Below are 144179 nucleotides of genomic sequence, written 5' to 3'. Positions count from 1 at the left end.
GCTGTAATACCTGGTTGTTCCCACCAGGTGAAGACTTCTACTGTTTCGGAGGAGGTATTCACCTGGACTATACACAGTTCATGTTGGCAAGCAGAGAGCATTGTGGAAGTTTAACTATCAACAGGCACCATGACAAAGACTTCTATGATGTTTAATGACGTCAGACCAGAGCTCGTGTATCTGATAGTGCTGCTGATTAATAATTTAGAAAACCATAAAATATTTGTAACCTATTGTTCTGCCACAAACTGCGCTCTCCCTTTACAACACCTGAATTGAGACATGAAACAAGAATCGAGTTAAGGTTTTACTGAAGAGTTTAAAAATGTCTGGATCAGCCCTAAACTTTGAGATCATATCAGATTCTATTTAACACTCAAACCAGCAACATTTCAATAAGGCCTAGTACCAGCCCGGGGCTCATTTTTACCTTTGTCTTACGAGCAATGGGCCACCATGACAAAGACTTCTGTGATGCTCAATGACCTTTGACCAGAGCTCATGTTTTTAAGACAACCAGGAACTAAGGCAAACCTTATTGTATCACTGTAGGACACTTTTTGAAATATAGTGTTAGAGTGTACCGAAGCTCCACAAGCTCCAAAAGGTGGAAAGAAACCTGCATTCTCTCAATGCAAGTCAAAAAATGTGTTGTAGTAGTAGTTGTAGTACCTGGTTGTTCCACCAGATTGAGCTTTTTACTGTTTCATACCGTAGCAGTTGTGGGGGTTTAGCTGGGAGCAGGCACCATGACAAAGACTTGACAAGCGATCATATGTTTTGAACAATGTTTCCTCTCACAACTTCAGTCATCTTGTAGTTATACATATGTGACTGGATGTAAACTAAGGAAATGGCTTAGATTGGTGCTGATATGATCTGTTAAAAAAAATGCTATGATTGTTGTTGATCGAGATCCTTTAGGTCAACTCAGGATGTTCATAGTTATAAATGATCACGGACATGGAGACAGGCTGCATCAGGATCGAACAGAAGGTCACTGTTTGGTTTTATTATTTCTATTATTTTTATTAAACATACTGCTGGGTTAATACTGATTTACAAGTTGATTTTATGTGCTAAACTGAAGAATTATACTGATCTGAATTAAAATGATTCAAGCATCTATCCCAGGCCCTGAAGGCTAGAATAACTGAAGATTGAACCAGATCAGACAGAAGGAAATGGAGCTGCTTACACTCATGACCACCAAATAACTACTTATAGGAAATTATCATTCAGTTAGTATCAAGCTAACATGAAGTCTTCTACAGGGGAATAACTGGTGCTTTCACTTTAGGTTTTGTATTTGATATAAAAGGCTGATCACTGTCCAGGCTTGTTCAGACTTGTTTTTAGTATCTATTGCAGTTTGTTTGCTCAGCCTGAGTTATGAGTCATCATTTGTTAAAGGGATTCCCCCTAAATCACGCAGCCTCCACACACTGTGGTCACAAACCTTTGCCTGTGGTCATATCACACTTGGTTAAGGAGTAAATATTTATCTGTCACATGAGCTGTAAAAGCAGAACTCAGAAAACAAACAGAAATACTGCATAAATGCCTACATTTACAATTCATCTATAACAGTGAGCTTCTGTATTTCTTGTTTGGAACCACAAGTTAGTTTAAGGCCTTAGGGTTCTATGTTCCCCTCACAGTGACAGATTTTGTATATTGGACAACTTTAAAATCGTACTTATCTGTGAGTGAATGGAGTAAAATAGGAACATTAATAAACAACCAGCAGCTCTGTTCATGTGCTTGTTTTTCTACCTACAAAGAAAAATTTGATTTAAAAAAACATTTATTTTGGAAAGTTACTCAAGAACCATTTAAATAAGGTTCTTTACCGAATCTCCACAAAGAACTATCTTGAAAATGGTTCCTTAAAGAGCTATTTTTTGCTGAAGTTCTTTGGATTTGTGGTGCCTAAAGGAACCATTTCTTATTTTATTTTTTTTATGTTTTCAGTGTTTTTAATGATTTCCTTTGGAGGTTCTTTAAAGTAGTCTCTTGCTAAAAGGCTCTTTGTAGAAATGAAAAGGGTTCTTTTCTGGCGTCTCTGAGAAGAACCAGTTTTAGTCAACACTTTTATTTTGCTGATTTCTGGTTCACATGCTTTTGCCACTTCCAGATACAAAACAATAAATAATTTCCCTCAATTAATGAATGAACAAATAGAATACTTTTGTATTGTTTTGGTTAATTGAGTTCTTTTCTAGGACTTGTATGAAAATCTGATGATGTTTTAGAGTTTGGTTTATGCAGAAACACAGACATTTTTAAAGTTCATAAACCTAAACCTATTATACTGAATACAGTGATACATAGAGTATCACTGTATTCAGTACCAGCTGGTAAATGATGAACTCCTTTGTTGTCTTTATCTGCCTGTTATCTATAATGTAATCTGTGCCAGTTGTTATTGACCCTTTTATTTCTAACATAAAATCTATGGGACTTCAGGTTTTTTTTCTTTCAGTTCTAGAAAGACGCTTTGTGTTGTACAAAAAGTTATTTACAATTAAGTCTGACTGATTGGTTGCAATGAAACTCTACATTCAAAATTTCCTCAACAGCCCTGTTTCCACCTTTTGGTTATTTCCAGATGTATAAGATGATGTTTGAACTCTTGGCAAGAAAACAAAGAGCTGAAGGGGGGTAAATATGACACAAACAATGTGTTGCACAACTGTTGCAGCATATTACAGCAGAGGAGTGTAAGAAACATGGACTCATTGTTGGCAGGAAAAAATGGCCTTTACAGACTTTAAAATACAAAATACAAAAAAGAGAACCAGCCAATGCATCATTAAAACCTGGAAGGATAGTGGTGAACCATCATCTTCGAGGAACAAATGTGGTCTGATGAGTCCAGATTTACCCTGTTCCAAAGTGATGGGGGCATCAGGGTAAGAAGAGAGGCAGATGAAGTGATGCACTCATCATGGCTAGTGTCTACCAGCCTGTGGGGGTTACAGTTATGATCTGGGGTTGGTCAGGTTCAGCAACGTTATGTTCCCAAAGAATGAGGTCAGCTGACTACCTGAATAAACTGAATGACCAGGTCTTTCTATCAGTGGAGGTTTTCTTCCCTGATGTTCATGGGCATGTTCCAAGATGATGATGCCAGGATTCGTGGGGCTCACATTGTGAATGAGTGGTTCAGGGAGCATGAGACATTATTTTCACACATGGATTAACCTCCACAGAGTCCAAACCTCAGCCCCACTGAGAATCTTTGGGATGTACTGGAGAAGACTTTCCTCAGTGGTCCGACTCTCCCATCATCAGTATAAGATCTTGGCAGAAAACTAATGCAACTCTGGACAGAAATAAATGCCTTGACACTGCAGAAACTTAACAATGACACAGTAAATGTGTGCCGTTCTCAAAGCTAAAGGTGGTCCAATGAAATATTAGCGTGCGCAACTTTTTTTTGACGGGGAATGTAGTAATCTATGCTATTAAGTACAGAAATATAGATGGAAAAATTCATAACAAAATATTTTATAATTGACCAATGAGAGCAAGAAACGGTTAAATATCACACACTAAGCAGTGAAAACAATTGGAAAAACTGGACCAAGACACGGAAACAACAGGAAATTTTTAGATTCTACATTTATGTTTGTTTTCAGTCATTATTTAAGGAGTAATTCATTCTAAAATAGCCATTATAAACTGTAACCTAATCTTGGTAAGAATAAATAATCTTCCTGAAATTGTCTGAAAAAATGTAAAAACAAACAAAAAAACAACATCATATCATTACAGATCTGATCTGATGTCTTATCTGATCACTGAGAAACTGCTGGAAACTTCTTCATAAACACTTTTCTTTGTACACAGTGACTTTGGAAAATGACAACCTCATGACTGCTGAATCAGCTACTTATCAGCTGTTTTCAGAACAAATAACATTTTATCATATGACCATAAAGAAATACCACAAAAAATACAGATAAAAAAAAACAAATACTGAGAAGTCACAGAGAAGATATTACACTTACATATCTTTGGTTTATTGCATTTATCAACTGAACCTTCATGACAACAGTTTTATAACAGCATTGAGTCTTTTATGAAGTTTTATTCTTAATTAAATATCTCTGTTGATGGTATAAAATGCGTCATTTGAAGGCATCACTCTGGACTCTGGGATCTTGTGTTTCTCACTGACCTTTTATCAACTGAAATGTAAAAAATTATCACCAACTTAAATGAACATAAATTCAGTCATTAGTGACCCACCCAACACTAAATCAGATAGTTATATGCAGTGTGATGACATCAGTAATGACGAAACTGATTTTTTGCTGTATGAACACTGAGACATTTAAAAACAATGAGGCATTGCAACATTCACTTTTACTATTATCAAGGTCTGCTGGGGCTGTTAGCTCAGCAAAAGTTTCCCAAACTTTCCCAGAATGTACGACCTGATGGTACTTTCAATATAAACCAGTGAAACCAAACACAAACACCTGAGTAAAAGCACTGGGTTTTTTAAAGAAATTATTTTTATTTAAAAGGGGGGTTTACCGTGATTTGTATAACTGAAAGTAAGACTTTTTTCGTTTTTGTTTGTGCAGCTGTAGTAAAAAATATTTTTATTAAAAAGTATCACTGTATATTTTATTGATGTAAAATTAGGACGAAAATTGCAAGAAATGTAATCAATAAAGCGGAAAGTAGGTCTTTTCTCTGGTTAAATGTGATAAAATGTGATGAATGTGATATTGAATTTACCTTTGAAGATAAAGTTCTTGTATTGTATTGTAAACAAAAGCGCTTCTCAGCGCCGTGACGTAGTACACCTGGAACGTTCCATTACGTACCACGTGATTTACGTAAGACGTACGTGTTATGGTTTTAAACTGCCGCGCCTATAGACAGTGTTTTCAAGTCCGCTTATTATAAGCGATTTTGACCTTGTTTTTCTGTAAAGTCGCTTGCAAATCTCATCAGTGGCGGGTTGCGGGTTTTTGAGCTTGTTTTCTAAAGTGTAGTCGCTCATTTGGGCTTGCTTTACTGCCGGTACGAACCCCTCCTGATTCTCTCCCAGTTCTCCACAATAAAGCGAAATACGTTAGTTTGTTCTTTTCCAGGACCCGTCCACTCTCGCGTTTCTTGGTTACCGTCCCCATCCACACTCACAAACATGCGGAGCAACGCTTGTGGATGTTTGTAGGACCTGACGCGAGGTACAGCGGATACATAGACCTATACATGTCATGTATCGGTCTATGCAACGGGTAGACCTCAGACTTCCGTGTCTGCGTCTGTGTGTCCGGTCCTATGGTCCTGCCACGGGTTGCCTGGTTACAGACGGTGCTGCACCCACGCGTTTAAAAATGTCCACACCCAAAACTCCACCACGTCCAAAGAAGCAAAAACATTTGCAAAAGTACCCCTGGCTTGACAGCGTTAGTGGCAATGGGTACAAGGCAAACTGTGTTTTCTGTTGCTCATGGTGGACTGGCTGATGTAAAGCAGCATCAGGAGACAAACCTGTAAGAAACATGAGAACAGAGAGGACCCAACCGGCAGTATCACAGTTTATCATCCCCCCAATCATTTCCTGAAGTCCACATGGTAAGGGACATCATGATGTGATCAGCTAGATTTCCTACAGTATATGGTTGTGAATTTACCAGAGGATGCTTACGATCATGCTGATGTGGTCCTAGACTCTGCACTGTTTTAGTTACTCAATGAATGCCTAAGTTGTTTATTATTTTTAATGCTTTTAAGTTTTTAATAGACATTCATTAAATAGCCTACATGTAATCAATAAATGGACTTTGCCTAACTAAAGAAAAACTCACTCAGAACTCTGATATGTTAAAAGTACTAAATAAATAAATACATGCATACACATAAATGGGTTAATACATTAATTGTGTTAAGATAAGATTTGGATTTTTAAAAATCTTTGTAGAGAATGTATTTGTGCAGTATTCAAATGCTTTTTTCAAAACAAGATACACCACAGGGACCCTGAGGAGCCGTGGTGGGCGTCCTTTATTGTGATTTCTGAAAGGTGGCAAAAAAAAAAACCTCTGCACTTTTCTCGTCCATGAGGCTTATGGACATTGGTTCCACCACTACAAAACAAAACGAGACAAGACAAACAAATGAGCCACTTGCACAGCCTGTCTCACACATCCATCAGTGCTGTGGATCATCTTGACGAATTAATTGGATCTACTTCGACTGACAAAGAAGTCAGAATACGCTGGACCAAATGTCTTTTATTTTTATCAGAGCTTTAGAATCTAAGTTTCTTTTAATCAGAGTTTAAAAATTTAAGTTATTAAAATGTTATATTGACAATTTACTGTCAATTTAGTGCATACAAAAATAAATATATATTTATTCTCTTATCAAGAGGCGTCTCATTTACACGGTGTGGCAGTTCAGCTGTTGGGCTTGTTTGGGCTTGTTTCCATGGAGCTGGTCGCTTGTTTATATCACGAGATCTGGCAGCACTGCTCGATATACAGATGGTTGCGCTGTACTCAGACTTCATTCTGAGCTGATCTCCTGAAGGAGTGTAACTGGTTGTCTGTTATGTACACGAACAAAAGAAACTTTCAGGAGCGGAATCACGCTTTTTCACTCTGGACTTTCACTCTCTGCTCAGCTTTCGTCCTCAGCGCACCAACTGATGGTAAACACATTTTTTACTATCACTGTATAACGCTGCTTTTAGCTAACGATGCTAATCAAGTTGCTGGGTTTGTAAGTTAGCCGTTAGCCTAAATTTGATTTACATTTTAGATAATTAACTGTGCCGAATTCTCTATTAGCATTTGTTCTTTGCTTCATGTCGTTGAATTTAATGACAACAGTGAAGGAATTACTTATACACAGAAAAAAGCTTAAAACGCGGTATTTCTCAGGCAAGTTCTGCATTCTGAAGGTTCGCCTTTATTCTGAGTTGTGCAGCGGTCTAAGGAAGTTTATTTTAAATGTACATCAAAGATAATCGTGTCATGGGGTAATCTAAGTTGCATGCGATCTAAAAATGTGAGTTTCATGTGTGAGCGTTGATATTTAACCCGAGTTGTTGTGACTCAAACTGCCCAATCAGCCAGACTTCATTCAAACTTTCACTAATTTAAACAAGAAGCTCTGGTTGTGGCTGCTTAGCAACAAAAAGCACAACAGACAAGTAGGTTATCTTATAGATTCGGATTAAAGTGTGTCGTTTTTGTTTTACGCTAGTTTAGCAGATATGTCTCTAATCTTTTGAATTTGGATTCAAAATGGTTTCAAGATGATAAGGCTTTTGATTTTTCACATTTTTACATACATGACCTTTCTCGTCATATTTTGTGAGACTTGTGATTATTCTAGACATGTCTTCATGTGACTGATGACTATATAATGTGTCATCTTGATTCAGCCTCCACCGCAGACGATGATTCAATCCATTACTGGTGACTCACAGACAAATTGTCCACTGTCAATGAAAACATCTCAGTAATCTGAGTGCAGGAAATGTGTCAGACTTCGTAAACCCAACAAAGTTATTCAGAAACTACTTTAACATTGTCTGGAATTACTGATACTGTATCCACCAATCAAATCTGTCTACAGATAGCTGTTTTTTGACTTGTGCCAAATGGTTGTTTCTTTTTAAAATGCTAGCATTTGTTCAATTTCCTTTTCAGCTTGCAGGATCTTCCAGTTGCTGACAGGACGGTTAAATAACCCATTAGCTACACTAAAATTTACTCAGCTGCCATATTGCCATATTCTCAATATCTTTGTTTTACATGATCATAAAAGATGACAAAAACATTATTTGCTGCTCAGAGTTCTGAAAAATACTCTCAGATGCATTTGTAAAGCTTCTTTATTGTGCTGCTGATGTGAGATGTATTTTTGATGTTTGAAATTTGGAACTTTGAAAAAATACTTGGATTTATTTAGAAGTTGTCCCTATTGACAATAAGAGTTCTTACACAAATAATGTTGATGCGTTCGTTCATCGCTTTTATTTCTTTCTTTTTTTTTTTTTTTTTTGCTATATGTTGTGATCTCGCTTGTGGTCTGAATGTTCAGAAACTTTTCCTGGATGGTTTCTATTTTTTTCCTCAAAATGTTCCACCAAACTCCTACTTGCTGGCTCCACAGAAACCACATTTAAAACTCTGGTTTACTGCAAAATCCAGACAGATTTCTCAGCAGACTTTTCTCCATTTTGAGAAGTTTTAATCCTCCTTCTGTTTCCAGGTCAGCGCCAGGTGGTTGGTCCAGCTCAGCCAATCATAGCTGCTCTTGGTGATGATGTCATCCTACCATGCCACCTGAAGCCCATTGCTGACGTGCAGGATAAGACAGTAGTTTGGTCCAAACCGGACCTTAAACCCGACCCCTTGAATCCTCAGAGAGGGGTCGACTATGTGCACCTGTACAGGAACAGGATGGAACTCCCTGACATGCAGATCCCGTCATATAATGGCAGGACGGCGCTGTTCGTAAATGAACTGAAGCACGGGAACATATCGCTCAAAATCACAAATGTGACGCTTGAAGACCACGGCAGGTACAGATGCTTCATCCCCAAGTTGAACGGCCGAGTGAGCGAAGCGATACTTCAGCTCATTGTTGGTGAGTAGATTTGTTTAGTTGGTCTTCATGCAAAAATGATGAATTCTGAATGTATTTTACGTTACATTTGTCCTGCTGCTGTTGCTGTTTTAAATATTGTGTTTAAATCTTGTGTTTTTCTAGTTCCAAACACTGTTAAAACCTCAACGACAGAGCTGCCGCTGAATCCTGGAAACTTCCAGACTCCAGATCCGCTGGACAAGACTCAGCCTAACGGTGAGAGAATGCTGCAAATCCGACTTTTTCCAGAATCATTTGGAGTTTGATGTGTTCCTTTGATGAATTTGTTGAATTTTTATTGACTTTGTTTCATTGTTTTCCACAACAGGCGATTATTCCACTCTGTATGTTGTGATCCCGCTTGTGGTCATCTTAGTCGTCACCTTAGTAGCCGTCTGTGCATATTTCTTAGAGAGAAGGTCTCAAAAACACAATGTAAGTAAGAAATAAGCAAAACACATCATTCAGATATTTTTGGGAGACACCTGACTAATTATTAAACTTATTTGAACTGTTCTTCCAGCTTCCAGACACAGATGCCCCCCAGAAACAACCACTTAGAGTCTAGGTGCCTTGCTCAGGAGTTGTTGGTGTGAATGGAGACAAGTTTATCGGGGATTTAACTCTTAACAATCTTACTGGTTAAACTGAGGATTTTCACCAGCAGCCACAAGGAGACACAGCGACATCTTCATGAAAACGAAACCCCTACGAAAGAAGGTGAGTCTGTTTTAAACTTTGACGCAGCAGATGCAAATAATCAGTTTATTCCAGGGGAAAAAAATTGTTTCTTTTTGTATCTGAAGAGCCTCTTTTACTTATTTGTGCTTCTCAATGTGAGCTGTTCTTCTACGTGATGCTCTGAGAAAGTGAAACTTGTCAGCTTATCAACAGCAGAGTCAAATGGACTAATTTAAATTTGTTTGAATTTGCCCTCTGTCGTTCTAGTTAGACTCTATGTTTCCCTAACTTTTGCAAGTCAAATATTCGTGCCTGTGTGTCGACGTTTGTGGAGTTTGACCCGATGAAACCTCAGTAGGTTTGAAAAACATTTCTCGTACTAAAAAATTGCCAAAAAACAAGCCATTTTAAGCTCATGAGATTCTGTAAAAACCAAAAAAGTATTGCTCCTCTTGGTGTAACCATGAAACCGACAGTGACTCAGCTGTGAGCAACAGTCATGTGGTGAAAATTCTGGGACTTTCCAGATGAACTGCAGACAGTGTTTATGCAGAGCAGAGATAAGACAATGGAAATGAGTTTCAAATAAGTAATAAAATATCTGTAGGTTTGTGAAATCTTTTTGCTGGTGTCAGTAACACCTGTGGACACTCAGAAAAACATTGCACATGTTGATTCCAGGGTGTTTGCAATTTTTTTTAAGCAAATCGAAGAAATTCAACTTTCGGTTTTTATTTTTTTTAGGATTTGTGTCATCATAACTGTGTCAATTTGCGCACACAACATTTCTGAGTTCACTCTCCTTCATGGTTGTTCTGTTTCCATAGAGAAGCAGGACTTTATAGTCTGAGTCTGAATTTGGCCCTGGAACATTTATTTATCTAGCTAGAAAACTGCAGGCTGTAGTCGATGTAGAAACTCACAACTAAACAGGAGAGCAGTGATGCTGATGTGGTTTAATGTTTAGAATGAAAAAACTGCACCGGTACAATGAAATGATGAAAAAATGTTCAATTTCCTTTGACACGAACTGTAGTTGAGCAAAGATTCATTGTGTGTCTCCTTTGACCAGCTGAAGCTCCTGGATGTGGCTGCTGGAGGAATCTGGTCCAGTTGGGGAACTTTCAGTTCGACTCTTGTTTCACTGATGGAGTTTATTTCTCAACATCCTGCAATGACATCTTCTTACAGACTTTTAACCAGTAGAAGGAACTGGAGCTGTCTTTAAGACTTTTTTTCTGCGGATGGAAACCCACAGAACTTACTTTGAGTCCTGCTTTGGTCAACTGAAATCATCAGCCCTGCTGGTTTTGCTTTTTGCACTTTTCTGGATGTTCGATGATCCTGCACAGATGTGAACATTTCATTCACATCTTCAGGACAACTATATCCAAAAATTCCCGAAATAGGAACCTGTAAGCTTGGAAACAGCAACAAAACATGATCTGCTTCAAGATCTACATCAACAATGTGGGACTTTTTCCATTTATTGGCTGCTGAGTAGCTGTTTGTGAGCATGTTTGACAAGCTCAGGCTGTTTAATGTTATTTTAAATTTTTTTTCAGATAAACTCAACTTTATTTATATATAACCTATTACAATTCAATTTGTCTCAAGACACTTTACAGAGCCCATATGCCTGAACCCCCAGAGCAGCCCTAAGGCGACCTCCCTTTTAGCGGGAAGAAACCTTGAGCAGAAATCTGCTCTTTATATGGGGGGACACATCTGCCGCTGGCCGGCCAGGTTGGTCAAAATGGAATGTTTTAAGCCTGGTCTTAAAAATAGAGAGGGTGTCTTCCTCTCGAACCCAAAGTGGCAGCTGGTTCCTCAGGAGAGGCGCCTGATAACTGAACTCTCTGCCTCCCATTCTACTTTTAGAAATTCTGGGAACTGTTTTTTTTTTTTTTTTTTTTTAACTTCATAAAGAAACTGTGCAAGAATATGGGACCCGACACACTGTGATCAGAAGCAGTCAAATGTTTACCAGATGAGGTTTTATGCAGCCTTTAACTGAATGTAAATGATGTGTTTGCAGAAGAGGTTTTTTGATCACGTTACCTGTTTTAGATCAGCAGTTTTTTTTACACATTCAAGACATTTCTCAGGTTTTTATGCTTTTGATTTGAAAGTAGCTTGATGTTATGTTCAATGCAAAGTTCCAGTTTCTGTAATTCTGACTGGATGATGAATGAGGATGCTGTAATTTAAATCTCCTAAGTGGTCCTCGGCAGTACAACCAAGGAGAAAATCTTTCCTTCATGACAGCGTCTTTATTATTTCTGTTACTGATGATGAGAAACTTTAAGTCACTCCACCCTTGATTTATTTCTAGTCTTACGCAGCAGCTGAACATGAAGTGACCAGAACACACCCTGTGGCGTTTCAGATAAAGAATGTAAGTCTGGCACATTCATTTCCAGAGCTAAACTGCTTTTAAACCACAAAATGTGAAAAAAAAAATGTCAGATCTCCTGAGCATCAACAGCTTTTTAGTGAGGCACCTACAGTTTATTATATTTATTACACTGCATTTATTTATTGATGTCAAGTACCTTATAACTCCATATTAATTCATATATTGATATTGGCACTGTTTTTTATTTTAAAAAGTGTTCCAATAAAAAATTTCCGATTTGTTTGTGAACTACTTCTACCTCTTTACAGTCTGATCTATAGTTGCAGTGAATAAAAGTTTCAATTGCACTAAACTAACGTGTGCTTCGTTCTGTCTCTTGGATGTTCACATTTCCACAAAGTTCGCTGTAATTCTCAGCTGTTTCTCTAAATGAAGTGAACTCAGTACAGCAGCTGTGACCGTTTCCCTGCAGCTGTTCTATCTATCAGCTCAAGTGATGATCTGATTTCAGCACCTCGACTGTTCAGATCAGTTTGTCAAACATTATCAAGAGTTCTTTATCGCTTAGCTGATTTTTTACCACGAATAAATCTGTTTATGTGATGTTTTCTGTTCTCAGGTGATGTTATTTAATGTAAGAACCTTGTAAGCCTCATTTGTTCTCCATTGAAAACACTTTATCTGAGTTGTTCTGCAGGAAACTGAACCTGCAACGTTATCTTTTTTTTTTTTAGAAAACTACTTTCACAAACTGCAGATTTTAGCTTTTTTTTTAATGTAGCATTTTAACTGAATAATACCAGAAATATGAACGCACCATCCCCAAAAGGTAAAAAAGAATTAAAAAATAAAAATGTGCATGTTTAGAATTAAATCTATCTTTCTGAGTTAGTGGTTAATGGATAGATTTAATGTGTTTTTTTGTTTGTTTTTTAATGTGACCAGTTGTTGCAGTGTGTTTTGTTTTATTTTTTATTTATTTATTTATTTATTTATTTATTTATTTATTTATTTATTTATTTATTTATTTTTATTTTTATATATATATATATATATATATATATATATATATATATATATATATATAAATATATAAACGTTTATTTTATTTATTTATTTATTTATTAATTTATTAATTTATTTATTTATTTATTTTAAAGTGTTACTACTATTTTTATTTCTGTTTATTTTTATATTATTTATTTTTTCTTATTTTACTACATACTGGAGTCAGAGTTGTGATACTTTATTTAAACCAGTAGGTGGCGACAAACCCTCACAGTCTGCTCCTGTGATGGTGCCTTCAGGTGAGCTGGGAATTAAAACATTTCTTATCGCTGGGCTTTCAAAAATGGTACAGTTAAGAGTGCAGTTCATTATTTTGCTGCCTTCATTCACAGAAAAATCTAAAACTTTGCTGTCACTCTTACAAAAGGACACACAGTTTAATTTTTTAGTTTTCTACACATAAAACCACATGACCGACATGTGGAGCTGATTTTTTAAAAATACAAATCAGAAGCATTGTTGTGAAATAAATTCTGTTAATTATAAATTGATGCACTCTTGCTGTATTATTTGCACTTACAGGAGAGTAAATGAGGTACAGTTGGATGTTGGATCTTTTCCAGCATTGCTTTGTGTCATTAAATATCAATAAATAAAATCCGAAGAGTCGTATTTTCAATTGTCAATAATAACCTTCACTTGCTTTTACAGGAAATGATTTTTCAGAATCAAAACTCGCCTGTTCAGGACTGCATACTCCCTCACACCCTAACCTCACTGTGTCACACCTCTTTGTTGTTCTTTGTTTTTTTCTTGTTATTGATATTTTTATTGTATAGTTTTTAATTATTGTCATTGATTTTTATTTTTCTGTAAAGTGTCCTTGAGTTCCTTGAAAGGTGCTTTAAATAAAATATGTTAATATTATTATTAAAAAATAAAGTTAGATTTGTCAGATGCTCCAATCTACTCCAGAAAAAAAGTGCTACAAGGCTAATATGCTAGAAACAACTATTTTCATACCATTATATAAAAGGAAACAGCAAAAGTCCAGACTGTGAATAATGTTCACAGCAAAAAATCTTTACTTTTACAAATAGTAATTTATTATCTTATGTTTGACCATGAAGTTACATTATATATTGCTGTAATTAAATCAGCAAAAATGTATTATTTTATAGACATTTTCTCTTACCTGAAAAAATATTATAAATTGATGAAGAACTATTAAATTTTAAAATGTTTTTAACATTAATTTGATAACTGTTTTAAAATGTACTTTGCTTTGTGAAATTACAGATAATATCTAGTAAAATCACTATTAATGGCAGACCACAGTTGTAAATAATGTCCAAATCAAAAGTCTGTATTTTAACAAATATTGTTTGTTTTATTTTTCTTTTTTTAATGTGTAAATTCAACAAAAAATTGCATTATCTTCGATAGAAGAAGATAGAATATCTCAGATACTTGCTGTTACCTGAAAGAAAAATTATGTATATTAAAGGCTGACAGATGATATTTTTTTTGCTGTAATTTTACAGATGTATCCTGCTGTGGTAAATTAGACATAATTGGTAGCAAAATCACTGAAAACATATTAATTTACATCTTTAAAAATGAAAAAGACCTTTTATTTACTTTTTTTATTCCAGTATTCCACAGTTTTTTTCTTCTTTTTTTTTCTGGTTATCTTGCTGGCAGATATTCAGCACTGTTTTTTTTTTTTTTTTTTTCAGATTTATGTTTTTACAGTGTACTTTAAACACATTTGTAGCTTCTCAGACTTTAGACCTGAAGCTGAATCGTCCTAGCAGGCTCTGAACGCACCGCGCTGTCCGTGGTGCTGAAGCTGCGCAGCTTCCGATCCGCTGCTCACCTTCACCTGTCAGGTGGCGCCGCGGTCACGTGACGCTGATGTGATTATTGTTATTCTGTGGAAGCAGCGCGAGCGGCCCCGCGGACCCCCGCACGGACTCACGTCTCGTGCTCGACGCGGGGAGGCTCGTGGGCGGCGGAGGGCGGTGCGCTGACGTCACAGCAGAACGTGAGACTCCCTCCCTGCCGAAGATCGTCTGTACCGAAAGGATGATCACTGTTACCACAGCAACGCCACTGTGAAGTACTCTATTTATTACTGTATTAAAATCAGCTAAAATATCATTATTTTATATTATATATAGAAAAACGATGCATGTTAAGGATCTATTTCTTAAAATGAATCATTTTTATTGTATTTAAATCAGTCAACAAAGGGTCAGTTACACATATTTGGCAATATTTGAAAAAAAAAAGTATCTTAACTGAAAAATAGTAAACAAGTTTTGAATTATTGTTATATGGGACTTTGCTGTTTTTGAAAAAAAAATACAGATAAAATCTAGTAAAATCACAGAAACATTATTTATTTACACCAGTCAAAAAGTTTGGACACACCTTCTCATTTAATAGTTTTTCTTTATTTTCATGACTATTTACATTGTAGATTCTCACTGAAGGCATAAAAATTATGAATGAACACATCTGGAATTATGTAGTCAACAAAAAATTGTGAAATAAGTCAAAACATGTTTAATATTTTAGATTCTTCAAAATCGCCAGCCTTTGCTTTGATTACTGCTTTACACACTCTTGTTATTCTCTGGATGAGCTTCATGAGGGAGTCACCTGAAATGGTTTTCCAACAGTTTTGAAGGAGTTCCCAGAGCTTCTGAGTGCTTGTTGGTCCTTTTGCCTTCACTCTGTGGTCCATCTCATCCTAAACCTTCTGGACTGAGTTTAGGTCAGGTGACTGTGGAGGCCAGGTCATCTGACGCAGCACTCTATCACTCTCATTCTTGGTCAAATAGCCCTTACACAGCCTGGAGGTGTGTTTGGGGTCATTGTCCTGTTGAACAATAAATGGTGGTCCAACTAAATGCAAACTGGATGGGATGGCATGTTGCTGCAGGATGCTGTGGTAGCCATGCTGGTTCAGTGAGCCTTCAATTCTGAATAAATCCCCAACAGTGTCACCAGCAAAGCAGCCCCACACCATCACACCTCCTCCTCCATGCTTCACGGAGGGAACCATGCATGTAGAGACCATCCATTCACCTTTTCTGTGTTGCACAAAGACACAGCGGGTGGAACCAAAGATCTCAAATTTGGACTCATCAGACCAAAGCACAGATTTCCACTGGTCTAATGTCCATTCCTTGTGTTTCTTGGCCCAAACAAATCTCTTCTTCTTGTTACTTTTCCTTAGAAGTGGTTTCTTAGCAGCTATTTGACCATAAAGGCCTGATTGGTCACTCTCCTCTGAACAGTTGATGCAGAGATGCATCTGCTACTAGAACTCTGTGTGGCATTTATCTGGACTCTAATCTGAGGTGCTGTTGACTTGTGATTTCTGATGCTGGTGACTCTGATCCTATGAACTGATCCTCAGGAACAGAGGTGACTCTTGGTCTTCCTTTCCTCATGTGAGCCAGTTTCATCGTAGCACTTGATGGTTTTTGTGACTGCACTTGGGGATACATTCAAAGTTTTTGCAATTTTCCAGACAGACTGACCTTCAGTTCTTAAAGTAATGATGGACTGTCGTTTCTCTTTACTCAGCTGATTGGTTCTTGCCATAATATGGATTCTAACAGTTGTCAAATGGGGCTGTCAACTGTGTACCAACCTGACTTCTGCACAACACAACTGATGGTCCCAACCCCATTAAGAAGGCAAGAAATTCCACAAGTTAACCTTGACAAGACACACCAGTGAAGTGAAAACCATTTCAGGTGACTCAGAAGCTCATTGAGAGAAGACCAAGAGTATGTAAAGCAGTAATCAAAGCAAAGGGTGGCTACTTTGAAGAATCTAAAATATAAAACATGTTTTGACTTATTTCACACATTTTTGCTTCCAACATAATTCCAGATGTGTTCAGTCATAGTTTTGATGCCTTTAGAGAGAATTTACAATGTAAATAGTCATGAAAATAAAGAAAAACCATTGAATGAGAGGATGTGTCCAAACGACTGGTACTGTATCTTAACTGTGAAAACAACACAAAATCAGTGTTTTTATAAATGATCATTTGTTTTTGTTTTTTGTTTGTTTGTTTGTATTTACAACATTTGACAGTAAAATTACACTAAAAATATTTTTTAATGATTTTGCAGATATTTGCTGAAATTTGATGGGAAAATTATGTATATTAAGGATTCATTTTTAACTGTAATGATGCAGAATTTTCCTATTTTGATTATTTACACATATTAAATAGTGAGATCACAGAAACCATGTATTCATTTAAATGGCAGCTGTAAAACAAATTTTAAAAATGAAGTCTTTAAATTTTAAATGTTTTAAGTTAGTTTAAATGTTAAAGTCTCTTTTTAGGTTGAATCTCCTGAAATCATTTGATTCCTCTCATGTTAACATTCCTGCAACTTTATTTTAGTAAAAGTCTAAAAGTCTCTTAAATGTTTGCTCTACTAAAATGTAAAATGTAATCTCTTCATTACTGAAAAGAAATGAAAGATGCAAATACTATGCCTAATTTTTGCTCTTTATCTGTAATTAGAAAACTAATTTAAAGGGGAAATAATGTAACTTGAAGTTCAACAAAGCAAAAAGATAAATGAGATCCACTAAAAACTCCACTTTACTTCACTTACAGTTCAAATATAAAGTTTTTGACTGTGTGATTTCAGCTCCGTGCGTGTTTAAATGCAGGAGTTCTGCTTGTAATCGAGTATTTTTGTTGCTTCTCTAGATGTTCTCTGCATTTGTTTCCCTCTGAAGTGATGCATCTCTTCATTAGACGATCCCCGCCCCCTTCCTCCTCCTCCTCTTCCTCATCTCTCAGACTGAAAATAGATCCAGCTGGGTTTGGTCTGACGATCATCGACTCCTGTTTCCACCAAAATAAACGGACGCTACCGGAGGATTTACCGTTTATCTTTTTGTCTTTCAGCTAGATCCGGGTTTTCTTCATCCTGCTTGAATCAGAAACGTTATTTTTATTTATTCTAATCAGCCTCATTTATATTTTCCAACCTCTCCGAAGTGATGTCTGTCGCGGGGTTGAAAAAGCAGTTCCATAAAGCCACTCAGGTAAGACGTTTATTCCGTTTGATACCCGCATACACACCTTATAGTCTTCACCTTTTCATTTTTACATCAACCTGTTACATCAATTAGGCTAAAATTTGCACTTTCTGACATCCGTTATCTGATATTATTTTTGAAAAAGCGTTTAATTTCTGAATAAATTTCAGCTTTTTGGTGCTTTTAAAGCTCTGAATTCATATTTAAAGGGGTTTGAACGCTTATTTGTTGATCCAAGTAAGAAAAAACGCGTTTTTCATTCCGTGTTTTAAATAAAGTAGAGCCAGTTATTAGAGATTCTCTTTTCCTCCAACATAAACGAGATTTATAGTTAAATATTTGGCGTTTTCTCGCGATGTTTGGGGAGCGTGTGTGTTTAAAGCAGGAAAAACCCCCGTGAACACACGCACGTCTGGATGTAATATTACGTAACGCTGGTGTGTGTGTCCGCAGCGCTGATTGGCTGCTGCCACGCAACAGGGAATTCCCTCCTTCATCCTTTCACCCATCCCTCCATCATCCTTCCATCCTTTCATTCATCATCTCTCCATCATGTCTCCTTCCTTCCTTTGATTCAAACTTCCTTCATCATCCCGTCTTCCTTCATTCATCCTTCCTGCATCATCCCACCTTCATTTTTCTATCATTCCTTCACCCCTTCATCCCTCTTCCATCATTTCTTCATCATCCTTCCATCCTTGCATTCATCCTTCCTGCATCATCCCACCTTCATCCGTCTATCATCCTTCCATCACCCCTTCACGATTCCTCCTTTATCCCGTCCTCATCCTTCCATCCTTTCATTCATTCATTCTTTCATCATTATCCCACCTTCACCTCTCTATCAGCCCTTCATCCCTTTTTCATCCTTTATCTTTTAATCATCCCTCCTTCATTTCTTCATCCTCACTCCTTCATCCTCGTTACGTCATCCCTTCATCAACTCTCCTCCTTCATCATTCATTCATTTTATCCTTCCATAATCCTCCCATTCTTTTATTCATCCTCCCTCTTTCATCCCTTCATCACTTCTCCATCATCCTTTAATCATCTATCATTCATCCCTTCATCAGCCTTTCATCCTCTCCATCATCCCTCCTCCATCATCCTTTCATTTTCCCTTCATCTTCCCTCCTTCATCCCTTCATCAATGCTTCATTCCTTCATCTTCCCTCTTTCATCTTTTCATCTTCATATCCATCATCCTTTAATCATCCTCCTTCATCATTTCATCCTTCCCCATCATCTCTTCATCATCCTTTCTTCCTTCCTCTGTCATCCCTCTTTCATTTATTCATCCTCACTCTTTCATCCTCGTTCCTTCATCCCTTCATCACTTCTCATCATCCTTTTATCATCCGTCATTCCTCCTTCATCATCTTTCATCTTCCCTCCATCGTTCATTCTTCATCCCTTCATCATTCCATTTGTATCCCTCATCACTCCTCCATCTTCCCTCCTTCATCCCTTCATCAGTGCTTCATTTCTTCATCCTTTCATCATCTCTTCATCATCTCACATTCATTCCTTCATCATCCTTTCATCCTTCCCCGTCATCCCTCCGTCATCCTCGTTCCATCATCCCTTCATCATCTCTCTTTCATCCTTTCATCTGTCCTCCTTTGTCATCCCTCCACTCTCCTCCATCATCCTTTCATTTTCCCTTCATCTTCCCTCCTTCGTTCCTTCTTCATCCTTTCATCATCCTTCATCATTCCATTTTATCCCTTCATCAGCCTTTCATCTTCTCTCCATCATACTTCCTTCATCCCTTCATCACTTCTCCGTCATCCTTTAATCATCCATCATTCATCCCTTCATCAGCCTTTCATCCTTCATCATTCCTCCTCCATCATTCTTCCTTCATCCCTTCATTCCTCTTCCATCATCCTTTCATTTTCCCTTCATCTTTCCTCCTTCGTTGCTTCTTCATTCCTTCATCATTCCATTTTATCCCTCATCATTCCTCCATCTTCCCTCCTTCGTCCATTCATCAGTGCTTAATTCCTTCATCCTTTCATCATCCCTTCATCATCTCTAATTCACACTCTTACCTCTCCTCCATCATTCCTGCTGTTTGACCTGGAAATTAAATCTAAATTTTAAAACATATTTCATTAAAATCACTTCGTTTCATGTCTTATTTTAAAAATTCACCAAAAATACAACATTTGAGCTCAATAGATCCTGTTGAAAACTAATACTTTGGTGCTCCTCCTCAAATCTGTGAAGATATTAGTGACTCACCTGTGGCCAACAGTCACAAAGTGAAAAATGCTGCTGCAGTGGCTGCTTTTTGGCTGGTTTTGGTACATTTCAGGCTTTTTCAAAGGAATATTCATGTTTTAAATTCAAGTCCTGTCCCTGTATATCTATCGTAGATATTAAACTCTAAACCCCAAGGCCGACTAGTGCATTTGAGAGATATATTGTCTTTAAAAAAATGCAAAAATTACACAATTTATCAGAGTGAGAAACTGTGTAAACTTTCCGACTGTCCTTGAACTGCTCATCTGTGTTGTTTGACCAGAAAACTAAATGAAATATAAGCTTTAAAACATAATGTCACATTAAAATCCCTTTTATTTCATGTGTCATTTAAAAATTACCCAAAAATGAAATGTTTGAGCTAAATAGATCCTTTCAAAAACAAAAAAAATCTGCACTTCTCGACAAATCAGTGAGAATATGAGTGACTCCGTTGTGATCAACAGTCACTTAATGAAAAATACTGCTGCAGTGGCTTTTTTTTGTGGGGTTTTTTGGCTGGTTTTGATATATTTTAGATGTTCTTGTGCACTATTTACTTAAAAACATATCCAAATAATATTTTAACCTTAAGGCCTACCAGCATGTATGTAAATTATGTTGTCTTTACAAAAAAATTTAAAATTACACAATTTATCAGAATGAGAAACCGGAAAACCGGAAAAAATTGTCACATTTTCAACTTTACTGTCCTTGAACTGCTCATATGTTTTGAGCTTAACCAAATTTTAGCTTAAACTTATAATATTTCATTAAAATCCCTTTATTCCATGTGTCTCTTGCCAAAAGTAAAACATTTGTGCTGAATAGATCTTGTAAAAAACGACTATTTCTGTAGGACTTTGCAAAACTGTGAAGCTTCAGTTGCCTCTTTGGCCTCCAGCAGCTGTTAAAATCAAACCTCCATCGTGCTCAGAGCATCCAAATCAATGAAAATGTTATTTATTTCACACTGTCACCCAGTAATCGGACCCTGAGTGCGTCACTAATGCCATTAAAAGGTGTAAAAGTATCCAACGCTGACAGAAACAGCAGGAGGAGGAACCAGAATGTCAAAAAAACAAACGTGAAAGAATCCATTTCTTCTGTCTGGTCTGTCATCGAAACAAATTCCTGCATGTTTTTTTATTAGTGTTCGTCCGATGAAGCGCTGCTGATAAACAGAGATTATTGATCCCTGAGGGGGAAACTGGGTCACTGCAGCAGAACACAGCAGCAAATAAAACTAAAAGTACAGCAGCAGAGACGGAGAACATTCTGAAGGATCCAGAGGACGACAGAGAAACAAGAAAAACGACCAACAAGTGACCCAGATCAGCTTTTTTCTGGGGCGCCGCTCGGATCAAACTGGTTGTAGACGATTGTTTCTAATTTGCCATAGGTTTAATTTGTGAAGGATAAGACAAAGATGTGTCGCAAAGTTAAAAATACGGCAGGAGTGGCTGCTTTTTGACTTGTTTTATGCATATTCATGCAAAAAAATGATGCAAAGTAAACCTTAAATTCAAGTTCAGTCCTTTTACATACATCTTAGCTATTAACTTTCTGAACCTAAAGCTGCCAGCAGGTTGCAAAGGCATGTTGGTGGGAAAAAATCTCCAAAATTACACCATTTATCAGAGCCAGACATGTCCTTCAATAGGGGAAAGTTAACCAATTGTGAGCTTAAAATTGTGATATTTCATTAAAATCACGAATATTGATTTAAAAATCACCAAAAATAAACTATTTGTTCAAACCAGATCTAGTTAAAATCTCTTCAAAAACATGTATTACCTCTTTGGGTGAACTGCAGGCAGTGTTTCTGTAAGTGTCTATACCAGAAATCAGTATTTTTACAAATGGTAATTTGTTCTTTTACAATATTAGACTGTAAAATGATATTATTTTACTGTATTTAAATCAGCAAAAATATTACTATTTAACAGATATTTGTTGCTATTTGGCAGAAGATTATATATATATTAATGACTAAATTTTCTATTTATTTTTTATTTTAAAATTCATATATTTATTTTTTTGTGTATATATATATATATATATATATATATATATATATATATATATATATATATATATTTTTTTTTTTTTTTTTTTTTTTTTTATTTGTTGTTATTTGTTAACTGAAAATGGAAATAATGTCCACATCAAGGGGCTGAAATATCAAAAACTTTTATTTCTATCCTTTTTTTAAAAAAAACAAATTCAATGAAAAGACTAAAAGCAACAACGTAGTGATAGTTTGCCTGGATGTAAATCTTTTAAAATGCCTCATAAGGCTCATAATTTGCTGTGTTCTGCAGCTCTTTAATCCATCGTTGTTGCTTCAGGGAACATTTTGTGCAGCAGGTTGGCGGCTGAGTCACAATAAACTACAGCGTTTGTGTTCATAGTAATTTAGGGACGTTGTGACGGATTATTTAGGATGTCGATCAGCTTCCAGTTCAGCCTCCTTTGTTCTAAAAACAGCAGATTTGCATCATGCAGAGCAGGAGGTGTCGATAAAAACGCGTTCGAGGTGAGACATCGACAGCAAGGCCAGAAATAGACCCGTGAATCAACAGCAGACGTTAGTGGAGAGAGACGTCAGCGAGCCGTAGCTCTGGAAACCAGCAGACATCCCATGAAACCTGAAGCAGCTGATCAGCCTGCTGTGATCTGCTGCATCCACATGTTTAATTCAGACGTTCGCAGAGCAGAGGAAGAGCAACAGGCTGAATTACATGTGATTAAATGCTGCAGCACGACGGAAAGCAGGTGTAAAAATCAAAGTCTGAACGCTGCACATTTACTGATGCAGCGTTTTATTGTGAAATTAGGACTCAGTTGTTTAACGAGAAAGTTTCCGTCTCATTGTGGTCTGGTTCAAATCCTCAGATTCATCTTTGCTCATCTTACATTTGCACTAAGTCAGGGTTTTGTCTGCCCCATCAGGAAGGTTTTAGGAAAATCAACAGCACAAATTCAAGGAACTGAGAATAAAAAAATAAAAATAAAATAAAATTAAAAAATGTGATAAATTTAACCAATTTAGTCAACGGTAGTGTCATTTAGTCAGTATCACAGATACGTTTTTTGTTGATAAACTGGCAAATAACCAGAAAATGCATCAATTTCTGTCACCCACAAATGATATATGTCAATATATTTTAAAATTTAGAGATCTGAGACAAAATTATAAAACATAAAAAGTAAATGTTTGTTTACTAGTTTGTAGTTGTTAATTTTTTAAAGTATATTTTATTTATTTTTTTCGTAAATTACAAATAACATTTATTAAAATCACAGAGAAAATATTAATTTATATGTTAAACACAAAAAAGGCCAAAACTATAAATTATGTCCACATCAAAAATCTGTATTTTTACAAATATTTATTTGTTCTTGTCCATTTGACAATAAAATTATACTATTTGTACGGTGTGAAAATCAGCAAGAACAGTGAATCATTTTTAAGCATCATTTCGCATATTATTCCTTGTTTTTGTTAAATTACAGATAATAAAATAGTATTAATATACATGTTTACTGTAAAAAACATTCACATCAAAAGTCTCTTTTACAAATAATATTTTGTTCTTTCAATTGCAAACTTTTAATTTATTTAAATCCATGATAAAATCTGCTAATTTTATATTTATTTAGTTTTATTTAATTTGTTGTTAATTTTATTCTTTTATGGTTGTTGTTTTTGTTTGTCAATTTTTGAACGTCGCAGCATTTCACTACGTTTCAGAACTCCAGAGCCCCATTTTCACTTGTTTTTCCCTTATCAGGTTGGTTTTTTTTTAGTTTTTATTTATTTTTTTCCACTGTATACCCTTTTAATGCAATGTGTTCTGCATTTAAATCAACTTGTAAAAAGCAAATAAGCTAAGACTTGACCATTTGGTTACTGAACTCTTGCAGATATTTAATCAAAAAAACAGCCTTTTCCATCAAAAGAAAAAATAAATCTTCTGTTGTTTCTGATAAAGTGACACATTTAGTGATTTTTATCGGTTTATTTGACGATGATTTAGATCAATATCTTAATTTAGCATTGATCATATTGGATTGTTGATCAGTGAGTTGATATATTGTTTCCTTAATCTGGTTTCATAAGAATAAAAGCAGCTGCAGTTCAGTTTGTTGCTTCCAGCTGTTTGTAGTTTATTGATCAGCTGCATCAACAGAATCAATATCAGCGTCTATCAGCAGCCAGTTTATTAATTACAGCTGCAGTTGAATTATGTAACTGTGATCAGGTCGAGTCCTCAGCTTCACCTCAAATAACACAACACTGAATCTGAGCACAGCTGGAAAGACAGAATATTGTCTTAAAAATGGTGAAAATCAGAAGCAAAGGTGACAGAAAACAAATTAAAACATGTTTTAAAAAACAGTGTCATAATTCAATGTTAAAAAAACTGTAAAAGCTGTGGAAAAAATTGTAAATCTGTAAAATAACTGTGTTTTAGTCCTTAACATGCATAATTTATCTTTCAAATAGCAGTAAATATTTATAAATAATAATATTTTTAAGATTTAAATATAGCTAAATATGTGTAATAATACATTTAAACATTTTAACTGAACAAATTGATAAAAATCTTTAAAATGAATAAATTGAATTTGTTAGATTTTTAAAAATTGTTATTCTCAATTTTTAGCATTTATGCTTCTCTTTAAACCTTTTCAAAGAGACCTGAAAAAAATTTTAGTTTAGATTTAGTGCAGATGTAACATATTTACTGAGAAAAAGTGCAATTAATAAGATGAATCTGAGGATTTTGGGAGTCTAAATCAAATTGTTAGTATTAAAATCACAGTTAATTGGGGTGAAAGTTCAATTTTTACCTTTCAATGAGGAGGAAGCTGTTTTTATTCTAAATTTTCTCGAGGGAAATCGGAGTGAGCGAGCTTTCCAGTTATGACTCGTTGTGTTCAGCCAATCAGGTTCGAGGAGTATTAAAACTTAACTATGAACTTCCCGTCTGCTGAGGCTTGAATCTAGGACACATCCCAGCATGACACAGTGTTCATGCGTGTTTCAGACATGTGGTTCTCCTGGACTTTAGCAGATGGATAATAAAACCAGAGCAGAATAAGCTAGTGGTGGCAGCGCGAAGCCAAGTCAATGTGCCATCAACCAAGATGGCCGCCAACGGGAAATGGGACACTGTGGTCGGACCGACTGAATAAAACATGAGAGGGAACAGAGATCAGTCTACAAACATCAAAGAGAGACGGATTAAAGAGGAGGAAGGAGACAGAAAAAGAGGCAAAGCAAGGCGGAAAGACAGATACACTGTAAAAAAAAATATAGTTAAAAAATGTAAACAATTGCTGATAATTTACACATTAATGTAATTAAAAGGAAAATTCCAAAAACTTTAACTCCTTCGGACCTTGTGTCCAATGGAATGGACAACACAAATTTTTGGGTCTAGACCAATAAAAATCTGTGATTTCGCCACAAGACAAAGTAGTGAGCTGCAAACACATTCTGTATTATTTTATGGATTTATGTAACATTTTCAGTTTCCAAATAGCAATATTTCATCCTTTAAATTCTCATGCAGCCATACTGGTGACTGTTGTTACACTATAAATACTTTTATCTTTCTTAGCTTTGGAGCTGAAGTTCTTATTTATCTTTTATTATCACATTTCTTTTGAGACACATGATGCTGAATTTACCCTGTGAGCTCTCAATTATGTGATGATTTCTGTCTAAGAAGGGCATTAGAGAGAATAAAAGAGGATGGAAGGGCAGAGAAGAAGGAGGATTGATGCAGAAATACTGAACAGGGACAGAAAAATAATGTGTAAACAATGAGAAAATCAAGGCTTGTTTTTGTTGCTCCCTGATCCAACGTGCCTCTCTCTGCTGTTGCCGTGGCAACGTGTGAACAGGAAGTGAGCACACACACACTGAGGCTGCGTTCTGGTTGGTCGGTTCAATAATTGATCGACCTTCGGGGCAAAGCAGAAGAATCTCTCCACTGCGGTTTCACCTTTCACCTTAAAACCAGAGAAAGCTGCAAGATGATGAACGTCACTGTGATCAATATGATCACTAGAATTTGTACCACATTAATATATGTGCTCAGTTTTTAAAAATGACATTATTTGATCAGAATTTCTTAGCAAATTTACTGCTATTGTACAGATTTCCCCTGTTTTGTTGAATTAAATCAGAAGTTTCTTCTTTTTTAACTTTTGAACATTGGTCGTCATTTGACAGAAAAACTATGTATATTAAGGATTGAATTTTTTTTAATTTTCCCTTTTTTTCCATGTTTTGTTTTTTAAAATTACTGATAATATCTAGTAAGATCACAGAAAAAACATATTCATTTCGATGGTCATGGAGAAATTATGTAGTAATTTCTTCTTTTACAATGGTTGAACATAAAATTATGCAAGTTTTGCTGTAAAAGAAACATTTTTATTGGCACAGAATTATTTATTATTTAAATCTGATATTGTGTGTGTTGAGGTTGAAAAAATAGCAAGTCATGTTTCTTCACTGTTATTGTACAAATTTGCCCAGTTTTTTATTTTGAATTAGTGATAATAACAGATAAAATCTAAGAAAATGTATTTGCTTAAATACTGCCTGAAAAAAAAAATTTCTACCAAGTTCTTTTGAAACAATTTTTGAAAACAAAATTACAACTTTTGAAAATAAAATTTTAAAAAAATCCAATTTTCTTACAGATATTAGTTGTTATCTGAAAGGAACATTATGACTATTAAGGATTGAAAAAAGGGTGAATCCTATTTTAAATGTTTTTGATGTTTTTTTTTACAAATTTTACCTGCATTTTTCTTAGTTTGTTGTTTGTTTGTTTTAGTATTTTTTAGTTTTCACTTACATGTTGAATGTGAAAATGAAACAAACAAACAAATAACAGACAGGCCCTAATTGTAAATAATGTCAACCTCAAAACTTTGTATTTTTATTACTATTAGATTTTGTTTTATTTTGTTCTGTAAGTTTAGATGTTGACTTCATAAAAAAGGACAAAATTCTACATAAGTTCAAAACTGGCATCTGTATTTTTTACAAAATAGATATTTTTTGCAATATTTAAAAGTGAATTTTCAGTTTGTACTGTATTTAAATCAGGATTGATAAATTATAACAGATATTGGCCATTAATTGAAAGGAAAATTATCTATAATGATGATTGAAAGAAATGGGGAATAATCTTTTACTATTTACAGATTTTCCATGTTCTGTTGAATTACAGATAATAACTAAAACCACAGAATAAAGTATCAGTTTATAAGTTAGCTGTAAAAAAAAAAAACTTCAAATGACCGGAAAATCTCACTAGTTAACTTCTGCATTATCATTTCTTTGTTAATATGAACAAAGATGAAACTTTTCATTTTCATATTTCAACTCACCTGTAATCAGAGATTATCTGATCTTGACTTCTCCGATATTGATTGTCATTATGCTAATTTGTACAATGAAATACTTGAATGTATCTGAAGGAGATGAGAAAACATGGGAATGTCAGACCACACAAGTCTTTTAGGACATGTGAATACAGGCAGATGTTTCTCACTGGGGGCTCATTTTTCACTGCAGTATAAAATCCTGCACCTCTGTGGAAACCGAACAAACATAGCTAGAAATAGAGAAAACTCAGAAATGTCTGTTTTTTAATGTAAGCACCTGGAACCAACATGTACAACATTTAGATTCACTATAGATATTTAACTATTAACAGTTTTTCACTCTGCTCTGCACATCAGCTGTAGAAAGATATTTCACCATGCTGAAAGTATCCTCCAACAACTTGCTGCTCTGTTTCTATTTTATTTTTTTTTGTGCTGTGGTCACTATTAAAATAGTAAAAATATTTTTTTTTAAAAATTTTTACAGTGTAAGGCATGCCAAATTTTAATTTTTTTGGTGATCCAATGAAATAAAGAAAATATCCTTTTTTTGGATACAGTGTTAACAAAAATATTCATTATTTAATTCATAGTAGCAATAATAATAATTATAATTAACAATTTGCGACTATGAATGGGAAGCACATTTTTTTAGACTAAATATTAACATATTTTATACTGTACATACATTAAAAACACAACATTAAATATAAAAAATTGTATTATATATATATATATTTACTCTAGATGCACAATTTAAAAAGAAGAAAATATCCCTTTTTTCACAAAATAGAGTATTTATTGCATTTATGCATTATTTTACTGATCCACTATGTTTGATTTTCCTCTCTGCTCGGTGGAAGCACAGCCTGCAGTTCAACTGAAAACTCTCTAAATGTTACATTTTTTCTACAGAATCTGGTGCAAAACATTTAGATTTAATGACTCTTTGAATAAAACATTAAGAAAAAAGAGAATATTTGGTGGAATATCAGAATTTTAAGCTTTGATTTGGTTGATTTTCCTACAAGAAATGCATTTCACACAGGGGTATTTCCAAGACCATGATAAAATAGAAAATCTGATGATTCTTTCTGTTTTTACTGCTTCCGTTTCTGGGGTACTTTTGTCGATTTTCTTGAAGACAACATGTCTTTTAAACCTGCTGTGAGTTTTCAAATTCAGAGGATTAAGACTGAAGCTATCAAATGAAGGATTTCTCATTTGTTCATCACATTATCACAAACCTTGAACCACATGTTAGAAAAACTGTCTTTTTTTATAATTTTAACGAGAGAAAGTCTCATTAACAATTTGAGGTTTGACTTAGATCTTTTTAGTTTTCTTTCCTGCACATTTACTTTGCTTGTGGTGCCTTTTGCACATTTTAAAAACAAAGTGAACATACTGCTGAGCCCCGTCAGTCGTTCTCTCCTCCATCTCTTCCATTTACTCAATCCCTCCATCATGTTCTCAACACAAAACACAATTCAGAGTCAGTGTCTATATTAAGGCGGCGCTCTGTGACAGTTTGCTGAGCTCCTTTATTGGTCCATCAATTCTGACCCTGCAGGCCACAAAACGCCTCTCATGGTCTGAAAGAAGTCGAGTGTCGGACGGCCGACCGGTTAAATTCATGTTTAAGACGTGCAGATAGTTTCTGAAATAGATTTCTCATTCTAAAAACGAAGTCAGAATGAATGGCATTTCTGAAATAGAGAAAATGATGTGGAATCAGAAATTCAGAACAGCAACATGGAGGAAATGAAATAAATATGAGACCAGCTGCTAGTATAGTAAATAAAAAATATTTATAATTTCAAATAGGAAAAATAATTTTTGTTTTTTCAGAATCATTTTAATGTTGAGTTGGTTGGTACTTTAATTTCCTGTATTATTATGCATTTTCCCTCTTTTATATTATTCTTATAAATATTTACAACCATTTTTGTTTTGTTTTTGTTTTAAGTTTACAAAATGCATTCATGCAAAAAAAATTTTTAAATTAGAATTTTCTCGCTACATCCAGTATGTTTTATTTTACTCTTTTGTGGTCTCCTCTCTGCTCTGTGGGAACACAGCCTGCAGTTCATCTGAAAACTCTCTGAATTTTTATTATCTAACTGTTGGTTGCAGTAGTCATTCATGTATTTTCAGTTTCAGAGGAGCTCAGAATTTTTTTGTTTTTTTGACAAATCTGGTTAAAACAAATGGTTTATTCTCTGTGATTTTTTTTAAAAGAATGAAATATGAAAAATAAAGTGATTTTGATCAAATATCACAATTTTAAAAGTAATTTTAGCTATTTTTCCTGACTTAACTCAACATCATATATGATACATTCAAGGACTTTTGGAAGTTTTTCTGTTTCTTTGCAGTTTCTGACTCTGATAAACGGTTTAATTATGGTGAATTTTTAAAGAAAAGGAAGGTTTTATGGTTCAGAGGAATGAAAAGCATGTAAAGTTTAGAATTTTCAGTGTTTTGTGGTTGAATTTTGGCCACATGACTTCAATATTTCTGTGATACTGACTTACAATAATAATAATAATAATAATAATAATAATAATAATAATAATAATAATAATAATAATAATAATAATAATAATAATAATAATAATAATAATAATAACAATAATAATAATAACAATAATAATAACAATAATAATAATAATAACCCTGAGCCTGTGGATCTCCTGCAGTTTCCCCCGAGGCTCCAGTCTGCTTTGTAAAAGCTCAGGACTGGACTCATTTTCCAGCCTGTGAATCGTGACTGAAGCAGCTGCAGTCTGCTTCATGTTGGCTTCATGGTCTGAGTACAAATGAACAAAGAAACATTTCAGTGTGAAAATGTCGGAGGTCTGAGACACTTTGAAGCCGCACGCTGCGATTTCATTCATATTTGATGTTTTCATTCAACACAGTTGATCTTTGCTTTTCCTTTTGTCTGAATGAGTGTCTTGATACCGTCTTATTTTTTAGTCTTTTTCTCCTCCACAGTCTGTTATGTATCTGTTCAGTTTAACTGTTTTGTTTTTCACCACAAAATTAAGTTATCAACCCAGTTTCATGAAGTTGCTTCAACTTCAATTTAGTTTGAAATCAATGATGCAGAAATTTGAATTTAAAATACACATAATATGAAGTTAATGTAACTTCACTGTGTCAACACAAGTCGAAAAAGGTTTATATAAATCTAGAATTTAGAATTGCAGAGTCAAAACACCAGATATCAATAAAATGCTTCATGCAGCACCTTCAGCAGATGAATCCAGATTACAACCTGAAAAAGAACTTTTATTAACTGCAGTGTGTTTCTTCTTTTTGGCCTCTGCTGTCTTCTTCTTTATATCAATCTGGAGTGTTTGTACTCGGATAGAGATATGGATCACTGCCACTTGTGGCTCATTGCTTATAGACTTGCTATTGATCAGGCATTGATTGTGCATTAACATGGCTCTCAGAGGAACACCTCAAGGGCTGAAAAGAAATGAAAGGCCTTCTCAGTTTTCCTGCAGTGGTTATGGATGCTATTTGTCCACTCCACTTGCCAGCTAGTTCCATGTAACCAGTTCCAACAAAATGACAAAACGCTGTAGGTCGAGGACGTCGTAAACCGAGGACCCCCTGTACAGTGCCTATAAAAAGATTTCACCCCTCTTGGAAGTTTTCTCTTCATTTACCTCATTCTTCTTCATGAAACTGTTCAAGCTCTGTCAGGTTATGCAGGGATCATGAAGGAAGAGCTCTTTTCAAGTCCAGCCACTAATTCTCAGTTGGATTGAGGTCTTGGCTCTGATTCAGCCTCCAGAATATTCACCTTGCTGTCTTTAAATCATTTCTGTGAAGCTTTGCGTGTTTGCTTCAGCTCATTGTCTTGTTGGAGAACAAATCTTTTCCCAAGTCTCAGTCGTTATCGAGACTCCACCAGAATTTCTCTATACTTTGCTGCATTCATTTTACCCCCTACGTTTACAGTCCAGGACCTGCGGCCGAGAAGCAGCCACGTAATGATGCTGCCACCACCATGCTTCACAGCGGGGATGGTGTAGTTGTGGTGATGTGCAGTTTTGGTGTCTGCTGACCATAGTTTCTAGTCTGAAATTCAAAAAGATAAATTTTGAGACCAAAGAATTTCCTTCCGGTTGACTTCAGAGTCTCCTACATGCCATCTGCTGAACTCTAGTCCAGATTTAATATGAGCTTGTTTTTATCAGTGTCTTTCTCTTCATCACTCACCCATAAAGCTTTGATTGGTTTAGATCAGCCAGCAGTTTTTGTATTTAGAGTCTCTCCCACCTCAGCCCTGTAGCTCGTAACTCCTTCAGGAGTCATAGGTTTCTTGGTGGCCAGCCTCGTACGTAGATTCATATATGTGCCACATTCCTTCTATTTCCTGATGACTGATTCAACTGGACTCTAAGAGATTTTCAGTGACTTTCTTGTATCCATCCCATGACTTCATGTTGTAGTTACATCCAGGAGTACTGATTCACCAGTATCTGGACCTTCCAGATACAGGAGTCTTTATATTACAGTCACTGAGACACATTCACTGCACTCAGATGATCTTCAATACACTAACTGTGACTTCTAGCACCAACTGACCTGTATTGAATCAGGAAAGTCACTTTAAATTGAGTGAATGCTTATGCAATCATTTATTTTATATTTTGAATTAAAATCTGGTTTCAGTTTCACATGAAATAGTTTTTTTAATGTAATTTTTTGTACAAAAGCCAAGTTAAATTGACTATGACTCAATGTTAAAAAGCAATAAAAGGTGTTGAATACTTAGCCGTATTATATAGCCTGACATGTCGTCAAACCATTAATCAGAGGTGGTAGGAGGAGGTGTTAATGTAAACCAGAGGTTTGCATGCAACTGCAGTTACCTCTTCTTCTTCATCTTCTTCTTCTCTTGTGGTTAATAATGCATGAGTGTTGGTGAGGTGTTCTCTGCACTGCAGCTGCTCACATTCTTCCTGCTGGAATCAAACCTCCTGAGAATTAAAATGCATCTGCAGACCTCTGAAACCTGCAGGAATTATAATGCAACACATGAAGCTGTTTACAAACACAGATCCTCCTGTTTCTCTCTTCTACAGTCGTGATCTCTTCTTTGTCTTCTTCCTTCCTCTATGCTGTTGCCTTTTTTCATTCCTTTTCTCATTTTTAATTTTCTCTTATCGTGGTTTATCTCCTGTCCTTTCTGTCTCCCAGTTTCTCCTCCTTGCTTGTGTTTCTTTCTCCTGATCCAATCTTTCCCCGTCTGGATTACAATCACTTTCAGATCAGTCACGTCCACCTGTCTGATCCTGATATCCGTAGAGAGGTTTTAAGATCAGTTTCGTTTTAGATAACATCGGCACAGACACAAACAGAATTCCTTCCCTCCACAGACTCATCTGCTGTGTGATCTTTGTTTCTCTGAGAATCCTCGGTTTGTATCCAAAATTCACTCAGTTTCTCTTTCTCAAAGCTTTGTTGTTTTAAAGAGATTTCTGATGCTTTGTCTCGGTACCTCACTCTGATTCTACCTTCTAGTTGTGGGTGTAAAACACAAGGTTAGATCAGGAACTTTTGGCGGATAACACACAAAGCATTAGCTGAGATACAGATGCTCATGTTCTCAGAACAAAACATAACTCTCAGAAGATGAAACAATTATCTTCCTCTGCTGAGGAAATTGTGCATCCAGTAATATTAGAGTGTTTTCATTTGAACAACTGCAGTAGAAGATCTCTACTCTGTAATACATTACACATAATCATACTGCCACCACCATGCTTCACTTCATGATGCTGCTACCACCATGCTTCACATCATGATGCTGCCACCATCATGATTCACATCATGATGCTGCCACCACCATGCTTCACATCATGATGCTGCCACCACCATGCTTCACATCATGATGCTGCCACCATCATGCTTCACTTCATGATGCTGCCACCATCATGCTTCACATCATGATGCTGCCACCACCATGCTTCACATCATTATGCTGCCACCATCATGCTTCACTTCATGATGCTGCCACCACCATGCTTCACTTCATGATGCTTCCACCACCATGCTTCACGTCATGATGCTGCCACCACCATGCTTCACATCATGATGCTTCCACCACCATGCTTCACTTCATGATGCTGCCACCACCATGCTTCACTTCATGATGCTTCCACCACCATGCTTCACGTCATGATGCTGCCACCACCATGCCTCACATCATGATGCTGCCACCACCATGCTTCACTTCATGATGCTGCCACCACCATGCTTCACATCATGATGCTGCCACCACCATGCTTCACTTCATGATGCTGCCACCACCATGTTTCACATCATGATGCTGCCACCACCATGCTTCACTTCATGATGCTGCCACCACCATGTTTCACATCATGATGCTGCCACCACCATGCTTCACTTCATGATGCTGCCACCACCATGCTTCACATCATGATGCTGCCACCACCATGCTTCACTTCATGATGCTGCCACCACCATGCTTCACATCATGATGCTGCCACCACCATGCTTCACATCATGATGCTACTTTTTTCTGCAGTTTACTAGATATTATAATTAACAAATCAGACAATATCTGTAAAATAACGGGATTGTTTTGTTTAAACATCATTTTCCTAGTGTAAATCACTGAAAAAGGGTGACTCAGTTCCATCTTTACGTTAGCTTTTTTTTAAATATATGTTCTGTTTTTCCTCTCTGCCTCCGTCTCTCTCCTGTTTGTTTCTCTGTTGGTGCCTTCAACTGGTGTTTATCTCCACGTCATAAACTATCAGCAGACATCTGAGTTGTGTCTCCTTCTGTCTGATTTCCTGCAGACCTTTCAGCCAAACCTCCCTCTCAGTCTGCTAATTAAATGACTGCTGCTCTCACATTTTCTCTGTCGAGGGCACGAATCTGAACTCCTCGGCTAAATAAAGCTGGAGGCAGAAGTGGCTGTTTGGGTTTCTGAATCTGACAGCGAAAGCTTGCATAATTTTCTGCATCTCATTATAACAAACCTGCTGCTGTTAAAATCAAAGAACCACGTGACTCCAAGACTAAAACCTGACATTTCATATCATAAATTATAATAATAATCTTTACTGGCTTGAAGCAAAGCACAATACAGGTGATTAATAGTCATAATAAATCGAGTTAAAGCAGCATTTTTTAAAAGCTGCAGCTTTGTTGAGATTAAACAGAGAAATCTACTTTCAACCAGAATAAAGGTCTCCTGCAGGAGGAGAAAGAGAAGCTGCCAGACATGTTAGTAACTCAGGATTTCTGGCTTTTTATTTCTGAAAATGCAAACTGAACTGCAGTTAAGTAGATGTTGCTCAGTAAAGCTTGACAACAACACAGTATCATAGTAAAGCAAGAAGATATAAGCACAATACATCTTTTTTTTCATTATTTACAATTTTGGCCTTTTGTTGCAGTTAACATAAATGAATATTTTACTAGTTATCTGTAATTTAACAAAACTGGGAAAATCTGTAAAATTTTAACAATATTTACCATTTTTCAATCGTTAATTTGCCCCAATTTTCATTCAAATGACTAAAAATATCTGTTAAATAACAAAATTTTGCAGTTTAAGCAGCAAAACACAGTAAAAGAAATGGAAAAAATGTGTAAATAAAACAGTATACTTTTTGTAAAAATACATTTTGATGTGGACATTATTTACAGTTTTGTCAATTTTTTTAAAAATGGGAACATCTGTAAAATAACAGTATTTTTTTTCTTTTTACAGTGCGTTTCCTCATACTATAGAAATCCTTTACAGCAGCATTCAAAGAAAACTTTTAATAATTTAAACCAAAGTTGCTGAAGCACAGAATGCATCAAAGTCGAAATTATGGACTTCAAAGTCTAAATTTTCCTCTTTAAAATGCAGGAAATTGAATACTAACATCACATTCTGATGATTTTAAGGTAATTAAAAAAGCAAAAAACTCTAAACTCACCCAAGATTCTTAAATATTGATGGAAAAATAACATGTTTTTGCCCTGAAACAGGCTTATTTGATAAACAGCCGGAGCTGGCCATCAATTGGGCCTCTTTCAGTCCAAGATGGCGTCTGAGTGTTTCTGGCAGCCGTTCAGACTGATGGATGAACCGACTTCTGGTGCCAAACTCTGATCTTTTTAATCGCCTCACACAAGATAAATGTCAGCAGAGAGCAGCAGGGCTTTATTCAACCTCTGATCTTTAACCTTTAACCTTCTTGTAAATAAGCTTATTGTCCTGCGGGTCTCTGCAGCGGCGACCAGAGAGATAAAATGGGGATGAAATGAGGGGAAACTGATAGAAGAGGTCAGCAGGGAAACACAGCAGAAGAGGTGGGAATCGCAAAAAGTGAAAGTGAACACAGGCAACTGTGGAGGAGGAGAAAGGCAGAACAGATGGGTTTGTTAATGCTTCGGTGGTCTGAAAGGTGGTTTGTTCTACTTTCTGTGTTTCCGTGGGCGAGTTGGTGGGTGTGAAATGACTCGCAAACACCCACGAGTCCATTTTCAATTTCTACGCAAAACTAACTTTTCTGTCTTTGTGGAGATAAAAAAAAAAGTCCAGTCCACTGTGAATAAACATCTTCAGATGTGCTTCGAATTCATAGAGAAGATGCCTTTTGCAAGACAAGAACCTGCCGCAGAAACATCCAATTTTAAGCTTTCATGTGCAGGAATCGTTCACTTTGATGTGTTCAAGTTAAAAACAGAAACTACAGCATCAGCAGCTCCACTTTAAACCATTAAATGTTTTGTTTTTAATACTGCTGTAGAGGAATTCCAGCATGTGGACACATTCACACTAAAAAAAAAATAAAAAAATACAAAAAAACATTTAAAATTAATTTTTTAAAAAAATTATTCACTGATATTTTCATATTTTTTTCTAGTTTGTTGTTGTAGTTTTATATTAAAAAAAGAGGCCAAAACTGTGAACACTGTAAAAATCTAAATAATTTTTATTAATTAGTTAATTTAATTAATAATATTTCATCGATTTTGCTATGCTTCATTGTAAAATGACTCTAATTTACTGTATTTAAATGTATATTAAGGACTGAAAAATGGTAGATAACATTTAAATAGTTATTTTACAGTTTATTTAACATCCACGCCAAAACTCAGCATTTTTTTTTCAATGGTAATTTTATTATATTTGACTAAAACTGCGCTATTTTCATTGTGTTTAATTCAGTGAAAAATATTGTTAATTTAGAAATGTTTGCTTTAAAGAAGAAATTATAAATTAGGGACTGAAAAAAATGGTAAAAAAGCGAATTGGAAAGAAGTGTTAATTGATAAAGAAAACAAAAACACCCAGGACAAATCTTTATTGAATATCAACATCAAAAATATGTTTGTTTGTTTGTTTGTTTGTTTGTTTGTTTTTAAATAATTCTTCTTTATTTTTTAAAATCTTTTTTCACCATTTTCACAGTTTTTGACCATTACAGAGTTCCATTGAAAAAATTTGATTTGGTCAAAATTTCACAAATAATCATGAAAATATTTTTATTCTTTAAGTGGACAAATTAAACCAATTTAAGCAAAATTTTACAAAGAAAAAAAAAGTCAGTGAGCCGGAAGGTTCATGGAGTATACATATTCAACACCTCTGAAGATATGAAAACATCTGATATGATCAGTAAAGAGACAAAACAATGGTTTCCATCATTGGAAGCTCATCTTGTCCCTTTTTTTTTTTGCAGTTTTTGGATGGCAACAAATTAGTTGTGAGGATTTTCACAACACAACTAAGAATTTGAACCCCGTTTGGATGTGCACAGAGCCAGATTACTTAATTTTTCTCAATTTGCCGTTGGGCTGAACACTTAATCAAAATATCCAAATTGCAGGAGCTACAGTTCTCTGATAAATGTAAAAAATGTCATAACAAACCATTTAAATGAAGCGTTGTGTTGCAACATGATGCTTCAGCTTATAAATCAAAGGACAAATAAGAAACAGGAGTTGTAAAATCTTTTAATATTAATAGTGTATAATTAAATTGCATCATTAAGGCTCTGAATGTTTCATCCCCAAACACTAAAACTCTCTTCTGTCCATTTATATACTGACGATGTGTTGAAATCAGGTCAACATAGAGGCAAAAAACATATCAAACGACACAAATCCTCATGCTCTCCTTGATGCTCAGAGGTTCTTCTGACCTGACAGAAACTCAGTGACACAGAAATGTTGTCAGTCTGGATCAGTTTGTGTTTGCAGGAGTTTGTCTGGTGTCGTGTTGTCTGATTTCCTAGCTTTGTATTACTACATCCAGGTGTGTGATCAGCGTCTGAACACTCTGACTTCTGTGTTAGTCACCCACACAGTGAAATATACTGATGTCAAGCTGCTAGAATTAGAGATGACAGCCTGCTCTGGTTTCTTTTAATGGTTGTGTGTGCAGCAATGTTTTTAGTTTTTAGTGGAAAACTTGCATCACAACACAAACAGCATAAGCTCCATAACCAAGTGGCACCGTGCATAAATACTCTGCCACACTGTCGTACACTGTGCATTTATAAAACCCTGTTTGTTGCATATTTTACCTAATTTGCAAAGCAAATTGTGCACTGTAAGCGTTAATGTAGCTGTTTATCCCGAGCATGCCGCTGTGTTTTATGAATCATGTGTTTGTTGCTGCTTTTCAGACTCTGTTATTAACAGTAATGATGACACTCTGCATGTAGTTTTTAAAGGTGTTTTAAATGTATGTTGTCAGAGAGGAAATATGAATGTATAGTTTTACCACTGGTCCTAGTAGCAGTTTTAGCTGCTGTCGTAACCTGTTTCAAAACAGCTTCATTGTCTGAGGATGATGTTTTATTTGCTTTTTCTGGTCTGTTACTGTCACAACATATGAACACAAAACTGACAAGCTGAAATGATAAACTATTTTGCAAACAGATGCTTTTTTTGGACGCCCAACAGTTAGTGAGCAACATTATCAATCATTTTCAGTCGTGTTTGTCTCCAACTAATGAATCTAAGCCCATTTTTAGCTCTAATTTTGGTCTCCACCACATCCTGAGAGAAACATTTCAGAAATATCCTGAAATAATGCTTTAATTCCATGTTTAGTTGTAGTTATGTGAATTGTGATGCATTTCCTACAGATAAAACAAACAGTATTTTTACTGAAAACAGAGGTTTTGACAGCAGCTCTATTTTTGCAAGCTTTTTCCGGCCACATAGGGGCAGCATAAACAAGGTACGAGCACAACGTAAAGCATATATGATGAATTATTTTGCGAATAGATGCATATTTAAACATCCAACAGCAAGCGAGCAACAGTATCAATTATTTGGAATCATGTTTGTGTGCACCCGATGAATCTAAACCCAATTTACAGTCACTTTTAGCTCTATTTTTGGTCTCCACTACCCCCTGAGAGAAATCTCTTAGAAATATCCTGAGATGATGTTTTAATGATGTGTTTGATTGTAGTTTAACTATATGTGAATTGTGAAGGAATTTCAACCGATAAAAGAAATAAAAAAAAATAAAGATTTTCATAGATGATATATTGTTACTTGCTTTTTCTGGCAAGTTTGGACTAGCAAAAACAAGTCTGGCACAAAACTGACATATAATTTCCTTTCAAGCTGACATGACAAACTATCTTGCGAACAGATGCTTCTTTCACCATCCAGCAGTGAGCAACAGGATAAATCATTTGGAGTCATGTTTGTGTCCACCCAATGAATCTAAGACCAATTTTCTGTCACTTTTGGCTCCATTTTTGGTCTCTACCACCTCCTAAAAGAAACATCAGCCTCCTTAGCAGCTAAATGTTCCACCTTGTTCCCCATTTATTCTCTTCCTGCTGTTTGCTGCTGAGCAGGTGGAGTGCAGAATCTTTTAAAAGCTTTTCTCTGAAAGCAGCTGCTGGCTGCAGCTGAAACAACAGCATGAGATCTGTGACACGGAGCCAAAACAGTGGAGTTGTTGCCAGACAGATAAATGATTCAATTAATGTCACAATAAATCTCTGCAAAGCCGAGAGGAGCTGCAGATTTAACCTGTTCTTATTCTTATTTCATGCACCTCTATTCTACTCTGTGTTGCTTAGTCGTTATATTTTCATCAATAAATGATATCAGTCAGTGCAGAATTAAATATTTTAACCAGGAGCAATTTTTGCCAAACTACATGTAGAACATCTAGCTGCCAAATTCAAACATTAAGCTGAGATCCTACAATATTATTTAATATATGGATTTACCAGATGAATTAAAATGTTAACATTAAGATGCTACAATGTTATGTAATATAGACTGACTAATTGAAATAATATCGTTGAAACCATATAATAATAAATGAAATGCAAAGTTTTGTATCTAAGTTAAATTGTACAGTTGAAACTCTATATTATTTTATAAAATACAAAATCACCTGATTAATTCAAATATTCTGTTTAAGACTCTACACTCTTATTTCTCATGCCTTCAGACATTACAATGGTATGTTCCATGCAAATGTACCTAACTAACCCAACAATATTAAGTATTATCCAAACTGACATCTAAAATTTAATTAGTGAAGTTTATGAAATATTATATGTTATAGAAATTTTGCCTGACTAATTTGCAACAATATTGAGGTTAAGACCTGATAATAGTATCATATAATTGTTGGGTCTTGACCTTAATATTTAAATTTGGCACACAAATTTGCAAAATATGTTATAAACATTTGTGTGCCAAATTTAAATATTACAATTACCAGCCTATTTATATTGAACACAATGTACCTGAATGATTTAAATAATGAGGCTAAGGCTCTACAATATTATATATTGAACAGATTTACTTGATAAATTCACCGTTCAGACCCAACAATATTGTAACATTTTTGGGTCTTCACACGAATAGTTAAATTTGCCACATTAATTTGGAAAACTTAATATACAAATTTATGTGCCAAATAAAAAATTTACACTTCAGACCCGACAATATTATAATATTGTAAAAAATTTACCAGAATTAATTTGAAAAATACAATTCAGATGCTACAGTATTGTATATATATTGTATATATATACTAATTTGTTGTTAACACTAAATAAAATTTAACAGCAACCTGACATATTAAACTCACTAATAGAACATCTATTTTTCAACATTACTACATCCTGTATAGAAACCATTAATAGTGATTTAGCAGACAGTCTGATGACATTGCACTTGCTAACATGACTGTAAGCTCAACAATAAACGCCAAATATCACATTTTTAAATGTTTTTTATTCATTAGCAAAGTAAAGTTGACTTCTATGTCACCTTTCCAGATGAGGCTTCTGGAAGCTTTTCACAACACAAGAGAAAAAATAAACACCAACGAGCTGCAGAAGCAGGTGAAACAGAAATAAACAGAAATAAAGAGGAGACAGTGGAGACAGAGTTATGTAACAGAGTGTCGGTACACCAGGCTCATCCTCATGTGTCTGTTTGGTTCTTGGTAACATGAGAGGATGCAGCTGGATCCCTGTCTCCATGGCAACTGCATCTTCCTCCTCATCCGTCCGTCGCTCTCGCTGTCTGTCCCGCATTGTTTTTACATTTCATCATTACATCATTATCATCACGATGGATAACATCTCGCAGACACACATCGTCGCTCTGCGTGATCGAAGCGTTTCCGCGGCAACACACATGCAGGTGCTCAGGTGTGTGAGCGGTTACATAAACACACACATGTTTACCTTTACGTCTGCATGGTTTGTTGGTCTGATGAGGAGAACGCCTGATATCTGCTTTAACACAACGCACACGTATTTTTAGCTGCTCAATCCACTGGCTGCATGTCTTTTTGGTTTCAGTGTTTTGCAAAGTGAGTTTCTATGAGAACAGTGCTGGAAAAAATAATACTACTTAATTATCAGCAAAATTTACTTACATTATTATATTTCACATTATTAGACACCTAATAGAGGTGCATCACTGAGATTTTATTATTGCTACTTAACATACATTAAACTCCAAAAACTCACAAGATCATTCTGAGATTAATCTGCCTTCAACTCCTTACAATTTGCATTTTTTGTGAATAATTGGACATTTTGTTGTCTCACGCGTTTAAATAAATGAGCCAAGTGAGAAGTTTAGATTGGGAAATGTCTGTTTGCTGGAGCAGCTACCAGCTCAAAAACAGCCAAAACATGACAAATAAAATGACAATACGCTAATAAAAGCATGGCAACTACTGGTTTAGTAATTTTAAAATAGTTTTTTTTTTTTTTTTTTTTTAAAGCTAATTACGTAAAATAATTGTAACTGTTACTTATATGTAGCTAAGCATGTCTGGACTGATCACATCACTTTTGAGGTTATAAATTTTCGGACATAGCTATGCCCAGTGCGTCAGAAATGTGAAAAAAATATTTAATTGCATCTTTGCTGGGCTAATGTCATTAAATGTCGCATAAATCTTTGTCATGGTACCCCTTTACTAGCTAAAATCCCACAATGCTCTTGGCAAACAGTGAGCCCTCTGGTCAGCATTTAACAGTAAGACGCTCCATCTGGTGGTGCAACCAGGTACTGCAGCTAATACTTGAAATGTGTATTATCCAAGAAAATGGATACTTAAACATAAATGACTCAGGTCAGATTGGATGCAAAAAACCATGTTTGCATACATTTCTTCTTTTTTTTTTTAAAAGTAAAAGAAAGTTTATCACACTGTAAAAAACAAATGTTTTTAACTGTCTAATTTATTTGAACAATGTACTGTTCTACTTGTTAAATTACTGATAATATATATTAAAATACAGTAGGGGGGAAGTATTATTTTACATGTTAACTGTAAGATAACACTAAAAACAAGAAGGAAAAAGATCGAGAAAAAAATGGCAAAAACTTTAAAAATATGTATTGCCATTTTACAGATATTTGCCATTCTTTGAAAGAAAATTTTTTTTTAAAAGGACATAAATCGTAACAATTTTTTCGAACCTTTATTTTAAATTTTCCTTGTTATTAGAAAATCATAGAAAAAAGGTACTAATATTCATGTTGACTGTAAAAATGTAAAAATAAATAAAAAAAAAAACCAAAAAAACCAAATCGGCCAAAACTGTAAATAATGTCCACATCAAAAATCTATATTTTTAAAATGGCAATTTCTTCTTTTACAATGTGTGATCTGTATTTAAATCAGCTCAAAGTATAATTTCACAGGTGTTTGCTGATACTTTTATTGTTTTTACTGCTTTTGAACATTACAGTATTTTTACAGATTTGTTTTTTACAGTGCAGTCAGGTGCTGTCTTTGTCTATGTCTTACTGTTATTATCATGATCTAATATGTTTGGTGTTAATAAGAGTTGCAGCGACAGCAGTGCATCTGGTTAATTATTCATGCACCTGCAGCTTTACTGTATGAATCTGAATGTATGTGAGTGCTGTCACTTTGCGTAGCCTTTATGAGTTTGTTTACTGGTGTGCGCTGCATGAGTAAGTGTGTGTGTGCACCAGTGTTGCGTGGGCGGCTGATGTGAGTCACGATTGTGGAAAATCCCACTCTGCCCCTCCTCCTGCTCCTCCTTCATCCTCCTTTAATGCACCCAGAGGCGATTAGAAAGCGAAGGGTGTCACTCTGCGGCACAACAAAGATCTTCATCAGAAAGACAGGATCTGAATGAAGGTTGTCAGACTGATGCCACAGGATTTACTGAGTCAGCTTGTCGGCTGTGAACACTTCATGTGGAACATGTGTACAAGCCAAGAGCTGACGGAGGACGCCTCTCTAACCTTTGAGTTTAACAAAGCATCGTGCGAGATTAATTATTGATTCGTTTCAAATTGAAAATCCAGTCTGGACACCTGAAAAAGACACAAAGACTACAAGAGACAAATCCTGAAATTTGAAAGTTGTTGCCACTCTGTTGTGTACAAGCTGAAAAACATCTGAAACATGACAAATAAAACCACGACGCTACGTTTAATAAAAATGTGTAGCAACCACTGATTTAATCCTGTAATACTAAAACAACCAGAGGAGGTGGGCACTTCCTTGTTGGAAAGCAGAGGATTCTGGGAGTTTAGCTAGTAAAGGGGCACCATGACAGAGTTGGTAACAGTTTTGTGTCGGTTGTTTGTGTCTAATTTTGGTTGTTTTACTCTTCTTTGGGGTTTTTTTAGGCTATTTTGTGTCTCTTTATTGTCATTTAGTGTCCCTTTGGGGTCGCTTTTTGTCCTTTAGTGGTTATTTTATGTCTCTTTATTGTCATTGTATCTGTTCATGGTGATGTTTTGGTCATTTTCTGTCTCCTTGTGGTCACCTTGCATTTCTTTGGGGGTAGTTATGTGTCTATGTGGTCATTGTATCTGTCTCTACGGCAATTTTGACCATTTTGTCTCCCTTTATGGTTATTTTGTGTCTCTTTGCAGTTGTTTAGCGTCTCTGTGCGGTCATTTAGTGTCTCTTTATGGTTATTTTGTGTCTTTTTATGAGTGTTTAATGTCTCTTCATGGCCATTTTGTGTCTCTTTGTGATAATTTTGTCATTTCAAAATTACCCATGTCAGAAACACGGCTACCAAGGGACACATAAATCTACCTGAACGTTCTTTGAGAAGCTCTGCAGAGGTCTTACATGTATTATGTATGTATGTCTATAAAAAGGCAACCAGAGGAAAACCTTAGCTTTGCATTAGTAACATACTTGTTAGTGGATGAAAAAACTGAGCTGAACCTTTAACATTAGTGTTCGCTGAGATGTCTAATGAGGTGAAGGCTCAGACATTCTGCTGGCCATAAACTGTTAATTAAAGGATTGCAGTAAAAACTGAGAAATAAATACAGTTCGAGGATTCAAACTGCTCATTTTGTGCCTTCAGAGGCCAAGATACAGATGGTAAAGGTGAAATTGAGTCACTTTCTGTGTCTTGATGGCTGCACTGAACATTTGAAGGTTAACAGGAAGTTTAACTGCCGTGATCAGTCGTTTAGTATTTGTCATTTTACTCTCCTGACTTTCTGCTCTACAGCTTTTTCCCTGCATAAATGATCTGATAATCCTTTTAGTTCTTTTCCCGTCTTCTTCTTCAACAGCTCCTCTCCTCTTTGTTTTGCTTTCAAAGAAGAGACTCACAGTTTTCTCTGCTTTTTCGACTTTGAACAGAATCTTTCTTCTTTCAGGCCGCAAGATATTAAAGTGTCAGAGATTTTAAAAATCTTAACCTATCCTCTTTTTCTCTTTGGATTTCTCATTACAGAAAGTCAGTGAGAAGGTTGGAGGGGCAGAAGGAACCAAACTAGACGATGACTTCAAAGAAATGGAAAAGGTAATGATTGATTTGTCTGTTATTTATACAAAACACCACAAACACTCCACCGTCACTGTTACAATACATATCATGAAATCAATATTCTCCTGCATCAGAACAAAAAAATCTAATTTTCTGTGCTAAATCATATTTAATCCTCTTTCTTGATCTGTGTGATTTGGTTACACTTCATTACATGAGTGATTTTAATCTAATTATTACTATTGTGTTGAAATGCACATCAAATTGAAAAAAGCCTCATACATTGTTACATGTCCACATAAAGACAACAAAGAAGCAGCTTGTACCTTTGCACATATAATAAAAACATATAGTCCCCTATGAACACCAGTTCCAGTTTCCTAACAATGAGTCACATCTGAATTTTGTCAAAATAGCAAAACTAGAACCTTGTCATCCCATACTTGCTGTACATCAAATTCTACTGATGTTAGAGGCTTCAAAAGTTGGTGAAATGTTGATTAAAGACTTTGTTTTTAGCCCTAAATATGGATAAATCCATACATATACACTTATAGGAACTTTATTTGGCTACAATACCTCCTTTATGTGAAAGTTTTGCAGTTTTATCCATTTTAAGGGCTAGTCATTAGAAATGTGTCCTCTGCTGGAGCCATTCAGTCATTTAGATTTGTTGGAAGCTGTTCTGTCCTCACCAGATTTCATAGCTGTGGGAGTTACATTCATGCAGATACTCAATCCTTAAACTGGCTTCTCAGGTAAGATGTTTTTTAAAGGATAAAAATACAAAAAGGTCTGAAAACATACAAAATGCTCAAAATCCAGCCAAAATATTTACCAGAACTGAGTTTTGGATGCAGATAACAAACAAGAAAAGCACTCAGAGAACGCAGTATTCCACCAAGGCTGCTCAGTCTTTGTATCATTTAAAACAACTAAAAGCTTGTAAAAATTTGTAGCGGAAACCACAGCACCATAGAATGTAGCAATTTATTCTAGATGTACCCACAAACAAAATGACCTTGCGCTGAGCACAGGCGTGTGTTATGCATGTGTACGTTATGTACGGAAACTTAATCACATGATCTAAATATGTAGCGGGCGGCGAGAATTGATGGGACTCGGAAACACCCCCACAATTTAATCAATTGTTCCTTGTATCATGTCCATGGGATAAGTTCTAATAAGTCTGCAGCAGTAGATTTGTAGTAGGATCACAATCATGTGATCATCAGCAGGCAGCTGACGTAGTATTCACTTGTTGTCATAGTTACAGTGACGCCATGCCGCTATCTGGCAATGATACAGAAATGTGTTTTACTGTGAAGTGTTGAGTTAAAGTTTAAATGAGAACACTTGGTATAATTAAATGTGGCCTTTTAACTACACCCAAAGTCAGAAGATGAACCCAGAGTGGGATGTCCTTTGCTTATCACAGCTTCACTGATGAGTTGAGGGCTGCAGAGACTGTGGATATAATTAGAGGCAAACTCAAGATCTGAGTTTTTAGTCTGGCTTTTAATTTCTTTTACTTTTTCTTATTATTAGGTCAATTGTTATTATCATTGTTGACTTTGTTGTTGATTTTGTCCTTAATAATACAGAAAGCAGATTTTTTAAATTAGTTTTATTATTACTACATTTTATTTTAAACATATTTTTATGTTATTAATATTATCATGATTACTGTTGTTAATTGTGTTATTCCTGTCATAGAATTTGTCATTTTGTTGATTTTAGTAGTAGTAGCAATTGTGATACTAATGTTATTATTTCAATATTATTATGTTGTGACTATTATAATTTGATTTAATTTTCTATGTTTGATTTAAGTTTCTTTGTGGTTGTTTTGCCTCGCTTTGTGGTTGTTTTTTTGTCATTTGGTGGCTGTTTTGTGTCTCTTTACAGTCATTTTGTGTCTCTCTGTGGTTGTTTTGTGTCTTTTTGTGGAAGTTTGGTGTCTCTTTGCGGTCATTTTGTGTCTCTTTGTGGCTGTTTTGTGTCTCTTTGTGGTTGTTTTGTGTCTCTTTGTGGTTGTTTTGTGTCTCTTTGCGATCATTTTGTGTCTCGAAGTTGTTGTGTCATTTTGTGGCTGTTTTGTGTCTCTTTGTGCTTGTTTTGTGTCACTTTACGTTTTTTGTGTCACTTTGTGTCCATTTTGTGTGTAGTTGAGCAGAGAATCCAACAAATTGTCCTGCACACTTTGATTTTAGTGCAAATGAAACAAAGAAGAGATACATTTTGCCGCTATTTGACAGAACCAGTCCAACTGTTTTCTCCTGTTTCCAGTTTTTAAGCTAAGCTAAGCTAGGCTAAGCTAAACTAATCTGCTGCTACTTGTAGCTTTACATTAAACAGACATGTGAATCATATCAACTTTCTGATTTAACTCTCTATAAAATGTGGAGCTGTTCTTTTATTCCAAATGTGAGTCTGTTGTGCATGAGCACGTTTCCACATTAATATCTGTGCATTTTTGTGCAATTCTCACCATTTTTCTTGCACGTTTCCCTCTGCAGAAGGTGGACATCACCAGCAGAGCGGTGCTGGACATCATGACCAGAACCACAGAGTACCTGCAGCCCAATCCAGGTAAACTACACACACACTGCACACAGCGTCGCACAAAAAGCAACGGCATCGTCTAAACTCCTGCTTCCTCACAGCATCCAGAGCCAAGCTGAGCATGATCAACACCATGTCCAAGATCCGTGGCCAGGACAAAGGACCCGGCTACCCGCAGGCCGAGACCGTCCTGGGCGACGCCATGTTGAAGTTTGGGCGGGAGTTAGGAGAAGAGTCCTGCTTCGGTGAGTTACAACAGCTGGCACAATTTAGGACAATTTCTGCTCAAACCTTCTCTGATTTGCCTGAAATTTTCACTGCAGAATATATGCATAGTTATGAACATATTTGTGAAATTTTAGCTTAAATATGCAGCACTTTCTTTAAAAAAAAGTTCTCCAAATCCTGCCTGTCGACCCACTTTCAGCAGGTTTTTCACACGTTCAGTTTGAGGCTGTTTTAATCAAAGATAAAAACATGAAATTTTCACTGTTATTTCCCATCATGATTCAGAAATCTGTAATATTTGACAAGTAGGTCAAATAATCTCTGATAATTGGTTAGTTAAAATATAAGAAAAATTGAAGACGTCATGAAAAGTTTCATCTTCAAGCTCATTTTTACCAAAGCAACATTTCACTGAATTCAGTCTGGTATTTTTAGTTAATGACAAACAAGCGAACAAACAATGGAAGTAAACACTGAGCTCTAGCTTGGTTTGAGCAATAATGGAAGCAACATGCTGCTATGAAAACCTCTTAGTTTGGAGGGCTGTTATCTTAGCTTTGATTAATGAGCAGACATCCTGGATGTTTTATTTTCACTTTCAAGTAGCTTATTAAATTCAAATCAAGTGTAACAAGGTCAAGTTCTGGTATCAGAGATTAATAAAGCACTTGTGAGTCACTAGAAACCAGCAATTAACTAGAAATCATTAAAAAACAGACAAGATATCAGAGATAAGTGCAGACTGAGTCCATCAGATGCTGTTGTAATTGCAGAGATGCACTTTTCTTCCATTCTTATCTTCTTTCACCTTTTCTGTTTTCTCACAGTTTCTCCACTGATCGTCTATATTTCCTCCAGGTTTGGCGCTAATTGATGCCGGCGAGTCCATGAAGGAACTCGGGGAGGTGAAGGACGCTCTGGACATGGAGGTCAAACAGAACTTCATCGACCCGCTGCAGAACCTCCACGACAAAGACCTCAAAGAGATACAGGTGAGTCAGCTGAAAGTGGAAGCAGAAGAAGGTTAGATCGAACAGCTGGATGTTGTAGATTCTGTGTTGGAGCCACATGAACCCAAAGTGACCTGAGTCTCCTCCAACGCAGCATCATCTAAAGAAGATGGAGGGACGCCGTCTGGACTTTGACTACAAGAAGAAGCGTCAGGGGAAAGTCCAGGACGATGAGATCAAACAGGCACTGGAGAAGTTCGACGAGAGCAAAGAGATCGCAGAGCAGAGCATGTTCAACCTACTGGAGAGTGATGTAAGAACAACAATGTCTATGGAAATGTCCATTAAATGCTGTAAAACGGAGACGTTTTACCTCTTTTTTGCAATTTTTGTACATTACAGTGTCCCGAAGTCTTGTTTCTGGCTCCCTAGCTGCCAGAATTTCAGATTTTTTGTGCAGTATATAATATTATTATTATTATTATTATTATTATTATTATTATTATTATTATTATTATTATTATTATTATTATTATTATTATTATTATTATTATTATTATTATTATTATTATTATTATTATTTTAGAAATTTACCAGAATAAATTGAACATGAGGGTTAAGATTCTGCAATATTATATACTATACAAATTTAGTAGTTTAATCTGAACATAATTTTGACATTTTTTAAGTTTTTAACTGGATTTTTTTGAACAATTTACCATTATTTTACAAATTTGATCTGTTTTGTTAATTTACAGAAAATAACTTTAAAAAATCATCAGTCATATTTTGACTAATTTGAATATTAAAGTTAAGACCCTACAACATTATTTATTCAAAATCAATAAATATTGTATATTATAACTGTATGCAGCTGACTTACGTTAAGACCGTACAATATATTATTTATTATATGTTGTTAATTATACAATTTTATGAATACTGAGGTTAGGACTGTACAATATCATTGATTATATATATTTATTGGACTAATTTAAATATTCAATTTAGACCCTGGGAACATTTTTTTATTATAGATTTCATCTAAATTGCAAATTTTTTATTTAGGTATCTGATAATAATATAAAATAATAATATTAATTATGTAACTTTTCATGACTGATTTGAATATTGATGTTAAGACCCTTTATAAATCTATGTAGCCCTATAATATTATTAATTCTATAAATTTATGTGACTAATTTTAATATTGAGTTAAGTGCCTACAATATTATAAAAAGGAATCCAAGAGTATATTTTGAATGAAACTACATTTTATCAAAGCATACAGGTAGCAATTTTAATGTTAATACAACAACAAGGAACACACAAAGACTTTAAACAAATGTTCACATAAATAAGTATAAGTATAAATTGAGATAAAATGTAAATTTACAGAAACTGAAAAACTAATCACAATGGGTTTCAAGCAGAACCACAACTATAAAAATAACCACAACCATGATAAAACTAAAACACCACCTGGAATATCACACACGCATCAAATATTTACGTCTGTTCTGGATATTGACATGCTTCTGCTGTTGCCATAGTTACAAAGGCAGCATCTGAGCATGCTCAGAGCGGGCCCAGCGTGAAGCCGGGCTCAGAAACAGCACGTGTCCTGTGTGTGTTGCAGATCGAGCAGGTGAGCCAGCTGGCGGCGCTGGTCCAGGCCCAGCTAGAGTACCACAGCCGGGCCGCCGAGATCCTCCAGCAGCTCTCCAGCAAGATGGAGGACAGGTACCATCCGTCCTCCTACCTGCCAGGGAAATATGTCAGCGTTTGGATCCGTCTGATGTGCCGTTTGCTTTTTGTTTCCAGGATAAAGGAGGTGTCCAGTAAACCGAGGAAGGAGTACGCTCCGAAACCCAGGATGACCCTGGAGCTGCTGCCCCCCAGCGAGAGCCACAACGGGGGGATACACTCCGCCAAATCCCCCGGAAGATCACCAGGTAGCTCACAAAGACTGAAGGGGCTGCACCGAAGCTTAAATATTAGGAACCTGCAGCATTATTTGTTACGTAAATGTACTTCTCTAATTTACACAGTAATCCTAAAACTCTGCAGTATGATTAATACAATTACACCTGACTGGTTTAAATATTAAGTTTAAGACCTTACAATATTGTTTGTTATATAAATTTATCAGGCTAAGTTAAATGTTAGGGTTTTTGGACTTACAAAATTATTTATTGTATACATTTATCCCTCTAATTTAAACATTTACCATAAAACTCTACAATATTATTAACACAAGTATACTTGACTAACTATAAATATAAGATTAAGATCCTACAATATTATTTATTATACAAATTCATGTGACTTATGTAACTATTTAAGACTCTACAACATTATATATTATATTATTGTACATATTTATGAAATATGAAAGTATGCAATGATAAATAAAGATTGATTGATTGATTGATTGATTGATTGATTGATTGATTGATTGATTGATTGATTGATTGATTGATTGATTGATTGATTGATTGATTGATTGATTGATTGATGTGCCTAATTCCAATATTAAGATTGAGACCTTAAAAATGACATCTTGTAAATGTTTACTTAACTAATTTAAGTATTGCTTAAATACTTCTTGGGGTTTCTAAAGTAATAAACAATAGGGGACCCACCTGGTGGTGCATTCAGGTACTGCAGCTAATCTACAACACTTGAGATGTGCACTATCTTAAAAAACAGTATTAGCAGATGCTAAAATAAAAACTGTGGCCAAACAATTAAACTAAAAACTTGATTGGAACATCCCTAGTTTGTGCTACCTGGTGAAGTTTCATTCTTCTTAATGAGAAGTAAAGAGCTAGTAAAGAGTGCAAAAGTCCTTTATTAATCTGTACTCAATTTATTAAAAAGTTGTCAGTAAATCGATTTAAACCTAATGTTTTCTGTCCCTTCCCTCACAGCCCCGATGGACCAGCCGTGCTGCAGAGCGCTCTACGACTTCGAGCCAGAGAATGAAGGCGAGCTCGGCTTCAAAGAGGGCGACGTCATCACCCTGACCAACCAGATCGACGACAACTGGTACGAGGGCATGATCAACGGCCAGTCGGGCTTTTTCCCCATCAACTACGTGGATATCCTGGTTCCGCTCCCTCATTAGGCCCCGACCCGGCCCTCTCCCCTTCGACTGACCCCCCGAAAACAGCCTGTATTTGCATAAACAACAAACCACGCCCTCCTTCTACTTCTTCTTCTTCTTCTTCTTCTTCTTCTGTGCTTCTGTGCGATTCTGCTTTCACAAAACGGACTGGACGGGGCAGCGATTAGAGGAGAAGAAGGGAAGGACATGAGGATCATAGCGTGAGGATTAAAGCAAGCCGAGAGGAGTCGGTGCTCGGCCGGGCAGCGCTGGATACCAATGAGGCTTTGGAGACTTGCATAAGGCACGGTGTATATGTACGTGCATGTATGTGTCTGCATTTCGACCTCTTCTTACTCTATTACGATCAAGCCAGCAGAAATTCCTGCCCGTCGGTTCAACCGCCTGACAGCTTTTCCTGTGACACTGTCTCCTTCCTCTCTTCCTACTTTTCTCTTTCCCTCGAATATCTTTTCTACCTTGACTTGCCTTCCTGTGCTCTTCTTCAGATTTCTCAGCAACTGTCACAGTCTTCCCCACTTTCTGTCTTTCGTACTTTCTCTTTGTCTTTCTGTCCTCTTCCCTTGCCTAGCACTGCCTTTCAGCATGGCTCCATACTCAGTTCAGATCCAGAGCTACAGCTGGGCGTCAGACCCTTCTGCTTTTCGTTCCAGTATACCTCGCCCTCTTTTTTTAGCTCTTCTTGTAACATACTTTGCGTTTTTCTCCGAGAATCCTCTGCATAGAATTTCAGCTCAGCGGCTGCATGCATGAACCAGCCAAACTGAAAAAATTCAAGTGATAGAACGCTGGGTGAAATCCAGGTTTTAGGAGTGCATTGCTGGGGTAAAGCAGTACCTGCAATAAGCTTAGTCCTGTAATGGAAATTTTAACAGTTTGAGGGTCAGGAAACTCTTTGAACTCATCAGTAAGCAACACAGGCCTGTTGTACTGAACGGAACGTACCACCAGCTTGGTGAATTGATAAGCCTTGCATAGAGAAAAAGAGGCTTGTTTTTCGCTGTAACTAAGTTACCCATTCACAGTGTTTTGTGTGTACTGTGTGGAGTAGGTGCTTGCTGACTCGTCTTATTTGTGGCTTTTGCATGCAGGGCCGTGTGAACAGTGGTAAAAATTCCTGTTTTCAGAACTTTTATTTGCTCAGAAACCTGTCTGGACATCTATTCAGGTTTGCCATATAAGTAGGATGCATAGCAGTTGGTGGACAGTTTATCGATTGCTGTTATCACACAACCTGTTGTCGGTAGGGTTTGCTTGAATATTTATAGTGTCATTAAGGCAGCAGACATTCCAATGTGATCTCACGATACACAGACCAAATTCTCTAACCTTCAGAACATTCCGGCTATCGCTTACTTTAATACTCAGTTCCAGTTTTCAGTTCCAAAACCTTCCTATGTACCAACTGTATGCAAAATGCTCAATGTTTCTGAAAGAATATTACAGTATGTAAGCACTGGACACTATACCGGCATAAATATCCCACAATTCAATGCAGTACCGAAAGCTACCAAAGCAACTAGTCCTTAATGACAATTACTCTTTGATTTAAGTCTAAGGTTGAGATGGAAACAAAGTGTAGCAAGTTGCTAATTCTGCCTGATATCAAGCTAACAGATGTCAGTGGAGATAAAGACAATGAAAAGATACCCAATATACTTTATTCACTAAAAAATGTAGTGCCTATAAGAGCTATTCTCCCCTCTTGGATTTTTCCCCCTTTTATTGCTTTTCAACATTGAATCATGGTCACTTTGGTGTTTTGGCAGTAAAAGATCCTTGCATGTCAAAATAAAAAAAACATTCTTTGCGAAGCAATATCAATAAATTCAAAATATTACATGTCAAAAAGCGACTAAATCCGAACTGCTTCAGGGAGAGTCTTGATGGCCTTCCTCTCTTCTCGGCCTCTTCTTGCTTTGTCGGTCACTTTTTGAGGACGACCTGCTCTAGGCAGATTTACACGTGCCATAATCATTCCATTTTTTTACTGATAGATTTAACTTCACTCCTAGGGATGTTCCTTTTATTGTTTTTAACAATGAATCAAGGTCAATTCAATTTACCAAAAAAAAAGATTTTCTGCAAAGCAACGCCAGTTAATTAAAAATATAAAATTTGAATTAAGTGACTGAATCAGTGCCTCTTCAGAGGGAGTCATAGGTGTCTTGGTGGCCTCATTTGTCCTGTTCTTGATCAGTCACTCTCTTTTTGAGTACAAACTGCTGCGAGCAGATTTACACATGTGCCATATTCCTTCCATTTCTTAATAATGGATTTAATTGTACTCCAACGGATGCTCAGTGACTTGGAAGCCTTTTTTATGGAGTGTTCTTTGGTCTTCATGTTGTAGTTACATCCAGGAGTACTGATTCACCTTCCAGATACAGGTGTCTTTATACTACAATCACTGAGACGCATCACTGACGCTGCACTCAGAGGATCTTTTTTTTTTTGTCAATTCCTGTCAAAAAAAACCCAAAACTGTCCATTATTTAAAGTTGAAAAGCAATAAAAGAGAAAAACTTCCAAGCACAGTGAATAGTTTTTATAGGCACTGTCTGCTCACTTATATTATACGTATTCAGTATGCCGTTCATAGTATGGAGTTTCAGTATAACCTTTCAAACACTCCAGAAATTTGAACGTTTTCTGACTTAGACATTACTAGAATCTCAGTACCAGTCCTCACCTCCACATTACAGTGGAAAACAGGAGTCTTCTGCTGCATGTTCTGCGTCAGTCAGCGCGATATATATACGACCGCGAAACTGCCTTAGCTATAATGCTTATGCTATAAGTAGTGCTTTTGTCAAAAACCTCTGACTGCTGGTAATTTTCCATCAGAAAAAGCTGTCTTTGTTGTCTAGTCTTGATATGAAGTTCTAAATAGAGTGGGCTCTTGTTGATTGTTTAAAGTCATTGGGATAAATCACATTTCAATACTCAAACAGTTAGTTTAGGGTTAGGAAGCACTCAGTATTGGTGGTAACTATAAGCTATGCTAGTTCCCTGGAGCATGCATCACATACAGTATATAGTGGAGCTGGTACAATGGCTACAACTGTTACTCCACCAAAGTGCTACCTACCTATATGACAGTATTCTTTAAAGGCAGTATTCAGGAGTCTGATCTTATAAGAAAGGTTGTTATTTATTGTTAAAGGCTCTTCAATAATGTTCATCAATGATATTAGGTTACAAAGATAATGACAAAACTACCTAGTTCATGTAGTGGAAACAGAATTACAGGGTTTTACAGTTGATAACAGCAAAACAGGTGTAAAGGTGCGATATATGAGTATTTTAAAAAGTTCAGTTTCTGATTTCGAAGGCAGAACCATCCCATCCTCACGCATGTTTTTCTACCAGCAGGGTGGCCATGTCAAAGTTGAGGCAGTCATCCATGTCTTTCAGTTGCTCTCTGGACCACAGACAGACTTCAAAACACGTTATTTTCCTGTGTAGTATCAATGAAGACATGCATACCTGTCAGTCACCATTTTCTATCTTTTATAATATATCCATGATGAATTTCTTTATCTTGTAAGCGAAACAGAGCAAATTTCACTTCAACTCGTCGGTGGCAGCTTTGTGATGTGTCACTCTTTGCACATTTGTTGCAGCAAAGTTCAGTTCTCTTCCATCTCTGTTTGTAACCAACCCAGTCTACACAAAATTATGTTCTTATGCACCTAAACTGCATTCTCAAATACATTCTGAAGGTGTAATGTAATTTTGTGACGTGGTAGAAAAGGCAACCAGTTTGAAAGTGCGGTAAAGTCTGAGGTAGGACGGGAGGTTGGTGGCATAAACCAGTTGGTTTGGTATTGCACCAAAACTACATTGTTATATTTAGAAAAACAATATTTTATGTTGAACAGTTTTACATGTCAGAAGCTTGGTTAAGGTTTGGAACCAAATTTACGTGGTCAGTGTTCAGAAAAACATCATGGTTTGGGTTGAAGTTCAGTCCTTTTGCCACAGATTTGAAACATCCTCTTCATGTTCTGGGTTACTCAATAATCCCACCCCATCTAATGTATTTTTGATTGGCTGAAAAGAAGCTACAGTTATCAGAGACAAATAAATGGAAACTCTATTCTTTTGTAATGTAATTGAAAATGCAGTTTGGTAGTATCTAAATGTAATTTTGTGGAGACTCGGTTGCAGAGACAAGATAAAGAGAAAACTTCCTCATATTGAACTTTTACTTTGCTTTACTTTTGTGTTGTAGAAACCAAACTCTTTCCTTCTGATTGTGGCAAATCCCAGTACCCACGATTTATTTTTTGACCACCAAGCAGTGAACTTAAAAACCTGGTCAGCCGACAGGTAAAACATCCGATGGGACTGATCTTTCAAAATAATATACTCACATGTAGCACCTTTAAAGTTGGAGCTTGTTGACTGTTTTTACCTGCAAGACAAGTTGACAAGGAGGGTCATGCACAGATGTGGAACTTTTAAGAGTTGGATTCAAAATTCAGCAGCCAGTTTGCAACGTTAGAAGCTCGAATGTATGACAAATCTAGAGAACAACATATTGTAGTCATGTCTTGCTGGAATTAACAAACATCAGGATGTAAAATCAGGCACCTTGATAGAATTCTTGCTGTCATTTTCATTTTAATGAAACTAAAACCTACATAGTTGGAAGCTTAAAGCATCTAAAAAGCTTTGCTTTTTTTCTATCTAGGCATTAATTATTGTGTCTTGAATGTCAGCAGGAATCTGTGCTAGCATAGCTGATGAGGCAGATGGGACTGACCAGCTGACCTTCACATTCGTGCACTTTGCTGAGTTGAGCAGAACTGAGTATTTAGCTCCCGAATAATGAATACCACATCTTAAATGTAAGTCATAATATTAAAACACAGAGAGAAGTTCATTAGAAAAACATGGGAGGTTTCAACTATCTCTGATTTCTATTTAAGAGCTGATTTCATTCTCCACAATGTTTCAGAACCTCTCTGCTCCATGTAAACACTGCCTGCAGTTCAGCTGAAAAGCTGCTGAATTTTTGTCAGGTGACTGATAGTCACAGCTGAATCATCGATGGTTTTTTGGTTGCACCAAAGAGAACAGATTTTTTTTTTTGTTTTTTCAGAATGTGGAACAAACCAATTTTAAATGAGGCATGTCGAATAGCTTGATGGTAAATTACATATTAGCTTAGATTTGGATCATTTTCCTGACGTAACCATACACATCACGTGTGATTAGTTCAAGAACGATGGGAAAGTTCAATTCCCCATGAATATTTTTGTTTGCTTTTATAGTTTCTGGCTGAAATGGTGTCATTAGTTTAAAAAAAAAAGAAAGAGCTAAATTAAGATTTGGGGGTTCATCAGGTTAAGATAGCTCATAACTAAAAATATTATTCAGAAAAATTATGAAGTATCTATTTAACAATATATCCTGCCTTGAATGAAGGTACTTTGTATTTTGTTTTTCTGAGGCAGTCCACAATCAGCAAATACAAGACATGAGGCACTACTGAAGCAAACAAAATATGATACCAAGTGTTTCATTAGAGGATTGACAAGTTCAAAGCTGTAAGTTTCTTTTGGACACAACTAGTAATAATAAAAAATGGAAGTTTCAAGCTGGTTGCAGAAATTCAAGATGTTCTATTAAATGTCAATAAACATTGAGTATAAATGCAATAAATTATGACATAACAATAAAGGAAAGTTTCAATAAGAGGAAGAGATGACTTAAGGAAAACTGTGTATCTATCTATCTATCTATCTATCTATCTATCTATCTATCTATCTATCTATCTATCTATCTATCTATCTATCTATCTATCTATCTATCTATCTATCTATCTATCTATCTATCTATCTATCTATCTATCTATCTATCTATCTATCTATCTATCTATCTGCTCAGACATCTCTTCCATTGCCAAAGCACATGTATGATAACAACAATACAATCACAACTGCAGTAAACTGGGTAATAATCTCTCTTCCTCGCTCATTCTTTCTGCTGCTCTGTAACTGTTTCAGGTTGTTGTAATCATCGGGGGTTTGGAGCTCATCTGTGTTCAGTGTTTCCTTTTTATTTTATTTTTTAAATTATTTCGTCCGTGAGTTCTGTGTCTGAAAACCTGATTTTTCGGAGTCCGCCTGTGGAAAGTCTGTGAGCTGCATGCAACTGAACCGCTTTACATCTGCTGTTCGAGATGGTTTTCCAAAAAAGAAAAAAAAGTTTAAAGATTTAAGAAAAAGGAGGAGATATTTGTCCTGCTGGCTTTTTTTTGCGATGCAGTGAGCCTAAGTTAACTGCTGTTCTTAAGTTCTGTTGTTCGATTACTGTATTGCTTTTTTGACCTGCTTAAGCTATATTCATATAGCACTCTTATTCCAATTACAAAGTGCTTTAAGACTTTTTTAATTTTCTCGAATGTTTTAATTTATTGTTTCGCTCTTTTTCTATGTTTGTTTGTTCTTTTCTTTTGTGCTGACTTGCCCTCTATGGCGACATGTATTCTAACCTCAGTGAGGGACTTGTACAGTGTTACCCTCCACCATCCCCGTTCACCTTGACGGGAGTCAGACCTCGGCCATGTTTCCTGCCTGAGTTTCGGTTTCAGCATCAGTCTCGGATTGATGGATCGAGTGTTGCATTTCAAGCCGAACTTGCAGACTGAAGCTTCAGTTCTCACAGCAGCTCTGAGAACAGAAATACTCCCATTGTTTGGGATAAACCTGATAAGAATGAGTTTTATTTTATTTTCAGGTGCTGATAAATACGTGTTGACGGGATATCAAAGTGATATCCTCCATATTCCTCATTTTAAGTTATATATGACATTTTATGAGCTTCACAGTGGTCAGCACTGTTGCCTCACAGCTAGAAGATGTGATAGTTTGCCTCTATGTGTAGCCCTGAGATGGACTGGTGACCTGTCCACGGTGTCCCCTGCCTTCACCCTAAGTCAGCTGGGATAGACTCCAGCACCCCATGACCCTAATGAGAATTAAGCGGTGTAGATAATGGATGGATGGATGACATGTTACAATAATTAGCCAATAATACAGTCTTCTATTATATGCCAGATGCAATGCTACAAAGTTTCTTGTACTACATCAACTAAACATCATGTAAACATAGATGTAGCCGCTGTGACGCCACCTATTGGTTTTGTAAACTACTGTTTTAAAGTGTCTAATCTTGGATCTGGCTCAGATCTCAACAACATGCTCAAATGATAATGACTTATCAATCACAAGGTAGCTACGCCCTAAAGCGTACCCTGCTTTATTGCCTATTCTCGGCTAAATGGGACCATAATTTACAAAAGGAGCATCTTTCTGCATTGAAATAAACTTGAAACTAGCAATCAAGATCATAAACTCTTTAGGAAAATGTTTACTGAGTTAACAAATCAAGTGAGAAGTTGGGTCATTTTCTCATAGACTTCTGTACAATCTGCAACCAGACTGGTCACTCCCTGCTGGCTGTTAATCAGAATGCAGGCCTAAGTCACTTCAGCATTGGCTTCACTTTTCAGGCCTGAAGGCTACATCTGTATTTTATATAGTCTATAATTCCATGTACCATGTTTGGTTTTTAAGGATGAGAGCATTGCAGAAATATGACCTCACCAAAGTTTCACCATTTCAGCTTGCTGTGCTGACAATGAGCAAAAATCCACATAATTTTTGTGCAGCTTGAGCTTCAAATCATCTGTGCCAATTTTGGTGAGGATTAAGAAAACTTTTTCAAACAATCTAATATAACAGATGTTGGTGTCAGAGGGCAAACAAGCGCTATAGTGCACAAAGTGCACAAAAATGTAATGGGTTTTTCCTTCACTCATGCTCCACTTTTTCACCAAGTTTAGTTTAAATTGGCCTTGTAGTTTCTGCGTAATCCTGTGCACAGACAAACAAAAAGCAAGGAGAACAACCTCATTGAGGCAACGAGTAAATCAAATGCAAAATAAGCAAAAACAAAACCCTTTTCTTTGAAGTCAGCTTCTTTAATGAACCGGTTAAAGAAATAAATCAACATTCTGAGGAAATACACTGACTTGTTTCCTTGATATGAATTTGACACCTCAAATCTGCACAGTAAACATAAAGCTACAGCCAGTTAGCTTAGCATGAGATAGCAACTCATTTAGCTTTGTTAACAACTACTTGGTCAAATTGTGCTGTAGATTGTCTTCTGGTTGACTTCATAGCTGAAAAAGTTAACTTTAGAGATAAAATAAATGGTTTAGTTTCCGCTAAGCATCCAGGCTCATAAATGCAGTTTCAAAACATGACTAGGATTTATAATTTCTTTACGTTTATGAATCTTTTTTTTCTCCGTTTGTCATGCAACTTTTTAACTCCACCTGTGAGGTTGCTCATGCCCTGCTTCAAAGAGACATTTCTCAGCAACTGAATCTCTGATCTGCCGGTTGATTTTCAGGTTGTAATAATGTGGCCTTGGTCTGAACCGTGGCTGTTACATAATATTACTGTATGCCTTGTGACTGTAAGAATAAAAAAGACAAAAAAAGCCCTTGGCCTATGGAACCTGCTGTCTCCTGGTGAGCTATATGTGTGTGTGTGTGAGTATATACACACCTTGTTGCTATTTATTTATGGACTTTGCAAATTCATTTGGTTATTTATTTATTTATGTATTTATTTATTTATTTATTCCTGCGTCCTATTTATTGGCCGGGCACCTGTGGCATATTTGACGGTTGTCAATACATTGCTGTGTGATGTGGAGGGATTTTTGGGGTTTTGGTCGGGTGGGGGTGGTCAGTGGAAAAAACCTCGCTGTGATACTAACTCTAACTGTTGCTCTCCTCGTATTGGACGATGATATAATCTAAGACCACTGTATGTATAACTGCTTGTCGTGAAGATGAACTACAATGTAATGACAATAAAGAATTAACACTATGATGACACGCTGCAGACAACCAGACTCCAATCTGTTCTTCCTGCAGAGAATGTGGCTAGTTTTGTAGTCAACAGAACTACAGCACCGCCGACTGGACAGAAGTGGAACTGCATCAACAACCAACAGTAACTTTTATTTTGAAATTCTGTACGCATTCGATGCTTAAATGTGACTCTATGTTAAAAATGAGCTTTGGGCCTACAGATCAGACACACAGTTTTTTCAATGAAAAGTCCTGCTTTTTTGTTTTTATTAATATAAAGATTGTTTTGTCTGACATATTCATAGAGCATTATGTTGAGTATAAATTAAATAAAAATGTAGTTATCTGTCCAGTACAATGCCTTCTAGAAAGCAGAGATATAAGTATTAAAATATAGACAGTACAGGATACAATCACAATTCCAGGAGAGATTTGTATAAGAGAAACACTGACATTTAAGTGTGGCTGGATACAAACAAATGGATAAACGTTATAATAACAATAATACATTTGGATAAAAAATAAAAATAAAATACTAAAAGGCAAAATCAGCAAAAAAGAAAAAGAAAAGCTAATAAAAGGATAATAACAATAATAATTAATGAAATTCTGCTTTTCTATAAAATGCTTTACATACAAACAGTGAGGTACAGATGCCTCCTTTACCTTATAGCTGAGTAGAAAGATACAAGAAATGGACACAGAAATAAAATAAATGGACAAGAATAACAATTAAATAAATATTAGAAGGTAACACTACTAAAATGTAAAATCAGCTTTAAGAGTAATTAGTGCATTTAAACGCTAACAATAAGGTTAAGAGTAATCCTAATAAGTTTATTTCAACCTTTTTTTTTAAACCCATTGAGGTAATGGGACCTCATTTACAACATAGTTGAGTATGGAAAATAATAGATATAGTCACACTAATAAAAAAAACTTCTAAAGAATTACACTAACAAAAAATAAAAGGCAAAATCATTAAAATAATAAAAATCATACTGATAATTAGAGCATTTAAAATTGAACAACAACAGTAAGTATTCATTCAATTACTAAATTGCTAGTACAGTGTACCTTCTAGTAAATAATAGTAAATTAATTTAAAAAAAACCCTACAAGAATAATTAGAGTACTTAAGATTAATAATCAGAAGAATGTGAAATATAAATAAGTAGAAACGGATACTATACAAGAGCAACTAACTTTCAAATCACACGTGATTAAAGTATAAATCTGAGAAAATATCAAAATAATTATATTTTATGATGAAGTTATGATAGTGTTCGTTTGTGTTAAAATGAAACAATTGAATAGACAACAAGAAATATAATTATACGACCTTAAAATAAGATACATAGCAATATAATATAATATAATATAATATAATATAATATAATATAATATAATATAATATAATATAATATAATATAATATAATGGTCCGTGTATTTATGTGGCAATTGGATTTTCCGTTCTGAAACGTGTATTGAAAAACAAAAAACGAGTGGTTATTTGATTTTCGTTTTAAAATACAAAAATTAAAATTGAAATACAAGGTGTTTTTCCTTTTCATGATCAAAAAGGGATATACGAAATTTTAAAAATGCTTTGATTTTCATTTTATATTGAGAATAACAAAAAAATAAAATCAGTAAGAGACAGAAACGAAAAAAGGTCCGTTTTTTCATTTTCTGAGACCGGAAGTGGTCATCAGCAAGTGTGGAGCCAAACAACGACAAGATTCTCAGAGGGCGCAGCCAGAGAGCAGTGATTGGTCAGACTGACTGAGAGCCAGAGAGCAGTGATTGGTCAGACCATAGATAATATAGAAGACAGCTCGCTAGCATATCTAGTGTATGTGTATCTATGGTCGGCACGTCTGGTAGCATCTCTGGCTGCTGTTGATCTTGTTTTTGGAGTAAAACACGGTAAGAAGATAAATACTTCTAACCAGTAGCGTTGTTTTGTTGTACGTTAAGTCAGCGACTTGTGAAGAGTTGTGTTTTGTCGTGTTTGAGCAGTTGGTCTGGACGTGTTAGCTAGCTAAGCGGCTAAGTTAGCTAGCGGGCTAATTAACACAGGTGGCTAACTTACCACTGAACGCCTGTGTTAGTTGCTGCTGCAGCTGTCCTCGTTATTAGAATGAACTTCTCAACCTGTATTTCTCTACTGTTTCCTGCAGGGGGTGGGAGATGTCCTCCATGATAGACAACAGCTTTGTCATCATCCTCTTGTCTAACACCAGCCCAGGACAGAGCTTGCTTTCTTAACCGGTTTCTTTAGTCTCTTCCTGTCTGCAGCCGTGATGCTGCTGCTCCAGCAGACCACTCCATACAGGATGGCTGATACCACCACACAACCATAAAAGGTCCTCAGAATTGCTCCCTGCACCCCGAAGGACCTCAGTTTCCTGAGCAGGTGAAGTCTGTTCTGACATTTCTTACACTGTGCGTTGGTGTTCTATCTCTAGACATGTTTGAATGTCTTTATCAATAAATGGTCAAACACATGTTGAGTGTCAGCTCAGCTCTTTGTTCCACACATGTATATGTTCCTATGTGATTGGTGTCTTGCAGTCAGAGTGTAAAGAATTGAAGCTGTCAGAGGCTTTCTGTGGTGAAGAGGCTGCAGGACATCAGCTGCTCCAACAGGTGACGCCTTTGTTCTTTGGCTCCAACCAGAACCAGCAATAAATCAGCATGAGCTGCAGCTTATCCACCTCATAGAGCGTATAATAAAGAAACCAAGAGGTTTTAGTTGATAGCTGTCTCTAGTGAATGACCAGCAGTGTGTTGTTCAGGTTGTGAGGAGAAGTAAAAAGCTTACAGCAGCTGGTATTCCCAGGTAGTCTCCCATCCAAATACTAACCAGGCCCAACCCTGCTTAGCTTTGCAGATCAGATGAGATTGGGTGTATTCAGTCTCAGAAACAAACCTGCAATGTAAGTTCTGTACCTCACATGATTCAAATCTCCACTCACACCTTTTATTTGTCCTTTGATTGCTCCAGTACTGATTGATGCCATCATTTAAGCCAATTTACAACAACACCTTGTAGGAAATGTGGTGCAGAGGTAAGTTCTGTGCCTCACATGTTGAAGGTCCATGGTTCAAATCCCCACTCACACTTTTTATGTGTCCTTTGGATGCTCCAGTACTAATTGCTAGCATCATTTAAGCAAAGTTAGAACAGCATCTTGTAGGACAGGTGGTGTAGAGGTAAGTTTTTTGCCTGGCATGTTGAAGGTCTCCGGTTGAAATCCACCTTAGTACCTTTATTATCTTCACCTCCTTAATAGTTTTGTGTACCATCATTTAGGAAAACTAACAGTTACACCCAGTAGGAAGGATAGTGCAGTGGTAAGTTATCTGCCTCTCATCCGGGAGGTTTTTGGTTCGAATCCAGCCCAGGGCTCTTTTGACACTTTATAAGATAAGATAAAGATAAGATAAAGTTCTTTATTTCTCCCCACTCCAGGGGAAATTTACATTGTTACAGCAGCTTTATTTACAATATATACATACTTTGGCTGTATGACAACCTCTTTCAACCATCATTACAACAAAGTCCACGAAGGACCTTGTGTGAAAGATAGCTCACACATAGGTTGTGTGTCTGTCATGTGGAGGGTCACGGTTCGAATCCCCACTGGGAACCTTGCGGAGGATGATAGTGGAGTGGAAAGGTTGTGGTCTGTGGTGTGGAGTGTCAGTGGATTGGAGTTCAAGGGTGGTTCCAGCAAAACCAAGAAGTTGCCTGAAAAAGGTAAAGAGCGTAAAGAGCGTAAAGAGCGTAAAGAGCGTAAAGAGCGTAAAGAGCGTAAAGAGCGTAAAGAGCGTAAAGAGCGTAAAGAGCGTAAAGAGCGTAAAGAGCGTAAAGAGCGTAAAGAGCGTAAAGAGCGTAAAGAGCGTAAAGAGCGTAAAGAGCGTAAAGAGCGTAAAGAGCGTAAAGAGCGTAAAGAGCGTAAAGAGCGTAAAGAGCGTAAAGAATATTTTTGGTGAATTTTGCCCAAATGTGAAAAAAAAGCTTGAGCAGAGTGGGGGATTGAACCTGCACTCTCCAGGTTCCAAACCACCATCACTACCTCTGGACTACCGGTCCTACATACCCAAATACAGGCTTTTCTTCTATTCGTCAAGGCGGTGACATCAACACTGAAAGAAAAAAAAACAATCCACAAAATCAAAAAAAGAACATAATCTACCTACAACTTTTAAAGAACACGCTAAAAAACAATACTAAAAAGTCACACTCTTCTCCTCATCACTCATTTTTACATTTTAACACAATTTCAAAGCCACACAAATCACATTCTTCATGTCAAATCACTTCTCTTCACTACAAATGGGAGAGAACAGCAAACAAATAAAATACAACTTATGGCTTAAATATCTTCAAAATCTCTTTGCTATTCCTCTACATTCAAATTCCTCAACACCACTCAACAATCACCTGCAGGATCTCTTACTTCTTTCTTAGCTCTGACAAAACATCTTCAAGACTCTGAGAAGACAACTCATTTTCAACACATTTGCTGCTTCGTCTAAGTGTCCACACACATCTCCAGTCATCCACAGGCCTCACCACTGATCAGCTGCACAAACTTACATGTTAAACTTCTCCAAAGATAAAATACAGGCCCTTCTGTCTGATCACAACTTTTACTGGTGGCTCATATTTCAAGTTCATTTCCTTGCAAAGTCTTTATTTTGGATTAAAGTGGGATCTGTGACCAGGCAGATCACTTGTTTATTCTTAGCATTTGGATTTCACTGACATTCCTGTCATGTAGAAAAATAGAAATATCTTTGCATTGATTCAGCTAAACTAACTGCAGACACTGAGAGGCGTAAAGTTCAACAAATGCTGTTTTTATTTACTTCACTGGTGACATCAGTAGATGCTTGCAGTGAAACCACCACTGCAAATATTTATGCATTAAAGTATCGCAACTGAAAACTCCCTACAAACGTCCACTTCTAACACCACAAACATTGTCCAGAGGAAATGATATTAGCTGAACATAAAAACATACACATATGTAACTCATCAAGACACACAAAAATGTAATTGACACCCATGACCAAAATCCAACAGGAAGTCAGCCATTTTGAATTATATGTCATATGTTTTGACGATTTTGGGTCATTTTTAGACATTTTCAAAAGCTATAAACTCAAACAGGGTAACACCGAGAGAGATGAAATTCGGGCAGGATGTACTACACACATGGGTGATCAAAAGTTATCAAAATGCTCCGCAAAAGTCTGAGGGCGTGGCCATGGCAGCCTCCTGAATTTTGATGCTTTGCCATGAAACATCAACTGCTGTGTAACTACCCTAAACATGCTTCAATCTGCTTCAAACTTTACATGTATGATCAGAGTCTTGCCCTGATCACATCCATATGCTGACATGTACTCTTGGTCGTAGCGCCACCTGGCGGACGTACGTGGATTCGCCGACCGGCACGGATGTGAGGACCCGTCCAACGCTGCTTGCAGCTTTAATTTTGCTGTTGTTTTTGCTTTGAGAGTTAGTAGTATGTCAGATTTCGTATTTCGTAGAGAATAGATAGATAGATAGATAGATAGATAGATAGATAGATAGATAGATATATTTTATATGTATGTATGTATATATATATATATATATATATATATATATATATATATATATACATATATATATATATATATATATATATATATATATATATATATATATATATATATATTCCCAACTCACCACCTCCATGCCACAACACCTGGCACAGAACCTTGTCAGGTGCTTAGCTGACAGACTACAAACCAAAGAAAAGAACAGTTCACTGACTGTTGCTACACTTGTGGCTCTGCAGTTCAAAACTTTTGGATTCACCAATCAGAGTGGCAGCCAGTGTGAAAGAACGTTTAATAACAGAATGCACAACAATTAACATAAAGAATACCAAGCAGCAGTCATCTACGTCACAAGCACCACCACAGCCTCGTCCTCCACCACCAGCAGCACCTTCCACAGGTATTCTTTTTCTCTTCTGAATAGGGAATGACTGACATTTCTGGTGATGATGATGATGATCTTCAATATTTTTCAGTTCAACTGTGGATCCTATTAGACGAAGACGCAAGTAGAGCCTGGCAAATGCAAAGCGCCACAGCGAATGCAATTGTAGAAAGAACGGCAGACCCACTGGCTTACTGGGCAACCCACAAAACTGTTTACCCAAACTTGTACAATGGAGCCAAACATTTCCTGTGTACCTCAGCCTCATCTGTGCCGTGTGAACAGGTTTTTTTTTTTTCTAAGGCTGGGGAGATAGTGAGTAAAAGAAGGAACTGCTTGAGTCCCAAACAATGTTCCCTGTAATTTTTCATGAGTCTGAGCAAACACACAAACTCCCTGAGCGTCCCTTGGACCACTGTGAGCAACATCAGACGTGTGCACTGTGGTCACACCAGCATCGCATCCATTCAAGTTACATGGTTTTATTAAAAGAATCAAATTACAGCATTTACATTTCTGTTAAAACACTTTGTCAACAGGAGCCAGTTGAAGGCTGCAGTGATTTTAGTGACACTACAATGTATAAGAGTGAAGTTATTGAATATTTGTCTCTCTTTACTGTTGCAGTGGTTTTTGCAAATTGCAGACGGACCCTGTTCACTCCGTAGACACCAATGTTATTCCTGTAGCTTGAAAGACAGCTACTTTTGATAAAACTGGGCTTGTAGCACATTGTCTGCCTTGCAACAATGGGAAAGAGGCACCGTTTATGTTTTGACAACCTATATCTAATGAGTTATTGATGCTGGAAGCCCGAATCTGTGAATATCTTTCCAACTTTACTGAACTTGGGGCCACTACCACCTAAGGAGTGATATATTTAATTTTGAAAAAAGCATTTAGCCATACTTAAAGATTTAAGTGCTTTATTAACACGGAACTAAACATTTTGTATTGTTTTATTATCACATATTCTGTCTGAAAAGAGGTGGCATCATTTTAAACAGTGAAATCAAACTAATAAAATGTAATGACCAACCAGTGAGCAATACTGGATTCTGCAAAAACATAAACAACTTTTTTTTTAAAAATCTAAATCTTATCTTAACACAGTTAATGTATTAACTTACTTTTGTGTATATTCATGTATTTATTGATTTATTTAGTACTGTTAACATATCAGAGTTCTGAGTGAATTTTTCTTAAGATAGGCAAAGGCCATTTATTGATTACATATAGGCTCTTAAATGTTGATTAAAAACTAAAAAGCATTTAAAAAAAAACAACGTAGGCATTTATTGAGTCACTAAAATACTGTAGAGTACAGACCACATCAGCATGATTATAAGCATCCTCTGGTAAATTAACAACCAGATACTGATGTCTCTCACCATATGGACTTCAGGAGATGACTGGGGGATGATAAACTGTGACCTACTGGTTGGGTTCTCTCTGTTCTCATGTTTCTTACATGTTTGTCCCCTGACAGCCGGGTCCTAATGTTTTTTGAGCAACACACCATACTATGACGTTTTTACAATGATGGTTCTACTATGAAGCCAGTTTGACATGTTCAGGTGTTCTTTGTGTGAAAACTCAGAGATTTCAGGTATCAGAAGGTGGTTTTCAACTTTCTTTGTTAACTTTCTGCTTCAACTTTAAACTAAATTTCCTTCACTAACCCAGCCCTCTGGACTTCCAGGAAGCTGTGTTCCTATTGGCTGTCCAGGTGGCTGCTTGGTGTTATCAGGAACACCTGAGCAGCTCAGTGTCTTCCTGCTTTATTTAGCTGCAGACAAACATTTCCTCTGTTTCTCTTCACCAATGAACTGGGTTTGGCTCCGTTGCTGTAGTTTGTTCTTTAGGCGTTGGCTTGCAGCTTCCAGCAGTAAAATCGTCTTTAATGTGTTTCTTGGTGTGTTTTAGGGCTTTGTACTGGATAGTTGTCTTGGTAAATGAGGTTCTTTAGCCACAGTCAGCACATGGTGCTAATGTGTGCAGTGATTAGTGGATTTGGTGCAGCTGAGTTGTGTCTTTATCTTGGCTTTAGTGAGTCTTTAGAGGTTTTTGCTCAGACACATTGTGTATTCTTGTTTGTGAACCAACGTTGGTTGTCCAGAAGGTAAGAGTTCCTGTCCTGATTCTCTGTTCTCAGAGGTTCTCTGGTAGGCTGCAGGAGACTTTAGCGTTTGGGTTGTGTTAGTTTGGTTTTTGTATGGTTTCATTTGGACGACTATCTTGAGGCCCCTCCATGTGGTTTAGTGAGGTTTTCTGGAACAGTTCTACAAAGCAACCTGCAGCAGAAGAGACTTTGAGAGTTTTTAGGAAGTTCTGGAGACCAGACTTTAGAGCAGCAGAAACATTTGTCAGCAGTTTGAGCAGGAGAAGGTGAGCTTCAGAGTAGAAATGAGACGGAAACCTTCTTGACCCGTGTGGTGAGGTCCTGTACCAAGAGTTTGAGCAGGTTGTGAAGAGTCTGTAGTTCTTTGGTCTGAAAGCACAAGAAGAGTCGACTCATTAAAGGAGAAAACAGGAGATATTGTTGGTTCTTCTGTCACTCTGCAGTTTCCTTAGACTGAATATCAAGTTTATATTTAAAATGATTTACCATGTGAGCCCAAGAAGACTTCAATAAACTCCTTCCATCCCCTGGACACAACATATTTTATTACCATGTTAAATGTTTTTGTTTTTTTTTTTTTTTTAATGTTTTTGAGTTTTAATCATAGTTTTTTCTCTTTGCTTGTTTAGTTTTGTCATCTGTGTAAAAGGTGCTAAACAAATAAAGTTGAATAACTGACTAACTCATGACTGTGACAACAGAAGTATTTTCATTGTGATTTAAGGGTTTATTTCATTTTTAAGGTTGGGGTTAAAATCTTGACAGAAAAAGAAGATTAACGAAATAAACTACATAACAAAAAGCAATTAAGTCAAACAAAAAAAATTAATACAATAAAACTTTTAAAAAGTTTTATTGTTAAAAAGATTTAAGAAATTTAAGATGTAATTTTCTAATTAAACATTTAATTTTTTAATTAAATGTTTTGTCTTTTTAAAGGTTTAATAATCTAATTAAATGTTTTGCATTTTTTAAATGTTTAATATTCTTGTTTAATTTTATTTTTTAAATGTTTAATTATGGAAAATATTTTATCTGTAATTTTTAATATTTGTATTTTAAAAATTTTGTTTAATTTCATAATGACATGTATTGTATGTTGTTGAATTATCTAATTCAATATTTTGTCTGTTTAATAGAGTTAAACATTAAATACAATTAAATTATATGTACATATACCACCTTTTAATGTTTAGTTTTCTTTTTAAATGCTTCATTGTATTTTCTATTTAATTCCTATTTGAAGTTTTATTGTTCTTTATGATGTAATTTTCTAATTAAACATTTAATTTTTTAATTAAATGTTTTGTCTTTTTAAGGGTTTAATAATCTAATTAAATGTTTTGCATTTTTAAAAATGTTGAACATTCTTCTTGTTTAATTGTATTTTTTAAATGTTTAATGATGGAAAATACTTTATCTGTAATTTCTAATATTTGTATTTTAAAAATTTTGTTTAATTTCATAATGACATGTATTGTATGTTGTTGAATGATCTCATTCCATATTTTGTCTGTTTAATAGAGTAAACATTAAATTACATTAAATTCTATTAAACAGACAAAATATGGAATGAGATCATTCAACAACATACAATACATGTCATTATGAAATTAAACAAAATTTTTAAAATACAAATATTTGAAATTACAGATAAAGTATTTTCCATCATTAAACATTTAAAAAATACAATTAAACAAGAAGAATGTTCAACATTTTTAAAAATGCAAAACATTTAATCTGATTATTAAACCCTTAAAAAGATACAACATGGGCACCCATATAGCTCAACAGGTTAAGCGGGTGATCCATGTACAGGGGCTGGTCCCTGATGCAGCGTCCCGGGTTCGAGTCCCGCTAGTGGCCCTCTTCTGCAAGTTTTCCCCCGACTCTTCTCCCCTGTTTTACTGTCTGTCTCTCACTACACCTATCCAATAAAATGCCAAAAAAGACAAAACATTTAATTAAAAAATTAAATGTTTAATTAGAAAATTATATCTTAAAGACAATAAAAGTTCAAATAGGAATTACACTGAAAATACAATGAAGGATTTAAAAAGAAAATTAAACATTAAAAGGTGGTAAAACATTTAAAAAGAAAAACCTTAAAGATTTAATCGAAACATTAACAGACTGTCTGAAGGTTCAAACTAACAGAACTACTCAAGAACTTTTAAGATTTCAGTCCTCAGACTGTGTGAAGGTTCAAACTAACAGAGAACTACTCAGGAACTTAGAAGATATCAGTCCTTGGACTGTCTGGAAGTTCAATCTAACAGAGAACTACTGTGGGACTTAGAAAATTTCAGCCCTCAGACTGTGTGAAAGCTCAGGTCCTGAGGACTCGGGAGGTCTGGAGGCTTTGAAAGTCTTGGAACTGAGGGTTCAACCCTCCAGCACAAAGGCTGAAGTCCAACCTCCTGAGAAAAACGATCGAGTCGAGACTCAAGGTAAAAAAAAACTCGAAAATGGCAAAAAAAAAAAAAAATAGATGATAAATGTGCAAAAAAAAAAAAAAAAAGTATCGCGCGCAGCTTAGAGGGAACAGTGGTCCCAAAACTGTTGATAAATTATTTCTCAATAAAACCTCATAACCAGTTACATAAGCACACCCTCTTTACTGACCTCTTTACCAATAAACCCCAAGACATACTTTGCCAAAATCCATAATAATCCATAAAATCTTTATTTGCACCAGCCCCATGTGAAAATGACATCAGTCTGTATTTGTAGAGCATCTCATGAATGTAGCAGCACCGTTTAAATGTTTCATAACACAGAATATAAGCAAAGAGTATATAGGGATACAGACAAACATGGGAAATAAGAAACGTGCTCTTCAATAGTTATTGTCATTATTATTACTAGTAATATTATTTTTGTGTCCACTACAACCCATACAATCATCTAGTGCAGTCAAACAGGAATGTGTGCATGGCGAATCAAATCCAAAACAATCCATGAACCAACGACCACGTCTTGATTGCACTTCATATTATTGACCACTAGATGTCCTACTCGAGCACTGTGTGTCATTGAGGCCTCGAGTAATGAACCATGTTTTGAATGAAGTGTCGAAGCTTCAACAAAGCCTCGATCAGCCATCACTAGTTATATCAGAATTAATCCAAACGAGGAGAGCAGAGTCTCTGCTGCCTCCTCCATAGGACCTGTCAATCATTCCAGACCGGACTGGCAATCAAGTAGCCCCGCCCCCTGCCTTCGCAAAACTTTTACGCTCTATAAAAAAAAATCAATATTGATTTATTTTAAGATCGGCCACCTGATCTCTCATTTTTACCATGAAAACTAACTGGAAAAAAATGTATATACAGTCTATGCACCGTACTCTGTTTGGCTCCACACTTGCTGATGACCACTTCCGGTCTCAGAAAATGAAAAAAACGGACCTTATTTCGTTTCTGTCGCTTACTGATTTTACTTTCTTGTTATCCTAAATACAAAACGAAAATCAAAGCATTTTTGAAAAAATCGTATATCCCTTTTTGATCATGAAAAGGAAAAACGCCTTGTATTTCAATTTTAATTTTTGTATTGTAAAACAAAAATCAAATGACCACTCGTTTTTTGTTTTTCAATACCCGTTTCAGAATGGAAAATTACCAGATCCGTACACGGACCTATAATATAATATAATATGATATAATATAATATGATATAATATAATATAATATAATATAATATAATATAATATAATATAATATAATATAATATAATATAATATAATATAATATAATATAATATAATATAATATAATATAATATAATATAATATAATAAATATAATATAATAATGTTTTTCTGTGTGTAATGAGCCTAAATGGCCGCTAGTGCCGCTGCGGATACTTATTTCCTTTCTGCTGCGTTTCCCTCCTTTTACAAATCAACATCTGATCCCTTCAGTTCGCCTCAAAAACTCGAAATTTACACTTCGCCAGACAAATACAAATTATCTGGCGAAAAAGCAGGAAAAATAAAAAAGCTTAACAAAACGTATCAACAATAAATCAATTAAGGAGTTAAGGTAGAAATAACACAATTCATACAATATAATTTGAGTACTTAATCATTAAATGATTAAAGAACCAGGGTTGAAATGGAGTTCTTTGTTAATTTTCTATATTCTTCCGCTCAATTTATTAAAATAATACTGATATTAAGTAACAAAAATGATTTTAAAGCTTAGAAATTGCAGATTTTTCTAAATTAGAGGTGAATTTGTGCTACGAACTTTTAAACATTTACAATATTTTCGAGGACAATTAAACGCGGCAACGGCTTGACCCACTTTTCACACACGCCACGGCGTCGTTGTGAAGCTGCGTCAAGTTAGACGTAAGAAAATAGGAACGTACAGGAAGTTTAATGTGCTGCCTTCAAAATAAACACATAAAGGGAACTAGTAATAAATACACAAATTATTATTTGAAATAAAGAAAAGTGTCTAAAACGTACAGTTACTATTATAGAGCTATATGTCAGCTGGAAATGACACGTCTTTTTCAGAAAATGTCTGATTTGCGCTTCTAGAAATCTTATTTTGGAAGTCCTACTGAGAAGTCGTAGGTTTTCATTGTTGCTAGCGTCACACTGACTCCGCGTGTTGATGCTGAAGAGAGGATCGAGGAGAAACAAGTTTTTCCGCATCGCAGAGCCCCAAACTCAGGCCGAACCCACAGAAAAATGGACATGAAGAAGAGGGTCTCGTTAGAACTGAGGCACCGGTCGCCCACGGAGGTGAGTAACCCGCTTTGTGCTCGTCTTTACTGGATTCGTTACTGCGTAAACTTGGCCGGCCGGAGGAGTAGGGGGCAGGCGAGCACATGGCAGCACGTCTGCAGCTCCACAAAAGTGCCAAAATGCGTATTTAGTGAGTAAAGTACAACTCTGAGCTGGTGTAAAACCTAGAAATTGATGTAATAAGTTGCATTTTAAGGCTTCCTTTCACCCCCAGAGGTGTTTACCCTCTCGGTGGTTTTATCGCTCGTAAACAATCTCGTCACGCAGTTGTTTACCGCGTTGTAATTTTCATTTTCACTCATATTTCGCGATATATTTTTTTTTATTAAACTGCCTTGCAAGTTGTTAAGTAGTTTGTTACGAATTTCGTGTTTGTAAAAAGACCTAAAAGCGGCTTCTGCTTCGGCGCTGAAACTAACATCCGTATCTCCCGGATATGGCTAGTACCTGGATCTGCGATATTTCGAAGTTTTAAACGAATTGTCTATTTTAACGCCAGTTCATGATTTTTTAATGAACACGACACGTTATTTTTTTAATGTCCTAATTATTTTACACCATAGCTGTTGTGCATTTCGTGAAAAAAATGTTAGATAACGTTAGCAATAAACGTTAAAAATCACCTGTGATTTCTATGGTTAATCGTATTAAATTAATGCAAAGAAATGAGTGCATTGTAGTTACAGTACGTATATTGATTTCCAGTTTTTTTTAATCATTATTTACTCATGTTAAATATTCAAAAACTCAAACGAGGTTGCTTCTCGCGTCGCTTTTCCAGGAACTAGTCGGACCCCGTGTTCATAACGTGCTAAAGGCGCGTAGCCAGCGGCGTGTTAGCGATAGCGTGCTAATGTGGCTAACTTGCACATCCTGGTTTGCTGTATTCGTCTATATTACTCCCAGAAACTCGAAAGAAGCGGGTTTGTTTTCAGTCCGGGTAACTTCTCATGACCCGGGGAGATGAGAAAGAGAGCAGCGGGGACGCTAGCAGTTAGCAGGAGAGTTAGCTTAGCAGCGTCACGTGTGTTAGGAGTTTACAAACAGAGCCCGGATCCGGTCCAGCTAGAAGCTGAGCAGGACTCTGGAGCCTATTTTATCACGCTTCTGTCATCATTTCTAACATTAATCAGCAACAGTTAGGTTATTTGAAAAACAGGTCCAGAGATTTGCTGCTGTTGGATCGTGAATGCGCACATTTGTGCCATTTATGATGGAAAACAATGAGTTTTTGACAACATTCATAAATAAACTTATATAAGAACAGCACTAAAATATTAAAAGGCAAATTAAGTGAAATAAGAAGCAATAATTGGAGCATTCAAAATGTCATGATAATTATATTACACACGTACATGTAGGTATAAAAGCCTCATTTACAAGATTGCTGAGGAAGAAATGTAAAAATATAGACAGAAAAAATGGTTTCGGGCTGAGGTTCACAAATAATATCAGTCATTCTGCTGTGGAAAGCACCAACAAAAACGTGATCTAGAACTTCATGTGTGACTAAAAATCAAGTGGCGTTTCCTGTGTCTGCTGCCTGTGTGCAAATTCATCTTTGTCTTACCTCACAGGAGTAAAATGACTGTTTGAATTAGTCATACTGACACCACGAACATCACTGATGTCATTTTGAAACAGAGTTCTGACTAAAATCTCTAATAAAATGTGATGCATCCACTTTAATTTGATTATAAAACCCTGTGACCCACCTTGTTTTAACCCGACCTGCCTCCTCCCACACAGGTCCAGGAGCTGGTTCTGGATAACTGTCGCTCCAGTGAAGGAAAGATTGAAGGAATCACAGAAGAGTTCTCAAACCTGGAGCTGCTCAGCCTCATCAACGTCGGCCTGACCAGCGTAGCAGACGTCCCCAAACTGGACAAACTCAAAAAGGTAACAGAACCGGTTTCACAAACGGTGTCGAAGTGTTTCCACCCAAATATACCCAACAAGTTTCTGGTACGAACTTTTAAAATGTGATAATTTGATGCTTTTCTTTGTCATGTATCATAGGTGAACTCAAACAATTAGGTGATTCATCAATTTGTTAATTGGCACGAACATATCAGGCTACTAAATTGATATTTGATTAATTGTTTTGGCTATTTTTAAGCTGATATAGTGAAAATGTTTGCAGCATTGAATGTTTGGAAAGAAGCTATTTCTGATTTTCTTTTGTCAAATACAATAGTGGAACGGAAACCATTAGTGAATTAAATGACTAACAGAAAAATAAGAAGCTACTATTTCTTATATTAATAGTTTATTTTTTACACAAAATGTCAAATATTTGTAGATTTTAACAATGAAAAATATTTCCACTTGTCTTTGTCATGTATGAAAATAGTGAGAGTTGCAGATTTCAATGTCCTGCTTTCGTGCAGCTGAAATAATTAGTCAGTTAATCAATTAAATGACTTGCCAAAGAATTGTTAGTTGCCGTTATTATGTTTTATTAATTGTTTTGGTAACTTATTCATCAAATATTGGAAAGAGTATCAAATTTCATATGTAAAAATAGAGCTTATTTGAGTGACATAATGATAAGCTACTGTTTTGATTGGGTTTTTTGGCCATTTTTAAGCAAAGAGAATGAAAATATGTCTTAAGAAATGCAAATTTCAGCATCTTCAAAAGAGAATATTTTTTGTTTCTCTTTGCTATATATAAAAATAAGGCTCAAACAATAGGTCTATTAATCAATTACAGAAAATAGGAGGCTACCGTTGATATTTTAGTAATAGTTTTGGCTATTTTATCAGCAAAAAAATAAAAAATGTTAATTGTTTGAACACCTCAACAAAATTATTTCTGCTTTTTTACATCATTTATAATATTAGAGCTGAAAAAAAATGTTAATTATTCAGTTAGTTGACTTATAGAAGAATAAGAAGCCACTATTTTGATATTTTACTAATTAGTTTGGCCATTTTTTTAAACCAAAAACTGTGAAATATGTATCATGCTGTGGAGATTTAAGTGTCTACAAAAGAAGAGATTTCTTACTTTTTTTGTCATAGAATAGTCCGTTGATCAATTAAATGACTGATGTAAAAATAAACTATTGATTTGACATTTTATCAGTATTTTTTAAAAGCGAAATTTGTGAAAAAATCACATAATTGCAGATTTCAGCATCTAAAAAGGAGATGATTTGCTTCTTTTATGTGTTGTGTATATAATCAGTTAAACAAAATTAGACATTTCAAAACATTGACCTCAGCTTAGCAATTGTTTTGACATTTCATGTATAAAATTAATCAAAAAGTAATCGTCGGATGAATTAATAATGAAAATCATAGTCAAACGCAGCCTTATATGCTATTTAATGTAACTTATTTGAGTTTTAAGCATTGATGTTCCGGTACAACAAGCAACCTAAAGTTCATTGATATCTTCCAGTTTACTGACATTTTCCAGTAAAGAAAAATCATCAGTCAATTTAGAAGAATAATCTGGAGGTGAATTTATGAAGAAAATAATCACTTGCTGCACCTTTTAGTGAAAATAAACCTCTTCACAGCACTTTTTTACATCCAACCAACAGCAGAAAACTCAGATTTATCCTTCTTTGTCAAGTTTGTGTTGTGTTTTCTGAGACTGATTGTGTTTTATGTCTTTTTGCAGTTGGAGTTGAGTGACAACAGGATATCTGGAGGTCTGGAGGTCCTGGCGGAGCGACTGGTCAACCTAACGCACCTTAACCTGAGCGGCAACAAGTTCAAAGACATCAGCACTCTGGAGCCGCTGGTGGGTGAAGTTAAAGCAATATTCAGAAGATCTTAAAAAGTTCCCAATGTTTCTTGTAGCTCTTTTGTATGTGGTTGGTTGAAAACAATCCAAACTATTGCTATGATGCTATTAAACTTTAGCATCATAGCATAATATAAAGTATACATTAAGCGTTTCCTCGTGCAATTTTACAATTATGCAAAAACTGGTTTTAAAAGTAGCTCCATCTTTATTTTTCTGCTTCTTATTTGTATCTAGATTTTGTTATTTTGTAGTAGGAGTCACTGTTAAATGCAGCTGTAAATATTACATATACACTGAATTTTGTTGTAAATGTTGCTGGTTTTCTGTCTTTCTTTGACTTGTGTGTTTGTGAAAATGTATTCAACTGTTCCCTATATGTCTAAAGGCACTAAAGTCACACTTGGACCAAAAGAGGTTTCAGAAGATGTTAAGATGTTAAGAGTTCTTATTTTTTTTCCCCTCACATTAGTGTAGCTTTTTTGCAAGTAGTTGATTAAAAACACTCCCTGTATCTTGTTAAAAATCGCTAAATCTTCAGTGTTCTGCCTCACATTTGGGTTCAGGTGTTATTAATTATGCTACATGAAATTATTGTAAAATGTAGCTGTTTTTCATTTTGCCATAAATGAAACATAAAATGATTAGTCAGTCAACTACACAACTGGCAGACGACAAACAAGCCGCTATTTTGATATTTAATGATTGCTTTGACCTTTTTTTAAAGACAACAATAGCGAACAAATATCTAAGATTTGCAGATTTTAGTGTCTTAAAAAAAAAAGAAAATCCTGTTTTTTTTCGTACAGCTGAAATGATAATTTAATTAATCAATTATGTGACTTGTCGTATCTTCTTAATTTTTTGTAAATCATCAAATTGATGACGTTTCTTCACAATTTTTGGCCGAAGAAATGGCAAAACGATCACTGAATCTAAATATCTTATTCCTCTTCTGTAAAACATCTAATTGATCATTTTAAGACGATAATCAGCAAATGTTACCTTAAATGTTGTTGGTTTTCTGTCTTGGTTTGACTGGTATGTTTGTAGAAATGTATGAAGTGTCTCGTAAAGTGCCCATATTCTGCACATTGTTTTTCATAGAATTTTTTGTTTTTGCTAAATTATATTTACATGGTTTACATTCAAAAACACATTATATTTCTTGTGCTGTGCAGCAGCTCTCTCTGAAGTTTTAGCTTCCATCTAAAGTAAAAATTTGACTTGAAGCTTAAAATCAGACATTTGAGGGTGAAACAATAACATCTGCCTCCATCCCACCAGAAAAAGTTGCCCCAGCTGAAGAGCCTGGACCTGTTTAACTGCGAGGTGACCAACCTGGCCGACTACAGGGAGTCCATCTTCAAGCTGCTGCCTCAGCTGACCTACCTGGACGGATACGACATCGACGACTGCGAGGCCTCCGACTCCGACGGCGAAGTGGACGGAGTCGAGGACGAAGATGAAGGTTCAGTATCAGCAAGACTCTGACTGACAGACGAATAATACACACTGTTTTGATATTTTGCTTTGTTTTTTTGTCCAAAACAGTGAAAATATGTCTCGGAGTTGCAGGTTTTAACATCTAAAAAAGATTTATTGCTTTTCTTTTTCAGATGACTGTTCAGCAGAAATCATGAATCAGTTTATTAATTCGAAGGCTAAATAATAAGCTGCTATTGTGATGTTTCGTAATTTTGGTCATTTAAAATTCAGCAACAGTTTTGACAACTTTATCAGCAAAAATATAGAAAAATGTTAAATATTTGAAAAAACGAAATGCTCTCTGCTTTTCTGCATCATTTATACATCAGAGCTGAAAAATGTGTTAATTCAGTTAGTTGACTGACAGAAGAAGAATAAGCCACATTTTGATATTTTACTTATTGTTTTGGTCATTTTCAAGCGGAAACCTTGAAATAATGCTATGAGTTTAAATTTTTTTGCTTTTCTTTGCAGACAGAGCAGCTCAAACGATTAGTCAACATAAAAATAAAAATTATTTTGATATTTTATTAGTTGTTTTGGTCATTTTGGAGCAGAAATAATGAAAGATGTATTAAGAATTCCAGATTTTAGCATCTTAGAAAATGTTTTCTTTTGGCTTTTCTTTGTCATATATGACAGTACAGCTGAAGGTAATTATTCAATGAATTGACGTACAGAAAAATAGGAAGCTCCTGTTGATATTTTTTTAATAGCTTTTGCCTTCTATCAGCAAACACATTGAGTTTTCCTTCATTTATGGTATTTGTCCTTGTTTCTGTATCCCAGAGGGAGAATCTGAGGACTTTGAGGAGGAAGAGGAGGATGATGAAGATGTAGTGGCTGAGGATGATGATGAAGATGACGACAGTGGAGACGATGAGGTGAGACTTCTTTTGTTTCAGGTCAAATTCAACTCTGAACTTTGAGTAATCCACCTTGTCATTGACCAAGAACAGACTGGACTGTGTGATCAGTATTTTTAAGAAATAAAGTCTAAATTCTCCAGTTCAGCTTCTTCAATGCGAAGACTTTCTGGTTACTTTCATTTTTTGTTTCTTAAAATCGATTGTCTTTGAGTTAGGGACTAAACAAGACGTTCAGGGTCGTCTTCTTGGGCTTTTGGGAAGCACTCAACATTTTTAACCATTTATTAGAATGTATCTAGAAAATTATCATTGCAGCTCTACTGAAGTGACCCATGAGGGAAAAAACAGCCAGAAGAAACTAATTTCAGGCTTGAATTTTTTCTTGTTAATTTGATGATTTAATGGTAGCTTTATGTGTCTGAATAAATGGCTACTATTTTTGGAGGACTTTCATTATAGTTTCATTTAAGTAAAGGTCTGATGGAAAGAATCAAGGTGTGTATTCAGTCGACGGTACTAGGGCTAACCTTGAATGTTATTGTTAATCTGGTTACTAACCTGCCTTTTTGTTTTTTTTGTTGTTGCATGTAAGCTGCTGGATACTTCAATTTACATTGGGACTAATAAAGTATCTATGTAGATTCACCCTTAATTGCGTCTTCTTGCATCCACATGTGTAAACAGCCTATTAGAAATTAGCTCACGGCCTGTAGTTCACTTTCGTATAAGTAGATAATATAAATTATTACTCACTTTGCAGCAATTCTTAAACTCTCAAAATCTTTTAGCCTAAAACCACAAAATTTTTCAAGTCGATTTTTCATGTTAAACAATCAGCTGATTTTGGATTTGAAGCAACAATCAGTTCATATTTGTCTCTACAGGGAGGAGAGGTGAATGGAGACTTGGACAGTGAGGATGACGATGAGGATGAGGAAGATGAGGAGGATGATGGTGAGTAACTTTGACTCCTTAACTTACACAGAATCCTAAAATCTTGAAATGTATGAATACTTCATTTTCTTCAGTTTCAGTTTTTTTTTTAAAATTTTTTTTATGACTCTCTCCAGTGAAAATCCATTTTTACCTGATGCTGGAATATATTATATGATAAGAAACCAGTGTTTCCTCTACATTCATTCAGTAGTGGCGAGCCGCCATTCCTAAATCCTAGCCGCCGCTTCTTCAAATTTCTTCTTTCTTTTTTTTTTTTTTAAATTGTCGCAAATACACCACCTCAGACTCAGTAGACCTGCACATTTTAAAAGGAGGCAACAGTTTAGAGTTATAGTAAGTCATGAATACATGCACAAATTTTTTCATGGGAAAAAATGTTTATATCTGTAACTTTGACACACATGAGTTTTGTGGGGGTTAAATCAGGGAGTTTAAAAATACTGAACGTTTTACGGTTTGCTCGTTGCATTTTTTAGGATTTTAAATTGAGGTTGATTCATTTTTTTTGCAAAACTTAGATGTAGCGCTGCTGCTGTCTGAATTCACATAAATATGGCAACTTAACACCTTAAACATGCTGACCAACATCTAGATCCAGAGTCAAATGAAGCAGCAGTATTGTAAAAATAAACTTTATTTCTCCATCTTTCTACCGATATATCTATCTAATATTAGCATACAAAAGTCAGGTAAAGTAAGGTGTACATTAGGGATTCAGATTACATTAGAAAAATACAAATAATGCTACTATATACAGGGGGTCCTTGGTTTATGACATCATTGACCCACGACGCTTCGTCGTGACGTCAGATCTGGTTAAGCGGAGCAGATGGATACAACGTCATGCAGTGCCATATGACGGCTTTGTTTACATTTGCCGATTGTACGCCGCCTTGGATTGTGCTACATTTGCTAACGTTTTGCCCTTCATTGTGGCTCCTAAGCTTTAGTCAGACTCTTATGATGGTAGTGCTTCAAAGAAAAGCAAAGCCATCTCCATGGAAGTGAAATAAGTTATGATAAAATGCTCGGAACAGAGCGAAACACTGACGAACATCGATCCAGTTGTAAAAACAGTGCAACATATTGTAGCGACCCTCTGCGATGAATGAGTGAGACTTTATCTCATTCGCTGTAACCAACTCCAAAATAACTACAAACCCTAGAATTTAGCTCCAGAATTAACAAGCGTTCCCAGCTCTCTCTCATTCGACACACTCACTACTGCTGACTCCGTCAATCAGAGGAGAGCTCACTAAACGTGGCATGTTCACTGACTTTCGGTAAATCTCGAACTGAACAGTAAACATTGAAACATCTACAACAACATCAGTCCATTACAGTATTCTGTTATCTTCTTGTAAAATGACTCATACATGCATGAAAGTCATTTGAATTCATGACTTTTCCAAAGAACAGATCGATATTGTGATGCATGTAACGGCTTTGTACAGGGCTGCGACCAATTTTTGGGGCCATGTGTTGTGTCTATGAAATGCCAAACAAAAAATGGAAAAAGAAGCCAAAACTTTCTTCTGAATCTATATATCACCAATAATCCCAAATTCCAAATATTGCGACAATGTGACAAGAATCCTGCAAATGTTTTCAATTTTTGTTTGAAAAATTACTCTATCAACAGGATAGTTGCAGCTTAGTTCGGTTTAAATTATCAGAACCAGGAAATAGATCGGTAGTGTTGTTATAATCACAGGGAAACACTGGTGCTGTTTAACCTCTGATCTCTCCTCTGCAGACGAGGATTCGTCTCCGGCCAAAGGAGAGAAGAGGAAGAGGGACCCCGAGGATGAGGATGATGACGATGATGATTAAAGACCCTCTTGAACCCCTCCGACCTCTCGCCCAACCTCCCACCAACGCTCGTCCCCCTCCTCCTCCACTCGGTCGACTCCTGGGCTGCATCCCTTTTCTGAAGCTGGTCTCATCCCAGTGCAGACCTGAACAACTTCCGTTAACTTCTAAATTACTGTGCTAATCGTTCAGTGCGTCATATTTCATCATCTTGATCCAAAACTTGCTCCCATTGATTGTCCTCATCACAACAGCTAAAGTATCCCAAAAATGCAACAAAACCTGTTAGGAGTACGACAGTTTACAGCGTCCTCTTACACTTTAAAGTCCCCCTCACATCACAAGCAGACTACTGCTTTTTGGCTTCTGTTTGTGTGTGAACTCAGGAATGAAACGCAACGAGGTGATGTTAAACAAACAAAAAAGCAGATTTTGAGCAAAGTTTTAAGCCCAGAAATAGGCAAAGCAAAGTCTCACTTAGGAGATAAAAACAGTTTTTTTTTTTTTTGTATCTTTTTGTGATTTTCAGGATTAAAAGTCATTAAGCCATGTCACTCTGTAAAAAGAAAACATGATGGTAATTTGATCAACATGAAATCTTTCTTTTTGTTAGAATGAAATGCATCACCAGTCATAAGAAGCTCAAAATGTGTCACAGAGGCGAGTACAGGTTAGAAATGAGATTTTTATTTTACAATCGAAACACAAACCTCAGAAATAGCAAACCATCATGTTCCCGAGAAAAGTTTGTTGTAAGTGAATTCGGTGTTAGAATTTTTTTTATTTTTTTCGTGTGGGTTTCATGTTACAATTTTTTGCATGAGAAGAAAACGTCCCAAGAGCTAAAACCAAGAAAAATACACAAAGGTGGCATCTGTAAATGGAAATAACGAAAGATAACCAAACCTATGATTCCTTTTTTCCCATCCACCTTTTGTTTTTTCCTCCATTCCATCTTCCCTAACGTCCCTCTCTGACATCATCACTGATGTCATTCAAGCGAGCAGCCGAGATCCACTCCTAAACATCCCAAAACACCCCCCCCCCCCCCCCCATGGCCGAGTGCGCTCAGGGCAAACTGTGTTCTCTCTTTTTTGCCAACAGAGCTTTTTAAAAGAAATATTTTTTCAGAGAAATTGTTTTTTGTTTAATTTTGTATGGTTGTCTGGGACACGCTCTCTCTTTACCTTTCCCTCTGCCTCCCTCTTTGTCTCTGCCTCTTTTCATTTCTTCCTGCTCAGAGAGATCATGTTGTTCCTTCACACTTACACTGACTAGTTGAGTTTGTGTTTTCTTTTTTTTTTACTTTCTGTAAGTTAAATGAAAAACAAACAAAAAAAAACATACAAAAAAGGACTTTGTAAATAAAATCTTAACATTTTGCTCCTGGCGTTTTCTCTCTCGCGCGCCTTTTGTGTTCTTTTTATCTTTAATTTGATTCAGTTTGTTAAAAAAAACCCAGACTGTCATGAGACAACGCTCAACCCTGATTCTGGATTGTGCTTTCCCAGCCTTTTGATTAAAAAAAAAAAAAAAAAAAAAAAAAATTCCCATCTGCTCCAAAAAATAGATTTATGAGGTTATCGGGTATCAAACTTTTTTTTCCGCAGGTTTTGAACATCAGAATGTGTCCTGAATACCATTTGCTGCTGCAAATATTTTTTTCTTCAGTTGGGGCTGTACTAAGAAAGTAAAAATGCTGACTTGAACCAAAAACTATTCTTTGCTGTGATGACACTAAAGAACAGTTGTACAACAGTCTTGCATTGACAGACCATCCATCAGTGCTGTGTAGAACCCTCTGCTGCACATCATTCTGCTACAAAAAAAAACAAAATGTTAAAGCAATTCCAAACATCCAGGGAATGAATTTTAATTTTCTTCATGTAGGTTGCTGCCTGTAGGTTGTTGTTTCCTGCAGTTAAGGGGATCTAGAAAACGCCCTTATAACCACAGTCTGTTGAATCAGACTAGTTCCACAAAGAACCTGTTGGCAAGAGGTCATTTAAAAACCCCTAAAGGTGCCTCAAAGAACCGATCAAAAAAATGGTTCCTTTGGTGCCATAATTCTTGCTCCACAAAACTTTTGCAAATATAGGTTCTTTATGGAACAATTTCCTAGATAGATATTTGATTGCTGACATCAGAATCATTTCTTGATCTCTATTAGAATATACTAAATATTTTTGGTTCTGCACAGTTTTATACATCTACAGTCACCAGTTAATGTTGTGTCTCTATGGATCAGGTTAACCTTGCATGTTGTAGAGATTCGGGGTGTATCTGGTCTAAAAATGTGAGACAATTGCAGCTTTCTACAAATTTTTAGATAAATTTAATCTTTTTTGTTAATTTTTCAAACCAAATCACCCAATATCTTCATGGAGAAACTCTACAATGAAAGTTTTGTTTGTTACAACCTACACATTGTAGTAGAATTGTGAATCAGTGAGCTTTTGTATGAAACCACTGTAATAGCCATGTAGAGAGATCAGCTGTGTGTCTTTTTATTGGTTGGAAATGATGGTTTATTGCAGCAGTTGAGTCAAAAGGTGGCCCTCATGTTGTTTCTGGTGTTTTTAATCTCCATCTCCAGCTGAGCGATCCTCACCTGCAGAGCGGAAACAACAGAAACACTAAAATGTGGTGCATTAGTTTTTATGACACTCTGAAGTCACACTGTTTGTATACTAACATCTTTCTGGTTGAGCTCTTCCCTCAGGCCTCGAATCTCATCCTGCTGTCTGTAAAATGCCTGCAGCAGCTGAAACACAAAGGAACCTGGGATGAGCCAGGAAGGGAGAAGGAGGAGAAACTTGGTCCACAGTGATCTCAGACGTCCATTATTCTCTTGTACGAAAGATTTCTCGTCTGACCTCGCTCTCGGTGGTCGGCGGCGGCCTCTCGGCAGGTTCGCAACAGTGTGGGGTGCAGCAGTAGGTCCACAGCGGGATCTGGGTCTCGTCTGGCTGCCAGCCCGACAGATCGCTCACATCTCTGGGGTATTTGGCGTCCTGGTAAGCCAGCTGCTCCTCCAGGAAGGCCTGAACAGAGAACGGCAGCAAAACCACCAGACAGAACTTGAAGGAAAGGTTCTCAAGTTTTCAACATCATCTGAAAACGGTAATTGGAACAGATTGTTCTAGCCATTCAGACAATCAGAAGAAAAATCTAGTGTGGGATGTTGTTCGGCCCAGATAATTTGATAATATCTTGATGATTTGCAGTATTTTTTGCAATATTACTCTTCTCAATAATTTGTGTGAGATCAGTTTCAAATCTAATATTTAACTTACATGTGCAGTATTTTAATTAAATGCAAATTTCACTTTCATAACATGTCAGTGTAATCTGCAATATTTGATATTTTCCTCTTACAGCATGTCTTATTGTATATCTTTATGTATTATCAAAAATTTCATTTTTCAGCTGCAATATTTTGATAAAATATTTTATTAATAATTATTAGAATAATACTTTAATTAAATGTCCAGTATTTCACTTATGTACGACATTTTTAACATGTAATATTCCAATTTCAATTTCCAAACCATATTTATTGTGTGTGATATTACTTTACTTCCTCAGTATAATTGCCAGTATTTATTAATTTTCTATTCTGTCCCTTATTTTAGCCTACTTATTCTATTTTCAGTAATGTATTGTGCTTATATCTTACCATTTTTTGTACTGAGCACTGCATTTCTCGTGGTGTAAATTAATTTTTCTGAGCGATATTTGGCAAAAGAATTGCCTTTAATTTACTTTATTCTTTTTTAATCTTATTTTAGTATGGAGGATTCACAGATCCAGTCATAAAAATCTCCTGAACCAAACAATAAACTTATAAATAAATAAAAAAATAAAAAAATAATAATAAAAAAATCTAAGTGTTTGATCTTTCTAAGTTAAAATCAGGATAGTTACAGCTCCCGCATGGTGCAGTCGACATTGTTGCCAATGCACGCTAAAAACGTTCTCGCTCTGCAAGAATATAAAAAGTTACAACAAAACTAAATTAGAGGATTATTTTGACAAGTAATTGCATTTTCGCTTTTAAAGAGTGTGTTTTCTAGATTGTATAAAATATGACAAACCAATCGGTCATTGCTTCCAAAGGAATAAGATCCAGTGTAGATCTGTGAATGGTTAGTTTTCAGAATTTCATGTAAAACAATCTTTAAAATCATGTATATTCATGGATCACATTTACTGCATTCTACCTGCTCTATAAAGTCCAGGTCTGTCCCCATCACAGCGCCACCAGCTGGACCCATCTGGAACCGGAGGGAGCTCAGCTGCCTCACCAGCCCCCTCTCAGCCTGGGTTTCTGGGTAAGGGTTGGCTACTCGAGTCCCAGGCTTCAGGGACATCGGCACTGGGCCTGGTGGAGGGATGTAAGAAACTGGTGGTGGTTGTGGTGGATCACATATGAGATTGAGGATTGAAGACAGGTGGACTACTGACCCCTGTTGATTCCCAAGAGCCACTCCTGAGCCGTCATGGCTGCCTGGTTTCCAGCTGTCATCGGGTATAGATCCTCTTGGAAGGTTCCTGACTGGAAGGATGGGAAGGAACCCCTGTTTTTTCTGCCCTTACTATTAGGTATCTCAGCAGAGTAAGAAAAGCGAGGTCAACGCTCACCTGTTTCCGTGGTACAATCATTGACAGCGGCTCCACCAGGTCTTTGATGGTGATTAGACGATAAAACCGGAAAACCTCACAGGCACATACATCCAGGCCACGTTTTGGCATCACACCTGTAGTGAGTTTAGAGGTCAAAAGAGAGGGACCTGCATGCAGACAAGATCCTAATATAACCAAACAAAAGTTATGTCATATTTTTGCCTGATCATGTTAATTGCAAATATGCGTTTTCTGCTCGTGTTCAAGAGGAAATTAGGACTTGACAGCACAAGATACAGATTAAGGATGTTTCATACAAGTAATTTTTAAGGTTTTATTTAGTGTCATCTATCAACTTAAATGTATCTAAGTAGAGTGTATATAAATATATGCTTATGAAAATCAAATATATCCTGAGTGACTGTTTAAATCAAGTTACATTTGGCTGCTTGGATGCTCAGATAAAGCTTGCAGTGTAGGACGCCATTGACATTAGTCTAACTGTAAACTTTCTGAGAAGCCAACTCATAACTTTGCCTGTTTGTGTGGTCAGGAATATTTGAGTTTTCACAAATTGTTTTTCAGATTACCAAAAATAAAACCGGTGCAGTGCAGAGTCTAAACTATGCTGAAGTGTGAAGTTGGACACTTCTGATTACAGCCAGTTTCTTTTGAAGTTTTAAATGCCCAGGGTCCATGCAGCTCCAAACAAACAGGATGTCTGCAACATTAATTTTGATTTTGATAATACTAAATGCAAAGACTGTGTCCCGTGATGCCCAACTACCCTCTTAGACAAAAAACGGTTCTCTTTAAGCATAGAACACACAAGCTAAGCAGTCTAATGCTGTAAGGAGTGTACAGACCATAGACTGTAGGTACAGACCTGTATTGTAGTATACAGGATACTGGCTGTGTTAATGGTTTGTACATCTATTTTTAACCTTCTTTGATAACTAAAGTTGTTTTCCTAAAACTTGCTGTATGTTATACAACAGCTTAGATGTAAATTTGCTAAGGTGGTTTAAAACTAGCACATACAGGACTAGTACAGTTGGCTAAACATGGTCTTTTTCAAAAGTAGTTGGTTCTTCTTTAAGTGGGTCTTTTTAGTAAAAAGTATTGGCACATATAACTAAAGTACTTTTTTTTTTTACAGTATTTGTGGAGCTACTTAAGATGCTAGAATTAGTTCTATGTTGGGATAAAACAAGTACTGTACACCATGCTAAAGTGAGTACTTTTGTCAAAAGTGTGTATCGGCACAGTTAGCTAAAGTTGGCCCTTTTCTGTACCAACTGGAAAAGGTAACTAAAGTTTATCGTTTTTCAATTATTTGAAGAACTACTTGGAACTAAATTTAACAGGGTTAATCAAGTTTGGCTGAAACAAGTACTGGTGTTGCTAGCTAGCCAATGTTAATGCTTTTTGTTGATAAAGTTATTCAAGTTAGCCAAGTTGCGCTGAAACACGGCTAGCCAAAGTTAATGCTTTCTGTCTAACACACATCTCGGTACAACTAGTCAAGTAAGTCTTTTTTAAAATAAGTATATCTACAGCTTGTTTAATTGGGTCTTTTTGTATTAAGTATTGGTATATAGAAGTAAATTAGATATTTGAATTATTTGTAGAGCTACATGGTTCATTAAGTTAACCAAGTTGTGCTAAAACAAGTACTGGTACAGCTAGCTGAAGTTAGCACTTTTTCCTCTGAAGTGCACATTGGTACACTTGATTAAAATTTGTTATTTTCTAAATAAAGTATTGGTACAGTTTGGTTAAGTTTTGTCCTTTTCTGTAGTAAATATTGGTACAGATAACTAAAGTTTAGCTTTTTTTGAATTATGTGTGCCGTTAATGCTAAAGTTAACTAAGCTGGGCTAAAGCAGGTGCTGCTACAAAAAGACGCAGTTATCTCTTTCTGTTTAAAACGCATGTCATTACACCTAGCCAAATTGGTCTTTTTTGTAAAGTAAGTGCTTAAACAGCATGCTTCCGCGGGTTTTTCTTTTGAAATAAGTATGGGTAAATAAAGTTGATCTGTTTTATTTGTAGAGCTACAGTCAAAGGTAGCACTTTTTGTGTAAAATACATATTGGTACAGTTGGCTCAAAGTGGCTAAGTTGGTCTTTATTATACATTAAGTACTGCTGCAGGTAAAAAACTGATGGAGGCTGTGTTTGAGGTTAAATCTGATTGCTTTCTTTGCTAGTGTCATTTTTAATGTACCGTAGATCTTACTACATTTTGTTTTGTCAACAGTTGTGGGTGTGCGTGGGTTAATCCATTTGTCGATGTGTTTGTTGATCCTACCAAGTCCTTTCTGTGGCAGCAGGGACCTGTACTCCGTCAGGAAGCTGATGTAAGGTTTCTCAGCGCTCACCTCGTAGTACCGGATGTTTCCATCACCCTGCAAACACAAAGACAACACTTATTGTGAGACTTAACCTAATTTCAGCTACTTAAGATTGGTTTGTCCCTTTCAAACCCAAACAGCTGCAAGGAAATAGTCCAAAGTGCAAAATGAGTAAATGTAGTTTTATACCTTTCCAGCCAGGTACAGCATGTGTGTGTCCGGGTCGTAGAACGGGAAGAGAACTCCTGCAGAACCGTCCAGGTCTTCTTCATACAGAGGCTCAGATAAGTCATCCTGCTCACAAATACATGCAGACAAAATGAAAAAGAAGTTGCTGTCAAATGTAGCAGCAAACTGGAAACACAGTTTGGAAAAAAATGTACAAAATAAAATGCTAAATAATATTCTGAGTTAGTTCAGATAGGTGGCAGCTTTAATTGTCTATTCTGGTCTATTAAATAATGGCAGAAAAAAGCAACTTTTCCATTATCACCTATTCTGATCTTATTTTTTTTCATATTTTCATCATTTCCATTTGGAGTTTCTTATGCACAAATTGAAAATCTGCATAAAAACAGGTGCCTAGATGCACAAACTAGACTTTGGGCTACAGATTTCTTTAATCCCTGCAATAATAGCAATTTTCACTGGCCTTAAGCTGTGCTGCTTCTTCGGCTTTTAACTGACCAGCAAGCAACTAACCAGTAATGTTTCAGTTTTACCGAAAGACAAACATACCACTCTCAGTATAGAGATTTAGTACTTTGAATCTGTTGTTTAATAAATCCACTAAACATGATGCAACTTAATCAGTCCAGCTCTGTACCACTTTATGCAGCAGTAGTCCAGTTTAATCTGTTTTTCATACATATTTTTATGTCCCGCCACATCCAAACAATGCTGCATGATGATGCTGGTCATTGTATATTAAACAAGGTCAAAAAAAATGATCAGATTAAAGATAAAGGGAGAAAATGTGTCTTACAGGGTCCCAGAGGACGATCTGTCTGTGGTTCCAGGGTGAGCTGCCAGTGGACAGAAGCATCTTTAAGGCTCCAATGTATAAAACTTTGTTGGCCCTGTGCGACTTACCGCTGGACACCTGCAGGAACATTAGTAGCATGACTGCAAATCCACAGGCCCACACAGTCAGAGCAAATAAACACTTCAAAAACACACCTGTAAAATCTTTCCCGTCCGTGGGTCCAGGACTCGAACCCGTCTGTCTTTGGATGTGACCGCCAGCCTGCTGCCATCGGTGTTGAAGCTGACCGACAGGAGCAGCGCCTCGGACGGGTAGCGGTGGTGGACGGGCATCAGCACCACCCGGACCGGCTGCCTGATTACAGCACCTGCCTGGGAAACATCCCAGAGCAGGACCTGGAACGATACCAGGGACAAAGTCAAGCCAGTTCTGCAGGGTGAGTTTACGTGAACACACCGAAACACCAAGCTGATGGCTACTATTTTACACCTGCTGGGTTTAATTGTAAAATCTCTGTCAGTGTCTTAGTTTAATAATATATATAAAGATAGAAGAAATATTGAGATGCTTTAGTTGTGCAAAAGTAGTAATATAGTGACGTAAAAATACTCCATTACTATTAATTCTATTTCAGTAAAAATACATAAGTATTAGCAGCAAAATGTATTTACAGTATTAAAGTCAAAGTACTGGTCTGTTTTTTAATGGAAACTTCATGCAAAATGTTGTGTTCATATTATGAATATTTTCAGGGTTACATTCCCTTGTAGTACGTGGGAATCGGTTTAAATTTTGTGCTTTTTAATTCATGTTATTATTTTTGGAGTGCAAAGTGACCATGGGCCTTACAGAGAATCACCCAGAAAAAATTAACTACTACCAACACTGAGTTTTGCATATTTGCTGACTTTGTACATGTCTTTGTGATTCTTTTGGATCTCCTTGCAGTCAGTTTTAGCCCTGCTTGCAGTAGTTTTACATCTATTTTGTATTAACTTATGTGTTTTGTGTATCTTTTCGATACTTTTGAAGTAGTTGGCTACATTTTTTTGGAATTTTGTGCCGTGTTGTGGTTGCTTGACAGAGAGTCTGGGCCTCTGTCTGCTCTATCTGTTCAATAACCCTTTAATTGTAGTCACCCAGGTACTTAAAGCAATATAGTTTATTTAAACAGTGGTATAATTCTGAAATTCCTGTTAGAATGACTAATGCTGTGCCCATTTTAGCCCATTATTGGTTTAATTCTAGATGCCAACGTGTGCCAGAAATGTAGGTTAGCAAATATATGCACCAGAGTTGGATGATGTTTGGTCCTGTAATGCAGACACTGTTCAGGACCTTCCGTTTTGACATATTCGGCTGTTTTATTTTTTCTCCATGTTCCAAGAAAACAGTGGCTAAGTGTGTGCAATCGATTAGTGTGCATTTTAAGAACTAGACAAATAAATAGACTACTTCAGGTCAGAGGGTGTCAGTTCAGGCTTAGTTTAGGAAATATGTTGCTCCGCCATCTGAGGTTTTGTTCTGAGTTTACTTATTTGTTATTTGGGACCCAAAATGAACTTCTGTAAAATATTTTGCCAGACTTGTGAGAATTTCATATTTTATCAGACCCGTTAATTTTTGTATTTTCACCCACAGTAAAACGTCTTACTTAAGAAGCAATTTTAAGGGTTCAATATATCCCCCAAAACAGTTGCATTTGGTGACGATGCAGACAAAATAGTTTCCAGCAGATCCAAATAATTAAATGGCTACAGCAGTGGCCAGTTTTCATTATTTGCACATGAAAATGGAAAAAAGTGCACATTTTTCAACACAAGGCTAGTTTTCAAGCAGTAGAATTTGATGTTTGAAAATATGTTGTTTTTATATGTGCAAAGTTACAGCTACTTTCCTGTTGCCTTCATGTTGAAATTGAACAGCATTTCAGACTTATTTTGCCTCACTAAATGTTCCCATGTGTTACAGTGTGCCATTTCATGATTGGAATATAAATAGTAAATGATGATGGTACTGTAGTGTCCAAAATAGGGTTAAATATAACAAAAGTTCTGATTTGTACATCAGTCCTGACAAAAAATGTAGTTTTCAGTTGATGTCTTTGACCTTGTAGTCATAGGCGGAGCTCAGCAGCAGGTTCTCGGCGGTTGGATGCCACTCAATCAGAGCCACCCTCCTGGAGTGACCCATCAGAGTCTTCCTGGCCTTGGTGAGGTTCTGTTGGACGCCACAGACCGGTATGTCCCAGATCTTCACCTGCAACCAACACATACACTATTACTAATACATTTACCAGCATTAAACCAAACCTCAGCATCAAATTTTGGCATAAACACAGAGGATGACATACAGTGCAGTCTTCAGAGCACGAGGCGATGCAGTGATCGTCGAATGGGTTCCACTTGACGTCCAGGACTCTGGCTCTGTGACCACACACCCTCGGGTGCTGAGGGTCAACCCTGCCTGTCTGAGACACGGCATGACGACATTTTACCTACTGGGCACTCACCTGCACAAAAAAACCTGGATTTTTTAATAAAATATAAAAGTTTAAGTAGCACCAAATTACATTTTTTTAAACAGAAAACCAACACAATGAAAGGAAAAGTTCTATGTGTATTAGCTCTCTTGCAAAGAATTCATGGTTATAAGTTAAATATGAAACTACAGTTGACAACCAACTAGCTTAAACTAGAATGGTAAAAAGCAGTGGTGTTGTTTAAGCCCAGCCATCCAAGGCTATGGCTCCAAGTGTTTAATAATCATTGTGATTATGTGTTACAGTGCTTAAAACTGATATGATAGAGTTGAACAAAACCAGAATGTTATTTTACTCTTTGTAGAAGTCTGATCTGGTTAATAAAATATTTTTTCTGTCACGTTAAATGTTCTATTGCAAAAAAAACATATATTTTACTGTCACACAGCAGTGACATCACTGTGTACATAACTGCATATAGAGCGTGATATCTGTAATTATTAAAATAACTAAACAGACAACAGGTCGCTGAGTAACCATGAAAACACATTTTATTGTTTCATTATAAGATACTAAGACGTTACTTTGTTAACTACATTGGCAGCAGAATTACTCTGATTATTGCTAATTAATTTTGGGTGTTGTGTTTTGGGACTTTATGGGGAAACTTATTTTTTCCTGACCATCACCTGCATCTCTTCTCATAGAATATTTAAAGGGATTTCTACATTCTATGAAAACATCAAAGGAACATTTTAACATGTAAATCTCACTTTTAACTCACTGTGATAATAATGTTGCAGTTGGATGACGTTTCTTTACCTTGGATGCAGTGTCTCATATTTTATATTCGTTTTACTGTGAAATAACGTCAAAGTGGAACAATTACTAGGTTACAATCTGAAGATTTCTGGGCTGGACTGAGCTCCCAATGTGTCAAGAACCCTACAGGCATCTTTAAAACTCGCTATTTTACACTGAATTTTTAATCCACATTGCTTCAATATATTTTATTAGCCGAAGATGGTAAAATGGGTTTTGGCTAGCTTTTAGCTAAGCTAAACTAGCCACTTGCCGGATTCGTATTTCCTCAGCAGAAACTTCTCATCTAAGTCTCAAAAAGGAAGCAATAGGGTTTTAATATTGAAATGGGAAAGGCCCACAAACATGATGGATGGGCAGAACCAGGAAAGACCCGCCCCCGGCACACTCGGTCACCACGGCGATGAAGCAGGGGTTGGCTGAGCAGTAGTGGTTGTCATGGACGCTGCGTGTGATTGGCACCCCGTCATAACTGTGCTCCTTGGTGGCGGGTTTTCCGAAAACATGACGAAACTTGGAGCAGTGGAAAGACGAACGCCACGACATCTGGAGGGCAGGAAACGCCACAGGAGGAAGGTTAGCGGGTTTGAGATTTTTGCTTTTCATAGCTTAAATTATCAGATGGAAATAAATAATAGGAAACAAAGAGAAGTGTCTGTATTTGTATTAGTCATGTTATGAGGACATAAATCTGTTATATAATGAGGGCAAAAAAACAAGTTAATGTTAATCATTTAGGTTAAGGTAGGGTTCAGATACTGTTTTGGTAATGGTCACATTCAGGTTTGACTAAGGTTAGTGTAAGGTTAAGGTTTAGTCTAAGGTTAAGATAAGGTAGGGTTAAGCTTAGATAGGTTAAGATTATATTAACTGTCTGAATACAAAGCAGTTTCAAGGCATTTTCTTTGCCCCTGTCACATTTTTCCTTACTGCGGGCTCATTTGTCATTGTATAAAATACTGGACATCTATAGAAACAGAACAACCATGAAAAACGATTTTTAAAAAAACTCAGAAATGTCTTCTGTGCAGTTTAACACAGTTATATGATAAATCAAAAAAGGACAAAAAATTTGAAAGTTCAGTTTCATTGATAATTTATTTTACAAAAACTGGAACTGAAAAAGTTCCAAATCTACACAATTTTTAAAGTGCCCACAGTTGTTACCAATACTGTAAAAATAGGGGATGTACATGCAATAGCTATTTTACTACTTGCATTTGAAATTTGTTTCCGTAGTTGTCTTCTATCTTCTCTGTGTACACACTGCCTACAGTTCAGCTGAAAAGTCCCTGAATTTTCATCACATCACTGTTGGTCACAGCTGAATCACGAATGGCTTCACCTTTGCACTGAGTGTTGCAGAATTTTAGTTTTTTACAGAATCTGCTTAGTACAAACGGTTTATTTTTTGCAATGTTTTAAATATAACATGTAGAATTAAGTGAGTCTGATGAAATATCTCAATTTTGGTTTATGGTTGAGTTTCCCAACAGAACCACACATCAGATTGGATTTATCTAAGAACTGTTGGAACTACTACTTGACAAATGGTGTAATTTTGGTGATTTCTTTTTAAAAAATGACATCTTTCAAACTCACAGTTTTTCAATCCAAGCTTAAAATAGTGATTTAAAAAAAAAAATAGGTCTATTTAATCCTGATATTTAAACTGAACCAACTTGATAAACTCTTTGCATGAATCAAATTCAGTAAAAAAATAAAATAAAAATATGTGCATGTTGGCGCAACTGTGAACCCACAGGTGACTCAACTGCGACCAACAGTCGTATGACAAAAATTATTTTCTGCATAACTGCAGGCAGTGTTTACACAGAGCAGAGGGGAAAGTATGGGAACAAATTAAGAATATAAGTTGCAAAGTGTCCATAGAGGTGCTGCTTTTTTTTCCCCAGTAGTGGTAACACCTGTTGGTACTTGTCGAATCCATTTTTTTGTTGTTGTTTTTGTAAGATAAATATGTAAACAAATTCAATTTCCATACTTTATATATTAATAACATTCTGACTGTTGTGTTTCTGTAACTTCGTGTGCAGACTGAAGGCGTCTGGAAACTCTGTCAATCGTGACGACTGACTTTTAACGCATCTTGACCAGGCTGTTCACGTGAGGTTTAAGTTGAAGAAGATTAAGTTAAGATCTGATTAAGATTAAAGTGAAGATGAAGTTTGGTTTGGGTTTGGTTAAAAGTATGTAACTCAAGGTAGTGTCTTCTGAAGGGATGGAAACACATCCTTTCAGAAGTCGCAAGCGTGTGTGTGCGTGGGTGGGTGTGCGCGTGCGTGCGTCAGGTCGACATAATCTCATAATAGCGCTGTGGAAATTCAGCAGCTGCATTATCTCATCTAATCAATAATGCACTCAGCTGTTATTACTGGCTTCCATAATCTTATCAATAATAAATCAATTTCTTCAATAACTTAACTTTTTAATCATTCATACACATTCACACACACACACACACACACACATAGATCCATCATCCACGGCAGCATGTTTGTCCCTTTTAAATATTTACAGGTTACATGCTCGCTCTTTGTTGTTACTAATTCCTTCTTGACCTCTGACCTTTACTGTGGCTGCTCAAGATCAGATTTCTGCCTGTTTAGATGAGTGTTTCACAGTGTTGATGCTAAGCTAAGCTAACCAGCTGCTAGCTACAGCTTCATATTTACCTGACAGACAGAGTTAGATGCCAGCCTCATCTTCTAGCTCACTGAGAGAGAATGAATACTTCAAGGTGCTTGAGTATTCTTTATGTTCTTTAACTTCTATTAAACTTCCAGGTCGAATTTATACGTCACTACACAGTAAAATCAGTCTTATGACTACAGAACTCTCTTCAATTCATGAATATTTGATTATATTTTAAACTGAAACATCATAGGAATTGTGGTAAATATCTCTAATCTTGTATACCAGTTTATCCAAAGACATACATGCACAAATTTTCCTTTACTTATATTATTTCTTTATTACTGAGTCTCTACTACAGGTTTAACATTTTCCTAAAAACTTGATTAAAGTAATATTTTCTTACCTTAGATACCGTCATGTAGGAATCACTGGCTCAGCCTCCTGCAAACAAACTTCTGCTGTTACTGCTAGTTATACTGTTGCCACCACACAGCTTAAGACATCCGCCTGCCACCTGAATCTCCAGCTAATATAACTAGGAGACTAATTCACCATTTTCTACAAACTGAGGTGTTCTGAGTCGACAGTCCTGCTGACTTCTGACTTCATCCACCTCTGAGTGTGTGTTCACTCCTGATCATTGACATCTAGCCTCTGCTTCCACATTAGCCGAGCTGTTTATGCACGGCTGCTCGCGCACAAACACCCCTCCACAATCCGATATGACTGACGCACACGTTTACACAAAGACACAGCTCCGAGCACCAAGACGACGCCACTGATGTCTGTAAATCTTTTGCGGACAATGTAGATAAAAAAGAAGTATGAAGAAGTCTGGAAATCACGTGCAGCTGCAGCTCTAAATGATTAAGACGCCACTGTTTTACTATTATGATTTTATCTTTAACTATTATTAATTGGACTTGGCTTTGGGATCATTTCCTCATCACAGGCAGGTTTCATAACATCTGCTTCTAAGTGGTATTTGACTGAAGTCACATTTAAGGTCGAAATGGATCCCACGTTTCTGTTTGTGCAGAGTCAGATTAAACAATGTAGTATGAGTTCACAAATATATAAAACTGAACAGCGTTTGCTGAAACAACACTACAAGTTCGAACAAACCATGAAATGAAAGCTTTATGAAAAATATTGGAATGTTTTTGTTTTTAAAATATATTCCTGATCTACAGTATTACTGGTATATTTGAAAGGAATTGCTTCACTTGCATTTTTTGATTCATGTGTTTAAGTTTGAGAGGTACATCTTGAAGTTTTAGGGGCACATGGAAGTTTGAGGGGCAGATTTTGAAATGTATGGGGCAGATGTTGCAGTTAGATGAACGGATGTTTAAATTTGAGGGGCAGATGTTGCAATAAGAGAAGCAAATGTATAACTGTGTGGGGCAGATGTTGAAGTGGAAGGGGCAGATAATGAAGTTTAAGAGACAGATATTGAAATGGTAAGGGCAGCAGTTAAAGTTTGAGGGGCAGATGTGCAGTTTGAGGAGTAGATGTTGCAGTAAGACAAACAGATGTGTAAGTGAGAGGGACAGATGTGGTGTGAGGACCAGTTGTAGAGGTGTAAGGGGCAAGTGTAGAGCTCTGAGGTACAGCTCTGGAACTGTGAGGGGCAGATGTAGCAGTTTGACAGGCAACTGTAGAGCTGTAAGATTGAGATATGGAAGTTTGAGGGGTAGATGTTGAACTGTGGGGGGAAGATGTTGAAGTTTGAGCGGCAGATGTAGAGCTGAAAGATGCAGATGTTGAAGTTTGAGAGACAGATGTTGAACTGTGGGGGGAAGATGTTAAAGTTTGAGAGGCAGATGTTGAGCTGTAAGATGCAGATGTTGAAGTTTGAGTGGTAAATGTTGAACTGTTTGGGGCAGATGTTGAAGTTTGAGTGGTAAATGTTGAACTGTTTGGGGCAGATGTTGAAGTTTGAGTGGTAAATGTTGAACTGTTTGGGGCAGATGTTGAAGGTTGAGGGGCAGATGTTGACGTGTGGGGGGAAGATGTTGAAGTTTGAAGGGCAGATGTTGAAGTTTGAAGGGCAGCTGTAGAGCTGTAAGATGCAGATGTTGAAGTTTGAGGGGTAGATGTTGAACTGTGGGGAGCAGATGTAGGGCTGAGGGGGGCAGATGTTGAACTGTGAGGACCAGATGTTGAACTATGAAGAGCAGATGAGCCACTGGATGGGCAGTGGCATTTGTTGCCCTGGGGGTAGAACTCGGCGACAGTTGTGTGCAGAGGACACTGAGCTCCAGGAAACACTGTGAACTCTGAGTCTTTGGTCCTCAGCAGGTCATGAAGCTCCGCCAGCGTCTTTGCCTGCAGATGTTTGTTTTTAGCGTCATCGGGAACGTTGTTGCCCCAGTGAGCGCTCGCTATCCAGGCCTCCATGTTGGTGCTGTAGCAGCAGAAAGCCGTCCAGAGCATGGAGGGAATGTTGACCCTGTTGTTGAGGATGTTGCTGAAGCTCGGCTGTGCTCCAGTTACCACGAAGCCTTCAGTGAAGCCGCTGCTGTTGGTGCAGTATTTATCCATCACACATCGGATGCAGCTCTCCATCCTGCTCCAGCTGCCCTTGTTGAACGAACTTGCTTGTGGAACAATGTTGGTCAAGGTGAACGTCGACCGCTTGTCGTTTTCCGTGCTGGCATAAGAACTGGGAATTATGTGACCTCTGTCGAACATCCCATTGCTTCTGAAATCAGTGTCAACAGCCTGGTGATTGTAGGACGTCTGTTTGTGTTTGCCCATCATGTTCTTGTTAACAAGTTCATTCTCAAGCTGTAAAGAGATAAAGGTAGAGAAGTGTTGCAGTGAATAACAAAACAGTATAAACGCCAGTGTTTTATTACACTGTAAGAGTGTGTGGGCGTTTTCAAAATTCACCACTGGAGTAGGAACAGTTGAACCACAGAGTAGTTTGAGCCATCGTGGAGTCTGTGCATCAACATTATTTTAACACTAAATACATGTTTTTGTCTTTGGAAACGGAATGTACAGTCTTTGCTTTACACTCTTTATTAAATCTTGAGCATGGGGGTGATAGTTTGTTCATAAATGGGATTCATGGTTTGTTCGAACTGCCAGTCGGATGGTCTGATACATAAGGTATCATTCATAAGTATTTCAGTACTGTGACTGGCCAGGTGTCTAAAGGTGAAACAGACTTGTTTTCATTCACTATTTGGCATTTTTCAAGTGAACAATCCAGTGCAGCAAAATCTACAGCTCATTTAAGTGCGGCCTGAACCTTTATGCTTGTTCCGAGCCCCAACTGTAGAACCTCGGGCAGTTCAGAATAGAGGGTAGATGCTTCTGAAAAACTGCTGACTGAACTCAGCAAGTGCCATTTTTCTTCCCTCTCAATGTCATTGCAAAATTGCAGTCTTCTCTCTATTGCACTCTTCAATGTAAAATTCAACATATAACAAACCTCCATTGTTCTATTTCTTATGTGCTCATACAACAATTTTTTGTTGTTTTGTTGCACTTGGAGTTATTGTTGCTTTCAAAGTTGTCAGATTGTGCAGCGTTATTGAAACAGAAAGGTTGAAAAGGGTCATTCTTATAAACTTTCACGCCATAGGAAGTCGCCTTTTGATTGTCTACATACTGAGACTGTTGGAAAATCCTTCGCCGTCGTTTTCCGACTCCTTTAGATTTGTTTGTAATCCAAAAGCAAAGGGGCCCTCAGTAGCTCTGATACTAGTCCTGGCACCGGAACTAACCTGGTCATCACACTTGAATCATGGATGTGACTATATTAGTAACCAAAAATGAAATGTTAAGACACCTACCTGTGGTTCTATCTTCCAGTGTTTTTTAGGTCTCCCTTTTCCTTCGACTCCTCTGTACTTGTAAGCAGAAAACACTGGGATCTTGTTCTTGATGTCGTACAGCGTCACAAACCTTCTCTTGTTCCTGTAAGTTTGGCAAATGGGCTTGTACCGGTTCTGGTTCAGGATTTTCCCATCCTCCAAGACACCTGGGATCTGCGGTGGTGTTTCCTCAAGAAGAAAGTGGTCACAGTCTGACATTGAGTTCACCACTTCAGCCAACATGGGTGCGATGGACAGGAGGAGGAGAAGAGGAATAACAGGCCAGGAACACCACATGTGTAGTGCTGCCATCTTCAAATGAACTGTGAGGTTTGATCTGAAGAGAAAACAAATGCACTCGTTTGGAAACTGTTTCTTATAGGAGAAAAGTTTAGAAGGTTATTGGGAGGGAGGTTGTGAGGGGATGCCCTGTTTTTGCATAAAGTAGTTGATACCTCAGCTTGATACAAATGAGGAGCAAATGACATGATACCGTATCTCTTGAAACACCACATCTTGCTGCCAGAATGTATTGAACAGCTGCATAGACGTTCATGTGATTGTATGTGAATCAACCACATCTCTGATCTTTCCTATAAGAACCTCTGTTAACTCTATTAACCATTTCAGCCTGGAATTAGCCTCAAGTATGTTGAAGATGTTTAACTTTTGCACTGGATTACGTAGAGGTTGCACCCTGCACTAGGAATTTAGAAAGATTAATCAGTTAACAAGCTGTACAGTAAGTTCAGTCAGAGGTGAAAAAACAAATCAAGAAGAATCAAATTTGATCAGTGATACCAGCATAAAAAGCCAAAATGAACATCAGATAATGGACGACGCCCTTCTCAAAGTGGCGGAAGAAGGTCAAACTAGATTTGTACTGGTGCCACTTGGAAAAGGTGCAGTCGTGCTGGTGTTGTGGCTGAATAACCAAACAAAAATAACCAGAAAGTAAGGAATGTGTTTAACATTGTTTATCGCTGTAATGTGAGCTGCAAATGTTACCTTGTCCAGCTAACTAGCTTACAATCCACAGTAGGTGCTACTCGCAAGGCTAAGTAATGGTGCCAGACATCTGCAATCCTCGGAGGTGGTAGAAATGTACCTGCACCTGTCACACAAGAGGATAGCATAAGAAAAGAACAGCCAACCGTGTTATTTTATAGTAATTCAATATAGGCAAGAAGCAGAATATATCAGTATAAGTCCTTTGATTCATCAAAATGTAGCCATTTTTAAAAATAATCTCAAGACAGGCAATCCTTTATTCAATTGCTTTTAAATAATCAATTTTATTTTTTCTGTTTAAACTGCTAGTACTTTTAGTAAGCTTAATTATTGCAAATGTTTGGAATAATTATTGCTAATGTTTGGTATTGGCAACTCTTTTTAAATTTTCTTTTAGTCTTAGTATTAAGATGGAAGTTTCACAGAAATGAAAAATGCTCACACATCAGAGAACAACTGCATATCTACTGGCTGTGAATCTTCTTTCAACCACTTAATTCAACTCTGTTCCTCGCTGTGGTTTCATCACATTCATATAACTAACAGTCTCTTATTTTGACAGTGGAGAACACATTAAATGCAGTAAATACAGTCAATATTCAGAAGAAGGCTGTTGGCTGATGACCCAACTAAAAACTGTATAGCTTTTAATGTTGATTTGATCTAAGGTCCTTGAACGTTCCCTGAGATGACATGTTACAATTTAAAATAAATTTAGATTTAAATTAGCAACTAATGCAAATTCACACTGAACTTTTAATTTTAAGCTTAAATCCAAACTTGATGTAAAAGTAAAAATTAAAAATGAATGAACATGAAAATGAAAAGAACAACTTACCACCCTCGAAGAGAATCAGTCAAATAGTGTCTTTGTTTCAATACAGCTATGGAAACCAGACACACTTCCTCAAATAATAAGGGGCTTGTGGTGAAAGTCTTTATAATGCTGTACATTCAGCAGTTTATGAAGGCGTTTACTGTAAGTAATATTTTTTATTAATCATTTTTAAATCCCCACATTTCTGACCAGTTCCTCAAACACTTTTCATGCAGTCCTTGAGTTTCCAATGACTCATGAGTCTGAATTTTCTATGATAGCATCATTGAAACCCAAGCATTTGTCTCAAAAACCAAGCATGCATGTTGGTTCTGTTATAGGTTTATCAGTGGTCTTCTGGGAATTTGATAAAATCTGCTGTGTCAAAAATATACATCCAGCAAATATTTGGATAAATGTCAATTTTCACCTCAGCACTTTTGGTAGCTGTCCTTAAGCTTCTGGTTGTATCTTTGACCCCTCTCTTGGCAGAATTGGTGCAGTTAAACTAAATTCATGGTATTTCTCACCCAGACTTGTTTCTTCATCACAATCCACAGGTTCCTGTTGGGCTTTAAGTCAGGATTTTAACTTAGATCAGTCTAAATCCTTCAATCTAGACTAGTTTTAACCCTTTCTTTATCACTTTATTGTTTGTCAAAACACCCAACTGTGTCCAAGATCAACCTTCTGGCTGTTGATTTTAGGTTTTCCTGAAGAATGTGGAGGTAATCCTCCTTCTCCATTGTTAATCTACTTTGTGTAAAGCATCAGTTCCACTGGCAGCAAAACAGACCCAGAGTATAATACTGCCACCACCATGCTTGACAGTAGGTTTGGTGTTCTTGTGTTTATAGACCTCACCTTCTGTCCTCCAAACATATTTGTGGTCATTGTGGCCAAATAGCTCAATTTTTGTTTCATCTAAACTTCAGTGGAGCTTTAAGGTTCTGCTTCTGGAGAAAGAACTTCCTTCTTCATGGAGCTGCTCAGCTCATGTTGACGTAAAACACTGTGAAGACTGACAATTGTGTTTCAGCAGCTTCTAATTCATTGCAGACCTACTTTTAGGTGATTCATGGTTGACTCTCAACCATCTTGACCAATTCTCTCTCAGCAGCAGGTGACAGTTTACGTTTTTTTGCCTGATTGTGGAAGTGACACTGGACCATGCGCTTCATACTTTTTTGATGATTTTGAGATCTGTAGCCGCCTTGAAATGGCTCCAAGTGACTTTCCTGACTTGTTTAAGTAAATGATTTGTTTTTTCAGATCTTTGTTGAGCTCCTCAGACTTTCCCACTGTAGAGTTTGTGTCTAATGAGCATATTAAATGGATCTCATTTAAATTGGCTCAGATGATTCAACAGCTGTAGTGAATTGCAATCATTCACCAGAAGTTATGGGATGATGCCACTTTCTACATCACCAGAAGTGATAATTCAAGTTCTGTGTGTATTTTTGACTCAACAGATCCTGTCACATTTCCATAAGACCTATGGTTAATCTATGAAAGAAACAAAATGCATGATTGTTTTTTGTGACCAAGATGCATGTGTTTCAGCGATTCCATCACAAAAAAAATCAGAACTATAGAAGTCAGTGAAAACTCAAGACTGCCATGATAAACATGGTCTTTACAAGTGTATGGAAACTTTAGTTCATGACAGCAGCACACAAAAGTAGTAACAAAAATATCTGAAATTCAAAACTAAACAGGGAAGTTTCAGTGGTTCGATTAACTTAGTGGAGAATCCATTAAACTGCTAAATGTAGGAACCTGTGTATAAAATAAAAGGCATCGCTCACAGCTCAGTGAGGCTGCAATTTAAATAAACCTGAGTGATAATGTGCTCAAAATGACAATGCCAACATTATTTTACCAAATTCACGGCCATCATCCATCCTTTTTCTTCTGTTTATCCAGCATAATGTCAATGGTGCAAAGGGTTGCTTCCCACTATAGGACGCTTGATGGCGTCTAAGTAGGCAGCGTCACCATAGGCGATTAAAACCACTACAGATGACACCCTCCTACAACCAACACTAGCAGCAAGGCAACAGTGACATGGACATTACTGATAGTGTCTAGAAGCCACAGAGGATAACCATTTATCAAGCTAACTAGCAGTTCATTTTACAGAGGAAATGCAAGAATCAGAATCTGTTTTATCGCCAATTAAGTTTTATCAACCCAGGAAAACCGACTTGGCAATAAAATGGATTTTGGGGCACATTAAAAACAATAAAAATGTTGGAAGACTAGCGTTTTCCTTTTCATTATACCATGACAATAAAAAAAACAAAAAACCTCTTATTTCCAATCTGTCAAGTTACAATGCACTGAAAAATTAACCTTATAGCTTCTGGCATTTCTGAAAACATAAACCAACATGTCACAAATCAGAGTTCTCAGAAAATTTCCCTTCACAAGGTTGTGAATACCAGAAAAGGAGGGCGTTAATGTGGAATTTTCTCACAAACACAGTAATCACAACTCCATTTGAAGGCACCACTGCACCCACTAAATGTTAGCATGCTAATGTTAGCACTGCTGCGTTTAAATACAGCCTCACAGAGCAGCTCGACTCATTTTATTAATCAAACTGAATGTCCATGTGCTTTTTTTCCATGATGACATGGCTGAATCACAGTGAAATAATTTATTTTCTCTCTGCAGTACTTTGATATTAAAGAGCCCATATTCTGCACATTTACAGGATTTATACTATTTGGCTCAGCTAAAGTGTGTATCTGCTCTAATATTGGAAAAACACATTGTTTTGCTGCTCCTTCTTGTTTTATCTACTGTTTTACTGATGTGCAAATGTGTTACATGGTGATGTAGATAAGTAACAGAGGAAACCTTTGACATGCACAAAAAACAGCAATAATAACACACTGAAGAAAAGAGAAAACCCCCCAAAATCCTAATTTAGGTCCTTTAATATTAACTTTCCACTAGTGGATGTAAATGCACATTACTTTTCATTTTCATCCAATCAAGTTTTTGCAAATTTGGTTGAGATTTGACCCAAAATTTGGTGGAAACTAAAACATTAGCATTTAGCTGTGTAAGCAGATTGAGTTAAATATTCGCATCTGTCTCAAGAGTCTTGAACTGTTGGGGTTCGGGTGGCAAACCAGTTTGAAGACCTTTAACATTCTCAAAAACGCTATAGCACATGCATGTTGCATTTATTTTATTGGTCCAGTGGGTTTTATGTCAGTAATTTTTCTCTTTTTTTTGTCATTTTCAGTCTTGGTGACTGTTTTTTGACGCTAACACTGGAAAAAATGGAGGCTCTACATATTACGGATTTTTAACAACTGACATTTTTACAACCTCAACAAGAGGTTTCAAGAAAACAAACTCGCAGGTTTGTAAGGCATGTTTTCTTTCACAAAAATCACCAAAATGGCCATTTATCAGTCAGAACCTTTAAAAACAGAAGTAAAATAACAAGATTTTCAGCCGGCCCCAGAATGTACCATGAAAGGAAATTGAAAAACCTTAAAAAGAATCATATGGACTTGTTGGTCAGAATATGATGGGAATCACATAGAAACACATTTGTATGCAGGTAAATTACACAACAAACACACATGATGACAGGGTGAGAGTCCTTGGACAGTTCACACAGTTGAAAAGATTTATTAATACAGTTTTTGTGCCTCTTTCTCTACATGTTTGGCTGGGAGGAAACCCTACAGCAGATCCTGGATCCATTCAGCTGCACATTCAGGTTCTTGTGTCCAATATGACATCCTGGTATTTTGTTTTTTGTAAGTTCATGTTGGCGTTATTCACCCTAAAACTAATCCAACATGTGTTGTGAATGCAGTTTTGCTGCTGCCAGTGCAGCTGTTCCAGGCTTACGGATGAGTGAAGGTGGTTGGTGGATGAACATCGGTGAACACGTGATGTGATCGGTTCATTCCAAGCACCATGAGCATCATGGTTTTCCTTCCTTTTCTGGCATAATTAAGATGACGATCGCCACAGCACCTCCAAGAGTCATCAGGTTCCTGTAGTCGGGGATGTCGAGCAGCTCGGTGGAGGGACGTCACTTTCCAGAGCGTTGGAGATCATGAGGCAAAGCTGACAGAAGGTTGGTCGCTCCTCTGGTCTCTGCAGACAAAATACACTGAAGTTAGGCTTCACAAGGGGACTAGCAGCAGGAGTTTTAAACTGGCTCCTTGGCTTTAATCCTCCAAATGCCAAGTAGTTTCTGACCATTTTTATTTGCTCCTGTCACATTTTTTCTCACTGTGGGCTCATTTTTTACTGCAATATAAAGTCCTGTACCTCTATAGAAACAATGCAACCATGGCTAGAAGGAGAGCAAACTTAAACATGTCTTCTAGGCAATAGGACACAGCTAGAATGGCAGAACTTTTAAGTATTTTACAAACATTTAAGAAAACGTGGGAAAAAAATGTACAATATTTTTCAAAGTGCCCACAAGTGTTCTGATAAAGAAAGGATCCAACTCCTATAGATTTCTACTGTTTACATTTTTACAACTTTTACAAACGGTGTTAGCTACTCCGCACATCAGCTATAGAAAAATGTTTCACCATGCATTTATGCATTTATTTTATTGGTCCAGTTTGGAATCTTTCTCGTTTTTGTCATTTTCTGTTTCTGTGACCATTTTTTGATACCAACACTGGAAAAAATGAAGACTCTACTTACTATACATGTTTTAATAACTGACATTTTTTACAACCTCTAGAAGTGGTTTCACTCTGTTTTTTAAAATATAGCTAGCAGGTTTTGTAAGGCATGTTTTCTTTCGCAATCATAATGACACCATTTATCAGCCAGAACCTTTAAAACACAGAAGAAAAATCACCAGATTTTTAACTTTGAGTTGGTCCCAGAGTTTACCATGTATGAAGTGTTTGCAATTTTTGGTAATTTTTTTTAATGACACATGCCAAATAACATGATTTTGTTGAAATATCATGATTTTTGAATTAGATTTGGTTGAAATTGAAAAATTGAAATGGAAGAGCATGCCACTGATTTGTTCAAGGATTGTTGAAAAGTTAAAATTTTGCTAATTTTCTTCCAGTTTCTAAATTTTCTTGCTCTGATAAATGGTGTAATTTGGTGAATTTTTGAATAAAAAAAATGCCATTCAAACCTATGAGTGGGTTTTGGAGCTCTGAAGGTTCGGTAAATTTTGCTGATAATACTTCTGTACTTCGACAGGAGTTTAATTTTTAGATATTTTTATTTGTCAAGAATGTGAATACTTCTCTTACCATGCTTCAGTCAAAAAAAATTATTTGACAGTAAATTGAACCCAGACAGACAAAAAAAATAAGGTTTACCTCATGCCAACAGAGCTGCATGATGTCATAGATGGTGGGTGTTGCCATTTTGGGCCTGTACAAGCGGTGACCCTGGGTTACCATGGAAACTACCTCGTGATTGGGATTCTGTTCGAACGGCATGCGGCCCTGAGTGAAAACCTCCCACATCAACACACCTGCAAACAGGCAGGTTTCATTAGAGCAGTGAGATTTTGCTGTGAAGATGAGGCCGACTGAGATGTGAAGTTGCTGCTGGTGATTTATTGGCGCTCACCAAAGGACCACACGTCTGACTTGCTGCTGTATTTGCAGAAGTTGAAGACTTCAGGAGGCGACCACTTCACTGGAAACTTGGCCCCTGATGAACTGGTGTACTGGTTGTCCAACACGTATCTACATAAAACAGCGTTTACCATTTATCTTCCAACCCGCTGAAAGTCTTTGTAACTAAAAGATAAGTGCAACGTACCTGGCCATGCCGAAGTCAGAAACCTTCACCACCAGAGCGTCGTTCACCAGACAGTTTCTGGCAGCCTTCAGAAGAAGCAAAGGAGAAGAAAGAGTGAGAACTGAACCAAAATCAAGAATACAATGGGGTGAACGGCTCCTACCAGGTCTCTGTGGATGAAGCCATTGGCCTCCAGGTGCTCCATGCCCTCGTTGACATCCAGGCACATACTCAGCAGGGACCCCAGACTGAAGCTGCCCCGCCGCTGCCGGAGGAGGTTCAGCAGGCAGCCGTGCTCCATGAACTCGGTGACGATGTAGATGGGTTTCTGCTGGCTGCACACTCCATACAGCTGCACCAGTTTAGGGTGGGACAGTCTCCTGGAGAGGACATAAGACAGAACAGACTCAGGCTGCAACGGGACAACACGGATTCAATTCAAAGAAAATAGTTTCCATTGAATTGATAAGAAAATAATTGCTTGTTGCATCAATAGAGGACAACACAGTGTCATGTATTGTTTTCACTCTGGCAGATCAGTTATGATCAACATGTTTATTTTCTTTCCTCTTGAAGGTGAAACTACCATCAACAGGTGCTGGAATTTCTACAGGGTGGGTCATAAGTTTCCATACATAGGAAAATGCATAATGTATATTTTTTTATGTTTCAGATACCCTAGAAGGTGCGTTTGACACTATCTTTGGGGGCACTTGAAGGCTGTTGTGTATCAGGTGAAGATACGAGACATAAATCATCTCAAGAAACGTTTCACCAACGCCATTACAAGCATTACTTCAAATGTGCTAATGCAAGTTCATCAACAGTGGAAAACATGTTTTAGTATGTGTTTTCGAAACAATGGTAATCATATAGAGCAAATTATATAAATAAAAACGGTTGTCCAACATAAAATGTCTATTTTTCCTATGTATGGAAACGTATGGCCCACCATGTAGTTCTCCAGACTTTCTTCTGGTCTGTCTTTACTTTGGAGTTTTCATTTTCAGGAGCACTTAGTCCAGCAGATTCAAACTAATTAAATAAATCTAGAAAGTGTGAGTAATGTGCTGATTTAAGAACTAATTTTGAGACTTGTGTTTAATTTATACTCACCAAGCCTTCTGCTGTTAAGTGGGATAAAATGACTGTTGTGTTCACGTTGCAGTAACTAATAAACTCCACTAGAGGGAGGCAGAGGCCAAAGATGACCTCACATCTTTCTGTATTTTCTGAATTGCCTTTGCCTCTTACATTAGTCTTCTCTCTGTTGTAGCTGTCTTACTTTTCCTCTTTATCTCACTGTTTTCTTTCACTTTTGGTCTTTACAGCTGCCCCTCTTTACCTCTTCCCTCCCTCCATCTTCTCCCATTCTTACATCATGACTCTGGCCTCTTCGATGAAGTCCTCCTCATACATGGCTCCCTCCCTGATGGCCTTGATGGCCACTTTGTGCTGAGCCCTCCACTTTCCGAGCCTCACCTGGCCAAACTGACCGCTACCCAGCTCCTTCATGAAGGTCAGCTCGCCAGGATTTATCTCCCACTTCTCTGAAGAGGAAACAGTTTAAAGGTAAGACAGAGCTTTCTGTAAAGAAAAGCACACTGTGTGCTGTTGGGACTCACCGTAGCTGAATCCAGCGGTGGATGGAGCTGATTTGTCTTGTTTTCTGACTGGATATCTCAACCTGGCTACAAGACCTGAGACAGATGGAGAACATATAAGTTTGAGAAGCATTTTATCTGTCTGGAGAAAATTATTTCTCTATTTAAGACAAGTAGTCTGTATTTTTAATGAAAAACAAAAAAGTAAAATGAGAAAACTACTGTCAGCACAGCAGAAAACGAGTTTGAAAAGTATTTTGTCTTTAAGAAAATCTCCAAAATTGCACCATTTATCAGTTAGAAACTGTAAAAATTGAAAAATTCCAGATTTTAAACTTTAGGACAGTCCTTGAACTATTCATCTGAGATGTGCCATTCTGTCAGGAAAATCTAATCTAACATTCTGAAAGTTTTCGCTACAAATTTCAAACATTTGCTAATTAAAGGTCCTCACATCTGTTGATTTGATTACATTTTTGTTATGTCTGACTGTAAATAATATTTGAGTTTTGGGAAATTATAGCATGAACCTTTGAAATTTTATACACAATGATTAAGTCTGGGCCCTAAACCCTTTAGCAGATTTGAAAGACCTGCTGTCTTAACAAAAGTACCAAAATGACACTATTCAGCACAGCCAAAAATGGTAAAAACAGAAAGAATTGTCTGATTTTCTTTACGACAGTTATCGAACTACTCATCTGTATGCACCATTCATTTGTAAACCGAGGAAAACCGAAGCTTAAAATCATGATAATTCATAAAATACACTTTGTTGTATATTTCTAGCTGGATAATGGCCAGTATCAGCTGACTGTGTTGTATGTGTGTTGTTTACCTGCTGCATTGTGTTTGTGGTACTCGATCAGGTCGGGGATAGAGCTGAATGGGTGTTTCTCAGCCAGGTAAAACTGTTTGGGTAAACTTTGTGTCTCCTTAATGTGGTAATGTTTTATTGCTGCACCTCCCTCCCTGCAAACACAACAACATCACAACACTGCAGCTTACACAGGTTTTTATTACCACTGGTCTAAAAGTTCTGAGAATCATTATCAAGCTCAATTAGACTCGAACCTTGAAATCAAAATTAAGATTAGGTCTGCAACGTTGATAACGCATTATTCATGGTTGTCACAAAATAATGCAAAACTAATGTACAGTGCTGTACAAACATTTTAGATGTTTAAATTCTTATCTTGTACCTGACGTCTTAAATCCAAGCAGATGAACTGAACCCCAAAGGGCCGTACTTGAACAACACTGAGAAAGACTGAATCCACTGACAAGATGTTGTGAGTTCTCCAAGATGCTCCAAAACAGTCACAAAAATGAGCAAAAAACAAGCCCAAAACCAGTTAAAACCCAATTCCAAAACAAAGTCTGAAAAGAGGCTACGCAGTCCACAATCCAGAAACAGACTTAAGCATAGTTAAAACATTAGAGCAAAATAAAGACCAAATAAATCCAAAACTAAATGTAAAACAAGCCCACAACAGGGGCAAAAACAGTCCCAAATTAGTTCAAAGAAAAGTTCCATCGAAGTCCAAAACCACTCTAAAACTCACTCAGAAAAACAGACAAAAAACAATTCCAAAACCAGTCCAAACAAGTCTAATATCGGTCCTAAAGAAGTCTAAAATTAAGTCCAAACGCAAAATTTAAACCCAAATCCAAAACCAGTTTAAATTGGCCTAAAACTAGTCTAATTTGAAACTAAATCTAAAATAATGACAAAAACGTGCACAAAACTCGTGTAACACCAAGTCCAAGACTATTCTAAAACCAGTCCCGAACAATGCCAAATCCAAAACCAAGTCGAAAAAAACCCCCAAAAAATGTTCCAAAATTAATAAAAGCCTTTCTAAAACCAAGTCCAAAACCAAGTCCAGAAGCATGCTAAACAATCTAACCCCTAGTTCAAAAAACAGATTCTAAGACCAAATGCAAAACCAGTGTAAACAAGTCCAAAAAACAGTCTAGAATCAAGTCCAGAAGTATTCTAAACAGTCCAAATAAAGTCTAAAGACCAGTCTGATGGAAAGTCTAAAACCAAACCAAAAATCAGTCTAAAATGAGCCCAACACCAGGTTACAACTCACTCTAAAATCAGTCCCAAACAAAGTCCAAAACCTAATCTAAAGCAATTCAAAAATGGTGCAAAACTAGTCAAAGGCAAACGCTCAAATTAGAACAGTCCAAACCATGTGCCAAACCAGAACCTTGATCCCAGTATCATGGAGTCAATATGGCAATACCTGAAGAGACGGAAGGACTGTGGCAAGTTCTTTAAGATGCTTAGAACAACCTGAAAGTACCTTAAGAACTGAGGAGAACAGGTGAAATTTAAAGATAAACGCTGCTCACACCAATTTAATTTCCTCACTTTACTGCTCACACCTAAAATCTTTGCACAGACCCGTATTCCCTGTGGTTATTTCCTTTACTTTTTAAGGCTGTATGTCTCTTGGTGGCTGCTTCCCCAACATCGGGACAATTTGGCATAATAAACACACCTTATTGCCTGTATGAACATGACAAATTTGACACACACATGTATTTCATTACCCTGCGACAGACTTGGCATAAAGAGAAACGGTGTAGGTTCCTGCTGTGCTGGAGTCTCTGACGATGAAGGCTCCTTCTTTGTCCTGCAAGGTGAGACATGGACATACAAACAGAAGCTCACAACTAGACAAGATATAGGGAATAAAAAGCCTAATACTTGTAGAATAATGGGAGGGTACAAGAAGGAAAGAAGAAAAAACAAGGAGTGAAGTGTCTAAGAAGGAATCATACAGGGGAAGGGAAGAACATAAGAAGACAAAAAGAAGCAAATAAAGGGAAGAGAGACCAACCTCCTTCCTCAGAAGTTCTTCTGCCTTGTTCCTGTTGACTTTTTTACTGTACCAACTAGAACAAACAAAAATGAGTCTTTGTCCGATCCACCGTCAGCTTTACAAGATGGAGATTGGACTTTTCAGAAATACAAACTGGATGAACCCAAATATTCAGCGTAAATTGAGCCTTAATGTGAAAAATGTCTCTAGAGTAAAATATACAAATTTCCATATAATTTGCATGTTTCATCTGTAGTCACCAGAGTGCAACAACTGGGTGGTTAACAGTATTCCTGGAGTCATTTTGCTGTCCCTCTTCAAAAAGAGCAATAACTTAATGGTTAGCTTAACAAGATGAAGGCGAAGTACTTGATGAATCAAACATAAACCAGCAGCTGCACCCTGCAGGCATGCATGTAGTTATTCACCTCTTTTCTGCTTTCTTGGCCTACTTATACCTCCTGGTTGCGCCATGTGTGAACAGCAGAGGGGAGAGGGAGGATTGAGTCATGCTTCTAAAAATGTTTTTTGAGGCAGATTAGCATGCTGAATTATTTTAGTGTAGTTGTTTATGGATTTATGAAGTTTTTTTTTTTTTTTTTATCTATGATGTAAATAGTAATTGGGCAAGATAATGTTAAGAGTCCAGCCTAATTACTTCTGGTCAGCCAAACATTAAAACAACCTGCCTAATATTGTGTAGGTTTCCCAATATACAGCTCTGAAATGTCGAGACATGGACAGGGAACCTCTGAAAGTGTTCTTTGGTCTTTGGAACCCGGATGTTAGCAGTGGATCCTTTGGGTTCTCTGGGTAATGGGGCTGGGATGGTCAAATAGATTAGCATCTAAAGAGTCTGAAGATGCCTTAGGCTCTGTCGTTTTTGTCAAGCTGTTCTTTAGCAATTTTTGAGGTGTTGTGAGTTGCATTTTCCTGCAGGTGGAGGCCGCTGCCGTGAGGGAAGCCATGAAGGGATGTGCTTGGTCTGCAAAGCTGCAAAGTGTCAAATCCAAAACCACTCTAAAACTAGTCCAAAACCAAGTCAAAAACAGTCCAAAATAAGGTCGAGAAGCAGTGTAAGGCTAGTCTAAAACCCATTCAAACATCAAGTATAAAATAGTCTAATCAGTCCAGTTCATGTCCAAAGACCAGTCCAACGCAAAGGCTACAACCAAACCCAAAAGCGTTCTAACACTGTCCAAAACCAAGTCATCAACTAGTCTATAACATTCAAACAAGTCCAGAAGCTGTCTAATTAGTCCGAAGAAGAGTCTAATGCAAAGACTAATCCCAAATCCAAAATCATCTCCAGAAGCAGTCTAAACCAGTCTAAAACCCAGCTAAAAAAAAAAGAAAAATCTGATGCAAAGCCTCAAGTCAAATCCAAAGCCTGTCTAAAACTAGCACAAAACCAAGTCAAAAAGCAGTCTAATCAGTCCAAAGGCAGGTCCAAAGACCAGTCCAAAGTATACTAATTACCTAAGATGGGGGGGAAGGGTCGTGCTTGGTCTGCAACAAAGTTTTGGTGGGTGGTCCATGCTAAAGTAACATCCACATGAAGGTTTTCCCGCAAAGCATTGCGTTGTAACAAGAAGATCGATAACAGTCACTTCACCTGTCAGTGAATCAGTCAGTTTTAATGTTGGGGCTGATCAGGTTTGGTTGGGCTCAGTGTCTTTTTTCTGCTTATGGTGTTTAATAAATGATTATACAGTGCAGGGGACTAACCACCAGAATATGGCACACATAAGACTGCCAAACATTACCACCTCTAATAGGCACTATTAGAAACGCTGAATGTATCTAACTCTTTGGTTTGTTGGCACATGTTAAGTCTCTAGAAAGTGTGCATGCAGACTTGATAAGTGGTAGAAAGCCCTCTTTACTGCAGAACTTTATTTGCACAGGTCTGTAAAGTCAACAAGTGTGTACAAGTCCCTTCATTTGGATTTGGCCAGTATCAAATATTACATCAATGTGTAATTTTAAATTAGAAAATGATTAACACACTCACACAAACTGCTCCAGGTTTCCGGATTTCTTTTCAGTTATATAGTTACTTGGGATGTAGCCTTCCTCGCTGTGAAAGAAAACCAATCGCCACAACACACAAGGACATAGATACAGATGTCAGAACACAGAGAAACAGCAGCATCAAATGGTCAGTGATCAACCTGACTGTCTCTAATCCACAAACTCCACTTACCATGTAAGAGTAAGTGAGCTACTTTTTTTCTAACAATAACATTAAAGTACACCAGTCAGTGCGGACACAAAATGACCAAGTGTACGTTTGATAAAACAAAAAATATAAAAGTAGGACAACTGTAAACCACAAATCTCTCCTTTATGTGGCTTATCAGTTTGCGTTATGTGCTTATTACTGCCCCCTGTGGTCAGTGGACTAAAAAACATGTGGATACTTTCTGTTATCAGTCGTGTTTTCGTGTAACTGTCAAGCAAATTTGAAGTAAACTTTTGAAAAGTCGCCAACAAATGCAGAAATTCAAGGAATACCATGCCATTTATTGAGCAGCATTTAACCCACACCACTCCCTTGTAATGAGATTTCTGTGTTTTCAAATGGAATTTTCAGATTTACAGAAGAAAAAAAACTTTAAGCCTGAACAGTAACTTTTTATCTAGCACACATTTTTAACCTCTTCCTATAAAGCAACCCTCAGTTGATGCAACATCCTCTTTTGCAGACCACCGGAAACAAACACCCATAATATAAAACCTTGGATGTATTTAACAGCAGTGTGACAGTCCACCAATGATAACTGGATATACTCACCCGTACTTGTTGCGTGCCTTGTACCAGTTTACGTCACATTTTTCCAGGATAACATATTCACCTCCTTTGACCAGACTCAGGTCGTGGGGCTCAGTGCCCGGGAAGTCGTACAGAGCCACCACCACCACCTCATCCTCCTCATCATCTTCATCCTTGTCATCATTCTCAGAATCCGGAGGGACGGGAGGAGGCGGAGGGCGAGACTGCAGAACAAGGAATGGTAAAATTCTTATGGGTGTTGCTGTCACAATATTGATAGATATCATTACTCATGAATCTGTGTGTGTGTAGTTAGCGGTTACCCTCACTTCTTTAGGTTCCTCTCCAGGAATCGGGGGCAAAGGTTTCCTTGAAACTAGAAAAGAGGAACGGAAACAGTGAGTCAAGCACAAATTTTGAACATTTGCTTTTTTTGTTTTATCGTCAGACTGTTAGATCACTGCAACCTCTTGACCTCTCACTGCTGGTCCTTTTTGTGATGTTACTGATCAACAACTGAGCCTTATCAGTTGCATGTATGAAAGAGTAAGTTAAATTTAACATTATAAATGTAATTTCATGTTTTTGTTTCAGATTCTACACTGAAAAAAACATCGTAATTTCCCTGTGACAGAATCATTTGATGCCTACCAAAAGCAGAAGTACATTTACATAAAGACTATTCTAAAAATACATTCTAAATTTTAAAAAAAAAACTCTTCCAGTCTAAGTTAAATCTCATTTTGTCAAACGAAGGTGAATGTGTCAATAATTAGTTTGCCTTTGAAGCATTTGGGGGTAATAGAGATGCTGCAGCTTTAACTTATTAAACTTTATTAAACACCTGTGATTTGCTGTAGGTACACAGTAGTACCAGACACCACAGGCCAGTATTTAGGCAAATTTTAGTGTCTCTATCCTCTTGCACAGACCAATGCAAACTTTAAAAGCAGATGTGCACACAGTTCTGTTCATACTACTATTTATTAATATGTGTTGTAGATTGTTGAACTGCCTCTTGAACTAAATGAAGAAAAACGATGAATCCTGTCAATTTCTCTGAAAATTTGTCTGTGATTTTACTGTATTTTACAGGTTACAGCAGGTGGCTACATACTGGACTGCAGTACAATTTCATGATGATTCTTTATAGTCACTCAAACACAGCATGGGATTCCTGGAGAACGTCCCACAATGTTTGTCCAGCAGCTGCTACTTCAATTACAGCTCTTTAAAGGTTGTAGCTGTTGCTCCTATAGCCACCACAAAAGCCAGAATTGTGCATTGTTCTTCTTTTCACAACTCTACCAATCCATGCACAGACACAATGGGTTCTCATGCCTTACCTTAAAACAAGAAAACCAAAACTATGTGCTTAAAGGTGCTAAAAAAGGTCTTATTGCTACATGGCTGATATTGTGTTAAATGAGATTCAGATTGAGGTAGAATTTGGCAGTATTTTTACAGGTTTATTCAGCTGTGATATCTCAGGAATTTAAAGTGATTTGCATTATTTTTTTTAATGTGTGTTTTAGGCAGGGTTTGTATTTGCTTTTTTTTTTTTTTTTAAAAATAACAAATGCTCAAGTGTTTCTTTTGTTTCCTCGAGTAAATAAATGTCTCTTGTCCTTCAGGTTAAAATCATCATAGTCACTTCTGTGATGGTTAACATTAAAACTGTGTGCTAGATATGAATGAAACAGTACAAAGAGACAAAGATGTCAGTGCGTCTCTTACTGTCTCCAAACGGATTGTACTCCTCGCAGCCAACCGCTTGTTTTTCTGCCTGCCGACAGCAGAGCCACGCCCCCTCCTGCCAGAACTGAGGATGAAACTTCATCAAGACCGCCGAGTTATCTTTGATCTCTGGATTCACACATAAAGACACACAGGTGATTGACACAATGTGATTAAAAAAAAACAAAAAACTTTCCATCTCAAAATAGCAGTCTGCTGCACACAAAGACGATGCTATGACAGAAAACTAAGAGTATAGCTGCATAGAAACTAAAACAATGAGCTGAAAGATGCCAAAATGTCCCAAAGAGCTCAAAAGAGCCTCACCATCAAGTTAATATTTTTTCTTTTAGTATTCTCTTTTTTCCTTCATTACAGCCATTTTAAAACACACCGCTTGTCCAAAAAAACAGTCACACATGCTAATATTTCATTGGACCGCCTTTAGCTCTGAGAATGACACATATTCACCGTGGCATCGTTTCGATAAGCTTCTGCAATGTCACAGCATTTATTTCTGTCCAGAGTTGCATTAATTTTCTACCAAGATCTTATATTGATGATAGGAGAGTCGGACCGCTGAGCAAAGTGTTCTCCAGAACATCCCAAAGATTCTCAATGGGACTGAGGTCTGGACTCTGTGGAGACCAATTCTTGTGTGAAAATAATGTCTCATGCTCCCTGATTCACTCATTTGTCCATAATCCTTTGGGGGATGTAAACTGGAAATTCAACACTGCAGTGAACTGACCTAGTTTGCTCCCTCTTAAGCTTTGGTTTGATCGACCATATTTGTTTAATTTGGTAAATTGGCGCTGTTGCTGTTTGCAGAGTTTCCACGGATGCACGATGATTAAACTGAAGATGGACACCAGAGATGCTGACGCCCTCAGGAATGTAAGTCCCTCCATGTCTGTGTGTTATGACCTGAATCCATTAAGACTCTATGAGCTCAGGGTTAAACCAGCCAAACTACAATAACCAGCTTCCTGTTGCTTTAACAAACACCTGCTTCTCACGCTATCTGTTTGTCACATCTGTCCAAGCCTCACAATCTCAAAACCACGGCTCTATAGTGAGCAATAAATTGAAATGAATCTTACTTGTTTTGTCATTTTTAGTCATATTAGCTCCTTTCTGCAGAGCCCACCGGCAACCTTTAAGCTACAAATATGCGAAATTACAAATTTATAAGTGCTGCTGTTGTAAGTAATAGAAGCATCTTCAAATTTAAGATCACTTTGATTTTCTTCACAGTCTATTCCTGCCCTTCTTTTATCATCCTCACTACAGTACAAAGTCCTGTAGCTCTATGGAAAAAGCACAGTCATGGCTAGGAGGAGAGAGAACTCAGAAATGTCTTGTTCACAGTGAGCAATACTGGAAAATATGGTGCCTCGACATACTGTAGATATTTTACTACTTAGACTTTAGTTTGTTTCCATACTTGATTCCTCTCTATGCCTGCAGTTCAGCTGAAAAGTTGCAGCTCAGTCATTAATTGATCTTGTTCGAGCAAACTGCTTCATTTTTACTTTAACTGAGACATATAAAATACAGTGATTTTGGAAGAAATGTCACAATTTTCAGCTTTGGATTCTTTGGAGTTTGGAAGGTTAGTCGATCAGTTTGAGTAATTTTCTAAAGACGGAAAAAAATTCAATTCTCTAATTATGACTTCTTAAATGTGAATATTTTCTTATTTCTCTCCTCCTGCATGACAGTGAAATGAAACTCTTCGGGTTGCAGACAAAACAAGACTTTTGAGAAACACTGATTGACACTCTCACCATTTTCTGACCACACAACGAATCGACTGATTGAGAAAATAATGACAAATAAATGTCAGCTGCAGGTCTAGTTTCGGGTAAAACGTCACATGACAAGGGCAGTGGAAACAGTCGAGGCTGCAGGGAAGGTGTAAAAACCAGTTTCAGATGTGTGGTTTAAAGTGTGAAAACATCTTTGCAGCAGTTTAGACACATAAACTCATACTGTAACGTGAATGTGCTGCTCTGCTGTTTCCATGAGTAGAATTAAACTCACCTTCTTTGAGGCTCTGGACCCAAACACTTCTGCTGTTGTGACTCGGAGCGAATACATAGAGGGTGTTGGTATCGTAAACCACCTAGACACAAACAAAAAAACAACAGTTCTTTTGTCTGTTCACACGCTAGGTAAAAAATATTTACGTTTCAGGTTAAAAACGTAGTTTAGTATTTAACAAAGATACAAATTACAGTTTAAAGATGTTTTGTGTGTCTGTCAGTCGAAGGGACTGACAGACACGTCAGGGTCGTTTGTGTTTTTTCCAAATCACACTACATTTCCCATCATTCCTTTTCTTTTTTTGTACCTGAAAGGGGTATTTGTTCTCGCAGGGGATGATCCCTCCTCCATTCTTTACGATCTCCACACATCTGATGCGGCTCAGTTCGATTGAGCCTCTCCTGAACTTCTTCTGTTGATCGAAACAACAAGTCAACGACAGCTTGTCGTCTTCTTTGCTATTTTTAATAATAAAAATATCAACTGCAGACTTCCACACTGAGACATCTGACTTCCTCTTGTATACTTGTTGTATCAAACTCCATCTGCAGCTTATCAGATGAGAAGTAATCAAATGCTTTTGAAGGTTTGTAAAAAGAAACCTAAAACAGTCGTTTCCTTCTGCAAAAGCTCTGTAAACTGATGTGTGGGTGTTAAGCTTACGAATCTTAAAAAATATTTTCCCCTTTATATGTAGAGTTTAAAAAAATAACAATACATTGTGGTTCTCTGCTATTTTTACGTAAAGGAGTCATTTGACATTTGGAAAAATGCGTTGATTGACGCCACTTTCATGTCTGTACAGTTATTGTAATACTGGAACCATTAGCTTAGCTATGCATTAAGACTGGTATTAGGAAAACAGCTAACCTGTCTCTGTCTAAGATAATTTAATTCACCTACTAGGATTTCTAAAACATTTTTGTTTGTTTAAGAAGCATAAAAACTGGACTGTCTCAAGAAAGCATCAATGGGCTAGTCAATAACATATTTAAATTACCAGTAGATACTAGCATCACATTCCTAAAACGGCAGCTAGCATTTCTCTGCTTAATTATTTACTAGCATAGACTAGTCACAAGCTAGTCATGTGAAGTAGCTGCTTGCATCCCAATTCACGCAAGTCCTCTTTTCCCTAAGCATCACTGTGTTGCTAAGCTATCAGCTAGCATTCCTGAGCTCATCGTGAGCTTCCCTAGGCTAAACACTGACGTACCTCAATTATCATCGGTATGAGTTCATCATTTAAAAATCATGTAAACAAATGTAAAAAAGTAGCATCTTTTTTCAAAGATATAAGGCCCAATATGTGTGCAGTAAGCGTAAAATATACTTGTTTCTGATGAGATGTTACATTAGAAAGAAAACAGCTAATCCAGAGCTGAAAAGCTGATAAAAAGTAGCCTAACTAAAGCAATAAGACAACCTCAGCTCTTCCATCGTAGTATGTCAGTCTGCTCTTGGTGAGGACAAACAGTCTCTCCTTGTAGTTCAACGGCGAAGTCCTCTTCTTCTGTTGCGAACGCTTGATCAGCCTCTCCTCCAATAGCGACTCAGCACTCATCCTGGCCCCGCCCACGCCCTCAGCCCATTGGCCGATATTTTCAGGCGGCGTACGAATGTAGCTGGGCTGAGGAAATGTGCACAATTTTAATATATGCTTATTATCCCCCCCAGATAAACACTCTCTTTGATCTGCTTGACTGAAATCAGTCCCAGACATTCAGAAGAGTCTGTCAACCCTGTTTAAAGAAATTGAATAAATTCCTAGAATCAGTTCTGTGTCATCAGTGTGGCCGCAGACAGGAAGTCCATCCTACACAGGAGCTGAAGAAATAACACTTCAAAAGAGGCAGAACTTTAACAGAAATAGAAACTGTTTCCTCAGTTTTTGAAAAGTAGATTTGAGCAACGACTCTGAGGCACCTTGTTTTGTTTTGGTAAATTTTACTCAGAGGTTTCTGTATTAACTTAAGTCTTCACATCCTCTCATATTCCAAAGAAATGTACCTGAGAACTCCCCCTGACCAGCTTTCACTTTTGATTCACTTACTTCTCTTTGATTGCACATTTTGTTTTACTTGGTGCTGCAATAGTTAATCAAGTTTTACATTTATTGTATATTTATTCAGTTGGCTACAGTCTCTTCGCTGAGTGATTTTGCTTGTTTTCTTGTTGATTATCAGCTTGCAAACAACAAACTTGAGAAAAAATGAAATAAATGGTTAGCAAGAAGGCAAACTGAACACAATAACTAATACAAGCAGACCACAAATGTATTATTTCATGAGATTTAACACTCATTATGTATTAGTCAGCTCGACAAATCAGTAAATATAAACAAGAGCCTCAGCACTAGAATCCAGATTTTGATGTCTAATATCGATAACAAAACAATATTTTTTAGAACCTGTAATTCACTTCACTGCTCACTGAATATGTCACTTATTTTGCCAATCATTAACATCGAAAGGCTAAACACTAGTGTGTCTAGACTTGCAACTTGCATCCAAAGGCAGGTAATTCAGACAGCATCCCTACTAGCATCCCTAGGCTAGCGCCTGGCATTCCTAAACTTAGCGCTATCATCTTTAGGCTTGCCCCTAGCATACCTCAATTAGTTAGCCTACTAGCAACATTAGCAGTTTCAGGCTAGTCAGCAGCATTTGTATACTGATCACTACCATCCATATACTAGTTACTAGCATTCCTAAATTAGTCACTAGTATATTTAGACTATCAATTTGCATTCCAAGACATAAAATTCACCTGTTCAAGTAAGCACCTCTACCAGCATCCATAACCTAGCAACTACCATTCCTACAAATATCCGTAGCATCAGTCAGTACCATACCTAAACCAGTTAGGTATGCTAGTTAGTTAACATACCTAGCAGTTAGTCTACTAGCTTCACTGTCATCCAAAGGCTCAACATCTGCATTTCTCAGCTAGTCATTAGCATCCCTTGGCTCCAAACTAGCAATCCTATGCTAGTCACTAGCATTCCCAGGATAGTCACTAGCATTTCTAGGCTAGTTATTAGCAGTTTTAGGTTAGGCTAGTAGCATTGTAAGCGTAACACTAGCATTTCTAGGATAGTCACTGAGATACCTAAATTAGTAACTAGAATCGCTAGGCTAGTCACTGTTATATCTAGACTAGCAGTTTGCAACCCAATTAATACACCTGTTCAAGCAACCCTACTAGCATTGCCAGGCTAGTCAGTAGCATTTCTAGGCAAATCACAAGCATCTCTGGGTTCGCAAGTAGCATTCCTAAACTTTTTAGCTTGCTCACATGCTAAGGCTAGTCAATAATATTTCTAGGCTAGTCACTAGCATATCTAGACAAGCAACTCATATGGTGCAGTTAGTTGTTAAATATTAGCAGAGTAAACTAATTCTATATTCTCTTTTCTTAAATTCATTGATACAACACAGTGTTCTTGTCTGGATGGCTGCAATTTACATGTAACATGTTTTTAAAAAAAGACACTGATAAACAATGATTTATTGACACTTGAACGTGGTGTCCATGTTTCCCACAGCAGTTGAATGCAACACATGGTGGGAGAAAAGCAGGTAGTGTGTACACCTGCCCTCAAGTGGTTTAGTTTAGGTTCAGGCATGGTCATATTATACATCAAACATTCCTGCATTACACCTATAAAACAGTATATAATAATAATAATAATAATAATAATAATAATAATAACGCAGAGGCTATAAGAGAATTATATAGTGTCTCCTGATACTTTAACGAATTTATTGCCTTTTCTTTTTATGGTTATTTTGCTATAAGATACATTCTTGTAATTACTTTTACAACTAGTGAGTTTTCTGTGTTTTTATTTCATATTTTATCTTTTAAAGTGGCAGTGAAGCTGCAGCTGTGGAGTCAGACTTGTTGCTCCGCGGTTTAGTTCACTGACAGCCGCAGCAGCAGCAGTTAATTCACAAATAGCGACAGTAAAAGAAGAAATGCGGAGTCGCTCTTACCTCGGAGCTTCATTTTCAAGTTTCGTCTCGGTCCTGTGCCGCTGCGCCTTCAGGCTCCCATGTTGTCGCTGTGAATCAGAGGAGCAGGATTCAGGAAATGAAGACAAGGAGGCGGACACACTCAGCCAACACACTACACGGACTCTCAAACTTCCTCGTCTGGTGTGCGTGTCAAAGCAAAAGACATCAGCTGGCTGTAAGATCATTTGTGTATTCAAATGAGTCTGACAGCAGAGTGGAAAATACTCAGATCTACTGCAGCTTGGAGCAGCTGCATGTGCAGGTTGCAGGGTGTCTGGAACCTGGGAACGTTTTTGGAGTCCGTGGAAAGTCGAGACGTTTTAAAGAGACAGCAGTGATTTAACCTTTTAACCCTCCTGTTGACCTCATTTACAGGCACCAAAAAATATTGTTTCCTTGTCTGAAAAAAAATCCAAAAATTCTGCAAAAAAAATTCCCAAATTTCTGAAAATTTGCAAAACCGTCAGGAAGAAAATTCCAATAATTCCTGAAAAGTTTCCCTTAAAAATTTTATTTCAAAAAAAAAAAAAATCCCCTAAATTTGGCAAGAAAATATTATCAAAAATGAGTAAAAATCTTCCAAAAAATCCTAGAAATATCTAAAGTCATTACATATATATCAGTAAAACTTCTAATATTTTTTTTAAGAACATTCACCCAAAAAATCAACCAAAATCCAGCGAATTTCGCTGGATTTTGGTTGATTTTTTGGGTGAATGTTGTTAAACATTTTTAACAAAAAAAAAGTTGAAAACGTGGACATCATAAGTTTCACTGTGAAAATATTGTTTATTTCCCCACATTTTCTTTAACTTTAAAACGGGTCAATTTTGACCTGCAGGACGACACGAGGGTTAAGACCCGAGTTTTGGTTGGGCTTGCATTTTAGATTTCTTCCAGTTATTTGGGATAAGGAGTAATCAATAAGTATAATAATTGGATAGTATCTATTATCTGATTATTATGTTTACTATATTTATTATATTAATATTAAGTTTATATTATTATTATTATTATTATTATTATTATTATTATTATTATTATTATTATTATTATTATTATTATTATTATTAACAATACGCTCTTTTTGAAAAAAAAGGCTGTCCACATATGTGAACACCATGTCCTAGGAGGATAAGTGTACATGTTGTGTAAAATGTATCCAGTTTAGCAGTGAGAGGATGTTGTATGTAAAAAAATAAATAAATTTGCAGGCCAAATGAAAATTCCTGAAAAATACCTATCACTAGCGTCACAACGCTAGTTACTAGCATATCCAGATTAGCAACATGAAGGCAGGTAATTCACCTGTTCCAGAAAGCATACCTACTAGCATCTCTAGCCCAACAACTAGCATTCTTAAAGGTATCAGTAGCATCCCCATGCTAGTCACTAGCACACCAAAATAAAGTACTAGCATCCTGAAGCTAGTTAGTATCATATCTAGACAAGCACCTTGCATCGATAGACTGTATACAGTCTATGCTTGCATCCCAAAGCAGGTAATTCACCTGTTCCAGAAAGTATCCCTATTAGCATCCATAGGCAAGCAACTCGCATTCCTAAATATAGCACTATCATCTTTAGGCTAAATTAGTTAGCCTACTAGCATCATTTGAGCTCATGCTTTAAAGGCAAGTGTAAGGACTGAAAGACACTCAGATCCCGAACTGTTAGCATCCTAGCTTAGCATTAGCCTCAGGTAACGAGCTAAACCAGACAGCAGCCTTTTTACAACTTAGGTCTTTAACACAACTATCACAGTTCCAGTTAGACACCAGGGAGGTGCGCTTCTTTAATGAACCCTTACGAGCGGTCAGCAAACACACCTGTAACTCCATCACAGTAAATATTAAGAGGCTCGCTAGTCACGAGCATCACTCGACCACTTACTAGTGTCCCAAGGCTATAAAAACTAGCATTCCTAAAACCATTAACAGCCTCCCAAGCAACTTGCTAACCTCCCTAAACTAGTCACAGGTATCACAAGACTAGTCACTAGCATTCCTAAACTAGCCACTAGCATGCCTAGGCTGTTGACTTGCAATTCTACCATAGACTGTATATGCAGTCTATGAATTCAACGCTACTCACTCCTTCCTAGACTTCTATGTTTGATATTTGTTTTGAAGTGAGATTAGGTTTGGGTTCAGAGGAAGTTGATGTTATTAGGACAAATGAAATTTAGTTGTTATAAACAACAAAATACTTACAACTAGCATGTCTAGGCTAGTCACAAGCATATCTAGACTGTCAATTTGCATCTCAGTGGATGTAATTCAGCTGTTCAAGCAAGCAACCCTACCACCATCCCAAGGTCAGCCACTAGCATTCCTAAACTTAATACTATCAACTTTAGACTTGTCATGAACATACTCCAATTTGTTACCAGCAACTCAAGGCTAGTCACATATGTATCACATATAATTCATCTGTTCCAGAAGGCAACTTTACTAGCATCCCTAGACAAGTAACTAGCAATATTAAACTTTGCACTGGCATCTTTAGGCTAGTCATTAGCATTTCTGAGCTAGTCACTAGCATATCTAGACTAGACCAAGTTTTTTTTGGAGAGTCGTTTGAGGCCAAGGAAATGAAAACATTAATAAGCCACCACACTGAGGTTATATGAAACTTTCTAGGTTTAATCAACAGCTGGTGAAAGTTACAGTGCAGGATTGTGGCTAAATATCTTCCTGTGCTCTCACCTGTTTCAGACCAGCTGTACTTTATATACATCTGCTCTCTGACACTTCATATTACTACAGTCACGGCAACTGGTTTCAGTTCTTTTCTTGGAAAATTAGCTCGCAGAGACTTCAAACTTCCTGTGTGTTCATAATAATAGACATTTATCACCATCACTATTATTAGAAACAGTAGTAGTAGTAAATAATTGGCAGCTGAGACACAGGGTTGTTTTGAAAAAGTTCTCAGCTTATTCATTGTGTCTAGTAATGCTCTCAACCTCTATAATGGGTATTTGGTATGTATTTACAAAACATCACACTCTTCATGCAAGAAAGAAACTCAGGACAGTTTTTACAAAGTTCCTCTTTACAAATTGTTTCTCAAGAAGCAGATTTTTTAATTTTTGCAGCCAATAAAATGTTTAAATGTTGGATTGAAAGTTAAAGAACTATCAAGGAGGCTTATTAAGATGCCAGAAAGTGCATAGTGATAATGTTTAACATTTTTAGATGCTTTAAGAGGTTTTCGGACAGAATTCAAACATCAGTGCAGCATTTGTGCTATGTTGGCAGGATCAAGAGTATGAAAACATCACTAAATAAGTAAAATATTTGGCATAAATTGCAAGACTGTCCTCTTAGCAGCTTTTATGACCTGTAAATAAGTTATTAATTGTTAAAAGACATCTGGTATTTCAACTCATGCCCCAAAGGCAAGCTGAAAGACACTCAGCTCCTGAACTGTGTTAGCATCCTAGCTTAGCATTAGCCTCAGGTAACTAGCTAAACCAGACAGCCGCCTTTTTACAACTTAGTTCATCAACACAGTTATCACAGTTCCAGTTAAACACCACTGGAATGAACCCTTATGGGCGGTCAGCAAACACACCTGTAAATCCATCACAGCAAATATTAAGAGGCTCCACCTGGTGGTACAACCAGGTACTTCAGCTAGTCTGCAGTACATTTTTTGACATGCATGTTTGTCTTCTGCCATATTTGAAATGTATTTTTAATTAAATATTAGTAGCAAATAGTCAAATGCAATTAATTAGAAATACCCTAATCATGACATTGAGTAATAGTGATTTTCTGCTGGAAAAATGAAAGACAGACCAAAGGACAAACCACTCAAAACTAAACCACTAAAAACAGTCTGTATCATTCACATTCTTGTTTCAAGATTAGTCTCTGGCTCCTCCTCCATCATGACATCAGTCAGATATCATAGTTTGTCATGTGTCTCGGTCAAAGTCACTGCAAGAAGTTGGGATGTTCTAATCATCAAATCTGACCCAGTGACCATCATGTCTAGCTTGCAAATGCCTTTAGTATTTTTTTAACAACTTAATAAATTATAATTTTTTAATAAATTAAAAAAATACAATCACAAGATAAATTTAGCTCAGAGTTTTGTTCACGGCATTATAAATTTAAATGATTAATTTGGAAAAAAAAGTGTAATTGCGACCTTTCTGACATATATTCTGATTAGATTTGTGATGTTTTGTAATTGTCATGTTTTATATGGTTTTGAAAATAGTTTTATTGTATTTCACACCTCCATATAGTATGTGAAGTTTGTTTATTGGTGGCAGAATCAGAGCCACTCCCTGTTGAACATGGACCCTTCACTTTGTACCCAACTTTTTGCCCAATGAAGATCTAACACCGAAATGTCGGCCAATAAATATATCTTTGCAAGTTATAAAGTTTGTAGGAAGCTGTTTGAATCCGAAATATGTTTTTAAAGTCAAGGTTTAGTTTAATATTCACAGTGTAACAGATCTGCAACTTAACAGAACATAAGAAACCATCAGCAGAAGCCTTTGTGATTTGCTGTTTGCATTGTTTCAAATTTTGATTTGAAATTGTTTCACTGTTGAGCTCTAATAACTAGTAATAAAAAAAGCCTCGGTTGAGTCACACAATCAGATTTTGGATCAACTCTGAGGCTCTGAAACTTAGCAGAGTTTAAAACGCAACTTTATTTTTGCATTGTGAGTTTTACTCTGTGTGTCCTTCCTGGAGTTATTCTCATCGACGGATGCTTTGTGGTTTCGTTGACGTCATTCTTTCACTTCCTCTTGATTTCTTTGTCTTTATCTCTCCCTCTCTGTCAACACTGAACATATAAATGACTTAACTTAAAATCAGATGTTTAAAATTGATGTGGCCTAGAAAGACAACAGCACTGTTAAACATATAATAAAACTTCTTATTCTTTATTTTTTGCCCCACATCTTCTTTCTTTTGTCTTTTTCGCCCACTCTGCTTCCTCCACCCACCTGCCTTCTCTCTCTCTCTCTTTCTTTCTCTCTACATCCTCGTCACTCAGCTCTTTCAAGGTTTCCCACCTGTGGCATCATATCGGCACCGTCGATGTGACCGAATGTACAGAAATCAACGCTGACCTCAAAAAGCTGGAGCTGAGGACGAGATAGAAGAGGAGGAGGAAGAGGGAAACAGAGGAGAAGAGACAATCATGATTCACTCAAGTAAGTGGCTGTGCACATACATCTACAGATGGAACACTTCATTACATTTCTGTCGGAGAAAAACAGCATCGAAAAAATATCTCCAGAACCAAAACTTTGTGCCGAACATCATCGAGAATAACGTGCAAAGCATCGGTGTATGGAGTGAGACAAACAGACGAACACGGCAGCCGATATTCCCTTTGCTTCTTTCTCAACGTAACTTCAGAAGTATAAACATCTCCTCATTGCTTTTGTTTTTCCTCAACCTTTTCCAGCTAAAATCCTACAAAATAAGGTAAATTAGATCCATGACGGATTCAAAAGTGATGATTTTGCTTTTCAATTATGTGAGAAAACATAAACAATCAGCTGTGGCTGTTTCTTCACTTCTGAAGCAGCGTTCGTGCTGCTACTGCGCAGATGTAAGTAAGACAGAAACACCTGTGTGCAAAGTAACACCTCCAATCTGTTGATTTCAGAAAAGCAGCTAATGTGAAGTTTCAGTTCTGTTTCTGTCGCTGGCACAACGGTTCAGTCACCCAGATGGAGTCTAAAGGTGCTTTTCAAATACGAAAAAGTACAGCAGCACTCATAGTGATACTGCTAATATAATAGTGGTTGATGTTCACCATCTTAGTGGAGCTAGCATGCTAACAGCAGCTGAGGCTGAAGAAAATATAGCATCAGTTTCTCAGGTATTTGATCACAATTCAAAGAGTTTGACAAGTGATTTTGACCTGATGGTGGCGCACAAGGAAAAATCCGACTGGCTCTTGATCAATAGAAACAAGAAAATACTTTGAAATATTCACTGAAATACACATCAGATGCAAACTGCTACTAAAGCCAAAGCACGCTTTTTCCCCGGCTAAAAACAGCCAATCAAATCCCTTAATCATGGATCCTCTTCACCCTCCAACATTCGCCCACTGGCTTCCATACAGGCCTCCTGAGAAACACTAGTTCCACCTGCACTCCAGTTGCTTCCATCTATGTTGAATATGGGTAGGATTGAACTGGAATCAGCACAGGCTCCGCCCCCCTTCAATCTCACTAACATTTGCTGCACCTGATTGGACGGCGCTTCACTCAGAGGTTCTCTGCTCCTGGATTTCAAACCAATCAACGTGGCGGCTTGTTTTGAAGCTTTTATTACAAAAACAGTTCAGCAAAATGTTTTTTTAAAAAAAAAAAAAAAAAAAAAAAACATTTGACGCAATAAATAAGGTGCCAGTTAATTTGACAAAATGTGCAAAAAATACAGATTAAGAACGATTGTACATACAGTACACTTCCTGTTTACATTCCCCAAAGCCCCCAATGTAAATCTGTACTTGTATTTTATTGTCCATCATCAGATGGTTATTCAATTAATCTATAAGTGAGCCACAGAAATTCATAGATTCTAACTTAAATTGATTAAAAAAAAGAGATACAAGTCCAATAGTCCAGACTTTAACCCTGTAAACCCCACATAGAAGATCTAAAAGATGACATAAATATTGAGATTCTAAACTGTGAGATAAAAAAACAAGATAAAGATTTGATAATGCAAGAAAAAAAAATACACTTTAGAGAGTAGATGAATTTAACTTCACTGAAATTTTCCATCAGCCAGATACGCAAACTAGATCAGCTGGAAATCCACTGATATGCAGCTAATAAATAATAAAGCAGAATTTCTCTCTTGTTTCTATGACTCTATGTCACAGACATTTAACTGCTGCAGTTTTACTGTCCAAACTATGATACATCCCATAATACTAATCCTCAAAGGTGGTTCAAGAGTAAATGAACAAAAAACTGATTTAATCTTTAGATTGTGAATGGTGGATGGTGGATCTGCATTGGATGTTAAACTAATTTGGCTGCAGTTTTTTTTCAGAACGCAAATGTATTTTGTAGCCCTGAAAATTTCATGCTTCTGTTTGTTGTGCTGATGAGGTTATGAGGCTTAAAATTGATGTAAAACATCATTTAAAAAGCATGTATTTCAAGGGCCTGTAACTCTAAAAATATTTGTAGAATGAAGGTAAAACTTTTCATGGCTCCAGTAAATATACTAAAGTTACCATAGATAAAGAATCAGCTGATTCTGAGGAGGTCAGACTGGAGGTTCAGATTGATTTTATATGGAATTATTTAAACATCTTTAGCTTCTGGTTCTCGTCAGGAAACCTGGCACTTATACAGAAACACAGCATTTTACCTTTGTATTCATAAAAATTAAAGATTTTCTTTCACCTAAAATAAAAAGACATATTTAATGGTTTAGATCATTTATAGAATCAGACATTTGTGTAACTTTTACCATTGAAATGCTTCAGGGTCCATTTGTGTTTAGGCTGCTTTTGCACAACATACAAAGAAATAAATGAAAAATGTTGCTGTTTTACGACGATGGCGAGTCCATGAATCCTGCAAGACCAAATATGTGCATGATGCAACGTGAACCAAACAGACGGGAAAGAGAAAAGTAGTTTATGAGGTAAAGAAGACAGAATAAATTAGACAATAGAGTTATAAAGAAGCTGAACTGGAAATGGATTGAAAGGATCATTAAAAAGTTTCGAGAGTTGGTTTGGATGTAAACTGAACTCACAATAGAATTTTTTTAAGCATAGAAGGGTTTTTTTTTGGTTGAAAAAATATATACATGCATAAAAAACAATCCAAATAAGAAGAAACAATAGTTGTGAGATAATGCAAAGCATCCAAAACTACACTCTAAAAACAGTTATAACAGCTTTTATCAAAATTATGTTCAATCAACGAACTATTTTGAGTTTGGGGAATTAGTCCTTCCTCTACAGTCAATGGTACTTTAATTGATCAATAACCTAATCACTGGTAGCATAAAGTTTATAAGGAATTCTGAACTCAAGGTTGAGAAAAAAAGGTTATCAAGCCAATTTAATTAATTTTTTTCCAACTTCAATTATATTTTAAATAAATAAATGCAGATATTTTAATTTAATCTACTCACAATATTAAATCAAAATAACAGAATTATGTCAACACAAGTCTTTAAAACAGTGTTTGTTACTTAAATCAGATTTTTTTCTCTACTTTCAATTAAATGGTGGCAACAGCTTCCCTGAATTACTTTATCAAGTGTACACTTTAGTATAATACATGAGTTATTCTGTTTGTTTGCACCAGTCAAAAGTAAAGCTCAGATTAAATTTTGTGTTAATTTGTTGAATATCAGAAGTCGGTTTCATTAAACCTTACCTAATTTGTCAAAAACGTGAAGTTGTCGGTCTGCCTGTGGAGGCTGGCGAACAGAAACATTCGAGAAAATGTGTTAATGGGATGTTGGTTCACCACAAACCACCAGAAGAGTTCATGGCTCCTTATGGCATCGACTCTGAACTTGTGCTGCAGGGATCACGCTCGCAAGGCATGCTGGGATATTTTAACTGATACCATCTCTATGAGGCCTGCTTCTACTGTGACGCTCAGCTTTAAATCGCATGACAGATGTGTGTCTTTGTCAAACTCACACAGGAAGAAACTTGTGTGCAAACGCTGAGAAAATGACCCACAAACCTGCCCACAGAAACACACACACACACACACGGACACAAAGAGTGTCTTAATTCTGCCGAAACGGAAACTAGACTTGCGGACAAAGTCCTCCTTCTCTAAACCACAGATGTGCAGAGGAGATGGTGAGATGGTGAGATAGTTAAAGAGAAAAGAAGCAGGTTAAAATAACACCGAAGTGCAGTAATTAACACGTTTGTCATTATGCATGAGACGTTTTCTGGCTGTTTTTAGCTTCTTTCACTGTAATATAAAGTCCTGCACCTCTATGGAAACAGCACGACCATGACAAGAAGTAGACAGAACTCAGAAATGTCTTCTGTGCCGTATGACACAGTTAAAAGGCCACAAAAACAAAGAGCATAGAAACAAATAAAAGTTGAGTTTCATGTGCAACATTCTTCCAGATGTTTCCAATGCTGTAAAAGAAACATCTCGACAAACGTCTTTACAAATGGCTCTACATGCTACAGATTAGAGATGAGATTTATGGCTCTTTGAAGGGAGACGGATCTTGAGGAGATGCTCCTTTCAAAGAGCCGTTCAAAAGACTGACTCGTTGTTATATTCGTTTGTTGTTTAGAAGTCAACCAAGAGTAATTTGTCTTTATCAAGGAAACAATCACTGGTAGCAGTTATAAGATACGACATGGACCAGAATAATTCAAACTTACACAAACTGTTTGTTTCCCGGACTTGAAAGAGATGTTTTTTCTGACAAATATTGCTTTGTGCTCTGCCTTGCGTGTCGTCCCCAGAAAAGTGCATCTAAATGCTGCTGCCATTTTATGTTTTATTTTGTTTTTTTTACCACTAATATCTCCTCCTCCCTGATAAAGCAGTACATGTGGACTCCGCTCCAGTCTCCAGTCAGTCGGACTCAAGCATCGCTCGCACTCCTCCTCCTCTAAGTTAGCTACACATAGTCATGGAAAAAATTATTAGACCACTCTTGTTTTCTTCAATTTCTTGTTCATTTTAATTCCTGGTACAACTAAAGGTGCATTGGTTTAGACAAATATAATGATAACAACAAAAATAGCTCATAAGAGTTTAATTTAAGAGTTGATATCTAGACATTTTCCATGGTTTTCTTGATAATAACCAAAATCACTTAAGTTTTTCCATCAACAGCTATGGCATTTTCCTGCCAAAAACAGCTTTTAGGCATTCCATGTTTTCTTTTCTGTCTGTTTTAGTCACATGATGCACACAGGAGTTGGTACTTGATTGCATAGCCATTGTTTCTGATGACTGCAGTCATGCGTCTCTCCACCAGCTTCTGACATTGTTCTGCTGTCACAGCAGCCCATTCCTGTTGCACTAATTCAAACAAATTTGTTTTGTTTTTGTGGTTCTACATTTTGCGATTTTCCACAAGTTTTCAATTTGATTTAGATCTGGTGATTGAGCAGGCCAAGGCATGGTTCCAATGTTCTGGTTCTCCTCCAGGCTTTAACTGACTTTGCCGTGTGGCCAGGGACATTGTCTTGTTGGAAAATCCAGTCATTGGAGGCAGGAAAGAGTTTTCCAGCTGATGGAAGAAGAATGTTTTCAAGAGTAGCCCTGTACATGATTTTCCTCTCTGTCCCTCTTGTCGTTTTGTCTTGTTTTATGATGTTCTGTGTCTTGTTTTTGAGATTTGGGGTCTAGTTTTCATTTTTATATTTTCTTTGTGTCATTTTGTCTTGTTTTTTGCTGTTTTGTGTCACTTTTTCTCTTTCTCTTGTTATTTTTTCTCATTTGGGTCATTTTGTGCCTCTTTTTTGTCTTGTTTGTGTCTCATGTCTGAACTATTTCTATCTTTACAGCCTCTACAAACTTTTTCTCTCTGCTTTGTACATCAGCTGTAGAAAGATGTTTCACCATGCTGAATGAATCCTCCAAAAACTTGCTCGTCTGTTTACTGATTTTGAGCCATGCTGCATTTATTTTATCATTCCACTATGTTTGATTTTATTGTCATCTCCTCTTTGCTCTGTGAAAACACAATCTGAAAACTCTCTGGATTTTTGCCTTGTGACTGGTGGTCACTGCTGAGTCAGTCATAGTTTTTCACTTGTGCTGAACAGCACAGAATTTTTAGGTTTTGTAGAATCTGGTGCAAACAGTTTATTTTATATATATATTTAGCATATTTTCTTATTGAGGCATGGAGAATAAAGGGAATTTGGTGAAAGATCACATTTGGTTGTTTTTGCTGATGGAACTATGTGTCACACACACCCATTGGAAAGTTGAAAATCTGACAAATACAGTGGGTTTTGGGATTACGAGGGTTAAACCTCATATCGAGTTGTTGAAAGATACATTCAGCATGGTGAAATATCTTGATTTACAGAGCTGCACTGTGAAAAATGTCAGTTTGCAGAGGTTATTTAAAGTAAACAGGCCTTGACAAATTGCCCTTGTTTAGCATGTCTCCATAAAATTTTAGTATTTTGTTTAGTATTAGTTTTATTTTTAAATCCCGTCTATGCTTCTAAAATTGTGTTTTTCATGTGTGTTTTCCTGCTTTTTCTAACTTGTGCAGGCACTTTGAGAAAACACTGAACATCTACACTACCATTCAAACATCTAGGGTCACCCAGGCAGTTTCATGCTTTACATGAAAACTCACACTTTTATTCATCAGTTAGTCTTTCAACACCATTAGCTAACACAATGTAGCATTAGAACACAGGAGTGATGGTTGCTGGAAATGTTTCTCTGAACCTCTATGGAGATATTCCATTAAAAATCAGCTGTTTCCAGCTAGAATAGTCATTTACCACATTAACAATGTCTAGACTGGATTTATGATTAATTTAATGTCATCTTCATAGACAAATACTGCTTTTCTTTCAAAAATAAGGACATTTCTAAGTGACTCCAGACTTTTGAATGAGTGTAGATTTTTTGCAAAACAAGTATTCAAAGAAATTCAGCTTTTTTTTTCCTTTTTATGATGTCTGTCATTCTAATTGTGTCGTAATGCACAGAAGACATTTCTGAATTCTCTCTCCATCTTCATGGTTGTTCTGTTTCCATAGAGATGCAGGACTTTATGTTGCATTTAACAATGAACCACAGTGAGGAAAAGTGTAACAGGAGCAAACAAAAGAAAACAAAAACAAAACTAATTATTTGGTTTTGTAAAAGTGTCCCTACAGTTTCCACCACAGTGCTGCTAGTTATTTCACATACTGTTGACTAGTTTAACTATCCTCTGCAGCGCCCCTGGTGTCTGTGAGGACAAATTGTTGTTTCAGTGACTTTTACTAGCTCGATTCTTTTCTTTTCCTCCAGATCACTCCGTCCACTCAGTCTTCTGCTGTTGCTGCTGTGCTGTTCAAACCAGGTACAGTCTGTGGGTCCAACTTTAAAAACATTAGGAGATTTTTCATTTCTTACGTGTATATTATTAAAGCAGAATTTATATTATTTAAGAGATTAAAAAGAGGCAGTTTAACAGAGCATTTGTAGTGGTTTTTTTTGTGTGTTTGGCTTGTATTTTGTGCTCTGTGTCTATTTTAAAATTAATTCTGCATTTAAAAGCAGTTCAATAAAACCAGGTCAGGCTCAGTGAAGTCGACACCTTGGATCTGGTCAATTTTATATTTATAATCTCCACCGTGTCCTGTATATATCTAATAAAAAGCAACTGAAATATTACTATCACACACCAGCAAATGGTGGATATGACTAAATATATATATATATATATATATATATATATATATATATATATATAAACTTAATAACAAAATGTTTACTGAGGTAATCAATCAAGTGAAATTATTGAAATTGAACCTCTGACGCGTCGCCCCCTGCTGGTTGTTACAAAGAATGCAGGTGTAAGGCTTCACTTGTCAGACCTGAATGCTACTACCTGCTAAACTAAATTATTGATGGTTAATTCTGGGAAACAATCGTACCTCATGGAATATTTAAACTGGCAAAGCAGTTTGGTAAAGTATATTAGAGGTTCTCATTGGACACAGATCAACAAATTGATTGACTGACTGATTGTTTTCAGGGAGATCAGCACCCGTGTGGAGCTGGAAGGCAGCACCTCACTTTGTTTCCGAGGCCGAAGACATCCAGGACACGCCCACCGGGTAGGACAGAGTGTGTTTCAGTCTGTCCTTATTTATTTCTATGAATTAACCCTCTCATTGATGAAAAATGAATTTGTCTGATTATTTATTTTACAACTGTTACCAACACTGGAAAAAAAAAACACGGTGGCTCTATTACTTTTTGTTACTTTTTTAATTTCGCGTCCATACTTGTCTGCTTTGTATGAACACAGCCTGCAGTTCAGCTAAAAACTCTAAAAAATTTTTGGTTTATACAGAATATGGTTCCTGCAAATGGTTGATTTGTGGCAATTTTTTACATGAGAAATGTCGAATAAACTAATTTTGATGACATGATTGGTTCAAGGACATCGGAAAGCAGAAAACCTGGCAATTCTTTCTGTTTTTACAGTTTGTGCCTCATAAATGGTGCATTTTTGTTCCTGTTTTATAAGATAACTTTCAGCAGGTTTTGAGGTTGACTTTTTTGTGTGTCTCAGGTCGAAAGGTCGAGGAGGAAACTGCCGCTGCCACCTCCAGAGGGCGAAGACAGCGAAGGCGAAGGGCTGCTGAGCGTCGTCGCAATGTACGACTTCACCGCCAAGGAGGACACAGACCTCACGCTCAGACAGGTACACAAACAAACACACACAGCAGAGTTGTGTTATGTTGTGGCGTTGTGTTGATGCGGCCTGTTGTGTTTTCAGGGGGAGGAGTACATCATCCTCCACAAACAGGACCAGCTGTGGTGGCGAGCGCAGGACAATCACGGGTAATTAAAACCAGGAAAATCATTACAACAATAATTTAGACATAAGTAGATGAAATAAGTAGATGAAATTCAGTGTTTGTGTCTCCATTTTTATGCTCTCTTTATGATATAAAGGCTAATAGACAAACTCTGGAAATAGTATCTTAAATTTTAGAGTAGAAAAGCACGTATGCTGACATTATTAATAAACCAAATTTAACATTTTGGTTTGTCTTTCTGTTCAACTGATTCCAACAATGTGGCAATAAAAAGGAAATTATTAGGAAATTATTTACTGCTCAGTAAAAAATAATGTCTGCTGAAAATGTCCTAAAGTGTCAGATTGTTGTTTTATCAGGAATAAAGGCTTCATCCCCAGCAACTATGTGACAGAGAAAAACAGAATCGAGGCAAACTCGTGAGTTATTCTTCAATTTAGTGACATTTGATTTATGACATCTGATATTTTTAATGATCAAAGTGCTTGTTTTTGTCCAGGTGGTACTGCAAGAACATCACCAGGACAGAAGCAGAGCAGCTGCTGAGACAAGAGGTATTCACCCACAACATCCACGTTTTCATATGTTTATATGGGAAACAAACATCAGGTTCCTTCTGCTTGACCTTCTTGAATTTGTTTGAAACTTTTCCATCATAAATTAGGGAGATTTAAAATGGTATCTGTGAAATTTTAGCTAAATATATCAAATGCTTTCCGACTTAGTATTATTTTAGAAATTGCCAGTCGACCTACTTCCAGCAGGCTTTTTCTTACGTTGAAAATTTAAGGCGGTTTGAACAACAATATCTCAGGGACTATTTCACCATTGATTCAGAATCTGTAATACTAGATTGGATTGGACTAGATGTTAACCATTTGATAATCATGTCACTGTTTTTCCTCTGCATTACCACTATTCTTGTAATGTGAGCTAGAAGGTGAGACTTTTCATGGCAAGATCTTTTTTTTTTATTTCAACTCACCCGTTCTCAAAAATTATTTGCTATATTTGTCCAATATTACAGACTATTACAGATTGTGAATCAATTGCATGATGAGAAATTACTGTGAAAAATTCATGTTTTTATCTTTAATAGTTCCTGAGATATTATTGTCCAAACAGCCTCAAATTTCAATGTGAGAAAAAGCCTGTTGAAAATTAGTCAATGCTCAGTTTTTAAAATAATATCTTGCTAAATATTTACATTTCATATGATAAAGTTTCAAGCAAATCAGAGTTCGTCAAGTAGAAATTGTTCTAAAAATGCAATGATCTGTATTTGAAGTCGAGGTGAAATCATTTGACTATTCAGATATTTGTTTGTCCCTTTGTTTCAGCTTATTAAATGTGATGATTCATTGCTTTTCTTCTTAACTGTAAACTGAATATTTATTTCTAATTTATTAGTTTAAAACTTGTGATTTTCACATTTACACCAATATTATTATTATTATTATTATTATTATTATTATTATTATTATTATTATTATTATATTATTATTATTATTATTATTATTATTATTATTATTATTATTATTATTATTATTATTATTATTATTATTATTATAAAGTGTTTTTATTGTGTCTTTCATTAGATTTAATAATTTTGGCATTTTACTCTTGTTTTTATGATCAGTACTTGCTTCTTTTTATGTGCATTAAGTCATTGTGAAGCACACTGAGCTGCATTTCCCTTATAAAAGGTGCTTTACAAATAAAGATTAATGGTAATATTTTCAATTATTCAAGGAAATAGTTATTATTTTGTGTTGTTTTTCATAGGACAAAGAAGGTGGTTTCGTGGTGCGAGAGTCCAGCCAAAAGGGAGTTTATACCGTCTCAGTTTACACCAAAACATTAAGGTGATTCACACTGAAAGAAATTGTGATTTTTCTCATAAAAATCCCATTTCATGACATTTTTATAACCGCTCTTTTGACAAACAAAGCCAGAATGCTGATTGACTCAAAATTAGAACCTCGTTGAACCAAATTAGAGTCTGAGTTTTGAGATAAAGCTGAAATAAAAATTCCAAAAATGTAAATAAGTTGCAACAAAATAAGAGTATTTTATACTGAAGTGTGAACCTGTAAGCTGACTAACTTGTCTGTTTGTTTTGGTTTTCAGTGCTAATGGAGATATTAGACATTACCAGATTAAAATCACTGACACCGGACAGTACTTCTTGGCTGAAAAACACATCTTCAGCTCCATCCCCGACGTTATACACTACCATGAACACAACGCAGCAGGTAAACAAACGCACAGATTCTCTGCACACGTCGACAGCGGTTCTGCATATGATGCTTCATTCGTTGTGTTTGTAGGTTTGGTGACGAGGCTCCGATATGCAGTGGGACCAATGGGAAGGTGTGTCCCGGCCACAGCAGGATTCAGCTCAGGTAGAAAAACATTAAAATGCTCCACTGATCTCTGAAGGTTTTCTTTTACAATTACAAGATTTATCAGATCTAGACAATGGATTTCCAACTGTCCTTGAACTGCTCATCACTGTTTGTCTGAAACTGATCCATATCTAAGAACAAAATTGTGATATTTTATTGAAATCATTTTATTGGACATTTCTCAATTACGCAATTCTTTTCTTTAAAAACTTTCTCCGTGACAAAAAATCTGGAATTTTTCTACTGAACTGCAGGCTGTGTAATTGGCTGTAAACTTTTTTGTTTTAAATATTTTGTTCATGCTAATACAACTTGTTTTAATACAAATATTTTAATTACAGTGTTTCCTTTTTCAGATCAGGTTTTGTTTTTAAATAATTTTTTTTTCAATGCCAAATTACTGTCACTGTTTTAGCCCCACAGAAAATGGTCCTGAGCTTGTTCAAACCAAACATCACAAACTGTACAGACACTGAAACAGTCCATGTAGAACAGGCTAAACACTATAAAAAATAAAACAATTTTAACTGTACTTTAATGTTATTTTACGGATGTTTCCCGTTTTGTTGAATCATGGACAACATCTAGTAAAATCAGGAAAAAAATGACATGCTAACTGTAAAAAATAAAAATACTGTTAACATAAAAAAATATTTTTTGTAAATGGTAAGTTTTGACTCTAAAATAGCATTTTTTACTGTATTTAAATATAATCGTACAGTAATATGTTGTAACTGTAAAATTACACTGATTTAGTGTATGTAAATGTGCTAAAATATCAATATTTTACAGATATTTGCTATTATTTTCAGTTTCTACACTTTCTGAATGTTACAATGTTCCACTATTTTTTCTAAAATGTGTTAAGATCAGCTAAAACAAATTTATTTTTAAAATATTTGCTGTTATTTGAAAGAAAATATATGTGCAATAAAAAATAAAAATGGTACATTTGTTTAGTGTACAGTTTTAGTATATTTAAATCAGCTAAAAATATAATTATGTCACAGCCAATATTATCACCATACTTTTTTTGTATTCCATGATTTTTTAGCAAATTAACTCTGGCACCCTTGCCACCAGATTTTCACCAGTGTTTTGTGGACATTTTGTTTAAAAATGTGGGTAAAATCTGCTAAATCAGCAGATATTTGCCACCATTTGAAAGAAAGATTATTTATATTAAGGACTGAAAGATAGGAAATGGTTATTTTCCCCATTTGCATTTAGTTCACAAAATAAAAATAAAAAACAGACCAAAACTGTAACTACTGTTAAAGTGCAGTAGTTTTAGTGATTAATTATCTTCACAATATCTGACAGTAAAATCAAAATTTAAATCATTGAGTATCACTGTTGTGCGGATTTTTTCCCATTATTTTATCTTTTACAGTTTTTGAATGTTACAGTATTGCAATGTATTTTTTCTGGCACCCTTGCTGTCTGTTTGTTACAGTTTTTTATGGAATTTTTTTTACAGTGTACATCATAGTGAAACGCACCATCTTTGCAAGATTTTGAGCTGAAAGTTGAAACACACATCTTTGCGACTTTGATAAATTTGCCAAAAAGGGGCACAATATAGGGCATTTAAGGAAGATGGGGATGGAGATGGGATCGACTGACCAAGCTGATGTTTCTGTTTCTTCTCCATTTGGTCTTCTTTCCTCCAGAGAAGTGGGAGATCAACCCCAGCGAGCTGACCTTCATGAAGGAGCTGGGCAGCGGTCAGTTTGGCCAAGTGAGGCTTGGCAAGTGGAGGGCTCAGCACAAAGTGGCCATCAAGGCCATCAGGGAGGGAGCCATGTATGAGGAGGACTTCATCGAAGAGGCCAAAGTCATGATGTGAGGACAGGAGAAGATGTGGAGATGATCAGGACCAGAGAGGAGAAGCAGCAGCTTGTTATAACTCTGTTTTTTCTCAGGAGGCTCTGCCACCCGAAGCTGGTGCAGCTGTACGGCGTCTGTTTGCAGCAGCGCCCCCTGCTGATCGTGGCCGAGTTCATGGAGAATGGCTGCCTGCTGAACTTCCTGCGGCAGAAGGGCGGAGCTCTGAGGGAGGCGTGGCTTCTGTCCATGTGCCAGGATGTCTGTGAGGGGATGGAGTACCTGGAGGCTCATAGTTTCATCCACAGAGACCTGGTCCGTCACCACAAAAACACAAAAAACTTGGAAAATTCAGGAAATACACTACTATTCAAAGTTTGGAGTCCCCCAGGCAATTTCATGTTTTCCATGAAAACTCACACTTTTATTCATGTCTTAACATAATTGCACAAGGGTTTTCTAATAATCAATTAGCCTTTCAACACCATTAGCTAACACAATGTAGCATTAGAACACAGGAGTGACGGTTGCACCTCTAATTCAACGGTTCAAACATATGTAATTCAGTATAAGTACGGTACCTTAATGAATATATTCTAATTGTGCTCTATGTTGTAAACTTAGCGGGCAAAATACTTCAGTTTTATGTTTGTCTTCTGGATATTTTTCCGCCCTACAGGCAGCCAGGAACTGTCTGGTTAATGAGCACAACGTGGTGAAGGTCTGCGACTTTGGAATGACCAGGTATGGCTGATATTTTAAAATTTTGTTTGTGCTTTAGTGCTTTGGGAGATATGCTATGTGCTACATTAGAAGTCAGAGCCAGCAGCTTGTTAGCTTAGCTTAGCATAAGACTAAAAAGGGACTGGAAAAAGTTAGAGCTCCCCTCCAGTGCTGTTTAATTGACATGATACATATAATTTGTTTAGATAGAAGTATAAAATAGTCATTTGGACAATTTTTTGGTTCTGAATCAGTTAGCTCAAGACATGTTCAGACATATGGCTTCCCGTCAAACAGTGAATAAATGTAATAATCGTCTAAAATGTGTTAAGTTGTCAGCTTTCAAGGTGCTTTTAAGTAGATTTTGTTCTCAGACAGCATGCTAGCTGTTTGCCACTGCTTCTGCTCTGTGTGCTAAGTTAAGCTAACCAGCTGCTGGATAAAGTCTTGTGTTTCATGTGGAGTTACCAGCATAGTATGCTAAATAATTTCCAAAAATATTAAGTGAGGTATCACGCTGTGTTATTGTTTCCAGATACGTTCTAGACAACCAGTACACCAGTTCCAATGGTGCTAAGTTCCCAGTGAAATGGTCTCCTCCTGAAGTTCTCCACTACAGTAAATACAGCAGCAAGTCTGACGTCTGGTCTTTTGGTGAGGAACCACAGAAAAAAACTGACTTTCCACATACTCCGTAGCAGAAACATGAGATGTGATCAGAAAGTACTGAGACTGCAACAATTAAAATCAATAAACATGCAGAAGTAGCTTCCTTGTGCAGCAATACTCTGCTCCCAGTGCTCCTTCAGTGCTTTTAATGCCCCCTGGAAGTCCTGCTATATCAGCACGTCAAACACTGTATGTGGGGAACAGTGAGCCTTCAACTTTAATTTCATTTTGGTAAAATAAGTAGAAATTGCAGGGAGTAAAATCTAAGAAGCAGGGCAGGTGGAGACTAACGATTGTGTTGTGTGTCATTATACCGCTGAAACCAGAGTAGTCACATGCCATCAAACCACAGGTCAGATGGTTTGTGGCGAATGTTCTCCATCAGACGCATCAGGATATCAGAACTCTACCTTAATTATACGACCCTGTATAACCAATAACCATAAAGGGAAAAATTAAGCTTGTATTCAACATTAAAAAAGTAACTTCGTGCAAAAAATTCAATGTAAAAATGCATCTTATAAGAGCATTTCCTATTTCAGTGACAGAAGTATTGCACAAATATTGACTAATTCATGGTGCACATCCACATTAATGTTGAAAAATTAATTATTCATGTTTATAGGAACAGAAAAAGTCCCCACAAGCATTATCAATGCTGGAATAAAGTAACTCTGCATACTAAATGTGTTGCAATTTTACTAATTTCCACACAGTTCAGCCAAAATGTCCCTAAATTTTTGGCTCGTGACTTTTGTTTGCAGATGAGTCGTTCATATCTTCACTGTTACACCAAAGGATTTTTAGTCTTTTACAGAATATAATACAAATACTTTTTTATGGGTGAATTTTTAAAGTAATACATTTAGAATGAAGCATGTTTTAATGAAATATTAAACTTTTAAGCTTTGTTTTGGTTAAGTTTTCCAACAGAATGGTGCCTTGTGGATGATCACTTTTACTTTTCTGTTTTATTTCAAATGTTCTGGCAGGTTTGGGGGTTAAGAGGGACAAATGTGCTTTAGTTACAAATAACAGCTGGTATTTTTTCCTGCTAAAATCAAATATACAATCTACAATGTGATCTACAGTTAGGATTAACAGTGTCTGTGTGCAGGTGTGGTGATGTGGGAGATCTACTCGGAGGGTCGGACTCCGTTTGAAAACCGGTCCAACCTGGAGGTAGTCAACGACATCACCAGGGGGATCCGGCTGTACCGACCACATCGAGCCTCGCAGTCGCTGTACGCCATCATGTACCGCTGCTGGCATGAGGTACCAAACAGCTCACTCTTTTATTCATTCAGCCATTTTTATTTAGTCAGAGCACTACGAATCACAGATATGGTGAACAAACAAAAAACAAAAAAAGGAAAATTCACTTTGAACACACCTTAAAGACTTCAGGATGTGGCTGAAAGCTCTACTAGCACCACTTGTGATGGGATTAATTTAGACAAACTTCCAATTTAAAGTTTTCTCTCCTTTGAACATGACACCTTTTGTTAACCAATCACATCTTCCTCCCTTCCCCTCTATCCCTTCTTCTTCTTCTTTTTGTTCTTCTTCGGTGGTGGTGATGGTGCAGAAGGCTCTGGGCCGGCCGCCTTTCTCTGAGCTCCTGGAGGAAATCAGAAAACTGGCAGAAAATTCAGATTGACACACACACACATTAATATATTGCTGACCTTCAAACTGTTTTTCCATGTTATCATGAATGTACACATGCTGTATTTTGTCACTGTAAATAAATATTTTTTCATAAAAGTTTTTTTTTTTTTTTACATTTTTCATTTAAGTGATGTTTTAAACCTGCACTGTGTAACTTTTGTCTCCTCTTTCTGGCACTAAACAGAACTTTAGTAGTTGTATTAATGTATCTTCTAAATCCAGAATTACGTTCAGTGCCATCTAAAAAAATAGGTACAATACTAGGAGTGCATGAAGACACTTGTGTTCACTCTTGCAGCCAACCATAGAACATTTAGTGAGTTTGCTTGTGGTTCACCTACTGTACAACTGGAAAAACGGGGGCGTCACACAGTTAATTTTTTTTTAAATACAGCGAAACAAAACATCAGGATGATTCAACATCAAATGAGACCATATTAAATATATTTTCTTCCGTATTTTGGAGGAGATAGATTTGTAGCGTAGTATGTTGGAGGGTTCCGACCCACCTAAATAACACGTGGTTTCACACTAGTAATTTATTATGGTTGTCCACACTTCGCCTCTTTTGTCCCTCCTGAGCCGACGTAGTGTCTTCACTTACTGCACCATTTCTCGGTGAGTTTTCCTACTAATTTTTTGTCGTTTTCTTCGCTAAGTCCACCCATTTGTATTGCCGTAGCGCCCACTTTACACCGTTTA

At 36.7% G+C, this 144179-nt stretch overlaps 7 protein-coding genes and 1 long non-coding RNA gene across 9 annotated transcripts; 5 read left to right on the top strand and 3 right to left on the bottom strand.

Moving 5' to 3' along the window:
- The first annotated feature begins 6491 nt into the window (after positions 1-6491).
- Positions 6492-12020, top strand: LOC111575623 (butyrophilin subfamily 2 member A2-like). Its single transcript, XM_035953104.2, has 6 exons — positions 6492-6679; positions 8251-8628; positions 8752-8844; positions 8957-9063; positions 9152-9348; positions 10382-12020. The coding sequence occupies exons 1-5, from the start codon at positions 6580-6582 to the stop codon at positions 9194-9196; spliced, it is 723 nt and encodes a 240-aa protein (XP_035808997.2). The 5' UTR covers positions 6492-6579; the 3' UTR covers positions 9197-9348; positions 10382-12020.
- Positions 12021-17520: 5500 nt separating this feature from the next.
- On the top strand, positions 17521-60517 carry sh3gl2b (SH3 domain containing GRB2 like 2b, endophilin A1). The gene is made up of 9 exons (XM_023280843.3): positions 17521-17770; positions 44686-44754; positions 47238-47310; positions 47385-47528; positions 48370-48503; positions 48616-48774; positions 50101-50204; positions 50286-50416; positions 51395-60517. Exons 1-9 carry the CDS (start codon positions 17726-17728, stop codon positions 51589-51591), a joined length of 1056 nt encoding a protein of 351 aa, XP_023136611.1. The 5' UTR covers positions 17521-17725; the 3' UTR covers positions 51592-60517.
- Positions 60518-73221: 12704 nt separating this feature from the next.
- On the top strand, positions 73222-83658 carry LOC111575613 (acidic leucine-rich nuclear phosphoprotein 32 family member B-like). Its single transcript, XM_023280845.3, has 7 exons — positions 73222-73380; positions 75133-75282; positions 77017-77139; positions 78430-78613; positions 79420-79514; positions 80384-80453; positions 82213-83658. The coding sequence occupies exons 1-7, from the start codon at positions 73327-73329 to the stop codon at positions 82287-82289; spliced, it is 753 nt and encodes a 250-aa protein (XP_023136613.1). The 5' UTR covers positions 73222-73326; the 3' UTR covers positions 82290-83658.
- Positions 83659-83791: 133 nt separating this feature from the next.
- coro2ab (coronin 2Ab) lies at positions 83792-96811 on the bottom strand. The gene is made up of 14 exons (XM_055007709.1): positions 96601-96811; positions 93885-94085; positions 92589-92705; positions 92345-92494; positions 90430-90630; positions 90236-90352; positions 89440-89544; positions 89208-89304; positions 86913-87028; positions 86736-86826; positions 86492-86652; positions 85145-85312; positions 84964-85032; positions 83792-84879 (listed from the first exon to the last, which is right to left on the bottom strand). The coding sequence occupies exons 1-14, from the start codon at positions 96613-96615 to the stop codon at positions 84814-84816; spliced, it is 1674 nt and encodes a 557-aa protein (XP_054863684.1). The 5' UTR covers positions 96616-96811; the 3' UTR covers positions 83792-84813.
- A 77-nt stretch (positions 96812-96888) lies between these two features.
- LOC118470034 (uncharacterized) lies at positions 96889-100360 on the bottom strand. The gene is made up of 2 exons (XM_035946483.2): positions 100007-100360; positions 96889-98990 (listed from the first exon to the last, which is right to left on the bottom strand). The coding sequence occupies exons 1-2, from the start codon at positions 100337-100339 to the stop codon at positions 97674-97676; spliced, it is 1650 nt and encodes a 549-aa protein (XP_035802376.2). The 5' UTR covers positions 100340-100360; the 3' UTR covers positions 96889-97673.
- A 4680-nt stretch (positions 100361-105040) lies between these two features.
- tec (tec protein tyrosine kinase) lies at positions 105041-122943 on the bottom strand. 2 transcript variants are annotated; one of them, XM_023266348.3, is made up of 18 exons: positions 122629-122943; positions 120057-120260; positions 118938-119042; positions 118628-118709; positions 116582-116710; positions 115168-115220; positions 114866-115068; positions 114083-114148; positions 112087-112141; positions 111797-111879; positions 110070-110203; positions 109253-109327; positions 109006-109177; positions 107791-108007; positions 107649-107713; positions 107454-107572; positions 107198-107355; positions 105041-105986 (listed from the first exon to the last, which is right to left on the bottom strand). In XM_023266348.3, exons 2-18 carry the CDS (start codon positions 120192-120194, stop codon positions 105876-105878), a joined length of 1965 nt encoding a protein of 654 aa, XP_023122116.2. In that variant the 5' UTR covers positions 120195-120260; positions 122629-122943; the 3' UTR covers positions 105041-105875. The 2 variants fall into 2 exon arrangements, with proteins under 2 accessions (XP_023122116.2, XP_023122118.2); XM_023266350.3 differs by having other exon boundaries at positions 115174-115220; positions 122629-122942.
- Positions 114944-116404, top strand: LOC129348126 (uncharacterized). Its single transcript, XR_008600583.1, has 2 exons — positions 114944-115242; positions 115940-116404. It is a non-coding gene; the product is annotated as an uncharacterized LOC129348126 (long non-coding RNA).
- Positions 117378-143596, top strand: txk (TXK tyrosine kinase). The gene is made up of 17 exons (XM_035946486.2): positions 117378-117478; positions 127678-127837; positions 134657-134708; positions 135387-135468; positions 135930-136061; positions 136137-136201; positions 136539-136598; positions 136679-136733; positions 137965-138044; positions 138310-138434; positions 138510-138584; positions 140261-140432; positions 140513-140729; positions 141094-141158; positions 141673-141791; positions 142924-143081; positions 143395-143596. Exons 2-17 carry the CDS (start codon positions 127825-127827, stop codon positions 143464-143466), a joined length of 1542 nt encoding a protein of 513 aa, XP_035802379.1. The 5' UTR covers positions 117378-117478; positions 127678-127824; the 3' UTR covers positions 143467-143596.
- The last annotated feature ends 583 nt before the right edge of the window (positions 143597-144179 follow it).

This window comes from Amphiprion ocellaris, chromosome 23 (genome assembly GCF_022539595.1).
Source record: "Amphiprion ocellaris isolate individual 3 ecotype Okinawa chromosome 23, ASM2253959v1, whole genome shotgun sequence".
Lineage (NCBI taxonomy): Eukaryota > Metazoa > Chordata > Actinopteri > Pomacentridae > Amphiprion > Amphiprion ocellaris.
The sequence above is the reverse complement of the archived record's forward strand: the minus strand, read 5'-3'. Positions and strand labels throughout refer to the sequence as shown.

What these genes read in the sequence shown, in the direction of transcription:
- LOC111575623 (XM_035953104.2), top strand. Translation starts at nt 6,580, where the DNA reads ATGTACACGAACAAAAGAAACTTTCAGGAGCGGAATCACGCTTTTTCA. An exon ending in CCTCAGCGCACCAACTGATG is followed by an intron (nt 6,680 to 8,250) that starts GTAAACACATTT and finishes TTCTGTTTCCAG; the next exon opens with GTCAGCGCCAGGTGGTTGGT. An exon ending in GAAGGTCTCAAAAACACAAT is followed by an intron (nt 9,064 to 9,151) that starts GTAAGTAAGAAA and finishes CTGTTCTTCCAG; the next exon opens with CTTCCAGACACAGATGCCCC.
- sh3gl2b (XM_023280843.3), top strand. Translation starts at nt 17,726, where the DNA reads ATGTCTGTCGCGGGGTTGAAAAAGCAGTTCCATAAAGCCACTCAG. An exon ending in GTACCTGCAGCCCAATCCAG is followed by an intron (nt 47,311 to 47,384) that starts GTAAACTACACA and finishes GCTTCCTCACAG; the next exon opens with CATCCAGAGCCAAGCTGAGC. An exon ending in ATCCCCCGGAAGATCACCAG is followed by an intron (nt 50,417 to 51,394) that starts GTAGCTCACAAA and finishes CTTCCCTCACAG; the next exon opens with CCCCGATGGACCAGCCGTGC.
- LOC111575613 (XM_023280845.3), top strand. Translation starts at nt 73,327, where the DNA reads ATGGACATGAAGAAGAGGGTCTCGTTAGAACTGAGGCACCGGTCGCCC. An exon ending in TCAGCACTCTGGAGCCGCTG is followed by an intron (nt 77,140 to 78,429) that starts GTGGGTGAAGTT and finishes CCATCCCACCAG; the next exon opens with AAAAAGTTGCCCCAGCTGAA. An exon ending in GGAAGATGAGGAGGATGATG is followed by an intron (nt 80,454 to 82,212) that starts GTGAGTAACTTT and finishes TCTCCTCTGCAG; the next exon opens with ACGAGGATTCGTCTCCGGCC.
- coro2ab (XM_055007709.1), bottom strand. An exon ending in TGGTTCTGCCCATCCATCAT is followed by an intron (nt 92,706 to 93,884) that starts GTTTGTGGGCCT and finishes GCCGTGTCTCAG; the next exon opens with ACAGGCAGGGTTGACCCTCA. An exon ending in GCTCCGCCTATGACTACAAG is followed by an intron (nt 90,631 to 92,344) that starts GTCAAAGACATC and finishes GTATCGTTCCAG; the next exon opens with GTCCTGCTCTGGGATGTTTC.
- LOC118470034 (XM_035946483.2), bottom strand. Translation starts at nt 100,339, where the DNA reads ATGGCAGCACTACACATGTGGTGTTCCTGGCCTGTTATTCCTCTTCTC. An exon ending in ACTGGAAGATAGAACCACAG is followed by an intron (nt 98,991 to 100,006) that starts GTAGGTGTCTTA and finishes ATCTCTTTACAG; the next exon opens with CTTGAGAATGAACTTGTTAA.
- tec (XM_023266348.3), bottom strand. Translation starts at nt 120,194, where the DNA reads ATGAGTGCTGAGTCGCTATTGGAGGAGAGGCTGATCAAGCGTTCGCAA. An exon ending in GTACAATCCGTTTGGAGACA is followed by an intron (nt 115,221 to 116,581) that starts GTAAGAGACGCA and finishes CCTCTTTTCTAG; the next exon opens with TTTCAAGGAAACCTTTGCCC. An exon ending in GTCAGACGTGTGGTCCTTTG is followed by an intron (nt 107,356 to 107,453) that starts GTGAGCGCCAAT and finishes GCCTGTTTGCAG; the next exon opens with GTGTGTTGATGTGGGAGGTT.
- txk (XM_035946486.2), top strand. An exon ending in CCATGAACACAACGCAGCAG is followed by an intron (nt 138,435 to 138,509) that starts GTAAACAAACGC and finishes TTGTGTTTGTAG; the next exon opens with GTTTGGTGACGAGGCTCCGA. An exon ending in GTCTGACGTCTGGTCTTTTG is followed by an intron (nt 141,792 to 142,923) that starts GTGAGGAACCAC and finishes GTCTGTGTGCAG; the next exon opens with GTGTGGTGATGTGGGAGATC.